General features: G+C 44.7%; 5 protein-coding genes across 22 annotated transcripts in view; 2 read left to right on the plus strand and 3 right to left on the minus strand.

Moving 5' to 3' along the window:
- The window catches only part of Akap12 (A-kinase anchoring protein 12), an 89731-nt gene extending 66500 nt beyond the window's left edge, over nt 1-23231 (plus strand). For 2 of the 4 annotated variants that reach the window (NM_057103.2, NM_001033653.1), the window contains 2 exons: nt 15801-20607; nt 22231-23231. In NM_057103.2, the coding sequence (NP_476444.2) occupies nt 15801-20599 (4799 nt within the window). In that variant the 3' untranslated portion in view covers nt 20600-20607; nt 22231-23231. Of the gene's footprint in view, nt 1-2686; nt 7600-8494; nt 8631-15800; nt 20608-22230 lie in introns of those variants that run through there. The other 2 variants (XM_006227847.5, XM_006227848.5) reach the window with 2 other exon arrangements.
- Nucleotides 23232-30824: 7593 nt separating this feature from the next.
- On the minus strand, nt 30825-50101 carry Zbtb2 (zinc finger and BTB domain containing 2). 3 transcript variants are annotated; one of them, XM_039110625.2, is made up of 3 exons: nt 49965-50101; nt 38118-38303; nt 30825-33703 (listed from the first exon to the last, which is right to left on the minus strand). In XM_039110625.2, exons 2-3 carry the CDS (start codon nt 38288-38290, stop codon nt 32332-32334), a joined length of 1545 nt encoding a protein of 514 aa, XP_038966553.1. In that variant the 5' UTR covers nt 38291-38303; nt 49965-50101; the 3' UTR covers nt 30825-32331. The 3 variants fall into 3 exon arrangements, with proteins under 3 accessions (XP_038966553.1, XP_038966560.1, NP_001100930.1); XM_039110632.2 differs by lacking the exon at nt 49965-50101 and adding an exon at nt 49461-49594; NM_001107460.1 differs by lacking the exon at nt 49965-50101 and having other exon boundaries at nt 38118-38306.
- Nucleotides 50102-58559: 8458 nt separating this feature from the next.
- Nucleotides 58560-63238, minus strand: Zbtb2l (zinc finger and BTB domain containing 2 like). Its single transcript, XM_039099587.2, has 4 exons — nt 62993-63238; nt 60791-60876; nt 60247-60432; nt 58560-59866 (listed from the first exon to the last, which is right to left on the minus strand). The coding sequence occupies exons 1-4, from the start codon at nt 63236-63238 to the stop codon at nt 59830-59832; spliced, it is 555 nt and encodes a 184-aa protein (XP_038955515.1). The 3' UTR covers nt 58560-59829.
- On the minus strand, nt 63193-97734 carry Rmnd1 (required for meiotic nuclear division 1 homolog). Of its 10 annotated transcripts, XM_039103392.1 has the most exons (13): nt 97595-97687; nt 95934-96011; nt 86871-87391; nt 84168-84276; nt 81749-81824; nt 80375-80414; nt 76608-76708; nt 75348-75454; nt 74302-74366; nt 72817-72893; nt 69699-69819; nt 64342-64458; nt 63193-63860 (listed from the first exon to the last, which is right to left on the minus strand). In XM_039103392.1, exons 3-13 carry the CDS (start codon nt 87375-87377, stop codon nt 63828-63830), a joined length of 1353 nt encoding a protein of 450 aa, XP_038959320.1. In that variant the 5' UTR covers nt 87378-87391; nt 95934-96011; nt 97595-97687; the 3' UTR covers nt 63193-63827. The 10 variants fall into 10 exon arrangements, 8 of the variants coding, with proteins under 8 accessions (XP_038959320.1, NP_001035217.2, XP_017444360.1 ...); NM_001040128.2 differs by lacking the exon at nt 95934-96011 and having other exon boundaries at nt 97595-97668; XM_017588871.3 differs by lacking the exon at nt 95934-96011 and having other exon boundaries at nt 97409-97612.
- A 167-nt stretch (nt 97735-97901) lies between these two features.
- Nucleotides 97902-121661, plus strand: Armt1 (acidic residue methyltransferase 1). Of its 4 annotated transcripts, none has more exons than XR_010064171.1 (5): nt 97902-98040; nt 100656-100761; nt 104529-104773; nt 115919-116034; nt 116885-117023. XR_010064171.1 is itself a non-coding variant. In NM_001017447.1 (5 exons), the coding sequence occupies exons 1-5, from the start codon at nt 98000-98002 to the stop codon at nt 120748-120750; spliced, it is 1320 nt and encodes a 439-aa protein (NP_001017447.1). In that variant the 5' UTR covers nt 97935-97999; the 3' UTR covers nt 120751-121661. The 4 variants fall into 4 exon arrangements, 3 of the variants coding, with proteins under 3 accessions (XP_017444359.1, NP_001017447.1, XP_006227895.1); NM_001017447.1 differs by lacking the exon at nt 115919-116034 and adding an exon at nt 119986-121661 and having other exon boundaries at nt 97935-98040; nt 116885-117047; XM_017588870.2 differs by lacking the exons at nt 100656-100761; nt 115919-116034 and adding an exon at nt 119986-121661 and having other exon boundaries at nt 97915-98040; nt 116885-117047.
- The last annotated feature ends 17612 nt before the right edge of the window (nt 121662-139273 follow it).

The raw sequence follows: 139273 nt of genomic DNA on the forward strand, positions 1-139273 counted from the left end.
TGGATTGCCCACAGTAACTGGCCCCACCAGTCTAGGCTCCCATTAGCGTTAACTAGGCATAGAAACTAGAAAATAGTTGTTTGTGACATGATCGTGAGGGAGGGTCCCCTTCCTTGATGAGCAGTGGTGCGGGGAAAGCGAAAGATAGGGTCTCACCTAGCGTAAGCTGCTCCAAACTCCCTATGTCGCCAAGAATCTCCCTTTCCATGCCTCCCATTTCTGGTTCTACCAAGTCTCCTTCCCAGTGCTGGGCTTACAGGCCACTGCTACCATACCCAGTTTGTGCAGTGCTGGGGACAGCAGCCGGGGCTTCCATGCACGCCAGACAGGGGCACTCTCCCATCTGTACTAGCCCAGAGCTACTACCAGCATCTTATTAGTAAGTGCATGCCTGAGTGTGCGTGTGCATGTGTATGCATGCCTACACACTGACATCCACATATTACATAATTAAAAATAAATGGTTTTGGGGTTGAGGATTTAGCTCAGTGGTAGAGCGCTTGCCTAGGAAGCGCAAGGCCCTGGGTTCGGTCCCCAGCTCCGGAAAAAAAAAATGTTTTTTTTAAAGGTGTCTTTGCTATTTTCATTTGTTCACACACACATTTTTTTTAAGGTTAACTGATAGTATCTCTACTTGGTAAATTAAGGAAAAAACATTGTTCTTTTTATCTCCAAAGTAAATGGGGATGCAAATGTGGGGACTCGCTCCTATAAATCCAGCATGTGGGAAACAGAAGGATTAACTCTGGCTTGAGGCTAGCCTAGGCTACAAAGTGTATCTTTTTTTTTTTTTAATGGGGGAGAGAGGGGAAAAGCTAGTGATGCCCTTAAAGGGAGGGGGCAATGAGATTTAAATTTTTTAATTAAAAGAAAAAAACTAAACCACAGAAACATTTGTTCATATTGTAGACAGCTTATAATGAGCTTTTCTATACAAAATATTGGTGGGGGAGCAGTAGCCCACACATAGCTGCTATTATGTGTTGGCTCTGGCCTGTGACAGAACAGTAGTCCAAAGAGTTGGGGTGCTTCACTGGCCTCTGCTGCGTTGATTCTGTATTTTTGGTGATTTATGGCCTCTGCTGTTTATTCCTAACAATTGGGAAGACCCTGATTAGCGAGCTTCCTCTGGTCACAAAAGGAAGTTGCCCAGGCCTAGCTTCAAAGTACCTCATAATGGATCTCTTTCTGAAGGCATACATGATGCTATGGGGTGCCCTGGCATCATGGTGGCCAAAGAGCGTCACAGTAGTCACCTGGATAGTCCTGAGCTGGGTTTTACATGTCTGTGTTAAGCTGGGTTAAACAGCTTTCTGTGTGGTGGTTTCCTGGCTGATGAGCTCTGGAGAGTTGAGTTGGGCGTGTCTTGATCTAAGGGGTGGGTTCAGAATGCAGAGAATTCCTGGAACCATCCCAGGAGATCGTGGGGGAAAGTTAAACAGTTCCAGATGTCGCACACTGTAAGCTGTGCTGGTGACAGAGCACTGGCTATTCTGAACCTGAATGTTGAATATTATATAGTTTCTGTGATATTGCACCTTTTTCGTTGTTTTTTTTTTAAGAGATGTCACCTAAACTCAACAGCTAATTTTAAATTAAAGTATTAATGTTTTTGTGAATTAAAGGAGGACGTTTTAATTTTTTTCTTTTAAGCTTCCAAATTTGTGTGTGTGTGTGTGTGCATGTGCGAGCTCAGTCTCATTAAGTGTGGTTGTCTCTTGAAATCTGTGGGGAATTCATTCCAAGACCCTCTTAAAATGTGTGCATTAGACAAAAAGTGATTTTATTCAATCAGCCTTTGCCACTTGGCACTTTAAATGCCCCTAGAGTCCTTGCACTCCCCAATACCCTGTAAATAGTTGTTAAACTGTCGTATTGTCCTTTAAGAATGGTGATGGAGAAACGAGGTTTCTGGTACAAGCTCAGTTTGGATGAAGCTTTTCTTGCAATGTTCTTTTGCTCTAAGTCTGGTTGATTATCCATCCCACCCTTGGGATGGGAGGAGATGGGTTGCTAGCAGGGGTGGTACAGAGATGCCCATTGCTATGGACTTGGGCCTCTTCTGGATCCTGGTGGGTCTGTGTTGTCGTTCCCAGCAGAGCCCCAGTATGACAGAATTGTTGGTCCTCCAAGCACTCAAGGTTTGCTGCGTGGACAGCAGTTGTCTTCAGGTGGTGGGTTGCTGAGAGAGCTAGTTATATGGAGGAGTTACTGTACACAGTGAGAGAAAGACCTCTTCTACAACTACTTCTGTATGTTATTGACTTTTAAGGGGTCAAGGAAATGTACCCCCGAGTCCCTGTTACTTCCAGTGACCTTTAAGCTTTTTCCACTTTCTGTCTAGCTGGACAAATCTAAGATGATTCTGCAGGAGCTAGAAGCTGTGCACTCAACCCCTTGCACTACTAAACTCCACACGTAGCAAAAGGTTCTAATGTGCCAAAAGTAACAGGAGAGAGTGGGTTTCACAGTTCAGCTATAATCTGTGCTTAAGAAAGAGCCCACTGCACAGAGCTGTTCTGGGACTGCTACACATGTGTGGTGGCGCTCATCCATCCATCCACACATCCCCAGATTCAGGGGATCCGGTGTGGTCTTCTGGCTTCTTCAGGCTCTTCCTCTTATGTCTACATACCCTCTCCAAACCCCTCATACACATATTTAAAGACAAGACATTCTTCTTTTCAAAGTATTTTTATTATTATTATTAAAATATAATCAATTTCTTTATTTCATGTATGTGAGTACAGTCACTGTCTTCAGACACACCAGACGAGGACACCGGATCCCATTACAGGTGGTTGTGAGCCACCATGTGGTTGCTGGGATTTGAACTCAGGACCTCTGAAAGAGCAGTCAGTATTCATAACTGCTGAGCCATCTCTCCAGCCCCCAAGATTTTATTTTTTTTAAAGCTCACAGTTAAGGGCATACAGTCCATCATGGTGGGAACCCCAGCCCCTGCCCATAGGGGCTCTACCACTGAGCTATCGTGTGTGTGTGTGTGTGTGTGTGTGTGTGTGTGTGTGTCTCTGTGTGTGTGTGTCTCTGTGTGTGTGTGTCTCTGTGTGTGTCTGTGTGTGCGCCCGTGTGACTGCATGTGTGTGGGTGTGTCTATGTCTGTGGGTGTGTCTGTGTGTGTCTCTGTGTGTGAGAGAAACATGGACAGGATTATCACTGTATAGCCTGGCTGATCTGGAAAGGGCTATGTAGTCCAGGCTGGCCTTAAATTGTCATAGATCCTTCTGCTTCTGGGTACTGGGATTAAAGGCCTATGGCACCTTCCCTCCCTTTAGAAACATGGTGGTTTAGGTCTTTCCTTAAACACCCCCGGCCCCATCTTTGGACTTTTTTCCTCTTTTTATTTTGTTTTAAAGCATTCAACAGCTTCTCAAGCTGGGATGCATGGCAAGAGAATCAGTAGTTCAAGGCTAATCTCAACTATATGAGGAATTGGACACATGCATCCCTGCCAAAATCAAGCCTCTGTTCATTTACTAAGAGTTGTCTGTGAATGCGTCTTGTCGGAGAGGTTCTGGCAGCCCATGGGTGGATGGGAATCTCTGCTGCCAGCTGGGACTTGGGGAATGTAAATAATTTGAATGTTCCAAGTACAGGTAGGCCAGTGAAAGCTAAAGTCAGGGGATGGGTAATAAAGAACGGAGGAAAAACACAAAATGAGGCCACAGCAGACTCACGTGGGTCAAATGGGTGTGGAACCTGCAGCTTTTGCATGCTCCAGAGAAAGGGTAAGAAGAGATCCAGCTCGCTACGTAGGCTTTCCTTAATGCTACAGAGAAAGGGCAAGAAGAGATCCAGCTCGCTACGTAGGCTTTCCTTAATGCTCCGGAAAGGTTTATGTGGGAAATCAATTTGCTTTTGTTTTTTCTTATTTAAAGGCACTTTCAACTTTGCTGAGTTTGCAAGTGCTCCAGACCGCCCTTGTGGGATCTGGTCTTGCACCTTATTAGTCCGGCTGGGCGACACTGCTCTCTTCTGCTCAAACTCTGTAATGACCCTGTAAGCCCCACAGTGTGACCACAAAAGATAGGATCAATGAACACACATAAACACATGTGTAACCATTGTGTCACAGTTTAGCAGACCATGGACAATTTATCAAAAAAAGCCCATAAATATTAATAGTGATCATCTCTGCCCATTGTCTAACAGGAATCCTTGTTCTATAGATTACCAGTAGATGGCTTTTAGAATTCAGAAAAATGAACTAAGTCCTTGGGCATGCTGTGTATGTCATGCCTGTAGCTCCGACACTTAAGAAGTGGAGGCCGGGGTATTAAAAATCCAAGACCATCTTCAGCTATGTAACTAGTTCATATCAACCTCAAGATCACCCTGCTTAAAAAACAAAAACAAAGCCAACACAAATCAAAAAGCACATTTGTTTTTGAAAAACAATACAAAGCCATTTGAGTTTTTAATGAGTATAGCTAACCAGCTTACTAATTAGCTGGCTGTGTATTAATAAATAGCATTTAATCAAAATGTAAAGAAGCCAATCTGAAGACTGTGGATCCAGCTCAGTGGAACAATATAGTGGCAGGGGTGTGGAATGGGATAGCATGGCTGTCTAGGACTCTGTTTCTGTGTAGCCCTGGATGTCCTGGAGCTCACCCTGTAAACCAGGCTGGCCTTGAACTCGAGAGATCCCCCTGCCTCTGCCTAGTGCTATGATTAAAGGTTTGAGCCAACACTGCCTGGCTTCTTTCTCTTTTGGGAGAAGGGAAAACTTTACTTTCCATCTTGCCCACCCATAAATCCTGCACTCAGGAGCCTCAGGGTGTGTGGTGGGGGTGGGAGAGGTGGGGATTGGGGAAAGAAGGGTTGGGGGAGAGGGATAGAGAGAGGGACAGGAACTCAGTAGGTAGATGAGGCTGGCCTAGAACTCTCAGAGATCCCACCTGCCTCTGCCTCCCAAATTCTGGGATTAAAGGCAAGCACCACCACACCTAGCAATTTAAAATGACGTTTATGTGTGTATGAACACATGTGTATGCCACTGTACTTTAATGGAAGTCAGAGGACAGCTTGTGTGAACTGGTTCTCTCCTTCTACCCGGTGGGTCCCCAGGATAAAATTCAGGTCAACAGGATTGGTGACCCAATTTACTCACTGAGGCATCTCACTAGCCCCAAGGAAAGACTTTGTTCTTGGGCAACTTCCTCCATGGATGTGATGCTTTTGTGAAACCTCACCCCCATCCCTACCCCTACCCCTCCCCTTTCTTATGTCCCTCCCATCTGGTCTCTACCAATCCCTCCTTCTCTTATCTCTACCAGTGCCTTTTCCAGGTCCATGACTTGGTTTTGGGACAGTTCAGCTTAACCACTTAAGTTATATGAGCACTGGATTGGAAGTCTCCACTGATGTCTGGTGGGGTCATCAGTAGATACATACTGAGGCAATGACTCCCCGTCTCCCTAACTGCCTAACAGTTTAGCAGGGAGAGACAGACAGACAGACAGACAGACAGACAGACAGACACACACACACACACACACACACACACACACACACACACACACCTCCCCCTCCCAAGTCGGCCCTTCATCCTCGCCACCACTTGGCCCTGCTCGCCTAGCTGTTCTTTTGCAAATCTAGTGCAGGTACCCACAGCAGCTGTGACTTGTGATTTTAGTGGCTGCATCTTGCGTGAAGGATGGCATTTCGCAGCCCTGGTCTAGGATATTTTTGGTTGCTTTTACTTTATGCTGTCCTTATGTCCCCTTTGGTTCAATATTTAGGTAATGTAGCCAGAATGTGACGGGGCGATGATGGAACCTTCTCAGGAACCTGGGCACAGTGACGTTTGTCCCTTACAGGTTGTAGAGCCTCCCCCTTCCCCCACTTCCTCGCTGTAATTTGTTGTTTTCTTCTGGTTTCTCAGCTTACAAACACATTCTGATTTAGCACTGTAAATACTTCTTGTCATAGCCAGTTGTCCCCTTGTTTCAAAATGATGGCCAGGTGGTCTTTGAAGTCCCTACCAGTGGGATAAGGTGTCTGTGTTCTTTTGTTTGGTTTCAATATTACTGCAAGCATGAATAAACCCCATTTTTCACACGTACAGTAATTTTACTGTCCAGATGGGGAAGGTGATGTGTCCCAACACTTGTCTTGTGGCACTTACAGGTTTCATATACTACAAGAACCTAATGGGGAGTAGTGGGTGTTAGTGCTTTGAAAGTACGTAGAGTCAAAAAGACAAACTTTATGCTTCTCCATTCACACCTGACTCAAGGCCCACCAAGCCAGCCTTCAGTTATCCCGAAGTACCACACACTTATAATTATATAACCATATATTAGTTTTATTATATAGTATAGTTTTATATATAATATACATCATATTATATATAATATATATTATTTATACACACATATATATGTATATATATTGTATATACATACATATATATATAATACATATATTATATATATGTAGAGAGAGAGAGAATGTGTTTGGGTTCATAGAAAAGTTAGCTATGATTCAAAGGTTTCCGTGGGTATCCGTTGAGGTATTCAAGGTATCCGTTGAGGTCTTTACTGTCAAAATCCTTTCCCAAAATGGTGCCTTTGTTGTGGAAATATGAAAGAAGCCTCAGTGCACAGCAATAGTCAGAGCGTGGAGCATGTAGGGTCTGCCCCAGTGGTGTACACTTTATGGATTTTAACAAATGTCAACTTTAAATGTAGTTACCAGGCAGTATAGTATTCCTACCTAACACCCCTAATTACCTATTCATTCTTACTTCTCCAATCCTGTCAACCCATAATCTCTTTACCCAGCCACCTACTGAATTCCATACTGGCTACCCCCAATTTTGATCAGTTATGAAGCTGAAATCAGTGCCCAAGTACCAAGTGTGTGTGCGCATGCACACACACACACACACACACGCGCGCGCATGAGAGTGTGTGAGATTCTTTGTGAGAGTCAAGAATCATGATTGCAGTCTCACAGGATAAAAAATGTTTCATATTGTAATAAACTGCCAAGTTGTTCCCCCAAGTCGCTGTAGGGGCCTTCTCCTTATGTGCCCATTTTTGAAGTTCCTGTGTCTTCTGAACCAGTTGAAGGTTCTGCCTTCAAGCTCTTAGACTGTATATGGCTATAGGAAAGAATTTGGCCCTGGAACATACAACACTGCAGTTGGGTTTTTATCAATTTAAAGTGCTTACACCCAAGCCAAACCCACACAGAGATGTGTCCTGAGAGCCTGTGGCCATTACTTTGAGGGTTAACTAGGTAGTCAGATATAGGTGGTACACCGAGTGGGGACTGCTAGAAAGCCTTCATCTATTCCTGAACTAGATCTAGGGGGTGAGGTCCCCACACGTGATCCTAGATCCTTCTGGGCGTGGGGGAGGGGCTTGCCTTGGTTACCTGGTCGACAGTGCCCGGCCTCTGTGACGTATGCAGTCGTACCCAAGGGTACCCCTCTCCAACCGGGTGGCTGGCGCCTGCCCCGCGGCCCGTTGGTGCCCCGCGATGGGGCAGCCGGGAACGGCTGGCCAGGCCTCGCGGGCCGCTGTCCCGGGCCACCAGCCACCATGCCCTGGTGGAGTAACTTATGCTGTGAGTAGCGCGCCCCCTGGGGGCCGTAGCGTGGCAGCGCCTGGGAACTGTGAGCCCTCTAGATAGGGGTGTGTAGTTCCCAGCCTTTCAGTCTTCAGCAGGCCAGGACAAAGAGGGCATTGCTTTCCAACCCAGAGCTCTCTGCACTCTTAAATCGACTCAGCCTTGGAGAGCAAGGCCAAGCCTCCATGAAGGTCATGTGCTTGCTACGTGTGCTAAATCCACCTCAATCTAACACGGAGATGAGCGCAATAGAGTCTTTTCCATTTATTTATTGACCTTACATCCCAATCTAAGCAGTCCCCTCTCCTTGGTACCCCCCTCAGACAGCCCACTCCTTCCGCTTTTCCTCTGAGAAGGGGGAGGACCCCCTGGGTATCCCCTGGCACATCAAGTCTCTGCTGGACTAGGCGCATCCTCTCCCACTGAGGCAAGACAGGGCAGCTCAGTTGGAACAGAATCCACAGGCAGGCAACAGATTCAGGGACAACCCCCTCATCCCCCTCCTGTCCCCGCTCCAGTTGTGGGAAGCATAATAGATTTTAACACAGGGGCAATACACAGGCTAGCCCAAGAATGGATATCACTTCTTACCAGACACATGGCGCAGCCTCCTGAACGTAGCTTGGAAAAAGAACAGAGGTGGCTGGCGGAAGGGAGCCAGAAAATGATCCAAAACTGGAAAGGTCTTTGTACACCCTCCCCAGTCTGGAAAGCAACCTTGGAGCATAGAGGGAGGTGGACCGTGTCTCTCTGTGTGGGCTGAACTCCTCACAGTGTGTCTAGCGCGTGGCCAAGAAAAAGAATCCAGGTATCCATTGTGGGTTCAAGCGCACGATGCAGGCTTTGCAGTCGCGCGTGTGCGCCGCAGAAGGGCGCGAGGACATTTCTGTATCCTGTTGGAACCTGATTTAAACGGCCTTGGCCACCAGGCTTGGTAGTTTCGAAGGCTAAGCTCAAGGCCTGGGCCATCAGATGTTTGATAGCTTGGCTATGCAGTAGAAGCCGAATTTTTGGAAATGAACTTCCCCGTAAGTTCCGTACAGATGGGGGTTGGGGGTTGAGTCAAGAAGAGGCCAATAAAACTGTGAGCGTCTAACCCTATGGGCAAATGGGAAAAGATGCCAGTTCATAAGCTGGGATTGCATCTGGAAGATTGTTCTTTAAATAAGTAACAAGAAATTTACTTACAATTTACTACAGGATACTGTAGACTAGTAGGGCAGCTAAGACTACCCAAGCATTTGTTTGTTTGTTTATATTTTGTATGTGCATTGGTGATAGGGTGTCAGAACCATAGTTAGACAGCTGTGAGCTGCCATGTGGGTGTTGAACCTGTGTCCTCTGCAAGAGCAGCCAGTACTCAACTACTGAGCCATCTCTTCAGCATCCCCAACCCCCACCCCAAACATTTTTTAAAAAGTATATAGTCACCTGAGTATTGTAGCCATCCTTATCTGTAAAGAATCTGTTTTATCCTTCTAGTTGGCTGGTACCTATTTATTTGTTTTGTGTCTTTTAGCTCAACTCTAAGCATCCTAGTGTAGAATTTAAAGGGAAGAGGATGGGGCTGGAGAGGTGAAGCCAATGATTAAAAACAGTTGTTCTTGAGGAAGGCGGCCTGTGTTTGGTTCCCCATACCCACCTTGTGGCTCATAAATGTCTCTCCTCCTCCTGACCTCTTGAGAGTGGTGCACATATGTTCATAATATGCAGGCAGAACGTACACGTAAAAATAAAATAGGTTGGGTTTTTGTTTGTTTAATTTGTTTTCCACCATGTGGTGATGGTGCACACCTTTAATCTCAATACTCAGAAAGCAGAGACAGGCAGATCTCTGAGTTTAAGAGCAGCCTGGTCTCAAACAATATTAAAAGGTTTATTTGGGGGTCTGGAGAGATGTCTCAACAGTTAACAACATTAGTTGCTCTTCTGGGGGACTTGGGTCCAATTCCCAGCACACACGGCAGCTCACAAGTGTCTATATAACTCCCAATTCCAGAGGCTCCAACACCCAGATACAGACATACATGCAGGTAAAACATCGATGCATGTGCATGTAGAAATAAATAAGAGGTCAGATCTCTGGTTGCATTAGAGTATTTTTGAACATTAGGACTTGCCTACCTCAGGATTCACTCCTCCCGATTGCATAAACTGGCTTAGCAGTATATTTCTGTAACCTTAGTCAGAAGTTCAAGGTCATCCTCATATCTCCAACGGGAGGCCAGCCTGGGATATATGAAACTTTGTCTCAGAATAAATCAAACAAGACAAAGAAAAGACAGTTTATAGAAATGTGCATAAGGAAATCTTGAGGTCCAGCCAGGAGCACCCCCTAGTGTTGACTTTTAATAGGACCAGGTGAAAGCTTAAGTCGGTTTCCCGACTTCAGCTACTTTTAAAATCAATGACATCATTTTTAAGTTATTGTTTAGGTTAGCAGACAGCAACCAGTTTCGTCATGCTATTTCCCTGCACGGGTTGGTGCTGTCATTTTCTTTGCTGGTTTCTGCCCTGGCTATTGTGAGCAGCGCAGAAGTAAACACAGCTGTGGAGGTGTCTGCCTGCGGCCCGACTAGAGTTCCGGGGTCCATACTTAAAAGTACTGAAGTTGGGTTATGCCCAACTTCCCTGTGGCTACACAAACTGACATTCCCATCTGCATTCAGAATTTATTTTCTCTTTGAATATTTGCCTCAGTGCTTAATGCAATGGTCCTTTTGCTTTATAAAAAATGTTCAAGTTCTTTTATCTTTCATTTTGGGGGGGGGTAGTGGTGGCGGTGGCGGCAGTAATTGTTTCTTTGTTTCAAGCCAGAATTCCTCTGTGTAGCCCTGGCTATCCTAGAACTCCCTCCTTGAACCCAGAGATCTGCCTGCCTCTGACTCTTGGCTAACCTTAGATCCTAAATAGAGAAAAAATAATTGTGTGTATTTTCTGGAGTGTAAGTGCTGTTTTCATCAAGCCACATTTTTTTTGTCCCCTTCCTTTTTTTCCATGTTTTAAGTGGTAAACAGAAATGGCACATGGTTCTGGAGGCTAAGAAGTCAAAAATCATGGCCCTACGTACAGATTATATCTTCTCTCTTACTCCTCTCTCTTACTCTTCTCTTCCCCTTGGTCCCTTCTCTTCCCATCCCCCCTTCCCTCCACATGCCCATGGCCCCTCCTTTACTTCTTCCCTCTCCTACTTTTCTCATTAAACCTTTCCACTCAGAAAAAAAAAAAGATTATATATTCATTCAAAGTAATTAGCATAGCTATTATGTGACCCTGTTATTTAATTGTAGGGACACCACAAAAAGTTTATGTTAGCAGTTTTGAAATGTGCATGTATTAACTACTGTCCCCTTATACTGAGTGGATCTCTCCAGTTTGTTAGAGATGATAGCATTATAGGAGTTTCTCAGTATCCTCCTTGTTGTGTGTACACCAGGCTGGCACTGCCTAATCTACCTACCCTTGCCTGCAACCAAACTTTCTGCTGTTTTGTTTGTTTGTTTGTTAAAGAATCTTCAGACACATCAGAAGCGCACATCAGATCACGTTACAGACACCATGTAGTTGCTGGGAATTGAACTCAGGATCTCTGGTAAAGCAGTTAGTGCTCTTAACTGCTGAGCCATCTCTCCAGCCCCGTTTCTGCCAGTTTTAATGGACCTTTTTAATCTATTACATAAAGAAGTACATACTGTGTGTGCTTCTTTGGAAGCACATGAAATTTGGACCCAGACTAGCAAAACAGATTCAAATATATCACATACCCGGGGCTGATTTAGCTCAGTGGTAGAGTGCTTACCTAGGAAGCGCAAGGCCCTGGGTTCGGTCCCCAGCTCCGAAAAAAAGAACCAAAAAAAAAAAAAAAAAAATCACATACCCAATCCTTCCCTATGATGATAATTTGTGAAAGAAGGGACAGGATTTAGGCCTAAATAAAGTTATTTGTTGGTCTTTCTAAGCGTGCACTTCCTTATTTTACAGAAATAAACCTCACCTAATCTTAAATCATTCTCACAAACACTCCCTACCAGCAAATATGCTTTCCGTGGTAGTGTTTCCCATGAATGGGAATCATGTGAATCAGGGCCGGAGGAGCGGCCTGGTTATGTCTCTAATTTTCCTAGTTACTGTGATTCCCCTGTGCCCCTTCAGCTTCATTACATCTAATTAATCATTTTTTAAAAAGATTTATTATTTATTTTATATATGTGACTACACTGTCGCTGTCTTCAGACACATCAGTAGAGGGCACTGGATCCCATTACAGATGGTTGTGAGCCACCATTGTGGTTGCTGGGAATTGAACTCAGGACCTCTGGAAGAGCAGTCTTGACCAATCTGTCCAGCTCCCACCCAATCATTTTTTTAATTTAAATTTATTTTTTTAAATACCAACTTAAATGGAAAATCACAAGTATCGATAGCCCACTGTGTTGTTTCTCCCTCCTCTTCAGCCCTGTTAAGTTTCTTGCAAGCGATCCTTCCTACTTGACCTTGGCTTTTTGTGGCATTGACTGGGTGGGCCAGGTTGTTTGATGCTGTGCCTTTGGCCGGTCATTTTCTCAACAACTGGATTCCATGCACTGGGAATCTAACAGACATGCTTTTCGGTGACTCCCACAGGATGTCAGGCCTGGTCACTTGGTTGTGGTGGCACCTGTTGGATGTCCCCATTGTAAAGGGACTTCTTTTGAAATTGTCACCTGTGTGTTGACTGTTGGGTCCAGGAGTCACCCCACAAAGCACAAGAACACTTATCTCAGTCAGAACGCACACCCCAAGACTGATGGATCAGGGCTGTAGTTCAGAATTCAGCTTATAAAGGCTAAAACCACAAAAAACTACCATGAGCTCATGCAGGTGCTGGGAGTGCTGCCCGGTGGTCTGCCCTTCCAAGCCATTTTAGACGTCAGTTCATATTGACCTTTAATTTGATGGGTCCTAAGTGAAGCTTATGGCTGTGGAATTTCTTAAGATTAACAAACCTTATAACATATAGACCATAACAGGGCATGTGGTCAGTATGACCCTGCAAGTTCTTTTTCTGCATCAGTGACTGGCAGACATGAAACAAAATGGCTACAGCTATGCTAGGTGGCAGACTTCGACACTCTGAAACTTTATGCCTCCTGACAACTTTTCACTCAGCGACTTTAACAGCTTTTTAAAAAAAGATTTATTTTATGTAAATGAGTACACTGTAGCTGACACATCAGAAGAGGGCATCAGATCCCATAACAGATGGTTGTGAGCCACCATGTGGTTGCTGGAATTGAACTCAGGACCTCTGGAAGAGCAGTCAGTACTCTTAACTGCTGAGCCATCTCTCCAGCCCCATGACTTTAGTAACTTTTGATCTTTGACTATCTATTCCTACCACTGTATTTTTTTTTAATTTATTTGAGACAGATTATTTATTTGAGGCATATTATGTCATCCTGGAGCTTAAGAAGTCTACCTCCTGCCTCTCAAATGCTCTAGGATTAAAGACACAGATCACCATGTTTGGCTTTATTTTTATTTTTGAGATGACCACTTTGCCCAGGATGGCCCTCAAGCTTGCAGTCCTTCCTGCCCCAGTTCTCTAAGTAACAAACCTCCTGACTTCCCAGACCTTTTCATTTCGTTTGGAACTCAAATTTAGAGCCTGGAGCATGCTAGGAAATTGTTCTATCACAGAGCTGCACTCCCAGCCTAACTTAACCTTGTAATATTTATATATTTTATAATGCATATTTATTCTGTGATTGACTTAGTTGGTGTTTCTAGTGCTTTGATGAAACATCATGACCAAAAGCAAGTTGGGGAGGAAAGGGTTTATTCAGCTTACACTTCCACATCACTGTTCATCACCAAAGGAAGTCAGGACAGGAACTCACACAGGGCAGGAATGGGGGTTGGGAGGCAGAAGCTGATACAGACACTATGGAGGGTAGCTGCTAATTGGCTTTCTCCTCATGGCTTGTTCAACCTGTTTCCTTACAGAACCCAGGACCACTAGCTGAGGGATGGCCCAACCCACAGTGAGCTGGGCCCTCCCCATTAATCAGTAATTAAGAAAATGTCTAGCAGGGCAAGGTGCTACACACGCCTTTAATCCCAGCACTTGGGAGGCAGAGACAGGCAGATCTCTTAGTTTGAAGCCAGCCTGGTCTACCAAGTGAGTCTGGGACAGTCAGGGGTATTACACAGAGAAACCCTGTCAAAGAAAAAAATTGTCCTACAGCTGGATCTTAAGGAGGCATTTTCCTATTTGAGGTTCCCTTCTCTCAATGAATATAGATTGTGTCAAGTTGATCGAAAAATTAGCCAGCACAGTGATATACCTCCAAGATTATTTTGTTGTCGTTGTTTGCTTTTTTTTTTTTTTTTTTTTTTGGTTTTTATGTGAACGATTTGCCTGCACGCATATGTATGTATGTATGTGTGTGTGTGTGTGTGTGTGTGTGTGTGTGTGTGTGTGTGTGTGTGTGTGTGACAGGAGCCCGAGGCTGTCGGACCTCCTGCAGCTAGGGTCACAGATGGTTGTGAGCCACCATGTGGGTTCTAGGAACTGAACCTCTCTGCCATCTTTCTAGCCACATTACTTCTGACACATGGTGGCATTTGCTTGCAATCCCAGCACTTGGGAGGTAGAGGCTGGAAGGCAGAAGGTCAGTAGTATCATTCTTGGCTATATAGTAAATTTGAGGCTAGCCTGGGCTAAGTGACGTCTGTCTATGAACTAATTAAATAACTAAAGAAAGTGACTTGGCAGATCACACTAGAAGTTTTATCTGTTTATTAACTTTTTTTCTCTGTAAATATTGTTTCTTGGGGCTGGAGAGATGGTTAAGAGCACTGCCTGCTCTTCCAGAGGTCCTGAGTTCAATTCCCAGCAACCACATGGTGGCTCACAACCATCTGTAATGGGATCTGATGCCCTCTTCTGGTGTGTCTGACGAGAGTAGCAGTGTACTCGAATAAAATAAATAAATCTTTTGAGGCAGGGTCTTTTTTTTTTCCCCGGACCGAACCCAGGGCCTTGCGCTCGCTAGGCAAGTGCTCTACCACTGAGCTAAATCCCCAACCCCAATAAATAAATCTTTTAAAAGTTTTATTTCTTGAGGCTGATGTCTAGTGCCAACACAAAGGCCTGAGTTTGACTCCCAACACCCACCACAGAAAAAGACTGGAGAAATAGGAAGAGGGACCCCCTGGGATCCGCTAGCCATCTAATATGGCTGAATTGGTTGTCTCCAGCTGGGTTCACTGAGAGACCATAAGATCTCAGCAGACAAAGGTGCTTTCTGCCATGCATGAAGAAATGATTCCAAGAACAGCAGGAGCAGAGAACTAGCTCCCCCCCCAGACTGTGTCTTCTGCTCTCCAAATGTGCTTTGTGGCAGGATACACCCCCACCCCCAACAGAAAGTAAAGAAATGAATATAAATAAATGAACGACCGAGGAAGACCTCAATGTCATCCTGCACAGACACACAGACACACAGACATGTACACTATACACACACACACACACACACACACACACACACACACACACACACACTGTCTCACTGGTTGTATTTTATTTGGAGATGTGTCTCACTGTGTAGCCTCCTAGCTGTCCTGAAATTCAGTCTCCCTGCCAAGCTGGCAGTGAACTCTGAAGGCAGAAGCAACAGATACCTATGAGTATCTAAGTGCTGGGGTTAAAGTCACGTGACTTTAATCCTGATTCTGTTTTTTAACTAGTGTTCCTCATTTACTGGGTTTTGGTTTTGTAACTCTCTGCTCATGTATTCATGAGGGTTTTTTATTTTAAGATTTATTTTTCCTTGTATAAGATTTGCTTATACAACTGTGTACCATGTGCGTTCAGTGCCCACAGAAGCCAGAAGAGGATGCTGGATCCAGCCACCATGTAGATGTTTGGAATTGAGCATCCAGGTCCTCCACAGAAACAGCATGTGCTGTTAAACACTGAGCCACCCTCCAGTCCATGTAACTAATTTCTTGATAACCAAGGGAAGGTAAAAGGCCAAGTGTGTAGCACCTTTGACTTGAGGTCTTAGATGGTTCTTTGAAAAGAGTAGCCATGGCCCAATCCATGAAACACTTACAGATACCTATACAGTCAACCTTACCTTACTATTAATGACAGAGACACACTTGCTGAACTCAGTAATTTTTCCCTTCCCCTTTCCCCTTGTTAATAGTTGGACAGCGAGAGTCAGAAGATGTGAGAGAAAAAGACCGAGTTGAAGAAATGGCGGCCAACTCCACAGCTGTTGAAGATATCACAAAGGATGGGCAGGAGGAGACATCAGAAATAATTGAACAGATCCCTGCTTCAGAAAGCAATGTGGAAGAAATGGTACAGCCTGCTGAGTCCCAGGCTAATGATGTTGGCTTCAAGAAAGTATTTAAATTTGTTGGTTTTAAATTCACGGTGAAGAAGGATAAAAATGAAAAGTCAGATACTGTCCAACTACTCACTGTCAAGAAGGATGAAGGCGAAGGGGCAGAAGCCTCTGTCGGAGCTGGAGACCACCAGGAGCCCAGTGTGGAGACTGCCGTCGGAGAGTCAGCATCCAAAGAAAGTGAGCTGAAGCAATCCACAGAGAAGCAAGAAGGCACCCTGAAGCAAGAACAGAGCAGCACAGAAATCCCCCTTCAAGCCGAATCTGATCAAGCGGCTGAGGAAGAAGCCAAAGATGAAGGAGAAGAAAAACAAGAGAAAGAGCCCACCAAGTCCCCAGAATCCCCGAGCAGCCCAGTCAGCAGTGAGACAACATCTTCCTTCAAGAAGTTCTTCACTCACGGTTGGGCCGGCTGGCGCAAGAAGACCAGCTTCAAGAAATCAAAAGAGGATGATCTGGAAACTGCCGAGAAGAGAAAGGAGCAAGAGGCAGAAAAAGTAGACGAGGAAGAAAAGGAAAAGACAGAGCCAGCCTCGGAGGAGCAGGAGCCGGCAGAAGACACAGACCAGGCCAGGTTGTCAGCAGACTACGAGAAGGTGGAGCTGCCTTTGGAAGACCAGGTTGGTGACCTGGAGGCATCGTCAGAGGAGAAGTGTGCTCCTTTGGCAACGGAAGTGTTTGATGAGAAGATGGAAGCCCACCAAGAAGTTGTTGCAGAGGTCCACGTGAGCACCGTGGAGAAGACAGAGGAGGAGCAGGGAGGAGGAGGAGAGGCTGAAGGGGGCGTGGTGGTAGAAGGAACAGGAGAATCCTTGCCCCCTGAGAAACTGGCTGAGCCCCAGGAGGTCCCCCAGGAAGCTGAGCCTGCTGAGGAGCTGATGAAGAGCAGAGAGATGTGTGTCTCTGGAGGAGACCACACTCAACTGACAGACCTAAGTCCTGAAGAGAAGACGCTGCCCAAACACCCAGAAGGCATTGTCAGTGAGGTGGAGATGCTGTCCTCTCAGGAAAGAATCAAGGTACAGGGAAGTCCCTTGAAGAAACTCTTCAGTAGCTCAGGCTTAAAGAAGCTGTCTGGGAAGAAGCAGAAGGGGAAACGAGGAGGTGGGGGAGACGAAGAGCCTGGAGAATACCAACACATTCACACCGAATCCCCAGAGAGTGCTGATGAGCAGAAGGGAGAGAGCTCTGCGTCGTCCCCCGAGGAGCCTGAGGAGACCACGTGTCTGGAGAAAGGGCCGCTGGAAGCACCCCAGGATGGGGAAGCTGAGGAAGGAACTACTTCCGATGGAGAGAAGAAGAGGGAAGGGATCACTCCCTGGGCATCCTTCAAAAAGATGGTGACACCCAAGAAACGGGTCCGAAGACCTTCTGAGAGTGACAAGGAGGAAGAGCTGGAGAAGGTCAAGAGCGCCACCTTGTCCTCCACTGATAGCACAGTGTCAGAAATGCAAGATGAAGTCAAAACTGTTGGTGAGGAACAAAAGCCAGAGGAACCAAAGCGTAGGGTGGATACTTCAGTGTCTTGGGAAGCACTGATTTGTGTCGGATCATCCAAGAAGAGAGCAAGGAAGGCATCCTCTTCAGATGATGAAGGAGGGCCAAGGACACTGGGAGGGGACAGTCACAGAGCAGAGGAGGCCAGCAAAGACAAAGAAGCCGGAACAGACGCTGTTCCTGCCAGCACCCAGGAGCAGGACCAAGCGCAAGGAAGTTCCTCACCCGAGCCAGCGGGAAGCCCTTCCGAAGGGGAAGGTGTCTCCACTTGGGAGTCATTTAAAAGATTAGTCACTCCAAGAAAAAAATCCAAGTCAAAACTGGAAGAGAAAGCCGAAGACTCTAGTGTAGAGCAGTTGTCCACTGAGATCGAACCGAGTAGAGAAGAATCTTGGGTTTCCATTAAGAAATTCATCCCCGGACGGCGGAAGAAAAGGGCAGATGGGAAGCAAGAACAAGCCACTGTGGAAGACTCAGGGCCAGTGGAGATAAATGAGGACGACCCTGATGTCCCAGCCGTCGTGCCTCTGTCTGAGTATGATGCAGTGGAGAGGGAGAAGATGGAAGCCCAGGGGAATGCGGAGCTGCCCCAGCTGCTGGGGGCTGTGTACGTGTCCGAGGAGCTCAGTAAGACTCTGGTCCACACTGTGAGTGTCGCAGTCATTGATGGGACCAGGGCAGTCACCAGTGTCGAAGAGCGGTCTCCTTCGTGGATATCCGCTTCCGTAACAGAACCTCTTGAACACACAGCGGGAGAAGCCATGCCACCTGTTGAAGAGGTCACTGAAAAAGACATCATTGCAGAAGAAACTCCTGTGCTCACCCAGACGTTACCAGAGGGTAAAGATGCCCATGACGACATGGTCACCAGTGAAGTGGATTTCACCTCAGAAGCTGTGACAGCCACAGAGACCTCAGAGGCTCTCCGTACTGAAGAAGTTACCGAAGCATCGGGGGCCGAAGAGACCACAGACATGGTGTCCGCAGTTTCCCAGCTGACTGACTCCCCAGACACCACAGAGGAAGCCACCCCAGTTCAGGAGGTAGAGGGTGGTGTGCTAGATACAGAAGAAGAGGAGCGCCAGACGCAGGCCATCCTCCAAGCCGTTGCAGACAAGGTGAAAGAGGAGTCCCAGGTGCCTGCAACCCAGACTGTGCAGAGAACGGGGTCAAAAGCACTGGAGAAGGTTGAGGAGGTAGAGGAGGACTCCGAAGTGCTGGCTTCGGAGAAAGAGAAGGACGTTATGCCGAAAGGACCCGTGCAGGAAGCTGGAGCTGAGCATCTTGCACAGGGCTCTGAGACTGGACAGGCTACTCCAGAGAGCCTTGAAGTTCCTGAAGTCACAGCAGATGTAGACCATGTCGCCACGTGCCAGGTTATCAAGCTCCAGCAGCTGATGGAACAGGCCGTGGCCCCTGAGTCATCCGAAACCTTGACAGACAGTGAGACAAATGGAAGCACTCCCTTAGCAGATTCAGACACTGCAGATGGGACACAGCAAGATGAAACCATTGACAGCCAGGACAGTAAAGCCACTGCAGCTGTCAGGCAGTCACAGGTCACAGAAGAAGAGGCGGCTACTGCTCAGAAAGAGGAGCCTTCGACACTACCTAATAATGTTCCAGCCCAGGAAGAACATGGGGAAGAACCAGGAAGAGATGTTCTTGAACCTACACAGCAAGAGCTTGCTGCTGCAGCCGTGCCCGTTCTGGCAAAGACTGAGGTGGGTCAAGAGGGTGAGGTTGACTGGTTGGATGGAGAAAAAGTCAAAGAAGAACAGGAGGTGTTTGTACACTCTGGACCCAACAGTCAAAAGGCTGCTGATGTGACATATGACAGTGAAGTGATGGGAGTGGCCGGGTGTCAGGAAAAGGAGAGTACTGAAGTGCAGAGTCTTAGCCTGGAGGAGGGAGAGATGGAAACTGACGTTGAAAAGGAGAAAAGGGAGACAAAGCCAGAGCAAGTGAGTGAAGAAGGTGAGCAGGAAACAGCCGCTCCTGAGCATGAAGGAACCTACGGGAAGCCAGTCCTGACACTTGACATGCCCAGCTCAGAGAGGGGGAAGGCACTGGGAAGCCTTGGAGGAAGCCCTTCTCTCCCAGACCAAGACAAAGCAGGTTGCATAGAGGTTCAAGTTCAAAGCCTGGACACAACAGTCACTCAAACAGCAGAAGCTGTGGAAAAGGTCATAGAAACGGTTGTGATTTCAGAGACAGGTGAAAGTCCAGAGTGTGTAGGTGCACACTTATTACCAGCTGAGAAGTCCTCTGCAACGGGTGGCCACTGGACTCTTCAGCATGCAGAGGACACGGTACCCCTGGGGCCTGAGTCTCAGGCAGAATCCATCCCAATCATAGTAACTCCTGCTCCTGAAAGCACCCTACATCCTGACCTACAAGGAGAAATAAGCGCATCCCAGAGAGAGCGATCAGAGGAAGAGGACAAGCCAGATGCTGGTCCTGATGCTGACGGCAAGGAGAGTACAGCAATCGAAAAAGTCCTCAAGGCTGAACCTGAGATCCTGGAACTTGAGAGTAAGAGCAACAAGATTGTGCTGAACGTCATTCAGACAGCCGTTGACCAGTTCGCACGTACAGAAACAGCCCCCGAAACTCATGCTTATGATTCACAGACCCAGGTTCCTGCAATGCAGGCTGACAGCCAGGGAGCCCAACAGATGCTGGACAAAAATGAAAGTTGCCAAGATGAAACACCCAGTGCCGCAGCCCAGAGAGGACTTGCAAGTCCTGACCGTTCTGGAGGCATGGGCTCAGCCTCGGAAATGCTTGCCGCGCTTGCAGTTGAAAGCGCCGGTGTCAAAGTAAGCATTGAGAAGCTGCCTCCTCAACCCAAAGATCAAAAGGAGCATGCTGCTGATGGCCCTCAGCTCCAAAGCTTAGCCCAGGCAGAGGCCAGTGCCTCTGGAAACCTAACCAAAGAATCCCCAGACACCAACGGACCAAAGCTAACCGAGGAGGGCGATGCCCCAAAAGTTGAGGTCCAGGAAGAAGAAATGTCTACCAAGTCAGTCAAAGAGAACAAGGCCCAGGCAGAAGAGGACCTGCAGGAGCCAAAGGGAGACCTGGCAGAATCCTAAGATGTTAGGTAGGTAAGCTTCCTTCTGGATGGTCGCCCTCCTCCACTCCTGTTCCCTGCCCCATCTATACGATTACATGGCAGATAATTGATTTTATAGGGAACCGGCCTCCAGTTGGAAATAATTACGTAGAGTCGGAGCTAGGGTGGATGTTTGGATTTTGTTTTTCTCATCAGAATACCTAGTCTTGCTGATGTAATGAAAACAATGGCTTAATTTTCTGCTGCTGCTGCTGTTTTGAGACAGGGTCTCACTATAGTGCTAGCTGTCCTGGAGCTCACCCATGAGGCCAGGCTGACCTCTGCATTTCCTCCCCTCCCGGGGATTCAAGGCCATTCCCCAGCTCAGCCAAAACGCTGAACAATTTAGTTTAGGGCCTGGAGAGGTGAGTTAGTGGTTAAGAATGTACTGCCCTTTTAGGGGGAAGTGTTCGATTCCCAATACCCAAGTTGGGCAGCTCACAACCACCCGTAACTCCAGCTCTAGGGGCTCCAACAATCTTGTGGTCTCCCAGCTCCTCTGTTAATGTGCATGCTCACATACACGGAATAGACTTTTTTTTTTCAAAACTAGCTTATAGCTATGGGCGGGGAGGGCATGGACCCCCTGCTCCTGGCAGCATTAATAAGCATTTTTTAACTTTGTACCTGAACCTGGGACAGGGTGGAACTATGGGGCTAAGCTGGGCTTAGTCTTGCAGCAGTGTAGTACAATATGGAACATGCTGTCTTTTTTTGTTATAGCTCAGGCTGGCTTTGAGCTTGCTTTATTTAGCTCAGGCTGGCCTTGAGCTTGCTTTGTTTAGCCCAGGCTAGTTTTGAGCTTGCTTTGTAGCTAAGGAGAATGAGAATGGTCTATCATTTCTCAAGTGCTGGGACTACAGATGTATAATCCTGCCATGCCTGCCTTTTCCCGTTTGATTTTTAGAGGCAGGGTTGCACGGTGTGGCCCAGGCTGGATTTGAACACCTGATAATGCTCCTACCTTCAGCCTGCCCTGTCAGTAGATTATAGTCTTGAGCCACCATGTGTGGCTCTGAGAAGATGCATTCCTCTTCTGTGTGTGGTGCTGAAGTTGGAATTCAGGGCACATTCTAGGCCATCACTATGACTTAGTTATCAGCCTATGAGGACCCCCACCACTACCTTCTCCCCACCATGTGTGTGCACACACGTGTGTTAAGTTTGGAGGATCCACTACATCATCTTTTCGGCTCTTAAAAAAAGGTTGTCTTGGGGTTGGGGATTTAGCTCAGTGGTAGAGCACTTGCCTAGCGAGCGCAAGGCTCTGGGTTTGGTCCCCAGCTCCGGAAAAAAAAAAAAAAAAAAAGGTTGTCTTGTATGTGTTCATCATGCATGATATGGGTTGGGTGGGGTGCCGATGCGTGATATGTATTGGGGTGAGAGTGTCAAAGAACAGCTTTTGGGGGAATCGAAATGAGGTCTCCAGGCTTGTGCATGCTGAGCTGTCTAGCCAACCCCCTTCCTCCTTCTAATGCAGTTAGATCCCAGTGTCCCATAGCTCCCCATTCCCGTAGCCCCCCATTCCTATGCTCTTGGCCAGTTATTCTATTGTCCTTAAAATGAGAGAGGAAAGGGAATTTTTATGTCTTCTCTCTCTTCCTTCTGCAGTTGCTCATTGTACATCTGTAAGACCAGAATGTGAAAACAAGTCACAGAACAAGATGCTGCTGTTGGGACCTTGAGACCAAGATTTCAGAGCCCATGAGATCCAGAGAGCAGGGCCGTCCAATGATTTCCACCCAGTAGAGCACCCCGACAATCCTGAGGCTTCATCGGGAGCTAGAGCCAGCTAACATTTCCTCGTTTCAAGACTGCCTTTGATTTGCCCCTTGATGCCGTCCGTGTATTTCGGATTTAAGGTCCTGCGTTCTCAACCTGGAACCAATGTCTGCCATACCTAGTTCCACTTCTCAAACTGGAGCATCCTCCTTTATGTATTTATATGTATGTTTTATGTAGTCCTCCTCCTGTACCTATTGTATATTTTTTTCTAACGTTTAAGCACATGCTTTTTGTATTATGCAATATATAACGGGTGTGCAGCCATAGCGACGCTTTGAAAAGCTCCAAGCCTCAACTGTAACCTGCAGCAAACAGATAACATTCCTGGCAAGAAGAGACAAGTCTTTTTTAAAGTTTACTGATGCTTAGATCTGTGGGCTTCTAGTCCTCTGAAAGTGGTTGTTTTCCTATGCACAGCGAGCTCAGAAATAAAAACCCCATTTTGAAACATCCAGGATGTCCCAATATTACCATGATTTTTTCCCCCCTTTTTGCTAATCCAGTCCAGGTTGGAAAGAAGTCTCCTCTGTGTCAGATTAAGCCCTGTCTCTTAATGATATGGACAAATGAGTGTGCCTAAGGCCATGAGATGTTTCCTAATGCAGAAGGAATCTGTTGTACGTTTTTTTGATTGTACTCTTCTATGCTGGACCGAATTCATATGCAGATCGAAGTGAGTCCTGTTCTTTACAGATGGTATTTTGATAGATACTGGAGTTTGTCTGTGTTATATCTGTGCCCCTTCTTTAAGAACAATGTTGCATTATGTTCCTTTGGATAAATTGTGATTTGACAACTGATTTAAATAAACATATTTGCCTCACTTATATCCACTGGTTTTTATTAAATGCCAAGGGGCCTGGGTCTCATACTTATTGTAAGATACTGGCAAGGAGGGGTTGGGGATTTAGCTCATTGGTAGAATACTTGCCTGGCAAGTGCAAGGCCCTGGGTTCGGTCCCCAGCTCTGAAAAAAAAAAAAAGATACTGGCAAGGAGAAGGCAGAGAGAAACTAGAAATTTCTTTCTTTTTTTTTTTTTTAAAGATTTATTTCTTTATTATATATAAGTACACTGTAGCTGTCTTCAGACACACCAGAAGAGGGCATCAGATCTCTTTACAGATGGTTGTGAGCCACCATGTGGTTGCTGGGAATTGAACTCAGGACCTCTGGAAGAGCAGTCGGGTGCTCTTAACCGCTGAGCCATCTCTCCAGCCCAAAACTGGAAATTTCTTAACTAGTCACTCCACGAAGACGTTTTGTACTGGTTTGCTACAGAATTAAAAGAAGCCATGACAGGGATGGGTTTTGTTGAAGAAACCAATATAACTGGGTGTTGGGGCACATAATTTCAGCCCTTGGAAGGCAGAGGCAGAGAATTGCTAGAAGTTTCAGGCTAGTGAAGGATGACTGGGACTTTATTTTAAAAAGCAAAAAGACCAAAACCTGCTGGGCATGGCAGTGTATCCCTTTAATCCCAGTATTCAGTGTGTGTGTGTGTGTGTGTGTGTGTGTGTGTGTGTGTGTGTGTGTGTGTGCGCGCGCGCACGCGCGCGCGCATCGGGGGAGGGGGCAGGGGTTGGGCAGGCGGACCTCTGAGTTAGAGGCCAACTTAGTCTACAAAGAGAGCTCCAGGACAGCCAGAGCTGTCACATAGAGAAATTCTGTCTCGAAAAGCCTTAAAAACAACTAAATAATAACTTTCAAATAAATGAAAAAGTTGCAGGCTTTTTTTTTTTCCCAAATGAAATAAGGATTAGCAAATGGCTCAAATAGTAAAGGCACTTGGCAATTCTGATGAATGGAGTTCTAGCTATAGAATGCATGTAAATACAGTTTCACGTAGTTTCTGGAGAGTCAATATGGACTTCCCCTAACATACCAACATACCAATGTTTGGAATGAGAATGGCCCATAGGCTCCGATGTTTGAATGCCTGGTCCCTGGTTGGAGGAACTGTTGAGGAAGGATAAGGAGGTGTGTCACTAAGTGGGTGGACTTTGGCTTTCAGAAACCCACGCCATATTCCCAACTCAGCTCTCAGCCTTGTGGTTTTTTGTCTCAAGATGTAAAGCTCTCACATATGGCTCCAGCACTATGCCGACCTGCCTGCTGCCATGTTCCCCACCTCATGGTCAATAAATCAAGCACCAATAAATCCTTCTATAAGTTGCCTTGCTGGTGGTGTCTCTTCACAGTAATAGAAAAGGAAAACACCAGCTAATAACCAGAAAAGAATTAGAACCCTTTTCTTCAATTCTCCAAGAAAGGACCCTATAGGGTATGCCTCTGATCCAAGCTTTCTGGAAGCAGGGACTGGAATAATACTTGTAGGATAGGTTGTGATACACAGCTAATCTAGACATTTTTCCTGAGCCTCATCTGGGATCCTGGAAATTTCATGCATGTATTTTAATAATGTCTACCTACCATTCCCCCATCTATAACCAGCACACCCCTCTCCCTACTTTGTTATCTACTCTTCCCTTTCTCTTCTGCTCTGTTCAATTCTGCCCCTCCCTCAAAGTTTATTTATTTATGTATTTTTTAAGTGTAGGAGTCACACCAGAAGATCCCTTCATAGATGGTCATAAGCCACCAGGTTGTTGCTGGGAATTGAACTCAGGACCTCTGGAAGAGCAGCCAGTGCTCTTAACCGCTGAGCCGTCTCTCCAGTCCTATTCCCTTTTTGTAACTCAATAATTCCAGTTGGTACAGCCAGTGTGCATGGGTGTGGGGCTGTCCACTGGAACTTGAGCAATATATCAGTGGCCATACTTCCAAAGAAAAATGACTCTTTAAGATCTCTTCCAGGGCTGGAGAGATGTCTCAGTGGTTAAGAGAACTTCCTGTTCTCAGATTACTTGGGTTTGCTTCCCAGCATCCACACTGGACAATTCAAACACTTCAAAACTGCAGTTACAAAAGCTCAAATGTTCTTTTCTTATCAAACATATGGCATGCAAATGGTACACAGATCAACATATAGGTGAACATCTGTATACATAAAAACTTAAAATATATCAAAAGGAGATTCAGAAGATGGAGAGGTGGCTCAGCCCTTAAAAGCTCTTTCTACGGGGTTAGGGATTTAGCTCAGTAGTAGAGCCCTTGCCTAGCAAGCACAAGGCCCTGGGTTCGGTCCCCAGCTCCGAAAAGAAGAAAAAGAAAAAAAAAAAAGCTCTTTCTACTCTTCAGTTTCCTTTATCCCCATTGGGTGACAACCATCTGTAACTCCAACTTCAAGGTATCTAATACTACCTTCTGGCATCCACAGGTACTTGCACACAGATATAACACGTGCTCATAAATAATTTTATTTATTGTTTTAGAGAACCAACAAAGTACTGGTCGTGTAATGGGAATTGAAGGGCATTTTGGATGTGGAGTGGGAAGCAGTGATTTGGGAAAGGCCCAATTTGAGATGCCAGGAGATTTTCTGAATTAGTTGTCTCATGACTGAGAGCAAATACATGACACCAAGAAACTTAAGGGAGGAAAGTTTGTTTTCACTTACAGTTGAAGAGTGGGGTCTGTCCTGGGGGTGGGGCAGGACAGCTAGTTACACTGTGGCCCTAGGAAATCAGTGGACGGCAGCTGGTTACACTGTGGCATCGGAAACTAGTGCTTAGCTAGCTTCTCTTACTGAATTATTCAGGCTACAGTCCCAACACATGAGATGATACTTCCGACACTCAGGGTTGGTCATACATTTTCTATCAAGCCTGGAAACTCCCTCAACTATAAACCTAAGGCTGTATGTCCTAGGTAATTCCAGATCCAATCAAACTGCCAGTATCCATCATTACAACATCCAAGGGTAAAACAAATGTAGAAGCCAGCAGCAGAATGTATAGGTCTCATAAAGAAGAAGATTTGGAATAGAGTAACATTAAGAGTTCTGTTGTTGGAGAAAATAGCTTTTGAAGGGAAAGGTAAGGGTTACTTGGAATTAGCTAAATTCAAGGACTTATACATGCTACACAAATACTGTACCACTGAGATAGTAACTATGATCCCAGCTCATTTTAATGTTATCTTTATTTTGAACAGCTGAGATTCAGCGGTGTGGGCCACTATACACCTGGCTCCTTACAACATTTCTTTAAGCTTATCATAGAAACTTTGGCTTGATGCCACCCCATCCCTTCTCATTCTTTCTGGTCCCTTCTTTTGCTTCCTTGTGAAACTGTAGCTGGTTTTGTGTAGCAATTTCCACAGAAGAAACAGTCTACCCTGGAAGCCCAGGAAGTAAACAACTCAGGAGTTTCAGGGTGTTCCTGAAACTGATCACATTCAATAGGCCCCCTTCTTCCCCAAGCTTATTTAAACACTAACAGCTGCTGGGTGACTCTCAGAGTAGCCAAACTTCCTGGAAGAAGCTCAAACCAACTGTACTACCTCAAAGAGACACTCTGGGACCTGTGAAGCTGCCTGCAAGTCATGCCTTAAGTTCCAGGGTTTACCCATGCTGGGGAAAGCTTCAGTGATAGAGCTGTCTTTGAAACCTTTCTGCTCCTGTAAATAACCCCTCACACCATAGTCCTGTAACTAACCTTAATTTGATCTGTTGTTGCTTACTTATCTGGAGTAAGTAGATGCTCACATTTCCCCAGGAATAGTGTCAAATAACAGCTGGCTTTAAAGTCAAGATCTCTATGCCCTAGTATGGATGGGGGTGCGGGGAGGGGGTGGGGGGGTCTGGTGTCATACAGGAATATACCATCCATCTGAGGCTAGACAAGTCATACTTAGAACTTACTTGTGCTGTTTTGCAAAGAGTGACTGGAGAGATGGCTCAGCATTAAGAGCTCTTCCAGAGGAATGGAATTCAGTTCCCAGCACCCCTGTGTGAGGGGGAAGAGAGACTTTATAACCACTTGTAACTCCAGCTCCAGGGGATGGAATGTCTCTCTGGCCTCCACAGGTTGTGATGTCTGTCTGTCTGTCTGTTGGTCTGCCTCTCTCTCTCTCTCTCTCTCTCTCTCTCTCTCTCTCTCTCTCTCACACACACACACACACACACACACACAGACACACACACAGACACACACAGAGAAGAAATGTAAAGACAGAATGTACTAATATATCACAGTATTTTGTTATGAAAGTAAGAAAAACACCAGAAACATTGTGTGATGGAGGTCATTTGAGCCACAGTGACCTGAGTGGTTTGATAGTTTTGGAACAATGGCTTTCACCTTACTTATTATTTGATATGCTTCATTTTCAGACATGTTTCTCTGAGAGGTTAAACCCTCTCTGTAGCACCTGAATTGTTTTTTCTTCCTTACCCTGTATTTGTTTTTTTGTTTTTCTCTTTTGGTTTGTTTTTCACCAGGAGGCCCATGTGGGTAGGAGACTGCTGAACTTCAGGGTTCTCTGATCAGTTTCCTCACTGTTACTCGGGCTTTGGCTCTCTCAGCCACTGTCTCTGTCTGTCTGTCTCCCTGTCTGTCTGTCTGTCTGTCTGCCTCCATACCTCTGTCTGTTGTGGGCATCTCTGTGTAACTGAAAACAGAAACATTTTTAACCCATTCTTTTAAATATTCTAGAAAAGCGGTAAAGTTTGAAGGATGGGGAAACCTTCCACCCCAGTGATGGTGAGGTGAACTTTGGGCAGAGCCTCTGATGCTATGCTTTGTCTGTTTTTACACAGGGCTTGCTGTGCATACCAGGCTGTCCTCAAACTCCAAGAGTCACCTGGTTCTGCCTTGGGAGTGCTGGCATGTGCTCTCGTGCTATTTCATCCTCCCCCCACCCCCAGACCCTTGGGAGGGATAGACCAGGCTAGGCTGCTACTTGGAAAATTTAGTGTATCAGTTACTTTGCTTTCTCTCTTCTTCCTTTTACCCCATTTTCCTCCCCTTAAGTAAGGTCTCGGTTTACTCCAGGCTAGCCCTGAACTCACCTTGTAGCCCAGGGACTATTGGAATGATCCTCCTACCCCATCCTCTCAGGTGTCTGGCTTTTGTTTCTTTCTGTTTTCTGATGGTTTTACTAGTAAGTCTGCTTGGCCTGTAACTCATGATTCTGCCTCTGCTTTCCTAGGCATGTGCCACCATCTCCACCTCTTGAACCACATTCTAATTAAGTGTTCAAAGATTATAAGTTTATCTAGACTGAGGACAGAAAGTTTCAAACAAGCCCCAGAGTCTTCAATCTCCTACACTTCTGAGATCCTAATGGACATTAAGAAAGGACGGTTATGGGGCTGGGGATTTAGCTCAGTGGTTAGAGCGCTTACCTAGGAAGTGCAAGGCCCTGGGTTCGGTCCCCAGCTCCGAAAAAAAAAGAACAAAAAAAAAAAAAAAAAAAAAAAAAGGACGGTTATTCTACAGCAAAGATGACCAGGAAACCTGTGCTATTCATAGTATGCTCACCAGCATCAGCACCATCCGGGAACTTCTGAGCAGTGATTGGGTTCCAGGCTGAGGTGTCATCCAGCTAGTAGGACATTTGCCCAGCATTTAGGTTCTATCTCTAGCACCATTGTGAGCCAGGTATGGTGGCATGTGCCTGAAATTCCAGCACTCAGTAGGGGTAGGCTGGAGGAATCTGGAGTTCAAGGTCATCCAGAGCTACTTACGGAGTTTGAGGCCAGCCTAGGTTAAGTGAGATGTCCCCTCCACCCCTACCATCAACAAAAGAAGAAACAGAAACTTAAGGGTTCTACCCTCCACAGACTGACCCTATCCTTTCAGGAGTAGTCTTTTTGCTTAAGCCTTTCAGAGAGTTCTGTGGCATGGAAAGTTGAGGGCCTTTGTGCTATTGTAAGACTAAAACACATTGAGGCGAAGGGCATGGTGGAGCTAGCTGCATGCCTTTAATCCCAAGACAATCTCTGTGAATTCCAGGCCAGCCTGGTCTGTGAAGTGAGCTCCAGCATAGCCAGGGCTATGTATAAAAAAACCTGTCTCAAAAAAAAAAAAAAAGTTTTGAAGAGAATTGCTTTAGTTTCATGCTAAGTAGGTTAACAATTTAAATAATCTATTAGGAATGAATTTTATAAGGAGAGAGAATATTACGACACTGCAGCCCTGACTGGGCCATGAGGTGGGAAGGCATTAAAAAGGGACAGTCCAGGGGCTGGAGAGATGGCTCATGGGTTAAGGGCACTGGTTGCTCTTCCACAGGTCCTGAGTTCAATTCCCAGCAACCATCTGTAATGATTCTGGCACTCAGGTGTACATACAGATGCAACATCCATATACATTAAATAATAACTTTTTAAAAGGGATAGTCCGTGAAATGAGAAACATGAACGGGCCCTTAAAGGGAACGCAAGGATCCAATGTGCAACCCAGAGAGATGCTTCATTAAGAGAGAAAGCTTGGGGCTGGGGATTTAGCTCAGTGGTAGAGCGCTTACCTAGGAAGCGCAAGGCCCTGGGTTCGGTCCCCAGCTACGAAAAAAAAGAACCAAAAAAAAAAAAGAGAGAAAGCTTAAAGAATGAGAGAGCTGTCACAGGCAGGGTGACAGGAGAGGACTCATAGAGGAGTCTTTTAGAGCAGTTCTCAACCTGTGGGTCTCAACCCCTTTGACAAAGCCCTGTCTTCAAAAACATTTTTTTTTAAAGATTTATTATTATTTTTTTTATATGTGTGAGTACACTGTCACTCTCTTCAGACACACCAGAAGAGGGCATCAGATCCCATTACAGATGGTTGTGAGCCACCATGTGGTTGCTGGGAATTGAACTCAGGACCTCTGGAAGAGCAGTCAGTTGAGCCAGCTCTCCAGCCCCCTCCAAAAACATTTACATCACGATTCATAACAGTAGTACAATTGCAGTTAGGAAATAGCAATGGAAATAAGATTATGGTTGGGGATCACCACAACAAGAGGGACCATAATAAAGGGTCACAGCATTAGGAAGGTTGAGGACCACAGTGCATTAGAGAAATGTATCCGTCTTTTATCCTTCAGGGGGAGGGTAGCACGAAGTTGGAAACCAAGCAATCAAGTTTAGTATGGCCTATGTGACAAGGAGCATGGAGGAGGTAAATAAATAGGTGTAAAAATTCCACAGCACAGTGTAGCTTTTTAACTCACTTCCCCAAGTGTGTATTTACATAAACATTTGAATATAAAACGATGAGCCGGACTCCTTCATGGTTATAATCTCGGCTCACGTTAGGACTTGTGTTATTGTTTGGCAGCACCCCGTGTCTCTGTAGGGACAGTTGCTCGGAGGGCATCTACATGGTCTCGTCAGTCTGTTCTAATGTCTCTGGGACCTGGAGTTCCAGAGTCTCACAATTTCATGACCCAGTGAGATTATAACCCCCTCTTCATCCGAGTGGACAACCCGAGGTCTATCTGACAGGCATATATCCAGCTAGAATGACTCTTGATGCAAGGCTTCCACATCCTGGGGTTCTTTAGGTAGACAGAGAAGCAAGAAAATGATCACAGGCCCATTTAATTAAATGTTTATTCAATGAAAGGATGTATAAAAACTTACAAATCTGAGAACTCAACTATACATATAAGAGGATGGTGGGATATTCAGTTTCTAACACACACGTACGACATAGCTATGCACTACCCTCACCCTGCCCCTTAGTCCTCACTTCTGGCTCCTGTTTCATCCTGGGAGACTGGTTTCCTATTGGCCCAGGGGAAGATGAATGGACAACTTTTCATGCTGTTGGGACAGTGGGGAAATTTCAGGTGTTAACAAAAACTGGAGGATAAACAATAAAATCAATTGTGTTTTTCCTTCCAAAAAGAAATTATATTTTTCATTTTGTGTCCTGATTTGTTATTTTTGATGCTTTGGTAGATGTCACCAGTGAACTATGGGCATTGCGGGATTTTTTGTTTTGTTTTTTGGACAAGGTCTCTGTGTAGCCCAGGCTGGCCTCAGACTCCCAATTCTCCTGCTTCTACCCCTCTGGTGCTCTCTCCTAGTGCCGGGGTAATAAGGTGGGTGTCACCGTGCCAGGCAGCACCAACTTTCACCCTCATTAAAGTTACACTTTTGGCTCACCATTTGCCTTGTATGGTACGTAATTCTGTAGTCCTTTCCCTGCAGCACACACGCCTGATTTCACAGGTTGGCTAGCTCAGACACGAGCTCACCATTGGCCATTGCTGTTCAGAAAGACATTCTACAGATTCGTGTTTTCAAATCTGATTTAAGCACAAGTGTGTCAGGGACCGAAACACAGCATCTACTTGTTCACCTCGGAAAGAGGCCAGCCATCGGTAAGGCGTACGTACCAACTCCCCTGCCTGTACCAAGTATCCATAGACTTGTTCACTCACATACAAATTCACAGCCCGTCAGGTTTTATCCACAAATGAAGATTGCCATCACATTATTACTCTTTGCACTTGTTAAAGTCGTTCTCTTAACTAGTGATTTTCCTTAACTGGACATAATCTCAAAGGATACATTCTGAAATCAGACACCTAGAGGACAAACATTAAAAACATTCTCTCGGGTTTAAAGTTTCCCCACACCTTCTAGATTTGCATAGTAGAGCCCAGCTTTATCTCTAAGAAGCATGCTGTATTTTCTGACTTGTTTCTTTGAGAAGGAAGACTTATTACCCAGGGACAGTCATAATTTTAGCTTACCAAATTATATTCTAGTTGTTTTATTATATACTCTTAATTAATTCCAAGTAGGTTTTTAAAATAATCTAAAACTTCTCAAAACCTATTTCTTTATAAGTACTACTGACCATTATCCTTCCAGGATCCCCTGAATTAAAGTGAATATAGTCCAGCTTTACAGTGTACAAAGCCCTACAGAGACGGGGCTGGGAGAAGGGGGTGGGAAGAGGTGGGGCCCGTTTGTATCATGCCATGGAGAAACTGTCCCGAATAGGGGAGAAGATTCTTTGTAAAAATGAGTCTTTAAGGGAAGGGGAAAAATAGAAAAAAAACTAGTCTTTAAAAAGACAAGTAACATATCAGTCTAGTAACACAGTCTCCTGTTCCTTTTTGATGGCTGCTAACACCGGGTGGTCAGGGTCAGTCACTTCTGAGTCCCCACTGCCCAGAAGGACTGACCGCCCCTCATCCAGGGCAAACACATCTGAGTTCTGGTTCTGGCAGGAGTGTTTGACCACCTCATTGGGTGTGGAGAACGTCTTGTCACACAGGTTGCACTTGTAGGGCTTGTTGGCCTGCACCAGCATATTGTCCATCTGGCTGCCCTCCTCAAACGTGCAGAGCTCTAGTGTCTGCTTGTCCACCATGGTGTAGGTGTCGATGCTCTGGTTGAGGCACACGTGGCGTGCGGCCTGGTTGGCCCTGCAGAAGCTCTTGTCGCAGGTGCTGCACTTGAAGGGTTTGCCTGTGTGAATGTACATGTGCTCACGCCAGTGGCTTTTCTGGATGAACTTGCGGCCGCAGATCGTGCACTCGTACTTGCGCCTCTTCACTTCCCTCTCTTGGTCTGCCTGCTCCAGGTTGTCGATGTCCGCAATGTCTGAGGGCGGTGGTGTCTCCGACTGTTGCTGCCCATCAATGATGGGGGAATCGGAGATGTGCTGCAGCTCACTGTCGCTGATCATCCCCGCCTCCGGTACTTCCAGAGCATCCTTGCCCAGGTCGGCTGCATTGCTGCAGAGCGACAGGGGCCCTCGGCCTTCCCCAGGTGGGCCTGCCGTGAAGGGTACCCCGGTGTGGATCTGCAGGTGCTCCCGCAGGCTGCTGCGCAGTGTGAAGCGACGGCCGCACAGGTGGCAGGCATAGTACTTGGGGAAGCTTCCATTCCTCTTCATGATGCTTGGTTTTACGTGGGCAATCGTAAGGGATGATGGCTGCTCGTCCGAGGAAGAGGCCTCCAGGTTAGTCTCCTCCCCAGGAGGAGGGGGAGGAACAGGTGTGGAGACAAGTTCAGGTGACAGCGAGGTCTGCAGGGGGTCGGCGGGAGTCATGTTTGTCCGATTCACCTGGGCCAGGTTTGAAGTCAGCTGGGACAGCTGCGAGGTCTCTGGCACAGGCTCCTGGTTCATCCTGGATGCCTGCGGCCTAGGCTCCCGTCCAAGTTTCTCAGGCCCCAAATTCATCTTGGTGGCTTGTCTCAGCTGGTGGTCTGCAATTTGAATGCCATACAAGGATGAGGCCAGCGGGAAGACTTGCTCAGGATGGGAAAATGTGCCTTGGCTGGCAAGGCTGGCTTCCTGGATGAGGGGGTATGCGTGCAGGAATTTGATCCCTTGCTCCAACCGCACAGGGTCGATGAGCTGTGGGGCCATCTTCCCGGTGTACATCAGGTGGAGCAGATAGCTGAATATGTCAGGCTGTATGTCAGTGGGCTTCAGGCGGACACATTCACTGAAAGAAAGTAGAGAGCCATGAGGAAGCACCAGCCTCCGATTTCACTGGAAACAAAGCCTTAAGAACAGCTTAGACACTCCAACCCAAATGACCTCGATGGCTGACTGAGCTTCGTCACAGACCCAATGGAGAGCTCAGCAGAACAAGTACGGTAAGTAAAAGAATGTAATCTGATTAGAAAGACTTTAAGGCTGTAAGGTGACACAAGAGGGTTTGACAGCCCAACAATGTTTATGAGCAGGACCTCTCTGAGTTAGGAGGCTTTCCCAGCCACCTTCCCAGTGTTGCAAGGGAAGCAGCCTGGGGCTTTACCACCTTTCTAGTGACTGCCTGTAATCCTTACTTTACAGATGGTGAGGCTCTTGGTGCGCCTAACAGTTGGTGAGTGGCAGGGCCAGGCCTACTTAATTCCAGAGCCACATGGAATGTCCTCCAGAGCAGCTGCAGGCCACATGTGGTAAAGCACCTGCAGGCATGGTGGTCAGCTGCTTGTCTACCTTTTAGACTGACGTCACTTCAGAAACAGTGTCCCCTAAAGGATGCTTCAGAGCTTAGAGTGAAGGAAGAAGTGGGGACTCTCCTCAGACCATCACTACTGAGAGAACTTCTAACATCTCCCGAGGCCAATGAGATACACATCTCTGAAGTGCAGGAGGCATAAAAGATCATCCATGATTTTTAAAGATATTTTTGGCAGGCTTAGCAATTATGTTCACCATTTAAATCATCTTTCTCCATACTAAAATATTAACAGCATACCCCATCTTCTAAACTTACACAGAGGGATGAGGCAGGAGGATTGTCTGAACTTCAAGGCCAGCCTAGCTACAGTGCAAGACAAAGGAAAAAGGAAAAAGAAAAAAGAAAAAAGGCTAACATGATTTTAAGGTTGATTTCTAGACTTCTGACCAGACATATGGACCTGGATGGCTATCAAGGTGTATATTGTCTTTTTTTTTTTTTTTCGGAGCTGGGGACGGAACCCAGGGCCTTGCGCTTCCTAGGCAAGCGCTCTACCACTGAGCTAAATCCCCAACCCCTATCAAGGTGTATATTTCATGAAGACTTAAGACTCCATACACTTAACTACAAAATACCAGAGTCAAGCATAAAACCCAGCACCCAGTGCCAGTATGACAGTTCCTGTTTACTTAGTCTTTTCTTTCTTACTCTGTCTGAGACAAGGTTTCCTTTGTAGGTCAGGCTGGCCTGGAGCTCAGAGATCCACCTCCTGCTTCCCAGTGTTGGAACTAAAGGGGCGTGGAGCCACTGCCATCATCAGGCAGAGGCTCAGAGCTCAGAGACCTAGGCCCCCAGAGATGTGTATTTCTCCAGGAGATGGATGGATGTGGTGCTCAAGGGAGGGGAAGTACAGTCGGGGCTTCCTTCCAGCATTTCCAGTCCTACCCAGCGGGGCCCCTTTCCAGAGGGCTTTGTAGTTGCTCGCTGTGGTTGGACGGCCCATTCTATTGATTGCTTGGAAGTTGTTGCTGACAGTAAGCCTCTACAATTTTAAACAAGTGTGTGTAATTCCTGACGGTGCAAGGACAGAACCAGGAGGCCAGTAAGTACTACATACACTTCAGCCAGGCTGAGGAGTGAGCACTGGGCTGCTGGCTCGGCAGCACTGGTGGAACACTACAGGCAGGAAGCTGGGAGTCCCTGGGGTAGCCCAGCAAGCACATGTGTACACACACACACACACACACACACACACACACACACACACACACACACACACGTAGTTTCTTCTGTGACTTTCGGCTACTGCAATCCTGTGCTCCTTTCCTCGGGGCTGGTTGGACTGCTCCTTCTTCCTATCCACTTAATGTGACAGGGGCCCGACTGTCACTTCTCTTCTACAATACACACAAGCAGTCCCACCTAAGCTCCGAGATGCACACAGCTGCCAGGCAGGAGAATGGCAAAGGGTGGGTTAGCACAATCACAAACAGTAATTCCAAGGTCAGTTTCTCCTTCACTAGAATTCTAGGGTGAGAGTTTTAAATAATGTTAAACATTTTTTTAAAAATGGAGACAGGGTTTCAATATGAAGACCAGGCCAGTCTTGACCTCACAGTGATCCACCTGCCGCTGCCTCTAGAGTACTAGATTAAAGAAAGGCACGGCCACCACAGTCAGCAGTTATTCTTAGCAAGTTTTACTCTTCAGTGCTTAGTCTACAGAGAAAAGATAGAGACACCTAGTGGTGACTGAAGGACAGAAACTTCTCATCTTCGCCTAGAGGTAGGCCAGGCGCCTGAGGCTGCAGGAGGAGCTGCTTAAGCACTGCTGTCTGCTGTCTGCTGTCTGTGACCGTGAACCTGAAGTCTGCACACAGGTGTGTACTGGGGTGTGCTCACATACAAAGACACCCCTGTTAGAAAGATCTTTGTTCACTGCCCTATATGTAAAGAAAGGACATGTCTTGCACCTAATTAAAAACCCATTACATCGTCTTTCACATTTCCAAGTTGCAGACATTTCTTTTCCAAGATCAGTTAGTTCACTGTATTGAGATTAGTTGCTGCCAAACCCAGCTTTAGCATATCGATGTTAAAGGACGGGGAGTCTACGTATGAATTTGCTTTGAGATGGGGTCTTGGCTAGTCTGGACCTGACAACTCTGCTGCCTCAGCCTCCCTCGAGCTAGGATCACAGGAATACATCTCGCATGCCCTGCTCAGAGGAATCATTCCCAGCCCTCTAAGATGACAATTCACTGCTAAGGCCCCTGCTCCTGGCCTTCCTGCTCCTACAGATGTTTACCAAGTGGCTCTTTGATGCCTCAGCCCCCCTCAGTGGTGTGTGCCCTGTGGTGTGGTAGATCTGTAAGTCTTACTGTAGGAGAGGGAAGTCTCCGGATGGCATTCACAAGTGAGCGGAGGGGTGAGTGCACAGAGCACAACTTAGAGTGAACACTGCGCTCCTGAAAGGCACAACAGTCATCCTTGACTGATGACCAGGATGAGGGCAGGGAAAGGTGGGGAGTGGGCAGTGGGTAGTGCTCCACTGTGGGAAGTTGTGGACAGAGGCTCACCTCATCCCAAGTAGTCTCTGGGGACACTAAGCTGACAGTGATGTGGACAATGGGTGGTTACAAAATGGGAGTGAGCACGTGAGGCCAGGGCAATGGGACATGTGCTGAAGAGCCATGGCCTAGGATAGATGAGATATGATCGGAAATGGATCTGAAGCCTGGCCTACTTGAAGATGAAAACAGGCAAGCCAGGAGTCTTTGGAGAGACCCTTTTAATTCAGTTTTAGTCCCGCCCAATGAGAGAAACAGAGGGAGCACAGTCAGGTCTAAAGGACCAGCAGGCAGCCAGGGTGGGGTTCTGTAACTAGAAACAGAATGATGGAGGCCAGAGCTGAAACTAACAAGCTTCCACCTACCAAGGAAAGGGAGATGACCTGCTCCACACAGACAATGTGCAAAGACAGCAAGGGCTCAGGAGGCCCCAGGCTGGAGGCCCTGGTGCCCCGTGAAGAACAAAGGACATTTGGTACAGTGAGGGCTGAGGAGGACAGGAGGATGGCCTGCAAGAGGGCAGTGCTCTGGTGGAGAGATGTCCTTTGGAACATGACTGCAGTAGAGAGAGGAAACCACAGCACAGAGGACTGGAAGAGTATGGGATGAGCAGAGCTGTCAAAGGCACGGGTGCCCTTTCAAGAAGGTTCAAGGAGAACAGAGAACTCGGCAGGATTCCCTGGCTGGCCAGGTCAAGGGCAGTCTTCTGCCCAGAGTAGGCAGGGGGTGGGGTGGGGTGAGAGTCAGGATGGTGAAGAGTAGAATAAGATGGAGAGATTGGAGGAAGGGGAGAGGGGAGAGGGGAGAGGGGAGAGGGGAGAGGGGAGAGGGGAGAGGGGAGAGGGGAGAGGGGAGAGGGGAGAGGGGAGACGGGAGAGGGGAGAGGGGAGAGGGGAGACGGGAGAGGGGAGAGGGGAGACGGGAGAGGGGAGAGGGGAGATTGTTTTCCTCACATACCCAGAGATTCCTTTCCCTAAAATATTTAGGAGAAATCAGAAGAAAAGAAATCAGCAAAGACAGAATTTTGCATTACAAAAGAGGGAACAGGAAATCTGAGCCCTCCAGCTTTTCACTTAAAACTAAGTATTCAAAGGGGAATCAGGGGATTGGGCTTGGAGGAGCAGGAGGTGAGACTCTCAGGCAGGAAGGCAGTTTGGAGGAGGGGCTGGGTGGGGCCAGACTAGGTAGGTGATTCTCGAGTGCTAATGAAAGCATTAGTAACCAAGAAAGGCAGAGGCTGGTGGGGTAACTAGGGAGTGGGGTGGGTGCCTAGATCCTGGGAGAGGCAGAGAGATTCATGGTCTGAATGAAGGCAGAGTGGGAAGAGGAGCCCAGCGTCAGGAGGTCTACAGCCCTTAGATTATCAACCGCTTTAGTTACCTGGTCTGATGGACAAACAACATCTTAAAGTAATTGGAGAATGAAGCGAGAACGGATTTGTGTGCCTTGAAGTACACATCGCCGATTGCAACCGTGCAGTCACACAGGAACCCAAACTCCCGCTGAGCGTTTAACTGCTGCAGTAGAATAAGTCCATGGTTGGTCAAATCCATTTTTTAAAAAAATCTGCAAAGTAAACAATTTCATTTTTAAGAAAGGTGTTCCACAAATAAGAATGTGTCCTAATGTTCCCAGCTAACATGTCACCAAGGCTAACATGTCAAGTCCGTTAAACATGGAACATACACCAATTCACTGTATTGCTCAACAGTCCCTGGAACAGGACCTATTTTCAGATGTGTCCTCTAGGGCAACTCAGGAGGTGTAACCTGCCCAGGCTGGAAATAAACCCAGGCAGTGTCCCTCCAAGAATCAGCCCTGTAAGGGTCCCCAAACACTAAAGATTCCTGAGAATCTGCCCAGTCTTTCACCAAGACTCCTCAACTACCGGCAGTCCACAAAGGCTTGCATAACCATTAGCAATGAAGCTGGGCCTCCCTTCTGCGGAGGAGGAAAGAGATTTTGAGACTTGTAGGTAAGTTGCCCCAGGCCTTCAGGGAAAGCAGAGGAGTTCACATTTAAATTTGAATGCGCCTACTTCAAATTCGGAGATTTACATTATTCCGTCCCCTACCAAGTCCAGGGGGCCATCTGTTTACTGTAAGAAGCTGCCTGAGCCTGCTAGGCTCCTGAATCCCTAGATGGCTCTCTTTCCACAAGCACACCTGGAAAGCACACTGCAGGGAGCAGCATGGCTTTCCCCAAGAGCCAGAGCAAGGCTACGAAGTGCAGGCCTCTCCAGCAGCGCCCAGAAAACAGCAGCGTCAGGTGGAAAACAAGACAGAAATAGAAGTCTGCAGGCAGAAAGAGAAGAAGCAAACTGATAATGTACAGAATCCAAAGAATTTATACAGAAGCCTTCATAAGTAATAAAGTCTGGTAAGGTATAAGAAGCATCAAGAAACAATTCCCAAACCCTAATGTAATTTCACCCACTAGCGCTGAACATGGAAACGAGAAACAACACCATCACAATGAAACAATAGGACACACAAGTAAACATACCAAGGCGTGCGGAGTTAGATGGAAAAATATAAAATGCTAAATCTCAAATCTACACAGACAAATTTGCATGAAAACATGTGGATAGGCAAACAAAGAAAGTACAATGTCTTCAGCTAAGAACCAACAGGTGGGGAGTCAGGCCTCTGCACGCACCCCAAGATGTGGTGGCAGCACAGAGCTCCAGGAAGAGATGGGCTGTACTTCAACAGAACCTGGGGAGGGGGCTGGCCCACAGAAGGATGCAGGAGGGATGTTTGACACAGACAGCATACATTACTCCCAGACGGTGCTGGACCAGCTGAACCTCAGAAGGCAAGACAGAAAGACCCTTGAGTAAGTCTCATGCTCTCATACAAACACACTAAAAATGATTCCTGGCCTTAAGCAGAAGGCACACACAACAAAAGGAGTTTAGAAAAAAAAAAAAAACCTTAGGGATCTGCAGAAGGGGAAGAGGTAAGTCAGACTTGGTGAAATTACAAGTGTGGGCTCTGGGAAGTGCTCTGCTAAGGATGGACAGGTAGCTAAGGACTAGGAGAACGCATCTGGAACTTCGCAACTCCTCAGAGTGCCAGTACTTGGAAAGTAAAGAAAAAAACCCTGAAATATACAAAACAAACTGGGAAGGATGATGGGTTTCAGAGGTCACCACAAGGGAAAGAAGTGGTAAGAGGCCAGACAGTGTTCAGTACCGTTGTCCCCAGGGAAACAATGTCACACGGTCACATCTCACATCACTTGACTCATGCTGCTGGGGGGGAAGGGGGGATGGTACAACTGGAGACTACAGACAGCTCAATGGCTACTCTGATACGTTTATTCCATGAAACAAAAATGTACTTTTACACAAAATTGTACACTGATGTCTGTAGTGACTTTACCAGAAACAACCCAGCTGTCCTTCAGTTGCTGGGTAGTTAGGCTGTGGAACGAACCACTTAGTCATTGGAAGAGACGGACCACAGCTAGCCGTGGTGGCCAACACACTAATCCCAGCATTCAGAAGGCTGAGGACTGGGAGTGTGAGGTCAGCCTGGGCTACATTGAGACTCTGTCTCCAGAACAAAACCAAAACAAAACAAATCAACCATTGCAAACAAAAGTTAGAAGAGTGAATGACGCTCACCGAAATACGGCAAAGAACAAACTCACTGATGCGTTCTTTAATAGACTAGGCATGGAATTTAGAGAAATGGAGAACAGACATGTCATGGTGAAGAGAAACAGGTGGGTATTGCTACAAAGGGAATGAGGACACCTGTGGTGACAGAGATGTCTCACAGATGCCATGTGGCATACAGTGTCTCCTATACAGCCCATACAGTGTCTCCTAACTGAACGTGAAGGGCAACAGCAAAGAGTTTCTCAAAGCAGCAGCTAGGAGGCGTGACATTAGCCGTGGTACATTTGAAGTGTTGCACACCAGGGCTTCACTGCAGCCATGGTTGGGATTCATAGCAGGAGTGCTTCCTGTAGCAAAGGTAAGGCCTAAAGCGCCTCAGCTCAGATGTGTGGCCATTCCATGATATAAACTGCAGTGTCTGCTTTTACAGAAACGTGAGGTTTATTTAATCAGGAAACATGATTTAGTGTTTTCTGCCAGGGCCTCAGCATCTAAGTAACAGGTTACTGTATCTCTAGATTGTCAGTACACTTTAGAATGCAAGACTGTAAAACAAAAACACTCAGTTTGTGTGCAAAACAAAAACCAAACAAACAAAACCTCATAAGTTTACCCTGAGATTATGACAGAACTTCCTATAGTTTCTGAAATGGCTCTAAGTATACTTCGCTATTTCTCACTTGGGGAAGTGGCACTCACAGTACTGACAATTATAAAGTCAAAATACTGACAAACTCAGAAAAACATCAAGGCTATTCTTCCTCCTTCAGTACCAAAGGTTAGAGCAGCCGGCTCCCTCTCGTCTGTGATAGCGAGCGGCCAGTTGTGCTATTAGCACCTCTCATACACTGCATTTTATTTCACATTAGCAAGGCATCTGAGGTATGGCTCCCACACCTTAAATCAAGGAAATGGCAAGAGAAGTTAGGCAGCTTGCTCGGACCTCAAAACAGTAAGTTAGGGAGTAGGGTCAACCTGATCTCCTTGCTTTCTGTTTGCTTTTTGAAAAAAAACTCTTAGTGTATGGCTCAAGTTGGCCTTGAAATTGTGTTCCTCTTGCCTTAGTCTTTTTTTTTTTTTTTTCCGGAGCTGGGGACCGAACCCAGGGCCTTGCGCTTGCTAGGCAAGCGCTCTACCACTGAGCTAAATCCCCAACCCCAGAGGTAGTATTTTTAAGAGTGATTTTAAGTGTGTATGTACACTTGTTATAATAGTATGCAATAGTAAGACGGTATGACACACGAAGGTGCATGCTGCCCCTGCACATGTATCAGCACACTCATTTTCTGTCTCTGCCTTTCTCTCAGTTCTGGGGAGAAAATTAGGACTTGGCACATGTAGTAGGTGAGTACTCTACTACTGAGCCACACTACCCAAGATCTACACTACTACTTTTTGAGGAATCCCTGCTAATATTTGCTAATTTTACTTCCTGTGATATGAATGACATTTAATAACATGACACATATATTAACTCTGTTTTTCATGAAATTTATCCATTTGATTCCTATTAAAAAATGTAGACCAAGTTGTCCTTGAACTGACAGAGCTCTCCTGCTGCGTGCCTCTGCTTCTCAAGAGTTGAGTTTAAAGGTATGAGTCCTCATGCCTTCTATGTCCTTCTGATTTTATTTAGTGTGTGTGTGCAGGGAACAGGACAACTTTGGAGAGTAAGTCCTCTCCATGTGGGTTTGGAGGATTCAACTCAGGTCACCTGCCTTGGTAGCAAGTGCCTCTCTCTGCCCACTGAGCCATCTTGCACCCCTTAGGACACACACGACATCAGGAAGGTTAAGAACTAGATGGGAAGGACTAGATGGGAAATGAGCTTTCTCTTCTCTTTTCTTTTCTTTCTTTCTTTCTCTTTTGAGATAGGGTCTAGTGTAGCCTACTTGAGTTCTGGACTGCTCAGCCCCTCTTTAAATGCTTGGATTGTAGGTGTGCAGCACCATGCCTGGCTATGAAAAGCAGAGCAAATAATACACTTTCATGACATTAAAAAGCTACCCAGCTTTATTTGTGTGATTTATTTCTCAGACAGGTTCTTCCCACACAGCTCTTCCAGTATGTGCCAGTCACACTAGATATAAGACCGACAGCATAGTAATCTTTACAATGTGTCTAGCTTATTCTAAAATCCAGGCATTATCAAAAATTCTGTCCCATACACCTGTTACCCTCACATTTGGAATGCTGAGTTAGGAACATTTTGTCATCAAGGACCAATTAGACAGAAAACCATTTGGTTTCACCTAAGGATGCTGCTCAGTGAGACAAGATGTTCATTCGGAAACTTGTGGATAAGTTGCTGAGGAATGGATGAGTCTTTCCCTAGGTCTTTGGTGCTGGGGTCATTACAGGCTCTTGAGGGAACACAGGGCTCCCTGCCATGGCCTTTATTCTATAAGCTCCACACTGGGCTGCCTCATGTCTAGTCACCAAGGTGAGAAGGGCTGTTCAGAGAAGATGTCCACGGACATGTGTCCTCAATTCAAACTCACATGCTCACACCATGGGCCCTGACTCAAGATCTGCTGGTTCTGAGCCCTCATGATACTTGCTGAGAGCAGAGTCTACCACTGCTAGGTGCCTAGAAGGTTGTCTAGCATAGTGTTTACCATTTGCTAAACTAAAACTACTAACTAGGTATTCAGAGAAAGGAAGAGCATTCAGCCCTTAGCCACGGTTCTCTCTGACCTAGCCCAGTGGATTAGGAGAAAAGTGCAGCTTTTTAAAATAAATAAATAAAAAAAAAATTCCCATCAAATTTAGTGTGTGCCATAATCTGGAAGCTTTTCTCAATTTATAAATGCTAGGTGATGTTCCCACACATAAGCTGTGGACAATGCCAGAGTCTACTAAGAGCCGAGGAATGGTAGCGGGAGAGACAAGGTGCAAGTGGATTAGGCAGCAAGCTGAGGTGTGGAAAGGGCTTCAGCTCTTATCCTGCAAGAGAGGGGAAGCGTCACAATGGGAAGGACCAAGGTAGTCCTTCCTGGTTCTGGACAAGAGCGTGGGGGCTGAGGGTGGGGACCCAGAGAGAGAGAGGGGGTGGGGACAGATTAGAAAGACATCTGGAAGATTCAAGTCTGCATCATTGCCTAGGGGAGGAGGGTGGCAAAGTCGAAGCAAACTGAGGCTTTTTACTGGAATAGCTGGATAGGTTTTAGGTAGGAGATAAGGTCCAAAGCTTTGGTGGGAAAGAACATGTTGCATTTGCAAGACCTCTAGGTTCTCTAGGATGAGGTGGATGGGATGTAGAGCTCTGGCCATCCTGGTCTGGGGCTAGAAGTCTGATAATAGATGTCTGAGGGTCTTCAGAGAAGCCAGAGTACTTGATTCAAGGGCTGTAACCCTTAAATAACAGGCTCCGTGTCAGCGTGGAGTCACGGCACTGTATGGCGTGGTTCAGAGGGGCCAAGAGTGAGTCAGGACTGAAGCTTGTAGCCTTCTGGGTGTATGTTTTGGTCTGTGTGCAGTCCTGCCTTGCTCTACACGACATTTCTGGAAGGTTTTTACCAAGGCTAGTCACAAAGCCAGCACCGAGATCGCACACTTAGACCTCTATAATCCTTTAGCAGCCTTGGGTTAGCACTCAGTTGGCAGAGTTCATGCCTAGAATGCACAAAGCTTTGGGTTTGATCCCCATATAAACCTTGTGTAGGCAGTACATGTCTGTATTCTAGCACTAGGTGGGTAAAGGAGGCCACGTCATTCTCTGACAGGGGATGAAGCCCTGCAAACAAAACCCCCAACCACTTAACCCAACAAAGTAGAACTTAAAAAAAGAAGAAAGGCTGTTTAAAAAGAGTCATGTGGGGGCCGCTGAGCGGTCTCAGTGTTGTAAGTGCTGCAGCACTTGCAAAAGAACTGGGTATGGCTCTCAAGGCAGCTCAAAGTCACTGAACTACAGTTCCTGGGGAATCTAATGCCTCTTTCTGGGCTCTGCAGGCACTGGTGTACATGTGGTACACAAGAAATTATGTAGTTGCATGTACATGGAAAAATAAAAAAGTAGTGTGTCTTTCCTGAATGTGAATAGTGAATAGTAAGGAACTTAAGACAAAGAGCATATCTCTTCCTTCCTTTCTTCCTTCCTTTCTCCTTCCCTCCCTCTCTCTCTCCCTCCCTCCCTCCCTTCCTTCCTTCCTTCCTTTCAAGACAGGGTCTATGGAGCGCTTTCTGGTCTCAAATTCACTGTGTTGACCAGGTCGCTCTCCAACTCAGATCCACTGTCTCTACCCTCCTCCTTGGTGGTTGCTGGGATTAAAGGTGTGCACGTCACATTTGGAGGAGAGAGCATTTCTTAAGAAGGCGTTTATAGAATGTCTTCTTTATGTACTTTGTATCTGTACAATGTTTTCTTCTTAAGCGAATCCAGAGATCATGTCAAAAGTAAAAATACAAACATTTTCCAGAGCCAGTTACAATGATTATTCAGACTACTTAATGGTTTAGTTTTTTATCTCTCTCCTACTTTGACACACTGAATACCCAGTTGTCAAGTGCTCTCAGAGTCCCCAGGCAACTCTGTCTTTGGAGGGACACATGAGCAGACTGCATAATCATGGTCTGTTTTGTCAACCTAGGTTCCTCCTTCAGTTTCAGTACAGAAACTGAGGAACAACAGCGTTTGGGAACAGACAATTCCCTCTTGGAAGATACTAACTCTTAGCACACACTAACCACCACTTAGACTTGGTTTCAAGGGCACTGAAAGGGTTTTATTTACACCAAGAATAATGGGCATGGTAATGCATGGGGTGCATTAAGAGCTGAAGAGGTGCTGTTCTGAATACAATGGGCTCTGTCAAGTAGTTTAGGCCACTTACCAGGATACAAACTGTCTTTTCAATTAGTACTAATAAAAATTAATGCAGGAGAGTGAGTGGGGAACTGAACCCCAGTGATGCTGGTCATCTGAATTTCAATATATTTGAGAACTTCAGTTCAGAGGTAGGAAATACATCGAGTTTTCTTTACTAACTCCTCTTCCATAACAATTACAGAAGGAAAGGTACTAACGATGTAGTAGCACTTATTGGACTACTGGAATATGCTACGTTCAGAGAGGTCAAGCAGTAAGACAGTAGTGACAATTATAGAAGCTCTGCCATGATCAACTGAAAGGAACCCAACAAAGGATTACACCAGCAAAGGGACGACCTAACTAACGTCCCTTTTCACACCACCTCCAGGTCTGGCCAGGTTGAATTGCTGGTGTGTGGTGTTGAATTCCTGTACTTTAACTGTAATGAATTTCTAAAGACTAATGGGTTCCAGGACATTTTCACCACTATGTCACCCACCACTGTGTGCTAATGTTTGCTCCTTTACAGCCTTCATCCCTCCTCCCACCTCGATGGTTCTTTATCATCTTAAATAGTTTGCCTTCTGCTTTTAATTCACATGCCCTGTGTGTGTGACAGCATGTTTGCCTGCCTGTGTCTTTGTATCTGGAGGTCAGATGGCAGTGTGGGTCTCTCCCCCACCATGTGGGCTCTAGGGATGGGATTGTCCTGTCAGACTTGGCAGCTCACTCTCTACCTGTTAAGCCCTGTACTTTTACTCATGCTTTTTTTTTAAATCATTATCCAGCGGTCACTTGGAAAATAATGGCTCAAAGAATTACGAGAGTTCCCCGATGCTAGATGCTAATACACTGGAAAAACAAGATCAGTAGCATTAGTAAAAATTGTTCTAACCATATGGAAGCCTGACAGACCCATGTTGCAGATTCAAGACTAGCCTGGGCTAACTAGCAAGACCTCTCCCAGATATAACAGGAAGAAAAGACGTTTACTGTACAGTTAGGGATTTTTGAAGCATTTTATTGTATCCCTCTAGGGGATATAATATCCACAAGGACTCAGAGATGCTTATGCACATTTTGGGGATTGAGAAATCAAAACCACCAGTTAGTCTGGCCCAGCATACTCACACATTTTAAAATTATTTTGAGATGATTCTATACTTTTCCTGCTGCAGGACCTACAATGTGACATAATTTAAAGGAACAGGACATAACATGTTTGCTTTGTGTTTGCCTTTTGAGACGGGGTCTCTCTACACAGCCTTAGCTTTCCTGGAACTCACTGCTAGACTGTGCCTCGACTCCTGACTGAGTGCTACGATTAAATGTGTGCACCACCACATTTGTCAAATGTTTTGTAAAAATAAATTAGTTTGCAAGCACTTAGAGGGATAATCTCACCTGTCAACTTGGGCTGCTGCTTCCTAGTGAGGGTCCTATGGCTGATACTTATTTGCTCTCCTCCTCCCTAGACTCCTTTTTGTCTCTCTCCCTCAACTTCCTCCCCCACTTCTGTCTCTCCCCTCCTTTTGGGGGAGTCTCAAATTCTCTGTCACTGATGATTGGCAGCCTTGAAATCCTGACTCTCAAGCCTCCAATTTGGGAGTGTTGGGATTTCAGGAATGTGCCACCATGCCTAGCTATCTTCCACATCTTTATGACCATCTTACCATTGAAAAATATGGAATCTCATTTAGTATCCATCTGAAACCTCCTGATGGGGTCTCAGTGTCCTGCTGAGACCCGAGGGGCATACATAAGGAGAGAGGAAAAGTGATAGGGGCAGGTTTGCCACGGGCCGGCAACTCTTCAGTTCCCCTTTCCTACTACATCCCGCACCACATGTCCATGCGTCTACATGGAAAGGGCATCTGGTAAGGCATGAAAGACTTAGGCACACTAAGAGGGAGAGTCCCCACTCTAAAGCTGATTCCAGCTGTCTCCTTCACTGCCCACCTGTTCTTGTCAGGCAGGAAAACACCCCCTCCTCCACAGGTGGGGCACAAGCCAGTAGATACTTCAAATCATGGGTGACAAGGCACAGTTCATGAGGGGGTGTTGGGATAAAGTGTTTTGTAGGGTTGTTTTAGTCCCTGTTCTGTTGCTGTGAAGAGACACCATGACCAAGGCAACTCTAATAAAGGAAAGCATTTAATCATGGGCTTGCTTACTGTTTCAGAGGTTTAGTCCATTGTCATTAAGGACGGCCAATGTGGTACTAGAGGAGCAGAGAGCTACATCCTGATTTGCAGGCAGAGCCATCCTGGGCCTGGCCTGAGCCTTTGAAACCTCAAAGCCCATTTTCAGTGACAGGTTAACTCCAAGGCCACGCCTCTCAATCCTTTTAATTCTCTAGAATAGTGTCACTCCCTGGTGATTAAGTGTTCAAACAGACGAGTCTATCAAGACCATTCTTATTCAAGACACCGCAAAGGTCTCAAGAAATGAAAAATTTGGAAGTCATTGTACAGTTTATATAATTTAACATAAAAAAAAACTCTACCAGACTTCGTTCTGTGATTAAGACATGTCTAACATTATTAACTTTGCTGGAGTATTTTAGTGGGAGTTTTGCACCCATTTATAGACACATTCTTTGAAGAAGAAGCTTAAAAGTGGACAAGCAGGAACATGGAGACAAAGGTCTCTACCACCCACCAGTGCTTCATTCTGTTCCACCTTCCACTTTTTTTAAAAAATATGTTTTTAAGAGGCCAGTTCCTTAGCTAGGGAAAATAAACACAAAATCTCAAGTTTACTAATGAGAAACAATGTCATGTTAGGGATACATTTACAGTCTTAAAAACTATCAAGATCTTAAATATCCTGAGCAAACTAAAGCTGTTACTATGAATGTCCCCACGCCCAAGTTTGATTTTTTGTTTGTAAGAAACCATAGTAATGAGGATTAAAATGTCCTAGGTTTTGTGTTTTGAGACAGGGTTTGTAGTCCTGGAACTCATTCTGTAGACCAAGCTGGCTTTGAACTCAGAGACTTGCCTGCTTCTAGAACTAACACACTGGCAAAATGTATTAGCTCTAATCTCATGCCTCTCAGAGTAAAATGTTGGTTGTACACGTGCTTTGGTCTGGTGGTTGGGGATGTGTATATATATATATATATATATATATATATATATATATATATATATGTGACACTATATATATATATATAGTGTCAACCACGAAGGACACACAGTCCATTTAGACATGATCAGAACATCCCTTATGAGAGCCTCAAATCCATATGCCAAATTTTACTAAAACAATACACCGTGAAAATGAATAGAATCTAGGCTCTCACGCTAAGTGGGCCAAGGGTATTGTATGATGATGGTGGGAAGGAACAATGCAGACTGGGAGAGAGGAGACTCCCCGAGGTATAATTAAGTCGTTCGAGAAGTTGGGTGGAAGTTCTTGCAGCAAATGGCCTGTCAGGCACAAGATTTTCGCTCTTGCTGCTCGGCTGCGCGATCTAACTTGCGGGAGAGTCTTCATAATCCATTACCAGCTAAAAGCAACAGAAAACCTGCACCCTACACAGGTTTTCCTACCCTTCCTAATTGTAATGCATTCTGGGCTGGGAAAGAACGGTCTGGGAGCTTGTGCTTAACCCCGCAACAGCTCAAAGTGCGGGTCAGACGCTCCTAGCACGGCCCGGCAGGCAGAGGAGGGCGCGGCCACTCCGGCTGCAGCCCTAGGCGGCGAAGATCCGCCCAGAAGGCTTTGGCCCCGCCCCTCGAGGGAGGGGGCGGAGCGGGAGGACCGGCGCCCCGGTCCCGCCCCAGGGGCCGAGGGGAGGGAGAGCAACGCGCTCAGGTCGCGCCGCTCGCCCGCTCGCCCCTCCCTTAGGTCCCGCACGCGCGCGCGCGCCCCGAGTCCCGCGGCGCCGAACACAATGCCGACGCCTACGCGGCGCGCGCGCGCACGGCCCCGGCCGGCGCCACGGCCCCGGCGCCAGGGGCGTGGTGGATGGGCGGAGGGGGGGGAGGGGAGCAGCGCGCGCGAGAGCCGCAGACAGCGCGAGACCCGAGGCCGGAAGCGCGCGTGCGCGCCCCCGCCCGCGAGCAGGAGGCGGAGCCGTAGCAGTAGCGACAGCAGCTGTAGGAGCCGCTGCAGCTGGGAGACGCGCCAGAGAGGCCGGGCCTGCTCCGGTCCGACCGGATCCCTCCCCTCCCCCTCCCTGCTCCCTCCCCTCCCCCAAAACCACTTCCGCAGCTCGCGGCCTGGCCGCCGAGGCGGCGAAGACGACCACAGCAGGAGGCGACGGCGGAGTACGCACCTGATGGGCCCACCTGGCGGGGCTCCGGCGCGGAACCGCTCACCGGCAGCCGCCCGCTCCGGACGCCCTTGGCTGCGGCGGGCAGCAGGGACCGGCGACTAGGACCGGAACGCGGAGCGCCCCCTCCCCTTGCGCCCGCCCTCTCGGCTTCCGTCCCCTCCCCCTCCCGCGAAGCCCCGGATGGAGCGGCTGCGACTCGCCGCCGCCTGGCTGCCGGGATGGTTTTGTCAGGCGGCCAGAGCCCCGGCGCCAGGCGCAGTCGCCGCCCCCGCCCCGCGGGCCACCCCCGCCCCGGCCTCCCCACCCCGGCGCCCCGCGCGCTCGGGCCCGCCGCCTGCCTTCGCCCGGAGCCCCGGGACGGGAGTCATTCGTCGCCTTTGTTGCCACGGCCGCTGCCGGAACCGTTTGCGAGCTCCGGCGGCTCCCGCCCCTCCCTGCTGCTTCCCGGAGCCCGGGCCGGGGGCGGCACGTGGGCCCCGGGACGCGGTGGCGGTGCGCGCTTACCTGTCGCCGGTGCGGCCGCGGCGGGGCGTGAGGGGGAGGCAGAGCCCGGCGGCCTGGCCTAACTGTCCCCGCCGCCGCCTCTGCCCCGCGTTGCTGCTGCTTGCTGCTTGCTGCTGCCGCCGCGGTCGGTGTCTCCGGCACGGCGGCGGGCGGCGGCGGCGGGGCTTTTCCTGTCCGGTTACGTTAAGGTCACATGACCGAGAGAGCGGAGCGACTAGTGCAAAGAGGCTGAGAGTGGCTCCCGCCGGGGGGGAGAGGCGGCGAGAGAGCAGTGGCGGCAAGAGCCCCTCCGCCCCCCCAGCCGCTCCCCTCCCCCCCGCCCGCCTCCGCCTCCTGCTGCTCTGCCGCCGCCGCCGCCGCCGTCGCCGCCTGCAGCTCGGCGCTGCAGCTCCCACCCAGCTTGGGCTCGTGGCCCCAGCCAAAGTTCTGCAAGCCATGTGCAGCCTAGGCGAGGAAACTTCGCAGCGGTCGGGCCGGGAGGCTGGCGGCCCGGCCCCCTTGTTTACAGAGTGTTTAGGTAGGACCAGTCCTGCAGCAGCAGATGGTCTTTTCGGGGTGCAGAGGGAGATGCATGCCCGTCCTCCTGTCAAGAGATGCCTGACACCTCTTGGCTCACTGCTTTTGTCCCCGGACTGCTCCGTGTTAGCTTTTCGTCTTAAGATGTGGAGTTGAGCTATAGTCGATCACTGGCGTTGCAACCGGTGCTGGCTCGAAGTCATTCAGAAGTAGCTGTCGCTGCGTGTCCTGTGTTGCGAGGTCGAGGTGCTTGCTGTGTTCCATAGACGACTTCTAGGATAAGATGTTTCTTTTGAGTGGGATGCTTCCTAGTGTTGAGCTTTACTTACGGTGCTTTGCGGTGTGTGTGGCATTTGAACAAGACACTGCTCTCTGGTTTTGGCCTCTTGAGAATCTGGTGGAGTGGATTCAGAGTTGCCATCCTGTGAGGTGTGTAACGGAGATCATGAAAGATGGTAACATGACTGGGGAGTTGGAATACCTGACTGAGCATTCTTAAGGTTTACTTTTTATGTTGTCATTTTGTAGAAGTGTTTCAGAAAGTAGTTTTATCCTTTTTACGTACTTGAGTCAATGGTTTATTTTACATAGCTTAGATTTTAAGCTTGTTCAGAAATAAGTAGAGGCAGCGGTTTCCAGGTTACTCCTGGCTTTCAAGCACAGAAGTCTGTAAGGACCTTTATGCCAAACCCATTCGGTTTGGAAAGTCAGACTCCTAGCACAATGCCTCTTCACTGTCTCTTCATTCTAGAAATCTGGAGTGTGAGTTAGCAGCAATCCCGTTGTATGTACAACTACTGATGACTAATTTCTTTGAGGATATAAACATCTGTGTAACTGTAGTGTTGCCTAGTGTGAGTAACAGATCCAGTGAGTACCTGCCTTGAACTTTCCTAGACTTTGATCCAGCTAGATGAATGACTTGTGGAGTGCTTCAATGTCTGCGTTCACAAACGAGTGAGTCCTGACCCTGACCTACGAGCTCTAGGGCATTATCAGCAAAGCAGCAGTGTTGGCCTTCACATTGGCATGCCCGCCTCCTGCGGCTGCTCTATTTCTTTTAGAAAGAGACCATAATGAATGTGATTTGTGTAGAGAGAATCATGATTATAGTTTTAAGTTCTTCTTTCAAGTTGTGCTTGTGGAGTTCTCTGTGAAAGTGGATTGGTGGAAGAAACATTTTTGTGTTTTCTGAGATAGAATCTCAAAAGCTATGCAGCTCTTGGTTGGTTTGGAGCTTGTCACAATTCTATTTACTTTGGGTGCTGGGATTATAGGGGTGCACCACATACCACTTCTCTGAGTTTTAGGAATAATCTGTCAGTACTTTGTAACAGTTTCACAGAAGCAAGAGGTGGTAGGCTCTTAACTCTGTTCCTAAAGACTTGTGCTAAGAGCCTGCATTCCTGTTCCCCCAGGAGCTGCTGGAGCAAATAGGTTGTCTTGGTCTCCTTAGGAGCTGAGGCTCAGATTGGGCCTGGGCTGTTTTGCTGCTAGTTCTCAAGGAATAGGCCAGCTTGCTTGACTTTCGCCAATGTGCGGGTATTTTGTTTTTAGTACCCATTGTGGCTTAGTAGCTTAATGGGGACTGTATGGGCTGTGTGCTTTCTCCCAGCTAGTCTAAGTGGGGAAGGCTTGGGAAAAGAACAGCCCTTGCAGAGAAGGGCTAGTTAGTGCAACTCAGGGTACTCCTTACCTCTCTAGTAAGTCTGCTTGACAGAGGAGCCACGCCTGCCCCAAGTTGGATAGTAAGTTGTCAGTTTATTACTGATTTGGTATTTTGAAAATAAATCTAGTAAATTGGGAGCTCAAACTAGCTCAGTTAGTCCTCTTAACCACTGAACCATCTCTCCAGCCCTAATGTAGATCTTTTGGACTCAAGAGATCACCTACCTCTGCCTCCTGAGTTCTGGTGATCAAAAGGCTGTGCCAGCATGCCTGCCTCATGCCCTCTGATATATAGTAAACCTAACATATAAGTCAGGAAAGATACATTTCAGCCATATGTGGCACGTGCCTGTAGTCAGCTGTCAGGAGGTTGAGGCAGGATTGCTGTTAGTTTGAGGCCAGTCAGGGTTACAGAACAAGATTCATTCTTAAAACAAAAACCAACCAACCTCACAAATAAAGCAGACGAAAAACCAAGTAATTTGAAGACTGTTATATTTATTTCCCTGGCTGTATCACAGAAGTGTTAGGACTACCAGTTAGTGGTTGGTTGTTAGTTACCTCACTGTCCCTCAAGAGGCGTTCCCTATGCTTCAGAGAGCCACTGGGGTTAAGGGCATGCAAATCTGGAAAGAACTCACTAACTGCAATGCTAAGGAATGGTGCCTTTTAAAAATACTCTGTGGATATGCACGTGGATGTGGTGTAGCACGTGTGTGGAAAGCAGAGGAATGCTTTGGGTCCATCCCCCTTTAGGGTTCTGTATGGTTGTGAGGATCAAACTCAGGCCATTAGGCTTGCACAGGTGACTCTGACCCGCTGAGCCACATTCTCTTGTGTTTGCTTTTGTGTGCTCTCTGAAGTCCGAAGTGGCAATCTCTGGAGCTGAAGTTAGGGAATAGTTAGCTACTTGCTGTGGGTGCTGGAACTGAGTTGTCCTTTGCAAGAGGAGTCTGCACTCCTAACCTGAGCATCTTTCCATCTCTTAGTATGTTTTGAGAAGGGTCTCATGTAGCCCAGGTGGACCTGGGACTTGCCATGCTCTCTGGTTGAATCCCCTGTGCCAGAATAAAAGATGCATGCTATCTGTAAAGTTGATGGGGCTATCTTGAATTTGCTTCATAATCCCAAATGAGATAGGAATCTCAGTCTGAGGAAACATTAATTTTTGCTGCTGTAAACCAGCCCATCATTAAGATGACAGTAAGGCATGTGTATCTCACATAGTTTTTGTGGGTCAGGTATCGGAGAGTAGTGAGAGGCTCTGTGACAGGGTCTTTCAGTCAGGTAGGTTACTGTGGCTGCTGAGTCTACTTCCAAGTTGGGTTGGTTGGCAGGCCCCAGTTCTTCATTGGATTGCTAAGTGTCCTGGGGTGGTGTCCCGTCTGGTGTACCCTTCTCTTCCCCCCAGCAAGACTTTGAAGCCCCAGTGAAGAAGCAGCCATGTACAGGTAGGGGCTGTTAGTGCTGTCTAGTAGCAGTGCAAAGAAAAACCTAGCCTGACAGTGGGCTGGAAATAAGCTTCTCAGTGGTAGGGTAGTTTAGTTTAATAGCTGGCTCAGTTCTAGGTTTTCCCAGTTCCTAGATGAATTAGGATGGGATCAGAAACCTAGCTGGAGTCAATCGCTGAGTAATCAGTTAAGTCAGTTGTTCTTTTCATTTAAGGGCATCTAGTTTCTCTTCTTAACCTTAACTGTAAAAGGAGATTCAAAGAAGCTGATTATCTTGCCTAAGGTCTGATTCAGTCTTTGAAAACTAGACCTTTATCTGTTTGAGATGGGGAAATTGGCTGGCAATTTATTAAACAAGGTACAGTGAAGATCCCTTATCTAGTCTCCCTTTGCAGGTTTCTGATGTTCAGCTTTGAGTGTGTGTGTGTTTGTAGAATATAAATATATATAATTTAATATATTCAAAGGACTTCTACATAATCCTTTTTTATTTGTGTGTTTGCATGAGTTATGTGCTTGGGCATCTGGTGCCTCTGTAATCCAGAAGAGGGCTTAGGTTCCTTGAACTTTGTACCACTGAACCATCTCTGGTCCCTATGGATTTTAAAGAAGGATTTATTTTAATTATGCATGTGTGTGTGTGTCAATTAACTTTTCCTGTTACTGTGATAAGATACCACGACCAGAACCAACTAAAGGAAGGAAATTTATTTTGACTTAGCGGTCCAGAGGGAGAGTTTACAGTCCAGAGGGAGAGTACGGCAGTAGTCATGGTGGCTAAATGTCAGACAGGAAGTTGACAGATCACTTCTCAGACACAGAAAGCAGAGAAAGCAAACTGGAGGTGAGGGGGAAACTGCTTGCCCCCAGCCACATGCTTCGTCCATGTGAATACCCAGAAGGATTCAAAACTTTCCCAAACAGCACCACCAGTGTGACCACTGTGGGGAGACCACCAAAGTGTGTGTTTGGGTGTGAACATGTGTAAGTGCAGGTGCTGTCAGAGTTCAGAGGGTGAAGGACAAAGAAAACGGTGGTAATCTACACTGTGAAATGATTGGGACTAAGACTGAACATAGGGCCTTGCGAGTACTAGGCAGGTGTGTATTGCTGAGATCCCTGTTTTACTTTTTATTTTGACATGGGGGTCTCACTAAATTTCTCCCAGTCTCAGTTAGCTGCCATTACATGATTTAGGTTACCAACCCAGCTTTATGTGGTATGAAATTTTCATAGAAATGTTTTATTTGTTAACTCATTCATTGACAAATTCTCATTATGTATCTCTGGCTGTCTCTGCCTCCCAAGTGCCTGGGATTAAAGAAGTGGACCACCATTCTTGTTGTAAACTTTTACCTAGACTTCTTTCTAGGACTGATTTTTGCTTACTGGTATGAAAAAAGGAAGAGAGACTGGAGAGATAGCTGCTCTTCCAGAGGTCCTGAGTTAAACTCCCAGCAACCACATGGCGGCTAATAGCCATCTATAATTAATCTGGTGTACTCTTCTGGCCTGCAGGGCACACATGCAGGCAGAACAGTATATTCATGAGATATATATATATATATATATATATATATATATATATATTTATTTAAATACGAAGAGACTCTCAGACTTTTCTAAGTAATACATGGGACACCATAGATTATTTTGTACTTGGTTGTTTTTGATTTTTCTGTGTAATAGCCCTGACTGTCTTAGAACTTGTTGTGTAGACCAGGCTGGCCTTGAACTCAAAGGGATCTGCCTGCCTGTTTCCCAAGTGCTGAGATTAAAGATGTGTGTCAGCAACACTTGCTTATTTGCATTATTACATGACAGGTTCTTTGCCACTGTGAACCTTGTTTTTCTTCTTTTTCTTTGTTTTTGTTTTTTGCATGTGCCACTGTGCCCAGTACGTATTTTAAAAAAAAAAAAATGTGAGATGGTTTCTCAGTAGCCTAGGCTGGTCTGGGACTTGTATGGGCCTGTCCTTGCTCAGGAGTGTTGGGACCACTGTTATGGTCTGCCACACTGTGTAAACTTTGGTGGCCTGAACAGGCTTTGAAACTGTTGCCTAAAATGACCTTGAACTTTGAACTTGAACTCTGAAACTTCCGATCCTCCTTCCACCAACCAGGTGCTTGACTTACCATCACCCCCAGTTTATAGGGTGCCGGACACCCAGGGTGTCCTCCCCTGCTAGACAGATAACCTACCTACCTGGAGATAAGTCTACCCCTAAATGTTGGCTACGTTGTTTTGTATTCTTTATTTTGTAACCCTTACCTCCTCTGTAAGCTTGAGTAGTGAGCATTTGTGAACTGCTGATACTTTAAAGGCTTACAGCTTACAATGGATTTGTAGTTGAAGGGTTAAGGCTGAGGGACCTAAGATGATTCTTGTCACTAGAGCTGAATGGAAAAGTGATTGTGGTAGAAAGCATCTAGGTATAGTTTGTAGGTTGTGTGTGTGTCTATGAGCATACGTGCTTGTTTGCATGTGAATGTGCGTGCATTTGTGTACACACATATTTAGCCTTGTTCTTAAAGATGCACTGGGGAGAGACCATGAGAGAGTGTAGTACATAGTTGTATCTAGTCTGTAGTACACTAGATAAAGCTGCTATGGACACTGACTTGACTCCTAAAGAGGTGGTGTGCAAATGGAGTTTTAGTTGGGTGACATCTACCTTGTGTTGTTTTCTTTTATTGGTGGTAAGTTGCCATCATAAGCTACTTGGTCCTCTGGAATGTGTTTCCAGATGTGATTTCTCTAGATCTGTGTGGTCCAGCCCAGTGGCCAAGTCACATAAGTACAAGTGGCAGGAAAGATACCACAGAGCATTTCTACCACAGCAATACTCCTTGAATGGAGCTGCTGTGAAGCCATATTTGGCTTACCTGTATTTCAGAATTCTCTGTGTTGAGTTAGGAATAGAACAAAGGAGCTGTTCTGGGAGGAGTAGTGGTTGGTATTTATGAACAGTGGAGCCAGTATTTTATATGTAGTTAAGGCTTTGTGGGCTGGGGAGATGACTCAGTGGGTAAAGTGTTTGCTGTGCGAGCATGAGGGACTTTGTAGATCTGCAATACCCACCTAAAAGTTGAATGCTGCACTGCTGCTGTTTGACTGGCTAGTTGCTCTAGCTTAAATAAAGTGACCATTTCAGGAAACAGGGTGAAGTTCTGGTTAGGGGCTCATCGTGTAAAAGAGCTTGCTGAGCAAGCCTGGATCCCATGTGGGATGGTCTGTATATGCTTGGCCCAAGGAGTGGCACTATTAGGTGGCCTTGTTGGAGTAGTTGTGTCACTGTGGGTGTGGGCTTAAGACCCTCTTCTAGCTGCCTGGAAGTCAGTCTTCTAGCAGCCTTCAGATGAAGATGTAGAACTCTCAGCTCCTCCTGTACCATGCCTGCCTGGACACCACCATGCTCCCTCCTTGATGACAATGGACTGAACCTCTGAACCTGTAAGCCAGCCCCAATTAAATGTCCTTTATAAGGAGTTGCCTTGATCATGATGTCTGTTCACAGTAAACCCTAACTGAGACACCATGTAAAGGTGGAAGGAAATAACTGACCCTACATAGTTGTCCTCTAACCTCCACATGTATGTTGTGATGCACAAGCACCAGGCACAGGAAAACAAGAAGGAAAAGACTGCATTTGCATCTGGTCTGGAATTGTGCTACATCTTATACATTGTTTAATCTCTTCAACCTTCATTTTTACTTCCAACAGGGATAAATTTATCAGGATTGTGTGAAGTAAGTCAGTACAATATAGTGGGTGCTTATCTAACATAATACCTCAATAAATGTTAGTGTTCATTAATGCACATCTGAAGTAGATGCCTTTCTGTATACAATAAAGTTGATTTTTCTTTCCATGTACAGTCTTGTTAATTTCAACTCTGTGTGTGTGTGTGTGTGTGTGTGTGTGTGTGTGTGTGTGAGAGAGAGAGAGAGAGAGAGAGAGAGTGAGAGAGTGACAGTTCAGCTAAATAGGATGAGATACACATCCAAGTTAGAACTATATTTTGTGGGTAGTCTCATGTACCTTAGGCTAGTCTCAAACTTAACCATGCACCCCAGTTTGGTATATAGTAAAACAAAGATGTATTTTTAGTCTGTACGAGTGTTCTCTTACAGGTATTTCTGTATACCCCTTATGGACTTGATGCCCAGAGGCCAGAAGAGGGTGTCATAGCCTCTGGAACTGGAGTTGGAGGTGATTGTGAGCTGCGGTGTGGGTGCTGGGAACTGAGTCTGGTTACCCTCTTCCACTTCCCAGCGTTGGGATTTAAGGCTCGTAGAGCCATTGCCTGGCACATACTCAGTAATTCAAAGTTGGTTTTCTTTTCTTCTTGTGGTGGAGATTGAACCTGGGCCTTGTGGGAGCGTGCTGTATCACTAAGCTACACCCTAGACCACAAGAATTTTAAGAAACGAAATTCTTAGATTAAAAATGTATAGGTTTCTTAGGTATGTGCACCTAAGAACTGTATAAACTACATATGTGGACCACGTGTGCCTGTGCTCTCTGGGCAGAAGGGCATTGGGTTCTGAATTTGGGTTCTCTGCAAGAGCAACAAGTGCTTTTAACTTCTGGGCCTATACATTTTTCTGTAGCCCTATAGATTTTTAAGTTGTATGTATATGAGGGCATTGGCTGCATGTTTGTACATGCACCACATATATGCCTTGTGCTCCAGGTCAGTCTTGAAATGCGCTGGTGCTGGAGTTACGGATGGTTGTGAGTATTTTAGGTACTCTTAGCTGCTGAGCCATCTTTGTCCCCTGAATGCCCTCCCCACCCTGGGGAGGGTCTAGTAGCCCAGGCTGTCCCAAAGTTTACTTTGTAGTCTAGGATACTGTTGAACTCTCCTTCTACCGCCACTTCCCAAGTGCTTGGATCACAGACATGAATCCCAGTGCCCTGTTGAAATGCTAATGTAGTTATTTAACCACACACCTGTTTTTTACTTAATTCAATTTTATTTTAATTTTGAGACAGGGTCTTACTGCATAGCTTTGGCTGTTCCAGAACTCACTGTATAGATTAGCCTGGCCTCAAACTCACAGATCCACCTGCCTCTGCCTCCAGAGGATCAAAGGTGTGTGCCACTAAGCTCTGGCTAAGACTTGAATTTTTAAATGATGAAATTCAGAAGTAACACTGGTATATATTTTCAAACACCTACCCCCACCCCTATCTCCCCAAGTTTGCTGTAGCTCCAGCTGGTCTTGAACTCACTTATGTAGGCAGGAATGACTTGAGCTGCTGCTTCTGCCCCCATCAAAGTGCTGAAATTAATAGGCATTGCCACCAGGGTTGTTTGATGTGGTACTGAGTGAAGGCCGAGCTTGCATGTACTAGGCAAGCACTCTGCACTGGCGTATCCTTAGCCCCACAATCAAGAATGTTTTGGCTTGAGGGTGCAGGTGCGCTCTAGTCTGATTCTCTGGAGTGAGGTGCAGCTCCCTGGTGGTGATCCCAGCTGGTAACTGGCATACTGTTGGTGTTTGGCAGTTGGGAAAGGTAAGTGCATTTCATTTATATTTTCCACCTGTGGTTTTCTTTTGGGGGAGTCTAGGGGAGTGTGAGATCCCCACAGTAAATTGAGATGTATCTACGTCCTCTAATATTTTTGTTTGTGACAACAGCCATTAGTTGGTAGAAGAGTATAGAGGTTTTATGGGGAGGTTTCTGCTCTCTCTAGCCCATATAGCTACTGATTAAAATACAAAAACCTGGTATTTTTATTAACGAGCCATAAGCCTAAATGGGCAGGTTCCTGGGGTATTCTAACCTATAGCCCACCTCTAGGCCTTATGCTCCATTCCAAATGGAGTCTTGCCATGTTTGCCCTGTCTTCCTCTCCCTTTTTTCTTGTAGTGATTCCTGAGACCCCCCCACTCCCATTTTAAGTCCTGCCTTCCTCCTGCCCACTCACAGGCTCTAGCCTTTTATTATCCAGTCAGAGATTATCAGGGAGCATTCTTTATACAGCACATTGGCCAATGCAGTGCCTATGTCTAGATTGCAACCTTAACTTGAACACAGAACTCAGCATCTGGATTCACAGCACACAAGACCAGCTCCAATAGCGCATCATGGTTGTGCCTCTAGCATTGCACCAGGGTTGTGAGTTGATGGGTGGCTAAGAAGAGGGAGTCTGAAGATGGGTGGGTCAGTTCTTGCAGGACTCCATGTTTCTGGACAGAGTTGCTGCTCCTGGGAACTTTTACTCCCAGGAAAACCCAGGATAGTGTTGGGTCACACTGCAGAGAGGGTCACAAAATTAGAGGACTTAATTGCCACTTAATTGTGGTGCTTAGAAGTAAAACTGGGATCAGAACTCTGTCCACATGCCTTTAGGTGAAGATCATCAGTCTGGGCTAGGAATGGTTTAGACTTGAATGGAAGCACATTGCCTTTCACCCTAACTTCAGCTGATACTCATTGACCAGCATCCCCTCAGCCTAACCCTCTTCACTAGCAATATTTAAAGATGGTCACTGTCATAAGCCGATTCTGGTTTGTATGGAAGCAAAGTTAAAAGTTTAAAATCTTTCCTGTTTGTAGTTTTAAGATTGAAACTTAAATCAGATACCTGAATCTGTCTAGTCAACTCTTAGTACCTGTCCCTAAGGTACATTACCTAGTGGCTTCCTCATCTTCGTTGCTGGGAAGCTTTATAAGGCAGGGACACCTGTCGTGTTGCCAGAATTTCTTGGGAGTTGAGAGTAATATATACAGGTTGGTAGCCATGTTGTGGTGGTGCATGCTTTTAATCTCTGCACTTGGAAGGCAGAGGCCAGCCAGGTCTACAGAAGAGAAATCCAGTCTGGAAAAAAAAAGTACCCCAGTGATTTCTATTGTCCAAGAAAGTTCTGAAGGTATGAATGTAGCCGACATGCATAAGATTGACGGGGCCTGTGGGCTATGCAGAGAAGCCCTAAAAGCTTTTTTTTTTTTTTTTTTAAAGCTTCCTCTGTAGAGGTTGTCTGTTAAATGGCATACTGTTTTATATTCAAATGCTTTTGATAATCCCTTAATCATCCACTAAACGTCACCAATTGGATTAAAAGACTCCGTGTCCGTCATTAAAAAGATTCAACAGGGCTGCTTGGTCTCTAGCCATGATCTCCAATATGGTTGTTTTGAGGGTTTAGAGATGAGGCTTGGCTGGCAGGATTACTTACTTAGCAGGTAAGAGGTTCCACGTTCTGATAACCAGCATTGCACACTGTACATGGTACACATTGGTAGACAATGACCTGAAAATAACCTGCAATATACAGCACCACGTTGAGGGAAAGAGGAAAGGAGATCCTGAGAATTTAAAAAGTATATGTGTATTAGGTGTTTCACCTGCATGTATGGATACATTGCATGCCTGCCTGGTTCCTCTAGAGGCCAGTAGTTAGCAGTGTCTCTTGGAGCTGGAATCTCTCTCTCTCTCTCTCTCTCTCTCTCTCTCTCTCTCTCTCTCTCTATATATATATATATATATATATATATATATATATATATATATATATATTTATTTATTTATTTCTCTCTCTCTCTCTCTCTCTCACACACACACACACACACACAGACACCCACACCCACACCCACACCAGTGCTTTTAACTGTTGAGCCATCTTTCTGGCTCCAGGGTCACAGATTTCTGTCCTTGGATTATACTCATAGTTAACATGATCATAACTTTATGCATATTATACTAACCACGAATCTTACAGCAGCTTTGAGCTTTTTGTTTGTTGAGACAAGGTCCCAGGCAAGTGGCTTTCAGTGTTCAAATATGCTAGTCATACAGATGTATTATTACCTGGCTCGAATTACTGAATTACACATTACTTTTCTTGACCCCAGAGTTCTAGGAAGCACACAATCACTGAGCAATCACGTCAGGGCAGGAGAGATGGCTCTGAGGTTAAGAGAACTCCGAGGTCCTGAGTTCAATTCTCAACAACCACATGGTAGCTTATAACCATCTATAATCAGATCTGGTATTCTCTTCTGGCCTGTAGCTAGTATTATTCATAAATAAATAATACTCTCAAAATCTTTTTTTTTTTTAAAAATAGCCTACTTCAGATGAGAAGATGGGGTCCAGAGAAGTCTCTTGACTTGCCCAAGTAGATGGAAACACTAAAGCAAATATGAGTTTGTCTGGTGTTAATCCTTGAATTCTCGTGGGTGATACAAATGTTGTCTAGTCCCAGAAAGGCTTTATTTTTTGGTTTTATTCTTGAGGTACTAATTCTAAAGTTGCCTGCCTGCTTTTCAATTTTTCAAGACAAGGTTTCTGAGTAGCCTTGGGTGTTCTAGAACTTAATTTACTCTGTGGGCCAGGCTGGCCTCAAATTCAGAGATCCTGCCTGCTTCTACCTCCCCAATGCTTCAACTAAAGGTATGAGCCGCCACCACCCACCAGGCTAAAGTAGTTTTCTTTATGAGCGTATATTAATTAGACATCATAATGGGTTACATACACTGTGACAGTTTTACTAGCTAAATAATTTGTTCTGCTTGTGTGTAACTAAAATTTTTAAATACTTGGTTGGAAAGACTTGATTTTTGCTATCACACCGACTTTTCCATGGCACCTCTAAACTGTATATAATGGGATGTAATGCATTAAGAGATTGTCCATCACGATCCACTGGAACGCATAAGACCACCTGCAGCCTGCATTACTCATTTCTTTTGCTACTGCTTTTGCATTAGGTTTCCTCATACAGCTTTATCCTAATAAATGTTTATGAAAATCTGTTTCTGGTTTTTGTCTTTTTTTTTTTTTTTGCAACTTTTATGTTAACTTTTTTCATCTTTCAGGCACATAGTTTTTCTGCCTTGTTAAAATTGTTAACCATTTTCTGTTTAGATAACAGCACCTGTCACTCACTGGAATTTGAAGTTAACTCAGGTAGATTTAATGGCCTTGTTCAGAAAGGCAGTATTCAGCAATTTGTCCTTTCATGTGGCTTGTCTGAGTTTTGTTTTTTTTTAAGATTTATTTGTTTTACTTAGGAGTACACTGTCTGTCTTCACACAGACCAGGAGAGGGCATCAGATCCCATTACAGATGGTTGTGAGCCACCAAGTAGTTGTGGTTGTTGGGAATTGAACTCTGGACCTCTGGAAAAGCAGCCAGTGCTCTTAACCTCTGAGCCATTTCGCCAGCCCCTTGTCTGAATTTTAAAGGCTGTTTAAACGCAGTGGACCATATATAGGGTAGCTGAGAGACACTACTGTTTTTAAAATCATGGCAGGCTTGTGATAGCTGGTTTATGACTTGTTACCTACTTCTTGGGAAACTTGGGTTATAGGGATTTTAGTGGGGACCCAGCTACTGCATCTTTGCCAAGAGCTGGAAAGAAAGGCCATACACTTACCTTGGCAGTACTAGCAAACAGTGTCAGCAAGATGTCACTGAACGTGTATTTTCTGGTATAGTTGACCAAGGCACAAAATGAATGTTCCATTATAGTGTATGCAAAGTAGTACTGGATGTGTACACACACACACACAGGGTGGGATCTTGGTGGAGTCAAGGAGTAGGGATCAGAGCCACGCCTAAAAATGAGACCATGCAGAGAATTACGTCTTTTAATTTTATGTGTTGGAGGTATGAGATCCATCAGTCCTCCACACAATACAGTGTGCTTGTAGAGAGACTGACTTCCTCAATGTTACAGGTAGAAAGTGTATTCCTGCCAAAACAACATATATCTCACAAGTGTGTGGTTCTTAAGCCAGGCCCATGACTCCAGAGTCAAGAGTGGTGTCCAGAGTTGGCCTTTTGCTAAGACATTCTGTATGTTCAGATGGTTAACTGACCTTTAAGCTGATGAAACGTTTTCCTTTTGAACTGTTGAGTATGTTGATCCAAACACCATACTCGGGATTTTTATTCAGGTAGCAATATAATTAAGAGCTGAAAGGACCATTTTGAGACAGTCCTGCTGTGTTACTGTTGGCCTCACACTGGGCAGTCTGCCTCTGCTTTCCCAGGATGGCTGGGCTTCCCTATGTAGCCCAGGGCTAGTCTGGAACTTAGGATCTTCCTGCTCTGGCTTCCAGAGCCTGGAGATTCCAGGTGTGTGTCCCATGTGCACTGACAGGTCCTTGATTTAAAGGGTTGATTTAAGAGTCACCAGTAGTGAACGCTGGTTTTTTGGTTGCAGAACTTGACTACTCTCTTCCAGTGGTGCTTTCATGATCACAAGATCAGAAGAAGACTCTCCCCAGCTCGAACATTACCTTAGGAAGTCAAAGTGAGAGTTACTACTTTCACGGTAGAACTGAACTTCATTTCCTTTTTTTTTTTTTTTTGGTTCTTTTTTTTGGAGCTGGGGACCGAACCCAGGGCCTTGCGCTTCCTAGGCAAGCGCTCTACCACTGAGCTAAATCCCCAGCCCCAGAACTTCATTTCCTAAGAAAAAAAGAGGCCATTTTCACTTGGCTCACAACTCCCTAGTGATTGTTCATTGTGTCAAGTTGACAAACCTACCAGCACAGCAATGCAGGCGACTGAAGACTGCTGTTAATGTGTCCCTGGAGGAAGCACTGCCTTTCTCATAAGGCAGACACAGGCAGGTGAATGGATACTAGGCTCCACGTGGCAAATTAACAATTAAAGGGAGCCAAGGCTGTCTTGAAAATACAGGACTACGCTTAATGCATTTACAAACCAGTCATCTGAAGCAACTACTTAGGAGTAGCATGCAGGACGGCTGCTGACCTCAATGGTGATGAGGATGACGATCATCCACTCCAGGCGGAGCGCTCGCTTCTCATTGAGGTGATTGCGCATTAGGTCTGTTAGTTCCATGCAGTGTTGCAGTTTTTCATTCATGACCTGCAAGAAAAATCTTAGTGTCGTGCATATCTAGTAAAGAGAATACAGGTAAGAAGGACATGCTAGGTCATCAGATTCTTGCTGCTTAGTCTTCAAAGATGACCAGCTGTTAGCAAAGTGTTTAGTGACTCTAGAAACATTTTTGTAAGGCAATTTTGTTTTATTGTGTATGTTATGAATGTGTGTAGATGATTGTGGGAGCCAGAAAGTGTCAAGACCCCTCAGAGCTTATATTAAGCTTTTGCGAGCTAGCTATATGGGTGCTGGGATCTGTTTTTTTGAGGTTTCTCTGCGTAGCCCTGGAGCTCCCTCTGGACACAAACTCTGCCTGCCTCCTGAGAGCTGGGATTAAAGGCATGCACCACCACTGCCCCGCAGGTGCGGATCTCAACTCTGGTAATCAAGCCATCTCTCCAGCACTCATTTATTTTGGGATGGGGGGTCTCATAACCTAGGGTGGCCTGGAGTCTTCTTGCTCCCACTTCCAGGAATGCTGGTATCCCATGAACCACCACATCAGTGCTGGTGACTGAACTTGAGGCTTCATGCTTGATGGGCAAACAACCAAATTAGTTATGTTCCTTGGTCCCTTTGTATTGCAGGTTCAAAAGAAATACTTTGCATAATCCATGACTCATGGATGTTTTAAAAATAGGGTTCCTAGTATTTTATTAGGCGAACTTGAAAGTTTACTCCAGTTTGAGTTCTGCTATGTGTGTTGACATGTAGTGCCTGTAAACAAACTCGCCACTAGATGGAACCACTACTAGCTGAACTGGCAAAGGTTCTGGGTTATGACGCTTTGCCTTTGATAAGCTGGTTGGAGTTGGGTGTGGATGGGTGTTTCACCAAATAGAATCTACCTTTAAACTTACTTAGAGGGGTTGGGGATTTAGCTCAGTGGTAGAGCGCTTGCCTAGCAAGCGCAAGGCCCTGGGTTCGGTCCCCAGCTCCGAAAAAAAGAAAAAAAAAAACTTCTTCTTTGGGCTGGAGAGATGGCTCAGCGGTTAAGAGCACCCGACTACTCTTCCAGAGGTCCTGAGTTCAATTCCCAGCAACCACATGGTGGCTCACAACCATCTGATGCCCTCTTCTGGTGTATCTGAAGACAGCTACAGTGTACTTATATATAATAAATGAATAAATCTTTAAAAACAAAACAAAACTTACTTAGAACCTGTGCACTTCTGAAAGCTGTGAAGTCAGGGGCCATTTCTAGTTAGTACAGTTAGGCCAATGTGAGCTGCAGTCCAGGCATGACAACTTAGCATGTCATACTCAAGTGTTTGGCAGAGTGTTTAACTGCTTTACCAGTGAGGGTCAACACACAGAACATACCAGCTGATAAGGCCACTTTGTAGTTTCACTGTGGTCCTTTTGTCTTTATCTACTGACTGTTTGGTCTTGGCCTCTAATGTATTCATCTTTTAAGATCCCCTCTCTTGATAGCCCTCTATTTCAAGTACAACCACAGAACAGAGAATGTGTTCTCTCCCAACTTTATTGCTTTAAGAATAATCTGTGCAGTGTTGCTATCACAACTTTAAAGTCTCCTGGGCCTGGGAAGGGCTCAGCAATGGGAGTGGTACTGCTCCTGCAGAGGGCAACCTAGGCTGTTCCCAGTCAGTACTCCTGTCAGGCAGCTTGCTCACAAGTGCCTACAACTCCATTCCAGGGGTTCTCATGCCCCCTTCTGGACTCTGGGCCTCTGCACAGACATAAACATGAGGAACTTTCCTGTAGGAGAGTATTATGAAATCCCAATACCTGGAGCAAAGGCAGGCCGATTTCAGAGTTCAAAGTCAGCATGATCTACATAGCAAGTTCTAGGGCAGCCAGAACTACATAGACACCCCCCCCCCCATCTTGAAAAAATTTCTCTTGTTGATTAAACTAAGTTTTCTTTGGTTCAAAGCTGGATTAACCCAAGCATTTGGCATAGGCCAAAGTGGTTTCAAAATCTGGAGAATAAAATGTGTTCCCCTGTTTATTTTACAAATATAGTAGTTATGGGGTTTACACACTAGGGGGGCGGAGTAACTGCTGCTTTAATGGATACCTAAGAATGTCAGTGTGGAGGGCCTGAGATCAGTTGGAGACCCAGGAAGGGAAATGCAGCTAGATGAGTGGCTAAAAGTTACCAAGGAATGGGGGGGAGCAGAGGTCAGGAAAGTGCATGTACAGGTAGCAGTAGAGACAGTCTTGAGCTCATGGCTATATACTAATCCATTAAGTTCATGTGGGAACATGAACAGGCCGATTCTAAGAGAAGAAGCCTACCTCTTGGTGGGAGTCAAACTACATCTCATTGTAGTTACTACAATGAAGCCCATGAAGAGACATCCAAAAGGGAAATTGGAATACTGGCTGCACCTAAAAACTTGTCACCAGAAGCTTTATTTTCAAAGTAGTGGAGACATAATTTACATAACACACACCCATTCTAAGCATCATATTCTGAGAAACCTCTAGTAACCACTTCTACCACCACAGTTCACTCGTCCCTCTGCAGCATGTTATCCCACCTGCCAGCCATTCCTTTTGAGACCAGGTCTCATGGAGCCCAGGCTGGCTTCTGACTCACTGTGTAGCCAGGGTGGTATGAGCATATGTAGGTCAGTGTTTACAAAATTAAGCTGCTAAAATTAACTCCCATTTTCTCAAAACCATTCTGGCAGGCAGATTCTAAGATTCCAGCTAAATGTTCCTGATCTGGTAAACTGACTGTTTTAAACAGAACGCAGCAAAAGGGCTGAGTTGCCTGGGCCTGTAATTAGGTTGTGAGATACTGCCTCATGTGTTGTTCTTTCTAGCACTCTCTTACCATGCACTCAGTAGTAGAAGTCTATGCAGAAGCGTCTCTGGTGAGGAACTGAGACCTTAGTGCAACAGCCTGGAGGGCCTGAGTCCATGTGCAAAGGCAGGGCATGGATCTTCCCAAGCAGGCCGCAGTTGCTTGCAGCCTTGTGAGGAGCCCTGACCCATGAAACTAGGAGAAAGTGCTGCTCTAAGCTGCTAGTTTTAGGGAACCATGTACACCACAGTTAGCTGAGGCCAGTGTTGAAGAGGCCTCATTTACACAGAATTTTGGTCTCCCTCACATCTTCAGCCTGTGTACTCTCCAAACAGGAAAGATGTACTTGTTTCATCTGTCCCAAAACCTGGATTAGCCAATGGAACTACCTTGACTTAGTCTACTAAAACAAAGCCCTCCAGCACCAGCAGCCAGTCTCTCTGAGCCAGCTAAAGGTGGCATGGTTTGGAATGGCTGTCTTTGTCTGACATTTGGCAAGTTTCTCTACTTTCCTGCATTAGAAGACACAAAGGAACAGCAGGATGAGTGAGGACTGTGGGTACCTTTGGTGGGATTATTAATGCACAGGACAAGGGTCTGGGCAAGGTCTTTTTTTTTTTTTTTTTAATTACATCTTTTGCTGGATAGGACATGAGATGACTGAGAAGTGAGGGGAAGTAGTATTAAAAAGAGGGACACAGGACAAAGCTGAACTCGCTGCTCTAGGCAACAAAAGAACTGGACTGTAAAAACTGTTGTTTGATGGGATAAAAGCAACAGCAACAGAACCTTCCAGGCTGTTAAGATGGAGCAGTGGGTGGAGGTGCTTGCTGCTGCGCTGAGAACTCAAGTTCAGTCCCACCTCAGGATGGAAGGAAAGAATGGAGTCCTAACCGTCGCCCTCACTTACACGTGCACACCCTACAGCAATGCATTCACCCACTTACTCCCATCCCTGATAAACGTAAAATCGGCATTATGCCTGTACAGTTGAAGCAGATACTAACTGGGCAACAGAGAAGGTGGTAGCTAGGGAGATGGTTCAGCTGATAAAGTGCTTCTCATACAACCATGGGGACCTGATTTCAGGTCATTAGCACCTAGATTAAAAAAAAAAAAAAGTCTAGGCCTACAAGAAGGCTCAGCAGGTAATGGCACTACCAACCTGGGTTCAATACCAAGAACCTAAGTGGTAGGAGGAGAATGTTTCCTAATCTGCATGTGTGCTGGCATAAATGCACACACATAAGCAAATGCAACTACAAGAGAACATGGGCATAGAAGCAAATGCCCGTAATTCCAGAGCTGGGGAAGGGGTGGGGATGTGGACACCCTTGATGCTTTTGCTGGCCAGCCAGTCTTAGGAACTACTGAGCTCCATTCACACTAAGAGAGAGACCCTGTGTGAAGAGTATGGTAGAGTATGGAGAGATGGCTTAGCAGTGAGGAATACTTGCTGTTCTTCCAGAAGACCTGACTTGAGTTAGGTTCCCAGCAACCACACTGGGTAGCTTCTAACAACTGCCAGTAATGCTAACTGCAAGGGATCTAATACCTGGCTTCTACACTCATACACCTATACACAGGCACCTATGCATGTGGCAGTACACCCACACACCCACACACACAGAGAGAGAGAGAGAGAGCGAGAGAGAGAGAGAGAGAGAGAGAGAGAGAGAGAAAGAGAGAGAGAGAGAGAGATAAATATACTTTTTAAAAGGTGGACAGCCACAGAGTAAGACTGAAGTTACCCTCTAATGCACGTGCACATTTACATGTACATGTACAATGAACAGAAAGAAGCATATACCGCACACATCACATGTAACACACAAACATGTGTAGCTACCTGGGAGGCTGAGGCAGGAGGAGTCCCAAGTTCAAGGCTAGCCTGGCAATATAGTGAGACTTACATTCCCAAAATAAACAAGGACACAAGCATTGAAAACAACAGGGAAATCTCAGGAGTGAACCTTTGACACAGAAAGCCGAGAAGTGGAGCCAAATGTGACTCCTGTTTGTAACCCAAGGACTAGGGTTAGAACAGGAGGATCATGGAGTTTGAGGCTAGCCTGGGCTACAGTGTGGTACTTTGTATCTAAAACCCCTCCTGTAAACATGATTTCTACCTTCCTGCAAGTGGTCAAGGCTCAAAGGGTATCTCAGATTGGTCTTGAGTTCAAAAGCAACTGTCCTGCCAATCTCCTGAGAAAAAAGGCTAGAAAGTGACAGCAGAGAGGACATGAGGAACTGGGAATCCAATAGTATTTTTCCAGATGCTGAAAATTCCAGTCATACTAATTGTAGCAAAGAATGTACTTCCCCACAAACCCTGCCCAAGAGGGTTTCTATGTGCAGTCCTGGCTGTCCTGGCACTCAGAGATCAGCCTGCTTCTCCCTCCAGAGAGTTGGCATTATAGGCATGCACTGCCACTGGACCACAGACCTTAACTCTTCGAGTGATGCTGAGGAACTGGCAGGTCTTGTCGTAAAGCTCCTCCAGGTTCGCTCTGTCCCAGTAGAAGTCAGGGGTGATCAAGAAGTCTGAGCTCAGGTTTATTCGATGCCTAAATAAAAAACGGACAGCTGAGCTTCTTATTTATGGTGAATTAAAAACCAGCTACTATATAGCCCATATTTTCACAGTGTAATGTGAGCACACTCTTAAATGTCACTCTTCAAAAAATATTGGAGAAATGTACTCGCACACACCTGAGCACCCCAAAACAAAACCAGGAAGTAAGGTAATACCAGGAAACCTCACCTCTCCTATACCTGCAGCTTTAGGTTCCTCTATATCCTTTCGGTCATTATGCAAACACAAGACAGGCAAAGATACACTGGATCCCTTTCTGCTAGCTTTGTAGGCTAGCCTGGTCTGGAACTCATTATGTAGCTCAGGTTAGGTTGGCACTGGGATCTGCAGTCTCAGTCTCTAGTGTATTAAGAATATTAAGGTATTGTGTGTGCTGCCACCTGGCCCACTCTCTTTATTTTACCTATTCATTTGTATTCGATGTCTGAGCTTACTTTAAAATTACTTAATTTAAAGGAGATTGATGTTGCATAGTGTACTGGCTGGTTTTGTTTGTCAATTTGACACAAGCTAGTCATCAGAAAGGAAGGAGCCTCAGTTGAGAAAATGCCCCGTTGAGATCCAGCTGTAAAGGCATTTTCCCTATTAGTGATTGATAAGGGAAGGCCTAGTCAGTGGTGGGTGGTGCCATCCCTGGGCTGGTGTCCTGAGTTCTGTAAGAAAGCAGGCTAAGCAACCCATGGGAACCAAGCCAGTAACTAACATCCCTCCATGGCCTCTGTATCAGTTCCTGCCTCCAGATTCTTACCCTGCTTGAGTGCCTGTCCTGACTTCCTCCAGTGATAAACTCTGAACTAGAAGTATAAGCCAAATAAACCTTTTTCTTCCCAACTTCCTTTTTGGTCATGGTGTTTTGTAGAAGCAACAGAAACCCTAACTAAGACACATAGTAAAACAAATACAAGTAGCTGTCATTCTTTTAAAATGTTGGAGAACAAAGCAGAAATACAGTGGTGAGTGTGTTTAGCCCACAAAACAATGCAAAACCCTTTACTCTCCAAGGATAAGGCAGGCCTGAAACACTTGGTATAGCTGTCTGCATATTTCTCATGTATTGATTTGTATGTATGTTTCTATTACGAGAAATAAAAATATTTTGCTATGCAAACGGAATAACTCCATATAATAATTTGAAATTTGATTTTTTTTGTTTTGTTTTTTGGGTTTTTTTGTTTGTTTGTTTGTTTTTTTCTTTTTGTGTTCTGAGACAGGATCTCACTGCCTGACCTGGAACTTACTGCATATACCAGGCTGCCCTTCACTTCCTCCCACCTCCAGAGTAATGGGACTAAAAGACCTGAACCACCATATCTGGTATTTCTTAATTTTTCTAAAACAGGGTCTCAGCCAGGTGTACTGGTGCATGCCTTTAGTCCCAGCACTTGGAAGGGAGGGACTGGAAGACTTTTGAGTTCCAGGACGGCCCTGTCTACAGATTGAGTTCATCTTGGAAGAAAAGGAGGCGGGGGGGGGGGGGGTGAGGAGGAGAGAAAGAGAGAGAGATACAGACAGAGAGAGAGACAGAGACAGACAAGGTCTCCTGTAATCAATCTACTTTGGCCCCAGACTTGTTTCCTAGCTTGAGAATTACCTTCTGGTTCTGTCTCCTGCTTCCACGAAGTGCTGGGTGTCAAAGCCAGGGCTGTGCCTGCTAGACAGACAAGCTACCAACTGAGCCACAACTGCAGGCTCAGACCTAACTTTTTACCTAAGATACTCACTCAGCTTTGTTTCTTCTCGAAGATCATTCTATCTTTAAAAAAAAAAAAACGGTTTATGTGTGCATCTTTGTGTAGATGTGTGTGTGTGTGTGTGTGTGTGTGTGTGTGTGTGTGTGTGTGTGTGTGTGTGTAGATGTCCTTAGAGACCAGAAGAAAGTGTCAGATCTAGATTTGGAGGTACAGGTGGGGTTGGGAAACAGACTTAAGTTGTCTGTGAGAGCAACAAGACTCTTAATTGCCTTTTTTTTTTTTTTTGGTCTTTTTTTTTTTCCGGAGCTGGGGACCGAACCCAGGGCCTTGTGCTTGCTAGTCAAGCGCTCTACCACTGAGCTAAATCTCCAACCCCTCTTAATTGCTTTCTAGTCCTATTTTTTTCGTTTTAAAAAAGAATTATTAATGCGTTTGTATATGGTGTGTGTGAGAAAGCATGTAGAGGTTAGAGGACAGCTTTGTGGATTGCCTGTGTTTCCAAGCTTTTACTTGGGTTCCTGAGACCAAACTCTGGTTGCCAAGTTTGCTGGCAAGTGCCTCACCAATGAGCCACCTGCTGGCCTGTTATGCTCTTTGTAAAGATTAAAACAACAGGGTAAGGAAAGTCAGGCTTTGTAGAAACTATTCAATTTGAGAATTAAGTCTATTTAGTCCTAACTTTTGAGTTTATAGATTATGCTTGTATTAGTTAATGGGGCAAACAATCTCTACTACTTCTCACAGAACACAGTCTGTGTGGCTCTATGGTCGGATGCTCTTTATGAATGAATACAAATGAGCATCTCTGCAGTAAGAAAAACACAGATGCTGTAACACAGACCCACTCTCCTGTGGTTGGTCTAAGCTTGTGGGAAAACAGTTCTCAGGAAAACATGTCCAAGGAGCTTTGGGCACGTCATTCTGGAGAAAACTAGATGACACTGCCCAGAGAAACCTCCGCAACCAGGATGCATCCCTCCATAAAGACAGGAGCTTGCCACAGTTAAGTGACAAGCTCTTCCTCACCTGTACAGTGTCAGAAGAGTAAAACTTCCTGGAACCATTGTCTTGTTTTGCTGGGGGTCTTGTGCTGAGTGACAGTTTTAATGTAGATGAGTTTTGCTCTTTCTTGTAAACCCATCAGATTTCCTGAAGGTCCTAACAGAGCCTGCCTGCTCCTCACGGGGGTGGAGGCTGGGGGGGGGGCATTTTTCCTGCTTATTATAGTAAATGTTTTGTCTTAAAGAAAATCCATCATTTACAAGAGAACATCTTACCTGAGGGCAAAGAGCTCACCCATTTTCTGCATAACTTCTTTATGAGACAGTTTGACTTTCTTCCCAGCTTTTAAAGCCTGTTTGGGGACAAAAAAACAAAAAAAAACAAAAAACAAAAAAATCCAAAAAAAAACCAAAGAAACCCAAAACCATATACACAATGGTCCGAGTATGTGGGATGTGCCTTTGTGGACCCCATGAACCGTAGTCAGGAAGTATTAAAAACCACCCGTTTGCCAGCAGGCATCAATGTTTTCTCTGTTATTCTGTATGCATTACAAAGAACACTGACATTTTAGACAAATTGACCATGCACAGCTTTTGTGCCCTGGGTGGGGAAGACTCCTGGAACAGTCAGTCAGTCCTCCAGGCACCAAGGAGCACTGCACAGACAGCTTTCTAATACTTGGTCTAATGATGTTAGGTCCATGCAGCCAGTTCTCAGAGGTCACTTCATTTCCTATGGGTAATTTAGATGCCTTGCCCAGGTGAAGTCCTAACTTATCTCCAGAGTTCAGAATGCTATTACCCTCAGGACCCTCGCTCCTTCTGCTGCTGCTCAGACTGTGAGTGGCCCCCAGACCATCTGTCTAAGGCTTTATCCACAACTTGTATCACTGGAAAATTGTTAAAACTTTCAGAGGTGGAGCAATGGGAAGGCATTAGGCCACTGGCTCCACAGCTTGGCAACTGGGATCATTGTGCCTCCCTTCTCGCTGTTCCCCAGCCACTATGAAGGGAGCAGCACCTTGTCCCAGCAAGTGCTCCTGGCCACAAGGTGCTGCCTCACCAAGGCTTACTAAACCAATGTACCTGCTTCAGTATAGAACGAACCTACCAAACTGAGCCAAAATAACTTTCCTCCTAAAATGCTGGTTATCCCAGGGTCATGTTTACAGTAAGAGCAAGCTGATATATCCGAGTATTTGCTTGCATGTATGTCCGTGCACCACATGAGTGCCTAGTGCCAGTGAACACCAGAACCGCGAACTGGACTCCCTGGATCAGGAGTTACCGCAGTTGTGAGCTGCCATCTATGTGCAGGGAACCCAGGTCATCTCTCTGCAGGAGCAGCCCATGCTCTCCATCCTATGTCCATCTCTGCAGCCCATTCCTATCTCTTAACTGAAAAGTGCGTTCTCTTTCCCTAGAATAATCACATTATTCTGTTATGGTAAAAACCTGGGACTCTGTGAGTGCTGGGCAATTGTGTCACCACTGGGCTCCATGCTGCAGTGTTGTCCCTTCACTGAATCACACTGAAAACACTTTGCAGTCACAGCAAAGTCATTTCAAGTTTTCAAGTCACAACCAATGTGGAATTCTTGACCCTTACTTCATCGTTTTACGTCTAAGTGTACTATGGTCTCTGTAGCTTTTCTAGGTACTACTTATATTCACTTATGCATATTACTATGTTGAGCAATTATACGATCCCCCCAAGAAACCAATTATTGATAAAAAGCACAGAGCTGATATAATTACCTCTGGGATGGACTGAATAGACTCAATAAATTTGTCCAGTGTTGCTTCCCAAATAGCCAGTTTCACTGGGGAAAAAAGGGGGAAGAGGGAAGTTTTCTTAGCATCATGCTCAGATGCTCAGAGTGCATGGTGCACAGTGCCTCTGTTGCCCGTTACTAAGAGGCAAATGCACAGCTGGGCATGGAGCCTTAATTCTGATGATTTCGAGCCTTGACCCAGGCTATAAAAATGATATTTTTGTCCTCTAGTATGACCCAGACATGAGAAGGCAATGAATATATTTTACTTATTCAATTATTTTATTTATTTACTTACTTACTTTTGTTTTGTTTTGTTTTTTTTGAGACAGTGTTTCTCTGCATAGCCCTGGCTGTCCTTGAACTCACAGAGATCTGCCTGCCTTTGCTGCCTGACTGCTTGGATTAAAGGTGTTGCACTACCTAGCCCAACAATGGAATTTTTAGTCATTTTAATACAAAACAAAACAAAATTTAAAAAAGCCAAAGAATTAAAACTTTAAAGCTAAAGATAAAAGACAGCTTTAAGGAGAAGGAGGGAGCAGACTCCAGACTTCTAAGTCTGTTGGCAGAACACAGTGTATCTCCTAGAATTCCATAGTTTCCCATGTCTCAGAAACCCAGAGGGTTTGAGTCACACCTAGCTTTTACAGGTAGTGCTGTGCTTGAGGCAGGGTTAGACTTTGATGGCCTTTCTATACTCTTCAGGGCTGTGAGCGAATCACAATACCTCAGAGGCTGCACAGAGGAAGCCCTTACAGAGCACCATGGTTTCTAGATCTCAGTATACAGGACTGGCCTATCTCTGAACTAGAGTACTAAGTAGAGTACTCAGCCATGGAGAGGAGAGAACAAAGGCAGTGCCAGGAATATGAAACACACTTTGGAGAATGGTGCTCTGACAGGACAGTAACAAGGAAGGAGCAACCAGCCCATAGTAGAATTCATACATTTTGTCCTGAGAATCTGAAATCATGATCCAATGCCTAACAATATGGCATCTGTGACATCTGCAAAGCAGCAGTTTACCTGAGAGGCAAAGAGCGTTGGAGAAGGCAAACTTCTCTAAAATGGAGTCATCTAAGTCCAGCTCAGAATTCAGCTTGATTTCCCCTCTGTGCAGTTTGGATTGCCCCCTATGAAAAGAAAAAGCATGTTCAAACTCGTAAAAGCAGCTGCTCTTCTGAGAAAAACCTTACCATCTTTCAAGAAGCCACTTTGACAATTTTTTGTTTGTTTGTTTGTTTGTTTGTTTGTTTGTTTGTTTGAGACAGGGTTTCTCTGTGCAGTCCTGGCTGTCCTGGAACTTGCTCTGTAGATAGGCTGGTCTAGAACTCACAGAGCTCAGCCTGCCTCTGCCTCCTGAGGGCTGAGATTAAATGTGTGTGTTGTCAGTTTGGCAACAATGTTTTATTACATTTTATAAATATCCTCCTACCCCTTGACCCACATGATTCTATTCCTAGGAATTAACCCACAAAAATAGTCAGATAAAGCTTGTGTACTCTGAACTTTTTTACTGTATTCTGACAGTGTAACACTAGGCTAGCTCAAACTCATGGGAATTTTCCAGCCTCATCTTCTGAATGCTGGGGTTACAGGTCTGAGCTGCTCTACCTAACCAACATGCTGCTGTTGAGCCACTATATGGGTGCTGGGAACTGAACTGGGCCCTCTGCAAGAGCAGCTAATGCTCTTGACCACTGAGTCATCTCTTCAACTCCACAATAAACTTTATTGTCAAATGTTCATCATGAAAACATCATGAAAAAATGACTCGATAGAAAGATATAGTAGACTAGTAACTCCACAGAACCTAATGGCCTAAGCCTGTAGTCAGAGCACTGAGGCTGAGTAGGGTCTCGAACTACAGTGAGAAACTCAACGAGGCTATTGCCTATCCATGCTTCCTCACCTGAGAATGGCAGTCAGGCCCTCACAGTTCTCAAGGTGGTTCTCTTGTATTCCCTCGTTATGTTTCTGTCTCAGTCAGAGTCAACTGGAAAAACATGAACTTCCTTAAAAGGAAATCCTTCCTGGAACAATCTGATAAATTGTTGGATGACATGGTGATTAGGTTGCTCACAAAGAACAGGCTTTCATTTTGGAATAATATTGCTATTTCTTTGCATTAGCTGATACCGTGAGAAGTTAAAAACAAATCCTGCGTTTTGATGTAGGTGCTGGCTATCTACCAGTAGCTTAAAGGATCTCCATATATTCGCAATGATCTCTGTTAGCTTCACAGCTCTCCAACCCTCTTCATGCGTGTGCAGAGAAAGTGCTTACTCTGTTTTTGTGTAGTTCAGCTCTTCGTTCTCCCAGTGAACCAGAGCCACTTCATAGGGCTGGGTTTCGTGTCTCTCTAGAACTTGCATCACGTGCTTCATCTAGGAGAGAAGGACATTCGTTTGCGTCACACCAACTCCCTTGTAAACCATGTGGGTTGATTTGCTCATGATGGCGTCCACTATCTTAGGAGCACGTTTTCTGAGTCTTAGCTTTAAAGAAAAGGCAAGTTCACTATGAGAAGTAAACTAACAGATGGGATGTAGTAAAACTAACTGACGGGACGTACATTTATTTATTTCAACATCTGGAAACAGCAGATGAGCATAAAGAAAATAAAAATTACCATTATCCAGCAATGGAAAGAAAAACCATTCCTAATATTACAGTTTATTTGTTAAGTCTCTTAAAAAAAAAAGTACAGACAAATTATTTGTGAAAACTAAAGAAACAGGGACTGGAGAGATGGCTCCTTGGTTAACCTCATTTGTTGCAGAAGACCTAGGTTCAGTTTGCAGCACCCACATGGTGGCAAACTGTAACCCAGTTCCTGAGGACCTGATGCTGTCTTCCGACTCCCTTAGGCACCCAGCATTGACACGGTGCATATACAAACAGGCAGGCAAACCACTCACATACATAAGCTAAATTTAAGAAAAGCTAAAGCAACATAAAGGGGGAAAATGGTCCTGAGTCCTGATCCTGAGGTAACTGTGATTAAACCTCGTAAATAATCTTTACATATCTGTTCTGCAGGGCTAAGGACAGATCCTACATGTATCCACATGGTTTCTATGAACATCATAAGTGTAATCTGTTTCTTATATGAATGGAATTATACTATGTTGTAGACTGGGTTTACTGCTTATATATGTTAGCTGAGTTATCCCAAATTACAACTCGCATGTCTGCATGTAAGATACTGATGGTCCCTGCCTCAAGCTGGTTCTAATTGTTAAATAGTTGGCAGCAGCCAATAGCTGAGCAGGGAGACAGAGGCAGGACTTTGAGGTTCCTTGGGGGTGGGGGGAGGAGAGGAGAAGAACTCAAGGGAAGGAGAGAATGGTCATTGCCCTGAAAGGAGAAGGTCCCTGCCTGAGAAGTGTAGGGCAGAGACCAAGATGCTGCCAATGTGTAAGAGTTGGGGATTGTGGACCATGAGGGTTACTGGCCTGGGTCCATGGTGGCCAAGATAGAACATAGGTTTTAGTAAGTAATGATTCAGGAATACCTGAGGAGTGTGTCAGCCATTATGTTGATAGAAGACTGTGTGTGTGTGTGTGTGTGTGTGTGTGTGCCAAGATAGAACATAGGTTTTAGTAAGTAATGATTCAGGAATACCTGAGGAGTGTGTCAGCCATTATGTTGATAGAAGACTGTGTGTGTGTGTGTGTGTGTGTGTGCCAAGATAGAACATAGGTTTTAGTAAGTAATGATTCAGGAATACCTGAGGAGTGTGTCAGCCATTATGTTGATAGAAGACTGTGTGTGTGTGTGTGTGTGTGTGTGTGTGTGTACGTGTGTCTTTCAGGAAGTTTAGCGGATAGCAATACTACCACTCCAATACTATACATATGGACATCTTCACTGCTAGTCTCTCTTTTTTTTTTTTTATTAACTTGAGTATTTCTTATATACATTTCGAGTGTTATTCCCTTTCCCGGTTTCCGGGCAAACATCCCCCTAATCCCTCCCCCTCCCCTTCTTTATGGGTGTTCCCCTCTCCATCCTCCCCACATTGCCACCCTCCCCCCAACAATCACGTTCACTGGGGGTTCAGTCTTAGCAGGACCCAGGGCTTCCCCTTCCACTGGTGCTCTTACTAGGCTATTCATTGCTACCTATGAGGTTGGAGCCCAGGGTCAGTCCATGTATAGTCTTTAGGTAGTGGCTTAGTCCCTGGAAGCTCTGGTTGCTTGGCATTGTTGTACATATGGGGTCTTGAGCCCCTTCAAGCTCTTCCAGTTCTTTCTCTGATTCCTTTAACAGGGGTCCTGTTCTCAGTTCAGTGGTTTGCTGCTGGCATTCGCCTCTGTATTTGCTGTATTCTGGCTGTGTCTCTCAGGAGCGATCTACATCCAGCTCCTGTCGGCCTGCACTTCTTTGCTTCATCCATCTTGTCTAATTGGATGGCTGTATATGTATGGGCCACATGTGGGGCAGGCTCTGAATGGGTGTTCCTTCTGTGTCTGTTTTAATCTTTGCCTCTCTATTCCCTGCCACAGGTATTCTTATTCCCCTTTTAAAGAAGGAGTGAAACATTCACATTTTGATCATCCATCTTGAGTTTCATTTGTTCTAGGCATCTAGGGTAATTCAAGCATTTGTGCTAATAGCCACTTATCAATGAGTGCATACCATGTGTGTTTTTCTGTGATTGGGTTACCTCACTCAGGATGATATTTTCCAGTTCCCTCCATTTGCCTACGAATTTCATAAAGTCGTTGTTTTTGATAGCTGAGTAGTATTCCATTGTATAGATGTACCACATTTTCTGTATCCATTCCTCTGTTGAAGGGCATCTGGGTTCTTTCCAGCTTCTGGCTATTATAAATAAGGCTGCGATGCACATAGTGGAGCACGTGTCTTTTTTATATGTTGAGGCATCTTTTGGGTATATGCCCAAGAGAGGTATAGCTGGATCCTCAGGCAGTTCAATGTCCAATTTTCTGAGGAACCTCCAGACTGATTTCCAGAATGGTTGTACCAGTATGCAATCCCACCAGCAATGGAGGAGTGTTCCTCTTTCTCCGTTTCCTCGCCAGCATCTGCTGTCATCTGAGTTTTTGATCTTACTGCTAGTCTCCTTAAAGGAGAATGTGCAATTCATTTATAGACCTTGACTCTTTATCCTTGTGTGATGATTTCCATTCTCTGCCATCTTAGGGCATCAATTCTGCTGCAAATGTCTTCCTGCTGTGAGGTATTTCTGGAAGAACTGCTAAGAGTTAAGGTACAGCCCTATGGCCAAGGCCCACCATCCTAGAAGTGTGACTACTGTTGGTACTGGAAAGAAGGGGGCAAGGGGAAGGGAAGGGAAGACAGAGGGGTGGGGAGACAGACATGCATGCTTAGAATCCTGGTAAGTATTCCAAATTACTCTCTAAAATAGCTTTTCCTTTTGGAATGTTAAATGTTGATGAGTGCTTATAAGGCAGGGCCTGTTATCAGCCTTATGTCTCTGCAGTGCCAGCCAGCCACTTGTCACATCCACTTTGTTATGCCCACCTGTCCTCCCCTGAGGTGTATCTCCTTCCTCTTAGTGAATCTGAGAACACAGAGAAGGATCGCTCTGAGATTATTCCCAGCTCCCTCTAGGATCAGGATTTCAGGGGGCCGAGAAGGGGTGTGGCTCCTTTCATGGAACCCCACAGACCACGTCACATAGCAACTGCTCCTTCGATTCTGCATCACAAGTGCCATGATTACAGGCATGTATCACCATGCCCAATTTTCGTTTTGAAGGCAGATTTTCTAACTCAGGTACTGGTCTCTATCTCCTAATCCTCCTGCCTCCACCTACTGAGTTCTGGATGACAACAGTATATTGGTTGCACTTATGAGAGTCTCATTTCGTATCGTATATAGAAAATGTAAGACTGGTGTGTCTGTAAGGTGAGGGAGTGGGGTAAACCCTGTGTGGTGCACAGAAAAGCAGCTATGCACTCCATGATGTCCCAGTACCTCAGGCTGCACATTGCTGAGTGCTACTGACAAGTTATTCTTGACTACTCGACTTCTACATGTTTGTGCTTTATTATACTTACAGTTTTGTCTTTTACATTCCAGAACACAGCAGCTCCTTCCCTGATTCAAGAATAGCAGAGTCAACCTCGGCAAAGGGAGAATACATTCTTTTTAGATTATTTATTTTGCCTCCATGTATGTATGTGCACTGTGTGAGTGACTAGTGTCCACAAAGGGTCAGATGAGAGTGAGATATCCCTGGAACTAGAGTTACAGATGTTTGTGACCCACCAATATATATGCTGAGAATTGAATGTGCTGGGTCCTCTACAAGAATAACAAGTGCTTTTAACTGCTGGGTCCTCTCTCTAGTCCCCAGAAGACATTCTTCAGGGTCAGACTGAAAGCTGTGTTTAGGTAGCCTCTGTCACAGAGCTTCTCAACCTCCCTAATGCTGCGACACTTTAATACCATGTTGGGATGACTCCTGAACAAAAAATATTTTTGTTGCTACTTTATAACTATAGTTTTGCTACCATTATAAATCACAATATAAATACCTGTTTTCTGATGGTCTTAGAGAATCAGTGCTCTACAGCATACTGAGAATGCAAGTGAGTAAGATTATTTGGTTGATCATTAAGACTGGCTTGCTTGAGTCCATGGGTGAGTTACTGCATTGGGCTTGTGGTGTACATTCTTCTGCATATCCTTTCACTTCTGCTGGTTACTTGTCCCCAGACTATGCTCATTCCCCAAATGCATCTGACTTTCTTTTTTCTCAGTTATGAAAGTGGACAGTTTGTATTTTATGTGGCTGATACTGCCACTGTCACTCATTCAAATCTTGAGACTATGTGAACCAGTGTCCCTCTTTCACGTGTCTGACAGGCAAGCTGAAATACTGCAGAAGGAAAGTTAGGACACCACAGACAAGGCTGTTTTGTCCTATTTGCATATTCAGTGAAAGACATACCAGGAAAAGATGATTTATTTGTTTCAATAAATTTTGTTAAAACTTATTTTAAAAACTTTCATTTTATAAGATGACATCTACCTGGGGCTGGAGATGGCTCAGTGGCTAAGAAAACGTTGCTTTCCCAGCACTTGTTTGAACAGTTGGTTCAGTTTCCAGCACCCACCTATCTACTTACAACTAACTGTAACTCCAGTTCCAGGGAAACTAGTACCCTCTTCTGGTCTCCTCAGACAGGCATGCATGTGGTACACAGACATATAGGTAGGCAAAAACTCATAAACATAAAGTAATAAGATAAATAAACCTTTTATAAAAAGATGTCTGGAACATTCTACAACCTATAGTATTAACAATGTTGTCTGCAACTGCTCGTGTGCTGGCATAGGAAGATCCCAGGAGAGCCACACCCCATCCTAGAGACTACAAGTATCTGGGTTCACACCATTTTCCCAAAGCCATGCCATTCCTGCCTTACCTGAACAAGAAAATTGTTCCGGCATCGCCTTCTTTTGCAGAACTCTCCACACCCATAACCAAAATATTTGCTGCATCTGTGATATAAAACACCAGTCAAAGCTGTGTCCTGAGTGACAGAAGCTACCGAGAGCAACCTGTGCACACCTTAACCTGTTCTTAGGATAATGTCACAATCCAAAGGGCTCCACAATCATCAACTTCTGCTAAAGACTCTGAGGGTTTTAACATGTGAAAGTAGTTAAAAGACTGTTTGCTATTCTTGCAGAGAATCTGCATTTGGCTCCCAAAACCATGTAGTATGGCTTACAACTACGTGTAACTCCAGCTCCAGGTGCTCAAATGCCATCTTCTGGCACACACACACACATGTGCATGCACACACATATGTGCATGTACACACAGAAACATGCACACTAATAAAAATAAACCTTAGAGGGCTGGAGAGATGGCTCGTAGGTTAAGAGCACTGCCTAGGTTTCATTCTGTGCAACTACACAGTGGCTCACAACCATCTGCAGCTTCAGTTTCAGGGGGTCTAACACCTTCTTCTGGACTCTGGAGGACGCCAAGTGTGTACATGATGTACAGACAGAAATATAAACAAAACACCCACACATATAATGAAATGCTTTCTAAAACAGAAAAGTCTTAGAAAATAAAGAGAAGGTAAGAAACTACTTCCTTAGAACACTCTACAGCCTACAGTATTAGCAGTGTTGTCTACAACTGCTCATTCGTACTGATGTTGATTCAGTAGCCAGTAGTCCACTTAATAAATAATATGATTTAGGTTCACTACAACTATAGGTCAAGAATTAAATATCTTTCTACAAAATTAAAATAAAATACATAGAATCAGTACATTATTTCTTTAAATGACTTAAAAATCTATTTTTTTAGACAAGGTCTCACGTGCTTCAGGCTGGCCTCCAACAGGGCATGTAACTAATGATGACCATGAACTTCTGGTCCTTCTGCCCCCACCTGCTGGGATTACAGGTGTTTGCCACCATGCTTGGTTTTAGTGATGCTGGAGTTCAAACCCAGGGCTGTGGGCATGCTAGGCAAACACTAACAACTGGCCTACATCCCAGGTCCTATTAACTTTTAATTGTATAAAGTTTGGACAAAAGGAAACCCACAGAGAAAACAAGTGTGACAATGTAAAAACCTAGCTAGGTTAATCATGAAAATTACAAGTATAGTCACCTGTAGCCATATAATTTTTAGTCATTCAAATGTTGTAGGCTATATCAATATTCATTTTACCTTTTATATACTGGTGTAATTAGTTCTTATAAGCATATATTCTGTAATGTAAATTGTAAACAATATATCCCAATTAAGATATTGTTACTAATTTGTATACAGTTAGGTACAATTTCTTATTTCCTAGTTTTTGTGTGTTTGAGATACTTCTAGCCATACCCAAGCCTGGCCTACCCCTCACAGTCCTCTCCAGCCCCTCAAGTGCAGACATTACACTCGGTTTCTCACATCAGGATTCTTAAAGCCTCAGGATTCCTGGAAGGTTCTGATGGGGACAAAAGCCCTAACGACCTTTTAGAGCATATGTCCAACTCCCCTAACCACTTTATACTAACAAGACAGTTTCCCTGCATAGCCTCAAGTATCGTAAGGGCAATGTCAAACCCCAGAGCCATTCTAGTGGCAGCCTCCAGTGTCAGTCATGGCTACTCCTGACCAATTTTTCATCTTAGGGTTTCTGGGCAGAGCTTTATTCTTGTAAGTCAACTTGTTTTGTCATCAAATATAGTCTGTTCATACAATTAACAATGAAAGCACATATCATTTCAGCCGATCATAGGTTAAAAGACCACTGAGTTTTTTTTGGGTTCGTTTTGAGTCAGGGTCTCTATGTAGCCTTGGCTGCCCTGGAACTCACTATGTAGACAAGGCTGCCTTTATACTCCCAAAGATCCGACCTCCTCTACCTCTTGAGTTTTAGAATTAAAGGCATGTACCTTTCTGTACATTTACTACAGGTATTTAATTCAACAACGGGAAGCTAGCACAAATGCTCTTTGATCTTCTCCAATAACTGATCCTATATAGATTAAAACAGCATATTTGTCTTAATCTGAAAATTCTCATGTCATTTGAATAAAGACCTTTGAGACCATTTTCTTTTTTTCCTGAGATAAGGTCTCACTATATAGCTCTAGCTGTCCTGGAACTCACTGTGTAGATCAGGCTGGCCTTGAACTCAGAGATCCGATTGCCTCTGCTGTCCAAGTGCTGGGTTTAAAGGCCTACACCGCTCTGCCTGGCTGGGCCTATTTTCATAATACAAATCAGTGGGAAATGAAGTGGGAACAGATGTGCACCACAAACTCCGTCACAGGAAAGTCACTTTCTAACCCGGTGTACTTGGCGCTCGGTTCAGGCAGCAGTACCTCTAGGCAGGCTTGTCACTTCCACATAGCCACAGGAGACCAGCTCTTGAGACAGACTTCCCAGGTGATATTCATCTGCTGTTGCAAACGCTGTGCACTGCATCAGGTCCTGTTTGGGGGATGATCACAGGACTGAGGTTAGCGAAGGGCTCAAGCAATGGCAGCTGGAACTCTACTTTGCAAAGCCAGCACTGCAAAGTGTGTGTGAGCCTCAGACGTGCACATAAGAGTTCAGTAAGGATGAAGGGGATGAGTTACAGGGAGGCAAATCCCAGCTCCAGTTAAAAAAGAACCCACTTCTGCTAGCCAAAAATGTGGCCTGGGCAGCCCTGAAAGAGAATCCACATTGCACAAGTGGTAGGATCAGGCACACCCTGACAAGGGGAAACCCAGTTGAAAGACATTTCAGTTCTCCAGTCCCAATGGTCTGTGGCTCCGTTCACATCAGCATGAGCAGTTAATGTCACTCAATCCACAAAGGATCCAGTGTTTCCCTGGTTGTAGTAACTAGTGGTCTGCATATCTGAGGGTATGCTGTGATTTGTAGTACAGGACTAAGCAGAGTACAAACTATGCAGACAACACTCACACTGTGTGTGATAAGCAATGCTCAGGGCTTTTCCAGACAGCAAGTGGCACAGTAACCCATTTGGAAAATTGGCTCACACCAGTTTTTTAGATTTATGATTAATTTATGTATACTGTGTGTGCCTGGGTGAGTGTTTTGTGCACCATGTTTGTGCAGGCTCCCATGGAGGCTAGATGGTGTACGATGATCTCCTGGGGATGTAGTCATAGGCAGCTATAAGCGACCAGATGCTAGCTAGGGGCTGAACTTGGGTCCTCTGCTATATCAGGAAGTACTCTTAATTGCTGAGCCATCTCTCCAGCACCCAAACCAGCTTTTCAGACAAATTAGAGGGAGGATGGGCATGCCTAGCATAGGTGGTTTGATTCCCAGCACTGGAAAACAAGTCAGGAAATACTGCAGATCATTACTCCTAGGATCAAACATTACACAGCTTTCTGACACACACATCTGTTTATGTATGCATTGTGTATCACTCACTATGCATGTAAAGTAGCTTTTTTTTTTTTTTTTTTTGTTTTGAGACAGGGTTTGTTTCCTGGAACCCAGTCTACAGACCAGGCTGGCTTTGAACTCAAAGATCAGCCTTTCTCTGCCTCTCAAGTGCTGGGATAAAAAGAATGTGCCACTACCATCCAGCTGTAAAATAATTTATTACAAATATGGCCAAAAGTTTGAAAGCTATCAGCATCAGAGCTGATGTCACAGAAAACCAAAAATAAAGATTTCAGATGGGGTTGGGGATTTAGCTCAGTGGTAGAACGCTTGCCTAGCAAGCGCAAGGCCCTGGGTTCGGTCCCCAGCTCCAAAAAAAGGAAAAAAAAAAGATTTCAGATAATAACTTTGGGGGGAAAATGTACTTCATTAATAAAATGCTTACTTTATAGAGCTGTTGATAAACTGCTCAGAACTGTTCAGTATTTACTAGAACAGCTTGTCTGTCTCCTTGGCCACGTCAGAAGCCAGACTCTTCCCCATGCTGTCATTCCCAGTAGGAGCCCTGGTGGAGCTGTCTTCTTCATTCTTCCCACTCCCCTGGCCTAACTCTCAACTTCTCAAAGGATGGATTCAGCCAGCCTAGCCTCTTCTGGGTCAGTTATACCTTCTGCCCTGTTTCATAAGCAGCGTAGAAGAAAATGGAAGAAAATGTCAGTGTCCACACATATTTTCACACCAAGGAGATATCCATTAAGAAGTGCAGGGAGTAACCCAATGGAAGGAACTAAGCAAGGGCTAGAGGTGGCTTAGCAGTTGGGAGCACTGGCTGCTATTCCAAAGGACCCAGGGTTGACTGCTTAGCGTGTGCGCGTGCGTGCACGCGCGCACACACACACACACACACAGAGCTCATGACTGTGTAACTCTAGAAGAAACCAAGTCAGATAAGCAGCAACTAGTGAAGAATGTGAGAAGCAGCACCCTCCTCTTGCAGACAACTAACAGACTACATGCCAGCCACACAGGGAAAACATGAAAATGCTACCATCCAAGGGTGAAGGGAGCCAAAGATGGGATGGCAGTTTGCAGCAGGCAGCAGCAGGAATGTGCTAACGGTATCGACACAAGGGCCTTGCCTCTGACTCCAAACTGTTCATAGCTTAAAGGACAGATGCAAATTGCATCTGAAAAATCTCCAGAAACCCTGTAACAGTAATAATCAAAACAAGAAACACCTTGTACTTGCAGAGGGTAAAATAGTCAAGCCCCTACTGCCTCATATGTCACTTCTTTACCCTGTGCAATCACCACAGGCTAGCAACACCCACTGGTTGGCAGTTAAATCTCTTCAGATGCATTTCTGGTTCAGTTCTTAGAAAAACAGGTTGTTTCTCGAAGCTTCATCCTTTTCGGGACTGGATGGCAGTCCCTCTTCTAGATCTCCCTGGCCTAACTAAGCCTCCTGAATAATGAGGCTTCTCAGTGCTACACTTCTGATATGGGCAATTGACTCCAGCAAGTTAAGCTTTTTGTAGGCTTTAAAAGTTTTATACAGAATTCTGAGCTGGTTGCCCAGTGTTCTTGTGTCAGCAGCAAGGCTATGGTGCAACACACACTGGTTTAGAGGGTACACAAGGGCAGATGCACTTAAGGGCCTCAGAGCTAGTAGGTTTTACCTCATTCACAGACAGATCTGGAAGGTTGGTCCTGGATGGTTGCCGGGTCCGGGATGCTTTCAGTGGCCTCTTGATCTGTGGAAGGTCTTGTTTGGGAACAAGGGCTTCATTTGATACAGACGAGTGATGCCTTTTCACTGCTTTTATAAACCACTTAGAACACAAGAAATTTGGTTTGTGGGTCATGCTCCTGTGAGTCCCAAAGGCATGCATGCTTGGCCGATGTTCTTTTCTATCCAACCAATGGACAGCGTTTAACGGAAAGAGTCTGCTTGCGTTTGATATTACCCGGCTCGTTTCCGGGATCTTGGGCTTATTCAAACTGTCAGCTGTTATGCTCGGAAGGAATGAGTCTAAATGTTGCTGTATTGTCAGGCTGTTGTGGCATGCTGTACTTTCAAATTTTGTAAGTGGTCTTAATGTAAGCCTAGTAAGTCTCTGGCACTGATGAGCCTTTGATGATATGCTGTGCAAACCTGCCAGGGTTTGGAGTTGTCTGGCTGGCATGATCACATCTTAGGCTGAAAGAAGAATAATTAAAAAGTCAGGTTGGGTTTTAAATATATGTTTAGAGTACACGTATTTCCTTAGGAAATATATTTTATGTTAAAAATTTGTCCAACATGGGCTAGAGAGATGGCTCAGCAGTTATGAGCATTAGCTCTTTTCTGTTTGGTATCGTCACACTATGCAGCCCTACCTGGCCAGGAGTGCAAACTCACTATGTAGAGGAGACTGGCCTCAAACTCATAAAGATCTGGTTGTGTCTGCCTCCTGAATGTGAGGCCTAAAGACTTGTGCAATCCACACCAGGCCCAGCACTTGTTCTTGTAGAAGCCCCAAGTTCAATTTCCAGAATCTACATGGTAGCTCACAACTGCCTAACTCCAGTTCTAGGGAATCTGATGCCCTCTTCTGACACGTACATGCTGTATAAACATTCATAAAACCAAACAAAACACTCACAAAAATTGTAAAACAGAAATATCATAACCTGGATCCCGGCTCACAGCTCCTTGCTCCCAAACCCCGTGGGAGAGAGAGCTCACCGACCGGACAGGTGGGTACTCCTGAGACTGCAGAGCGGGAGAGAAAACCAATACTGCCCACCCCTCCCACATCCCTGGCCCAAGAGGAAACTGTATATGGCCTCTGGGAACTGGAAGACAGGGGCACTAAAGCAGCAGGTCCCCCACGGTCCAGACACCGCCTGGACCTGAAGGGACTGATCAACAGCTCTCTGCACCCAAATCCCGTGGGAGGGAGAGCTAAACCTTCAGAGGGGCAGACACGCCTGGGAGGCCAGAAGAGACTACACTCTGCCCACATTTCTGACTCCGGAGGAAAACACGTAATGCCATCTAAGACTCCGGTGCACGGGGGCTCCAGGAAAAGGCGGCACAGGCCCTCCTGGTTGCTGCCCTCACGAGCAACTTGAGCCGAGGGACCACAGGTAAGACCAACTTTTCTGCTCCAAGCGACCTGCCTGGTGGACTCAGGACACAGTCCCACAGGAACAGCTGAAGACCAGTAGGCAGGAAAGACTACACGCCCGAAAGCAGAACACTCTGTTCACACAATTGGCTGAAAGAAAACAGGAAAACAGGTCTACAGCATTCCTGACACCCAGGCCTTATAGGACGGTCTAGCCACTGTCAGAAATAGCAGAACAAGGTAACACCAGAGACAACCTGATGGCAAGAGGCAAGTGCAGGAACCCAAGCAACAGAAGCCAAGACTACATGGCATCATCGGAGCCCAATTCTCCCACCAAAGCAAACACTGAATATCCAAAACACCAGAAAAGCAAGATTTAGATTTAAAATCACATTTGATCATGATGCTGGAGGACTTCAAGAAAGACATGAAGAACTCCCTTAGAGAAACGCAGGAAAACATAAATAAACAAGCAGAAGCCTATAGAGAGGAATCACCAAAATCCCTGAAAGAATTCCAGGAAAACACAATCAAACAGGTGAAGGAATTAAAAATGGAAATAGAAGCAATCAAGAAAGCACAAAGGGAAACAACCCTGGATATAGAAAACCAAAGGAAGAGACAAGGAGCCGCAGATACAAGCATCACTAACAGAATGCAAGAGATAGAAGAGAGAATCTCAGGAGCAGAAGATTCCATAGAAATCATCAACACAACGGTCAAAGATAATGTAAAACAGAAAAAGCTACTGGTCCAAAACACACAGGAAATCCAGGACTCAATGAGAAGATCAAACCTAAGGATAATAGGTATAGAAGAGAGTGAAGACTCCCAGCTCAAAGGACCAGTAAATATCTTCAACAAAATCATACAAGAAAACTTTCCTAACCTAAAGAACGAGAGGGGCTGGGGATTTAGCTCAGTGGTAGAGCGCTTACCTAGGAAGCGCAAGGCCCTGGGTTCGGTCCCCAGCTCCGAAAAAAAGAACCAAAAAAAAAAAAAAAAAAAAAAAAGAACGAGATGCCCATAAACATACAAAAAGCCTACAGAAAGCCAAATAGATTGGACCAGAAAAGAAACTCCTTCTGTCACATAATAGTCAAAACACCAGATGCACAAAATAAAGAAAGAATATTAAAAGCAGTAGGGAAAAAGGTCAAGTAACATATAAAGGCAGACCTATCAGATTCACACCAGACTTCTCACCAGAGACTATGAAAGCCAGAAGATCCTGGACAGATGTCATACAGACCCTAAGAGAACACAAATGCCAGCCCAGGTTACTGTATCCTGCAAAACTCCCAATTAACAGAGATGGAGAAACCAAGATATTCCATGACAAAACCAAATTTACACAATATCTTTCTACAAATCCAGCGCTACAAAGGATAATAAATGGTAAAGCCCAACATAAAGAGGCAAGCTACACCCTAGAAAAAGCAAGAAACAATCAGCTTGGCAACAAAACAAAGAGAAGAAAAGCACACAAACGTAATCTCACACCCAAATATGAATAAAGCAGGAAGCAATAATCACTATTCCTTAATATCTCTTAATATCAATGGTCTCAACTCCCCAATAACAAGACATAGATTAACAAACTGGATACGCAATGAGGACCTGCTAAATACAGGAAACATACCTCGGAGACAAAGACAGACACTAACTCAGAGTGAAAGACTGGAAAACAACTTTCCAAGCAAATGGTCTGAAGAAGGAAGCTGGAGTAGCCATTCTAATATTGAATAAAATTGATTTTAAACTAAAAGTCATCAAAAAAGATAAGGAAGGACACTTCATATTCATCAAAGGAAAAATCCACCAAGGTGAACTCTCAATCCTAAATATCTATGCTCCAAATACAAGGGCACTTACATACATTAAAGAAACCTTACTAAAGCTCAAAACACACATTGCACCTCACACAATAATAGTAGGAGATTTCAACACCCCACTCTCACCAATGGACAGATCATGGAAACAGAAATTAAACAGAGACATAGACAGACTAAGGAAAGTCATGAACCAAATGGACATAACAGATATTTATAGAACATTCTATCCTAAAACAAAAGGATATACCTTCTTCTCACCACTTCATGGTACTTTCTCCAAAATTGATAATATAATAGGTCATAAAACAGGCCTCAACAGATACAGAAAGATAGAAATAATCCCATGCGTCCTATCAGACCACCACGGGCTAAAGCCAGTCTTCAATGACAATAAAGGAAGAACGCCCACATATACATGGAAGTTGAACAATGCTCTACTCAATGATAATCTGGTCAAGGAAGAAATAAAGAAATTAAAGACTTCTTAGAATTTAATGAAAATGAAGGTACAACATACCCAAACTTATGGGACACAATGAAAGCTGTGCTAAGAGGAAAACTCATAGCTGAGTGCCTGCAGAAAGAGTGCCTGCAGGAGAGAGCATATATCAGCAGCTTGACAGCACATCTAAAAGCTCTAGAACAAAAAGAAGCAAATACACCCAGCAGGAGTAGAAGGCAGGAAATAATCAAACTCAGAGCTGAAATCAACCAAGTAGAAACAAAAAGGACCATACAAATAATCAACAGAACCAAAAGTTGGTTCTTTGAGAAAATCAATATTGATTAAACCCTTAGCCAGACTAACGAGAGGACACAGAGAGTGTGTCCAAATTAACAAAATCAGAAATGAAAAGGGAGACATAATTACAGATTAAGAGGAAATTCAAAAAAATCATCAGATCTTACTATAAAAACCTATATTCAACAAAACTTGAAAATCTGCAGGAAATGGACAATTTCCTAGACAGATACCAGGTACCGAAGTTAAATCAGGAACAGATAAACCATTTAAACAACCCCATAACTCCTAACGAAATAGAAGCAGTCATTAAAGGTCTCCCAACCAAAAAGAGCCCAGGTCCAGACAGGTTTAGTGCAGAATTCTATCAGACCTTCATAGAAGACCTCATACCAATACTACTATCCAAACTATTCCACAAAATTGAAAAAGATGGAGAACTACAGAATTCCTTCTATGAAGCCACACTTACTCTTATACCTAAACCACACAAAGACCCAACAAAGAAAGAGAACTTCAGACCAATTTCCCTTATGAATAGCGATGCAAAAATACTCAATAAAATTCTGGCAAAACAAATCAAGAGTACATCAAAACAATCATCCACCATGATCAAGTAGGCTTCATCCCAGGCATGCAGGGATGGTTTAATATACGGAAAACCATCAACGTAATCCATTATATAAACACACTGAAAGAACAAAACCACATAATCATTTCATTAGATGCTGAGAAAGCATTTGACAAAATTCAACACCCCTTCATGATAAAAGTCCTAGAAAGAATAGGAATTCAAGGACCATACTTAAACATAGTAAAAGCCATATACAGCAAACCAGTAGCTAACATTAAACTAAATGGAGAGAAACTTGAAGCAATCCCACTAAAATCAGGGATTAGACAAGACTGCCCACTCTCTCCCTACTTATTCAATATAATTCTTGAAGTTCTAGCCAGAGCAATCAGACAACAAAAGGAGAGCAAAGGGATACAGATTGGAAAAGAAGAAATCAAAATATCACTATTTGCAGAGGATATGATAGTACATTTAAGTGATCCCAAAAGTTCCACCAGAGAACTACTAAACCTGATAAAGACCTTCAGCAAAGTGGCTGGGTATAAAATTAACTCAAATAAATCAGTAGCCTTCCTCTACACAGAAGAGAAACAAGCCGAGAAAGAAATTAAGGAAATGACACCCTTCATAATAGTCCCAAATAATATAAAATACCTCGGTGTGACTTTAACCAAGCAAGTGAAAGATCTGTATGATAAGAACTTCAAGCCTCCAAAGAAAGAAATTGAAGAAGACCTCAGAAGACAGAAAGATCTCCCATGCTCATGGATTGGCAGGATTAATATAGTAAAAATGGCCATTTTACCAAAAGCGATCTACAGATTCAATGCAATCCCCATCAAAATACCAATCCAATTCTTCAGAGAGTTGGACAGAACAATTTGCAAATTCATCTGGAATAACAAAAAACCCAGGATAGCTAAAACTATCCTCAACAATAAAAGGACTTCTGGGGGAATCACTATCCCTGATCTCAAGCAGTATTACAGAGCAATAGTGATAAAAAACTGCATGGTATTTTTACAGAGACAGACAGATAGACCACTGGAATAGAGTTGAAGACCCAGAAATGAACCCACACACTTATGGTCACTTGATTTTTGACAAAGTAGCCAAAATCATCCAATGGAAAAAAGATAGCATTTTCAGCAAATGCTGCTGGGTTCAACTGGAGGTCAGCATGTAGAAGAATGCAGATTAATCCATGCTTAGCACCCTCTACAAAGCTTAAATCCAAGTGGATCAAGGACCTCCACATCAAACCAGATACACTCAAACTAATAGAAGAAAAGTGGGGAAGCATCTCGAACACATGGGCACTGGAGAAAATTTCCTGAACAAAACACCAATGGCTTATGCCCCAAGATCAAGAATCGACAAATGGGATCTCATAAAACTGCAAAGCTTCTGTAAGGCAAAGGACAGTGTTGTTAGGACAAAATGACAACCAACAGATTGGGAAAAGATCTTTTCCAATCCTACAACTGATAGAGGGCTTATATCCAAAATATACAAAGAACTCAAGAAGTTAGACCGCAGGGAAACAAATAACCCTATTAAAAAATGGGGTTCAGGGGTTGGGGATTTGGCTCAGTGGTAGAGCGCTCGCCTAGGAAGCGCAAGGCCCTGGGTTCGGTCCCCAGCTCCGAAAAAAAAGAAATTAAAAAAAATGGGGTTCAGAGCTAAACAAAGAATTCACAGCTGAGGAATGTCGAATGGCTGAGAAACACCTAAAGTAATGTTCAACATCTGTAGTCATAAGGGAAATGCAAATCAAAACAACCCTGAGATTTCACCTCACACCAGTGAGAATGGCTAAGATCAAAAACTCAGGTGACAGCAAATGCTGGCGAGGATGTGGAGAAAGAGGAACCCTCCTCCATTGTTGGTGGGATTGCAGACTGGTACAACCATTCTGGAAATCAGTCTGGAGGTTCCTCAGAAAATTGGACATTGAACTACCTGAGGAACCATCTCTACCTCTCTTGGGCAAATACCCAAAAGATGCCCCAACATATAACAAAGACACATGCTCCAACTATGTTCATAGCAGCCTTATTTATAATAGCCAGAAGCTGGAAAGAACCCAGATGCCCTTCAACAGAGGAATGGATACAAAAAATGTGGTACATCTACACAATGGAATATTACTCAGCTATCAAAAACAATGACTTTATGAAATTCAGACAAATGGATGGAACTGGAAACTATCATCCTGAGTGAGGTAACCCAAACACAGAAAGACATACATGGTATGCACTCATTGATAAGTGGCTATTAGCCCAAATGCTTGACTTACCCTAGATGCCTAGAACAAATGAAACTCAAGAAGTATGACCAAAATGCGAATCCTGCATTCCTTCTTTAAAAGGGGAACAAGAATACCCTTGGCAGGGAATAGGGAGGCAAAGATTAAAACAGAGACAGAAGGAACACCCATTCAGCGCCTGCCCCACATGTTTGAGAAGACAGGCATTTTCTCCTCTTCATTGAAAAGTCATGGAAGAGACCAAACCACAGAGATGAGTACAAGACACCAAGCAAACAGAAAGAGCTCGCTCAGTTCTACTGGAAAGGCTCCCGGAAAGACTGACATGGCTTTCATCTCTCAGGGGGGAAGGTGTTTTCAGGCCGGGGCTGGGCATAGGAGTAGGCTATCAGACATATTACAGACAAATTAGACAGTTCGGCATATTAGACAGGCACACACAGGCCCCGAAGGAAATGGGCTGCTATGTGTAATTTCCCTCCTGTACTTAAAATATAAAATAGTACGCTCTTTTAAAAGCAAGCCCATAGTAATCAGTAATAGCAATTCTTAAAAATTAGGTGGCAAAGATTCAAGCATCATTCAGAGACTTCATAATTCACAGAAAACCCAGAGAATTTGACACACAAAATACTATGCAGTCTTGACAAGGGAACACGTGGGGATGAGGAGTGTGGTACACTCGGGTAACATTTGCATGAAAGGACAGAGAGATTAGCAAAGCAACCAGGCCAGGTACACCGAATTATTTATCTAATAAACGGGCTGCAACTTCAGCAAAGGAAGAAGTGAGCTACAGGAGATAAGGGTGAAAAACTATCGAGATACAAAAAAGCACGTTAAAGGATCCTACAGGTTCCACAGCTGGGGAGGTCTGGGCTGTGAAATAAGAGTGTCATATAGTCAGGTGACTCAGAAACGTGTCTCTGCTAATGCTGTGAAGAAAAAGCAGAGAAAGACTCAGACGTGATGTTCCAGTATCTTCTACATTCTAAATGCTCTGTTTTACCTCACAATATAGGGGAAGACTGGGGTCTAAAGGCTAGTTGTTCAGTTAGGCTCAGTGGGTAAACATCCTGCTGTTACACCTGATGGCCTAAGTTCAATACCCAAAAGTCACATGGTAAGAGAGAATTGGTTCCTGTGGTTGTCTCTGACTGACCTCCATACACTGTGTTATATGTTGAAACTCCACCTCCCACCCCCAATGAAAACAAAGTGAAAAGGCCACCTCAGCTTTCCGTGTTGCAAGGACTATGCTCTTACCACTGTCTTAGTTACCTGGAAAACACCATCAGAAGGGGTTAAATGTTATGAAAGTTAATTTTACTCACTCTTCTATAAATTCAGCATCTACAAAGCCTAAGATCTGGACTCATCCCACATTCTGGATTTTGGCCATTACTCCCCAGACTCCACCTATTTCCTGTCCATTCCTTCTACTACCCAAAGCCAACAGCTCTCCCCTTCAGCAGGACCTACAATTTCCAGTCTTTCCTGATTTCCACTTCCTCGACACCCAGCTAATGTTCCATGTCTATTCCTATAATCCTCCCATTCACTATGAACCCCACATCCCTCTTCCTCAGCCACTGGCATAACCTCAATCCTGACTCAGCAGGATTCACCTCATTTGGGCCTACACTCTTGCAGCACACTGGAGACAGCCACCACCTCCTAGCTGCCTCTCCAGCCAGGACCACTCTGGGTCTTCTACAATGTCAGGACCCTCTCTCTGCCATATTCTACTGAGCAACCCCCACCAATTTCCAGGTCTCCACCTAGTTTCTCATTCTCAATAATGACCTCAATTCCTCCTCCACTAACAAAATAGAAAGTGAAAGTTCTACAAGATGATTCCTCAGCCATCATGATGAGTCATACATATTTATCTCTAAATCACTCAGAGCACCAATGATGTAACAAGCTCAAAACTGGGCATCTGGACTCGTCCACAAAACCATTATGGCTTCCATATTGGTTCCAATTGGAACCACGCGCTTCCATATTCAAGTGCCAATCATACGCTTGTATTTGCATAAGCCCTAAACCCAGAAGTGGCTTCAAGTTTTCTCTTCAGTCCCCATACTCAATCTGTCAGTAAACCCCACTGGCCTTTTCTGACGAGTACCCACCACAAACACCTTTACCACCTGGCCCAAGTTTCTGGCTTTTTCCAGTGGTGATTATAATAGCCACGTACCTGTTTGTGACGGTTGGCCTTCATCTGACTAGCTGTAGAACCACTGTGGATGCACTCCTATGTCTGCGACAGACTTTTCTGGAGCAGGTGAAGAGGAGTAAGACCTACTGAAACGTGGCTACAGCATGGCGTTGGCTGCCCTCTCTCATCAGCTGCTTTCTAGCTGAGCATGCATGCTCCTGCCTGCTCCCACTTCTGCCTCCATGTCCAATCTGCCACGACAGACCGTAGCTGAGTAGCAAGCCCTCCTCCCTTCAGGTAGCTTGTCACATGGAGGCCAACTAGCACGCCGGTCCCCTGATTCTGGTCTCAGCCTCCTACAGCTAATTCACAATGGACTTCAGCAAAAGTCCTGAGACCTTAACTAGAATCCTATCCTTCTCCACGGTTAAATTTGATGATTTCCATTTACAATAAAAACCAAAGCGCCTACGACAACCTTCAGAGCTTATCCTTTCCCGGCCTTCTGCACTGCAGTGGCATTTCCTATAGGAAGGCCTGCTTTCTAGGCCCCCTGGGCCTTTCCGGCCCTTTCCACTTACCGGCCTCAAGCTCTCTTCCCAAGGACTTATAAGACTCCCTCCCTTGTCTCTTCCAGGTCTTCCTCAATGACTTGGTATAATACATATAACCAACACCCATCCAATTGCCTTGTGCTTCCTAGGCAAGCGCTCTACTGCTGAGCTAAATCCCCAACCCCCCAATTTGGATTTTCAAGACTGGGTTTCTCTGTTATAACAGCCACAGCACTCCTGGAACTTGCTTTGTAGACTAGGCTGGCCTCTGCCTCCCGAGTGACAGGATTAATATTTATAACCAACACCCACCCATTCTCTCACCATTGTTTACTTTGTTCCTGTGTTTAGCATCACTTACATACCTTGTATTTTTAGTTTCTTAATTCATGCAATGGCTATAAACTGAGTCCTTACTGTGTGTCATGCATTATGAAAGCTCTGGAAATGGGGAAATACCCCTCATACTTGGAGTGGCAAATAAATGTGTGTGTGTGTGTGTGTACACACACACACACATATATATATATATATGTATATACACATATATATATATATATATGATAGCGACAATGATATCAGAAAGCAATAAAGGAGATTTTTGTCTCTCCTCAAAACAGGTTCAATGACAGTAGTGTCCTTGGACACAGAAGTGTCAACTAAATTTTAAAAATGAAACACAGGGTAGTTGACGTCCTTGGGCATTTATCTTTAAGAATAATTTGCCCATGTGCCTAAGGATAGCACTAACTGCACTCAGTGTTTTATATAAAAGACATTAAGTTGGGAGTGGGACATGGGTAGGCCTAGGCGTTTTGAGGGGAGGGCTGGGGGGTGGTGCTGGACATTGCCAAAATACATTGTATATGTATTTTGTATATGTATTTTGGTTATGTATAATAACATCAATTAAAAAGGCGGTTGCAACCAGGTTAGATTCAGCGGGCAGGCAGTGCTGACCTTTGGGAGCACGTCTTCCAATTCCTAAGTTCAAGGTGATTTCATGCATCTTGGCAGCTACTACTATGCCCTGCTTCCAACGCGCGGGCTCGGGATTGTTTGTCCTAGGTGCTTTGAATGCCCAGCTAAATCCTGAGGCTGTAGCCGAACCCCAATCGTTTGGCTGGGAAAGTGAAAAGCACTAACCTGTGCGCGGAGAAGACGACCGCGACGCCCACGCGCACGCTCCCGCCGTAGGAACCCCTGCGGAAACACACTCTGCCCTGCCCCGCTGCGGCGCAAGCGCACTAAAAGCCTCAGGCTGGACAGCTGGGACACGTGACTGCCTGAACACGTGACCACTTTGTGCACCCCTTTCCGCTCGACGGGCTACCGCCTCCGGTCCTCTAGAGCTTCCGCTCGCGTAGCCGGAAGTCCTTTGCATCCCATGCTCTGTCCCTGGCCAGGGCACCAAATAAAGTTTCTGAGTTCAAAAGCGCTTTTTACTTTAAAAAAAAAAAAAAAAAAACTCCAACGCTTTCTTTCTGGGCTCCGTAGCCGTTACCGTTGAACCCCGAGCAACGCCAGTGAGTGGCGTGTGGCGCCGGCGCGATGGCCGAGTCCCCGGCGTTTCTCTCCGCTCAGGACGTGGGGTGCGTCTCGCTTTTTCTCTTGCGCACTTGGGAGAAAATCCGGTGTTGGGTGATGAAGCTGCGGGCGGTCGGGAGTGCTCGATCTTCAGGCTGAGAGTTCGAGTCCCGCCTGGGTGGGAGAGAACCGGCTCGCTGTCCTAGCCAGCATCAGGACCTTGCTAGATCCGCTGTGTACCTTCTTCTTTGCTGTCACGTAGTCCCAGCTCTGAAACTGAGGCAGGAGGATTGCTGCGAGTTAAAGCCAGCATTCATTAGTAGAGAGTTCGAGCCCATTGTGGGACACATTAGAGAAAGCTTGTCTCTAGCGAACGAGGAGGAAAAGCGCTGCGGGGGCTAACAGTTAGGACTCATACCTACTGCGGTGTGTATTAATAATATGGTCAAACTAACACTATTACAACATTTAAATACGTCTTAATTTTGTGTGCGCGTGCGCACATGCCATTATTAGCAATAGAGGTCAGAGAATAGCTCTGTGGAGCCGGTTTTCTTTCACCTCTCAAGAGTTCAGAGAGATCTCAGGCGGCGGCCAGATTTACCTTTACCCACTGAGCCATCTCGCTGGCCCCCAAAATAAATATCATTAGAAGTAGTTCACTAGTGGAAACTTGCAATTTTCATATTTAGAGTTTTTTCCCCTATTCGCACTTCTCATGAAAATTATGTTTAGGCACAATAGATTCACCAAAACAGCTAATAGCTAAATGGAACAATTAATGGAACATTAGTTTAATTTAAATTTAATTAAAGTTATTTAAAACTTACTAATTCTTGACTGCTGGAATTTTCCACTTGCAATGTCTTTAGACTGGTTGAGTGCCCTCTGGGAAGGCGAGCCTGTGGATAAAGGGGAATTACAGTGTGCTACAATTTTGAGGGCAAAGTTATAAGTAAGAGCAAAAATAAGCATTGGCTTAAATAGCTGATTTTTTTTTGTTTGTTTGTTTGATTGGTTGGTTTTCTTTCGACAACAACCTACTGAATTATGTAGTAGAATATGACCTTGAACTCCAGATACTCCTGACCCCTAGTGGCATTACAGAGGTGAGCCACCCACCAAGCTCCAAATCCATATTTCGCATACATTAATTTTCTGTGTTGGGGGAGGGTGGCACTCACCTGTGACATCACTCAGGAATGGGAGGTCAAAGGACAACTTGTGTAGGAAGTCCCCTGTGTTCTTCTACCACTCTGGTTCTGGGGATGGAACTCGGGTGGTCCCTTCCTTTGGTGGCAAGTGCCTTCCCCTGCTGAGGCATCTCACCAGCACTTGGAATAGTTTCAAGGTCCTTAGGTGTGGCCTTGCCTGGGTATGAGTGCAATGTCTGTGCCTCCAGAATTAAGCTGGCCCTGTTTTGGGAATCTTGCCACTAGGAGTCTCCTGGCTTCCTCCTAACCCAAGGATCTCACCAGGGGCAGGCAGGACAGGATTGGGGGTGGGTGGGTAATAGAACAATAGGGCTTTGTAGTCACCTCAGGTTTTGTTTCTGGTGCCTTAGAAAACAGGTGTTGATAGGCTCACTCTCCCTCTGTCTTGACAGTATCACTGATGGGTAAACATTCAGTTCTAATTCTAGGAGTTAAAAAACAGGTTCAAAGCGCCACAAAACCTCACAGTCCAAATGTGTCTTAGTTTTTGTTGTTGTTTTTTTTTTTTTTTTAGTTTTTTATAGCCCCCATTCAAGGAAGCCTTCTGCAGAATGCTCAATTGAGCCCCCTAGTTCAAAAGTCAGAACAAGGCACTTGCATTTGTAGAAATGTAATAAATTTAAGAGGGGTGATTTGGGCAGAGAAAACTGATGAGCTAAGCACTATACACTGTGTTAAAAGGTTAATGTTTCAGGAGCCAGACAGGGCGCTCAGTTATCAAGAGAGAGTCCTGCTCCCATAATGCAAGTCTGACGGCTCACAACCACTGGTGACTCAGCTCTAGGGATCCATAGCCTCTGGCCCCAGCAGGCACTGGACATACCCCACCCACATCAGGGAAATACAAATGAAAACTACTTTGAGACTTCTCTTTCATCTCTCTGAGCAGTTGACCTAGGACCAGAGCCTGGCTGATTGAAGACCAGTCCTTTCTTTGAACTTAACCACATTGCTGGAGTAGTTTCGATTTAGAAAAAGAAATTGAGTAAGGATAGAAAATAAAATGATTCAGTCGAGTTCTGGGGCAGAGCCCAGTATTACAGTCTGTTCAGCAGCCATGACAGTAGTTTTCTAGGGTCTTCTGCCTTTTTCCCTCCCATCCTTCATCCATTCTTCCTTCCTTCCCTTTCTCCTTCCCTCCCTCCTTCCTTTCTTCTTTCCAGATGGATCTTATATAGTTATCCCAGGATAGCCTTAAATTATTGATCCTCCCACCGCCATCTTCCTGGGGCTGGGGTTACAGTTGTGTGCCACTATGTTTTGTTCTGTCTGGGAGCTTCATTCATACAAGACGTGTGAGCTACATCCTCAGATAATATCTGTAAAGCAGATAGGACTGGTGTGCTCTTAACAGTCGTATGAAAAGGAATTTGAATGCAAATGAGGTGTTCCAGAAACTAAAATCCGGCACGCCTTCTAGTGTTAAAGCTAGTGAGTGATGCATGTTATTGGACTCTCTTTCCTAGGTCCTTCGCATATCTTACAATTAAGGACAGAACACCGCAGATCTTAACCAAGGTTATTGATACATTGCATCGACATAAAAGTGAATTTTTTGAAAAACATGGAGAGGTAAGGATTAATCTCAGCTTTAATTTTGTGCTAGTTCTTCATGAGAATAACAGTATTTATAGAAGGTTTCAGCTCTCATGTAAAGACTTGTGTCTGGCACAAATACTTACCTGCTTTTCTGTGTGTTAAGTAGCCTCCGGTTGACCCGTGTCCTAACAGCTTAGTCTTACTAAACCTTAAGGCTCATAAATGATGACCTTGTCTTTTCTGAAAAGCTTTTGAGGTTTCACAGCTACCTGTCCTACAGCATTTGTATTACTGATTGGAGACCTTGAGTCCCACAAGTGTAAAACTCCAAGTGAAGGGCAGTGTGAATTATATGGGGTTGATTGACAACACAGTGTGATTTAATATGGGAAAGATTTGCTGGTTGGGGTAGGGTAAGACTTTAAAAGTTGCCTTGCCTGTTTAATCAACAGATGAGGAAAAAACCAAAACTAATCATGTTATTGCGGATAAAGCCATTAAAGCTATGACTCCGGTTATCTTTGGATTGTGCTGTACGCACTTGTACCTTCTTTTCCTTCCATCTTGTCTGTCTTTGAGACAAGGTATCCAGTATCTAAAAATCTTGAATGCTTGGATTGCAGTTGTGTGCAACCACAAGCAGATTGTACAGGGCTGGGGAATGAACACAGGAGTCTGCCCCTCCCTTCCCTTGCCCTCCCCTCCCCTCTCCTTTTCACCCAGGACTTCTGCATGGTAGGTATGCACTTTACCAACTGAGCTGCATGCAAAGTCCTAAATATTTCATGAACACATTGCAGCAAAGATTTAGAGTGATGGTTACTGGTTTGTTTGTATTTTTTCGTTTTTTGAGACATTTTGGTTTCTAGTATTTTGGTTTCCCTGTGTAGCTATGGCTGTCCTGGAACTCACTCTGTAGACCGTGCTGGCCTCAAACTCACAGAGATCCACCTGCTTCTGTCACCTGAGTGCTGGGACTAAAGGCAGCGCTCCCACTGCCAGGTTGTAGTGATCTTTATTGGCGGAATTGAAGTGGAGCAAGGGTGCACGTGGGTATTTTGAGTGTATAAAGTTATCCTTCCTTCATTTGTTTGTTTTATGTGTGTGTTATGGGTGTTTGATCTCTATTAATGTCTGTGTCCCACACACAGCACAGTGGCCATGGAGGTCAGAAGAGGGCATCAGATCGCCAGGACAGATCTGGGTTCATGTGAATGAGGAAACCAAACTCAGGTCCATAACAATTTCTTTTTAAACAAATTCTGATATAATACAGGACCATCTTTTGCTTTCTTCTCCTTTCTTGAGACTATTTAATTTAGGCTGACCTTGAACTCAGAGCCTCTGCTTCCTGGCTAGGTCAGAGTCTTACACCCCCATACCACCATTCCCTGTTATTTTTTATTGCTGACGTCTAGTTCATCTTGGACACTAACATTTGGGTTGATGGATGTTCCCAGGGTTTTAGCTCATACATGCAACTTCATTTGGATGGATGTGCATATTTACTTAAGTATATACCAGCCAAATCTAGGTGCTTTGCTTAAATATTGCCTCCTTTACTTAAACACAAGTATGTAAAAGTAACTTTTATTTTCCTGTTGTAATTTTTTTCTGGGAGGTTCCTGCCTCTAGCTGCTAGCCTAGGCCTAGTCCTACAAGCTTCTAGCCTCCCTACAATCTAATCTAGGCCTAGGTTGTTTTCAGCCTCTGAGGTTTGCTGAAAAATCTCCTTTCTTGTTCTTTCTGAACTCTGGCTGGCTGGTTCAACTCAGATGTTCTGGGTTCAACTCAGATGTTCTGGCTCCAACTCCTCTCCCAACTGACTAACTCAGTCTGGCTTCTCTCTCTGCCTCTGAGTTGGCCTCAGACTGACTCTGGCAGTCTGTTCTAATCTTCTGGCTTCTTCTTGTTCTCCGGCTCTTTCTGTGTCCAGCTTGTTCTCGCTTCTGTCTGTCTCTGTAAAACTCTCCCGGTAACACTGCCTCCTTCTCCCTCTCCACAGCCTCTTAGTGCTCCCACACTTTTTAGCCTCTCTCCTTTGGCTCTTTGTGCAATACCTAGGGAGCCATGTCTGCCTTGTGGTTCTTAAAAGCCCATCCCTTTAGACTACCTGATCGGGTAGATGTTGACTCTCTTGGGGGTGTCGCCAGGCCTCATTTACTTGCCTCTGACTTCAAACACAGTGCCTGGCATAGACAGGACTCAGAAAACGTTTGAACTGAAGTGAAGCAAGGTAAGAAATAGGTATTGTCGCCACATTAATTCTTGGCTCTTATAAAAAGATGCCTACAACCCTATATAAATCTCAGCTGGGGCCAGGTGTGCTGATGTATGTCTTTAATCCCCACACTTGAGAGGCAGAGGAAGGTGGATCTCTGAGTTCACAGTAGTCTGAGCCACATCGTGAATTCTAGGTCAGCCATTGCTACACAGTGAGACCCTCTCTCCAAGCAAACAAACAAAACTTCAATTATAACTTATCCTTAAATAATGTATTCAAATCAAAGACCTTAGGGCAGAGAGTTGCAGAGGGTTCCTCTCTAGAACAGGAGGCCATGCTGGGGAGATGCTCACTGGTTAGGAGCACATCCTCCATAAGCAGGAGGACTGGATGTGGATGCCAGCAGCCACAGAGTAAGCCTGCTGTCCTGCAAACCCTGCAGCTCCAGTTCTGAAGGACCTTTGCTCTCTTTTGGCTTTTGCATGTGCACATGAGTACACACATACAGAGGCACATAAACAAGGAAAACTTCCAAAACGAAAGACATGTATTATGTGAGGATGTGGCTCAGTGGCTGGGCATGTGCTTATAAGCCAGTCTTGGGTTCAGTCTCCAACCACAGGCACATACATAGCATATACACACACACATACATGCACACAGACATATGCACACACATACATACATACACATCCATGGACTTTCTCAGGCTTAGTTTCTAAAACTTGATAGTTTTGCATCCTTAACATTGTGAGCCTGCAAATCTCTTAAAACCTCAGCCTGTAGCAGCAAAGTGGATCCTACTTGATACCAAAAAGGGTGGGTGTGGGTGTGGCTGTGGGTGTGGGTGTGGGTGTGGCTGTAGCTGTAGCATGGTGACTGAGTGCTTGCCGAGCATGAAGTGCTGGCTTCCAATCTGAGCAGAGGAGGAGAATGACGATAGATCGGCAAGCTGATGGGATTGAAACACAATAGGGACTTCCATAATAATGGTCTTACAAAAACCCTCCCTTCACGGAGCCCCGCTGGCCTCAGACTGTACAGCCTATGCTGGTGTTGGCCCTTTGACTCCTACGTCTCAGCCTCACAAGCACTGGATTGCAGCAGTGCCCCTCCCTGCTTCAACTTTTCCTGTTTTCCACGAGACATGCATCTTGCTTGTGCGGAATTGAGGCACTGTATGGTTATCCCACCTTGTTCTCCTCTGTCATGTGTTACAGGGATGGGGCATCTGTTTGTCAATGACCTGGGAGCAAGGATACAGACTGGAGAGCTGGAGGGGCTCAGGGAGTCCAGGTTTCCTTCCTAGTCCTGCATTGGAAGGCTGTGCAAGGGGGAACGTGCAGGAATACTAGAGAGTCCTTCCCTCTGCCTTGCCCAGCCTTGAAAACAGGAAAAAGATTGTTAAGATCTGTGTGTCGGCTGTAGGATCGTATAAAAACCCAAGTGTGCATTTAAAACCCTGTGTTTTTCCTTCTTCACTTAGTGCATAAAGCTATGGATCCCTGAAGAATATGCGCCCGTGTATGCACTCACAAACAGCAAAGCTTTTTCTTGTCCTTTTGTCCTTTCACAGGAAGGCGTTGAAGCTGAGAAGAAAGCCATCTCTCTTCTTTCTAAATTACGGAATGAACTGCAGACAGATAAACCAATTATCCCTTTGGTGGACAAGTGTGTTGACACGGACATATGGAATCAATACCTGGAATATCAGCGGAGCCTTTTAAATGAAGGAGACGGGGAGCCACGTTGGTTCTTCTCGCCCTGGTTGTTCGTAGAATGCTACATGTATCGGAGAATTCATGAAGCCATCATGCAGAGGCAAGGGCACAGCCAGTAGATAACCAGTGTTTATGTAATTCACAGTTATTTTGAAATAATTTATTGGGGGCCTGCAAGGTGGCTCAGCAGGGTAGGGCTTCCTGCCAAAATGGAAAAACCCATAGAGTGGAAGGAGAGAACTGAATCCCCAAGTTGTTCTTTGATCTGTCTTCCATAGTCATACTATGTCATGTGAGGACCCTCAATAAATAAACAAATGTAATTAGAGAAAAGAATAATTCAGCAAACAGAAACAGTACTACTAGACATTTCCACAAATGAGTGAATAATATGACCTTACTAAAGGCTACATATGTGTGCATGTGGATGTCAGAAAACAGCTTGTGGGCACCAGTCCTTACACCTTCTCGCCCAGTCTTAAAATGCTTTCAAAAAGATTTCTATAGTAAAAACAATAGTGCTTACTAAATAAAAATGTTAACTTGAAATTTAAGATGGAGCTCGATTTTGTGCTGCTCACCTTTAATCACAGCACTCGAAGGGCAGAGGCAGGTGGGTCTCTTGAGTTCAAGACCAGCTAGAACTACATGGTGGGCCATTTTTTCTTTTTTAAATTAAGATAGATGCCGGATGGTGGTACAGTCTTTTAATCCCAGCACTTGGGAGGCAGAGGCAGAGGCAGGTGGATCTGTGAGTTTGAGGCCAGCCTGGTCTATAGAGGGAATTCTAGCCCAGCCAAAGCTATACAGTGAGAACTTGTCTCTAAAAAATAAACCAAAACCCAAAACAATTAACAAAGGAGCCAAGAAAGCAAATGTTTCCTTCACAGACAACAAGAAATGTGCTTGGTTACTTTTCTCTTTGTTGTGCTGAGCCCTTGGCTGGAGGCAGCTCAGGGGATGGCGACTTGTAACTACAGAACAAGGGTGCATTCCATGGAGGCAGAGAAAGCATGTGGCATTCGTGGAGCGTGTGGGCAGCTGGTCAGGTCAGCAGTCAGGAGCAGAGAGTAAGGAGGGCTGGAGCTCAGCTCGCTCTCCTTGTGCAGCTTAGGAAATAGTGCTGCCCACATGAGGATGGGTCTTGATAATCTCACAGATGTGTTCAGGGATTTGCCTCCAAGGGGAGTCTCGATCCTTAAGCTGACAATCAGTGTGACCATTACAAATCAGATGTATCAGAGTTTATTCTGTAAAAGGAATAATCAGAAAAGGGACTCTTGTCACATACTCTCTTAATTTTCTTCTGCTTTTGTTTTAGTTTTAAAGATTTATTGTGTGTTTATATGCATTGTGTGTGCCTGCATGTGTGTGCGTGAGTGTGTGCCAGCGTAGGCTGGATGCCTTTGAATCCCCTAGAACTGGAGTTACCAGAGGCTCGAAGTTAATTGACTTGGGTGCTGGGAGCAGAACCTGGAAGAATAGGAAGTTTCTTAGCCACTGTATTTCTCCAGCCCTGGCATTTTGTTTTTTTTTGTTTTTTTTGTTTTTTTTGTTTTTTGTTTTTTGTTTTTTTTATTAACTTGAGTATTTCTTATATACATTTCAAGTGTTATTCCCTTTCCCGGTTTCCGGGCAAAATCCCCCTCCCCCCTCCCCTTCCTTATGGGTGTTCCCCTCCCAACCCTCCCCCCATTGCTGCCCTCCCCCCATAGTCTAGTTCACTGGGGGTTCAGTCTTAGCAGGACCCAGGGCTTCCCCTTCCACTGGTGCTCTTACTAGGATATTCATTGCTACCTATGAGGTCAGAGTCCAGGGTCAGTCCATATATAGTCTTTAGGTAGTGGCTTAGTCCCTGGAAGCTCTGGTTGCTTGACATTGTTGTACTTTTGGGGTCTCGAGCCCCTTCAAGCTCTTCCAGTTCTTTCTCTGATTCCTTCAACGGGGGACCTATTCTCAGTTCAGTGGTTTGCTGCTGGCATTCGCCTCTGTATTTGCTGTATTCTGGCTGTGTCTCTCAGGAGCGATCTACATCCGGCTCCTGTCGGTCTGCACTTCTTTGCTTCATCCATCTTGTCCAATTGGGTGGCTGTATATGTATGGGCCACCTGTGGGGCAGGCTCTGAATGGGTGTTCCTTCAGTCTCTGTTTTAATCTTTGCCTCTCCCTTCCCAGCCAAGGGTATTCTTTTTCCTCATTTAAAGAAGGAGTGAAGCATTCACATTTTGATCATCCGTCTTGAGTTTCGTTTGTTCTAGGGATCTAGGGTAATTCAAGCATTTGGACTAATAGCCACTTATCAATGAGTGCATACCATGTATGTCTTTCTGTGATTGGGTTAGCTCACTCAGGATGATATTTTCCAGTTCCAACCATTTGCCTACGAATTTCATAGACTCGTTGTTTTTGATAGCTGAGTAATATTCCATTGTGTAGATGTACCACATTTTCTGTATCCATTCCTCTGTTGAAGGGCATCTGGGTTCTTTCCATTTTCTGGCTATTATAAATAAGGCTGCGATGAACATAGTGGAGCACGTGTCTCTTTTATATGTTGAGGCATCTTTTGGGTATATGCCCAAGAGAGGTATAGCTGGATCCTCAGGCAGTTCAATGTCCAGTTTTCTGAGGAACCTCCAGACTGATTTCCAGAATGGTTTTACCAGTCTGCAATCCCACCAACAATGGAGGAGTGTTCCTCTTTCTCCACATCCTCGCCAGCATCTGCTGTCACCTGAGTTTTTGATCTTAGCCATTCTCACTGGTGTGAGGTGAAATCTCAGGGTTGTTTTGATTTGCATTTCCCTTATGACTAAAGATGTTGAACATTTCTTTAGGTGTTTCTCAGCCATTCGGCATTCCTCAGCTGTGAATTCTTTGTTTAGCTCTGAACCCCATTTTTTAATAGGGTTATTTGTTTCCCTGCGGTCTAACTTCTTGAGTTCTTTGTATATTTTGGATATAAGGCCTCTATCTGTTGTAGGATTGGTAAAGATCTTTTCCCAATCTGTTGGTTGCCGTTTTGTCCTAACCACCGTGTCCTTTGCCTTACAGAAGCTTTGCAGTTTTATGAGATCCCATTTGTCGATTCTTGATCTTAGAGCATAAGCCATTGGTGTTTTGTTCAGGAAATTTTTTCCAGTGCCCATGTGTTCCAGATGCCTCCCTAGTTTTTCTTCTATTAGTTTGAGTGTGTCTGGTTTGATGTGGAGGTCCTTGATCCACTTGGACTTAAGCTTTGTACAGGGTGATAAGCATGGATCGATCTGCATTCTTCTACATGTTGCCCTCCAGTTGAACCAGCACCATTTGCTGAAAATGCTATCTTTTTTCCATTGGATGGTTTTGGCTCCTTTGTCAAAAATCAAGTGACCATAGGTGTGTGGGTTCATTTCTGGGTCTTCAATTCTATTCCATTGGTCTATCTGTCTGTCTCCGTACCAATACCATGCAGTTTTTATCACTATTGCTCTGTAATACTGCTTGAGTTCAGGGATAGTGATTCCCCCTGAAGTCCTTTTATTGTTGAGGATAGTTTTAGCTATCCTGGGTTTTTGTTATTCCAGATGAATTTGCAAATTGTTCTGTCTAACTCTTTGAAGAATTGGATTGGTATTTTGATGGGGATTGCATTGAATCTGTAGATTGCTTTTGGTAAAATGGCCATTTTTACTATATTAATCCTGCCAATCCATGAGCATGGGAGATCTTTCCATCTTCTGAGGTCTTCTTCAATTTCTTTCCTCAGTGTCTTGAAGTTCTTATTGTACAGATCTTTTACTTGCTTGGTTAAAGTCACACCGAGGTACTTTATATTATTTGGGTCTATTATGAAGGGTGTCGTTTCCCTAATTTCTTTCTCGGCTTGTTTCTCTTTTGTATAGAGGAAGGCAACTGATTTATTTGAGTTAATTTTATACCCAGCCACTTTGCTGAAGTTGTTTATCAGCTTTAGTAGTTCTCTGGTGGAACTTTTGGGATCACTTAAATATACTATCATGTCATCTGCAAATAGTGATATTTTGACTTCTTCTTTTCCGATCTGTATCCCCTTGATCTCCTTTTGTTGTCTGATTGCTCTGGCTAGAACTTCAAGAACTATATTGAATAAGTAGGGAGAGAGTGGGCAGCCTGGTCTAGTCCCTGATTTTAGTGGGATTGCTTCAAGTTTCTCTCCATTCAGTTTAATGTTAGCAACTGGTTTGCTGTATACGGCTTTTACTATGTTTAGGTATGGGCCTTGAATTCCTATTCTTTCCAGGACTTTTATCATGAAGGGGTGTTGAATTTTGTCAAATGCTTTCTCAGCATCTAATGAAATGATCATGTGGTTTTGTTCTTTCAGTTTGTTTATATGATGGATCACGTTGATGGTTTTCCGTATATTAAACCATCCCTGCATGCCTGGGATGAAGCCTACTTGATCATGGTGGATGATTGTTTTGATGTGCTCTTGAATTCGGTTTGCCAGAATTTTATTGAGTATTTTTGCGTCGATATTCATAAGGGAAATTGGTCTGAAGTTCTCTTTCTTTGTTGTGTCTTTGTGTGGTTTAGGTATAAGAGTAATTGTGGCTTCGTAGAAGGAATTCGGTAGTGCTCCATCTGTTTCAATTTTGTGGAATAGTTTGGATAATATTGGTATGAGGTCTTCTATGAAGGTTTGATAGAATTCTGCACTAAACCCGTCTGGACCTGGGCTCTTTTTGGTTGGGAGACCTTTAATGACTGCTTCTATTTCCTTAGCAGTTATGGGGTTGTTTAACTGGTTTATCTGTTCCTGATTTAACTTCGATACCTGGTATCTGTCTAGGAAATTGTCCATTTCCTGAAGATTTTCAAATTTTGTTGAATATAGGTTTTTATAGTAAGATCTGATGATTTTTTGAATTTCCTCTGAATCTGTAGTTATGTCTCCCTTTTCATTTCTAATTTTGTTAATTTGGACGCACTCTCTGTGTCCTCTCGTTAGTCTGGCTAAGGGTTTATCTATCTTGTTGATTTTCTCAAAGAACCAACTTTTGGTTCTGTTGATTCTTTCTATGGTCCTTTTTGTTTCTACTTGGTTGATTTCAGCTCTGAGTTTGATTATTTCCTGCCTTCTACTCCTCCTGGGTGTATTTGCTTCTTTTTGTTCTAGAGCTTTTAGGTGTGCTGTCAAGCTGCTGACATATGCTCTTTCCTGTTTCTTTCTGCAGGCACTCAGCGCTATGAGTTTTCCTCTTAGCACAGCTTTCATTGTGTCCCATAAGTTTGGGTATGTTGTATCTTCATTTTCATTAAATTCTAAAAAGTTTTTAATTTCTTTCTTTATTTCTTCCTTGACCAGGTTATCATTGAGTAGAGCATTGTTCAATTTCCACGTATATGTGGGCATTCTTCCCTTATTGTTATTGAAGACCAGTTTTAGGCCGTGGTGGTCCGATAGCACGCATGGGATTATCTCTATCTTTCTGTACCTGTTGAGGCCCGTTTTTTGACCAATTATATGGTCAATTTTGGAGAAAGTACCATGAGGAGCTGAGAAGAAGGTATATCCTTTTGCTTTAGGATAGAATGTTCTATAAATATCCGTTAAGTCCATTTGGCTCATGACTTCTCTTAGTCTGTCGACATCACTGTTTAATTTCTGTTTCCATGATCTGTCCATTGATGAGAGTGGGGTGTTGAAGTCTCCCACTATTATTGTGTGAGGTGCAATGTGTGTTTTGAGCTTTAGTAAGGTTTCTTTTACGTATGTAGGTGCCCTTGTATTTGGGGCATAGATATTTAGGATTGAGAGTTCATCTTGGTGGATTTTTCCTTTGATGAATATGAAGTGTCCTTCCTTATCTTTTTTGATGACTTTTAGTTGGAAATTGATTTTATTTGATATTAGAATGGCTACTCCAGCTTGCTTCTTCTGACCATTTGCTTGGAAAGTTGTTTTCCAGCCTTTCACTCTGAGGTAGTGTCTGTTTTTGTCTCTGAGGTGTGTTTCCTGTAGGCAGCAGAATGCAGGGTCCTCATTGCGTATCCAGTTTGTTAATCTATGTCTTTTTATTGGGGAGTTGAGGCCATTGATATTGAGAGATATTAAGGAATAGTGATTATTGCTTCCCTTTATATTCATATTTGGATGTGAGGTTATGTTTGTGTGCTTTCATTCTCTTTGTTTTGTTGCCAAGACGATTAGTTTCTTGCTTCTTCTAGGGTATAGTTTGCCTCCTTATGTTGGGCTTTACCATTTATTATCCTTTGTAGTGCTGGATTTGTAGAAAGATATTGTGTAAATTTGATTTTGTCATGGAATATCTTGGTTTCTCCATCAATGTTAATTGAGAGTTTTGCTGGATACAGTAACCTGGGCTGGCATTTGTGTTCTCTTAGGGTCTGTATGACCTCAGTCCAGGATCTTCTGGCCTTCATAGTTTCTGGCGAGAAGTCTGGTGTGATTCTGATAGGTCTCCCTTTATATGTTACTTGACCTTTTTCCCTTACTGCTTTTAATATTCTTTCTTTATTTTGTGCGTTTGGTGTTTTGACAATTATGTGACGGGAGGTGTTTCTTTTCTGGTCCAATCTATTTGGAGTTCTGTAGGCTTCTTGTATGTCTATGGGTATCTCTTTTTTTAGGTTAGGGAAGTTTTCTTCTATGATTTTGTTGAAGATATTTACTGGTCCTTTGAGCTGGGAGTCTTCACTCTCTTCTATACCTATTATCCTTAGGTTTGATCTTCTCATTGAGTCCTGGATTTCCTGTATGTTTTGGACCAGTAGCTTTTTCCGCTTTACATTATCTTTGACAGTTGAGTCAATGATTTCTATGGAATCTTCTGCTCCTGAGATTCTCTCTTCCATCTCTTGAATTCTGTTGGTGAGGCTTGTATCTACAGCTCCTTGTCTCTTCTTTTGGTTTTCTATATCCAGGGTTGTTTCCATGTGTTCTTTCTTGATTGCTTCTATTTCCATTTTTAATTCCTTCAACTGTTTGATTGTGTTTTCCTGGAATTCTTTCAGGGATTTTTGCGATTCCTCTCTGTAGGCTTTTACTTGTTTATTAATGTTTTCCTGTGCTTCCCTAAGTGTGTTCATGTCTTTCTTGAAGTCCTCCAGCATCATGATCAAATATGATTTTGAAACTAGATCTTGCTTTTCTGGTGTGTTTGGATATTCCATGTTTGTTTTGGTGGGAGAATTGGGCTCCGATGATGGCATGTAGTCTTGGTTTCTGTTGCTTGGGTTCCTGCGCTTGCCTCTCGCCATCAGATTATCTCTAGTGTTACTTTGTTCTGCTATTTCTGACAGTGGCTAGACTGTCCTATAAGCCTGTGTGACAGGAGTGCTGTAGACCTGTTTTCCTCTCTTTCAGTCAGTTATGGGGACAGAGTGTTCTGCTTTCTGGCGTGTAGTTTTTCCTCTCTACAGGTCTTCAGCTGTTCCTGTGGGCCTGTGTCTTGAGTTCACCAGGCAGCTTTCTTGCAGCAGAAAATTTGGTCTTACCTGTGGTCCCGAGGCTCAGGTTCGCTCGTGGGGTGCTGCCCACGGGCTCTCTGCAGCGGCAGCAACCAGGAAGACCTGTGCCACCCCTTCCGGGAACTTCAGTGCACCAGGGTTCCAGATGGTCTTTGGCTTTTTCCTCTGGCGTCCGAGATGTGTGTGCAGGGAGCAGTCACTTCTGGTTTCCCAGGCTTGTCTGCCTCTCTGAAGGTTTAGCTCTCCCTCCCACGGGATTTGGGTGCAGAGAACTGTTTATCCGGTCTGTTTCTTTCAGGTTCCGGCGGTGTCTCAGGCACAGGGGTCCTGCCGCTCCTGGGCCCTTCCCCACGGGAGCCCAGAGGCCTTATACAGTTTCCTCTTGGGCCAGGGATGTGGGCAGGGGTGAGCAGAGTTGGTGGTCTCTTCCGCTCTGCAGCCTCAGGAGTGCCCACCTGACCAGGCGGTTGGGTCTCTCTCTCACCGGGTCTGGGAGCAGAGAGCTGCTGCGGGCCGGGATCCGCGGGTGTGGGACTTCCGGTAAACACAGAACGTGCCCGGTCCTAGAGAAATTCTGCTTTCCTGTGTCCCAAGCTCACCAGGCAGCTTTCTTGCAGCAGAATATTTGGTCTTACCTGTGGTCCCGAGGCTCAGGTTCGCTCGTGGGGTGCTCCCCACGGGCTCTCTGCAGCGGCAGCAACCAGGAAGGCATTTTGTTTTTAATGGCTAGATTAAAAAAAAATCTAAATGTCATATATTCCAAAACCTTTTTATAGATCATTTATTCTGTTTCTCTTAAGAAATTCTTTTCTTTTTTTCTTTTTCCGGAGCTGGGGACCGAACCCAGGGCCTTGCACTTGCTAGGCAAGCGCTCTACCACTGAGCTAAATCCCCAACCCAATCTCTTAAGAAATTCTTATGTGCATCTGGTTTATAGTACAGAAGAGGTGATATGAATTGATCTTTTAGTTTATAAGTTCCAAAAATACAAGTTTGCTGTAGAAGAAATCCTTTAGTACCTGTTTCTAAACACGGTAGTGTAGCTCAGGCTCCAGGACGAGCCTGCAACACTGTGGCTGCTATCACAACTGGGGAAGCAAGACAGAAATGGCCGCGCATAGAGACTGCGGCTAGTGAGCACAGTTGAGAAGACCCTCCCAAGACTGGCTTCAGTGAGACAGCACATTTAATTGGGAGAACAAAGGACGTGGGTAAGGTCTTCAGGAGAGTGTACATCGTTGGTGGGGGTCAGAGCAATGAGGGTGCCTCAAGCAGAGAGAGGAGTTTCAGATATTGCTGGACATGACCTCACAATGAGAGGAGGCTCACCCTGGCTACTAGGCTATGTGACCTCCTCTGAGGAGCAAGGGCTGGGGCACAGGGCTAAGTGTGAGCTGGGATGTGCAGGCCTGGGCCAGGTGGGGAGCTGTCCTATCCCCGCTGATCTCAGAACCAGATTTCTGGGTTTGAACCCACCTCAACTGCACTCTTACTCCTGACCAGCTCCCCCAGTCTCCCAATTGTAGGATGATTTAAAGTAATAGATCAAAGCCAGTTTGGGAAACTGAGGCAAAAGAAGTGTATTTGAGGACAACCTGAGTTGTATAGCAAGGTTACCCTCGGCATGAGACCCTGGTAAAAGAAAGAAAAAAAGGAAGAAATGAGTCAATCAAACCAATACTAATTATAAAACCAAATAATTTCAGTCTAGGTTTTGCTGAACAGCTACAGCCTAGAACTTTGTTTCATCTTTGGGAACAACTACCTGACCTGGGTCAAGTTTTTTGTTATTTGTTTTGTTTTTTTCCCCTGCTTTTAAGCTATGTATTGATTTACTGATCGTATATGTCTTAGGGTTTTACTGCTGTGAAGAGCTACCATGACCAAGGGAACTCTTATAAAACAACATTTAGTTGGGGCTGCCTTACAGGTTCAGAGATTCAATACAGTATCATTAAGGCAGTAGCGTGACAGCCTCCAGGCAGACATGGTACAAGTGAAGCTGAGAGATCTGCTATGAGGAGACTCACTTCCAGGCCGCTAGGGTGAGGATCTTACAGCCCACAGTGACACAGCCACTTAAACAGGGCCACACTTTCTAATAGTGCCACTCCCTCAGCCAAGCATAGACAAACCATCACAATATATCAATGTTTTTTCTTCCTGAAACATGGTCTCGATGTCTTTGAACTCATGTGGCCCAGGCTGGCTTCAAAACCACGGTCCTCTTGTGTCAGCCTGCTAAGTGCTCAGGTCACAGGTGAGTGCCACCACACCTGGCTCCTAGGCTTTATAACTGAAACAGTGGGAACAGCTTATGGAGGCTTCTTCCACGGACTGTTGCATGGTGGGTTCATCAGTATTGATGAACACCATTCTCAGTAGTCCACATTGCTGAAGAATACTGCACATCGTGAGCCTTCAGATGGTCCTCTGTGGTGCTGATAGCTTAGTTGGGACAAGAATGAAACTACAGACATTGTAATACGGGTTTTTTGGGTTAGACTTATTTTATTTTATTTTTTATTTTGTGTGTATGTCTGCTTTGCATGTATGTATGTCTATGTACCACTTGTATGGCTAGTGCATGCAAATGTCAGAATTGGGCATCAGATCCCCTGGAGCTGGAGTTACAGATGGTTAGAGATGCCATGTGAGTGCTGGGAACTGAACCTGGGTCCTCTGGAGGAGTAACCGGTACTTAACCACTGAGCCTCATTTTATCTGCCCAGTTCTGACCTAGTTTTGATGATGATGTGTATGTGTTTCTGTTGGGAATAGTTTCATGTGTATTGTTTGTTCAGGGCATATGGCCATACACAGCCTCTTTAGATTCTGAAGCAGTGAATGTTCTTAAATGAGAAAGTGCGGTTGGGGATTTAGCTCAGTGGTAGAGCGCTTGCCTAGCAAACACAAGGTCCTGGGTTCAGTCCCCAACTCCGAAAAAAAAAAATAGTAAAAACAAAGGTGGATCAGTCACCTGAGAAAGTGTACATATCTATGTGATGTTTGCTCCCTTAATCTTAAACAAAAATTCATGTTTATACATGAGCTGTGACTTTAATCGATAACTATTAAAGAACATGAGCTGGCAGACTTTTCTTTAGAGAGCTAGTGTTTTTTAGCTTTCTAGGCCAATGGTCTCTGTCCTAGCCACACACTTTTGCCACCATGATGTGATGGTCGTATCCCTCATGTCAGTGCATTCTTCTAGTGTAACACTGAGCTTTCTGTTCCATATGGCACAGAATACGGCTCACACCCTCTTCCTCCCCTCTCTCCCTTCCTCTTTGCCAGCTTAGAATTCACTATGAAGCCCAGGTTGGCCCTGCATTCTAGAAAATCCTCCTGCCTCAAGCCTTCTACAAGCATAGACCACCATGCCTGACCACTTCTCCTCTACTTACCTGTTAACCATTCTTGGTTTTTGGGTCACACAGAACAGGCCTCACTGGGTCTGTGGGCTTTTGTTTGCCTCCCCCCACATTTGAACTTGTGCATCCAAATGGCCTTTTGCCCTTTTAAATCACCTTGAAGGACTGACTGATTTCAGTAATGCTGTCATTGCTAAAATACCTTTTAATTCTTTGGGATTTATTTCCAAGCTCATTTTCAGTCCTCAAAAGGGAAAACTAGTTTTGTTAATTTTGAGTCACTCCAAGTTTTTTAATCAAAATGTTTTTACTCAATTTGATTGTGGTGTATTCTACTGTCATTTCTGAGTGACTTTTGCTTGTTGCCAAGAGAGAGTTCCACAGTCACTGACAGAGTGTTTAATAATATGCCACAGGTTCTGAAGAAAGTTCCCAAAGAGGAGCTGCAAAGTGCTTTGGCAATGACAGCACCCTTGGAGTAGAGGTGTGGCTTCCCACACTCACTGCTGGTCTGAAGGAGCAGCAACACCTGGTATGTCATTTTATAAGAACAGTCTTGCTGAAAGTTGAGGCAGGATGACTGCCAAGGCCAGCCTGGACTAGGTAGTGAGAACCCGTCTCAAACACAAGGTCAAACAAACAAACCTCATTCTGTGAGACCGCCATTATTTTTATCCTAATGTGGATGGCCTATGAAACATCAGTTAATCAGGATGTCTTTTCAGTTCCTTCACGACTGCCATATTAGCACTGACCTCTTGTTCGTTATTTTCTCATACACCTTCTCGTGAAGATGATAAATCCATAATTCAAGTATCACCTGAGGTCAGAAGTAACCTGGGAGTAAATCTGTACACAGGTGACTTGTTTGTCATTCCACTACTATTTACAGAGCATTCACAGATTTCCTCAAGGGCTCTCTGGCTGTGATTCCTGGTGATCACTGTGGCATTCATGATGTGTGCTTACTTTCCGTTTTTGTTATTAGGAGACCTCCACATAGGGGACAAAAGGATGTCACTAAAGTAGTTAGTTATCTTGTAATCTAGTTTTGCTTTGTTACTTTGTTTGAGATAGGATCTCACTATGTAGCCTTAGTTGGCCTGGAATGCACAGCAGGCGTCCTTGAACTCACAAAGATCCATCTGCCTTTGCCTGTGGTGCAGCAGGTTTAAACGTGTGCACTACCAGCTATTTCTGGCCCAGAGATTTGTTTTTGTATGACTGAGTGGTTGGTGCTATGTCTCGGATATGTTAGTTACTGGGATGGCAGTGTTGTCCTCCTGTTGGGGAACTGTGGTCACCTGAGAAAGGGGAAGGGTTCTTGTTGTTGAAGGATAAGGACTCACAGAAATGCCTCACTGTGTTTTTCTCTGCCACAGTCCACCAATCCATGACTTTGATGTGTTTAAGGAAAGTAAAGACGAGAACTTCTTTGAGTCGCAGGACTCCATCAATGCTCTGTGTACACACTTGCTGCAGCTGAAACCCATCACAGACCTTGGGGAAAAACAGATCCAGGACGAGTTCTTCAAACTCCTGCAGGTAAATGTTACATCAGTCTGATGCTTTTACATCCAGTCTGCAAAGAGTACTACACCATGACTTTATACAAATATATTTTACTTTATACAGATATTATACATCAGTAACACTGTATTATGATTCTTTTTTAGCTACATTGTTTCTTCTCCTTTGGTGTTTTCTTTCTCTGACCTGTCTCTTATGTTAGCCTGAGATTTAAAAAAGAGAGAGAGAACTCTATAAGCCAACTCAATGCTCCTGTGAGCTCACTCTTTCAGGAAATATTCTTTGTGGGGTTGGGGATTTAGCTCAGTGGTAGAGCGCTCAAGGCCCTGGGTTCGGTCCCCAGCTCCGAAAAAAAGAAAAAAAAAAAAAAGGAAATATTCTTTGTAACCTGTGCCCTTTGTCCCATAAGTAGACCCAATCCTAAAGGGGAAGGAGTCAGCCATTTGCCTCCTGTCTCTGATCTTGCTGCTGTCCACACTATTTCTGCTCCTTCGCAGTGAAGCCCAGAGTTGTCTTCTTGTCGTAAGGGAAGCCTGAAATTCTTTTAGCTCACAGGGAACAGTGATCTGTTATAGCTCTGTGACCGTCCATGTAAATAATTTTGGACCTACTATGCTAAGCACTTTTGTAGACATAGGGTCACAGAAAAATAAATGCCCATCTTTGCTGCCTTAGCACCCATTTTATGTTTTGAGACAGTTTTACTCTACCCTGACTGGCCCGTAAGTCACGTAGTGCAGGCTAACCTCAAACTCATAGCAGTCCTCCTGCCTCAGCTTCTCAAGTGCTGGGATTACAGGTATGAGACATCACTCCCAGCTTGATGCTTGTGATACTGGGGGCATGTAGATGTACATGTGGAGGTCAGAGAACAAATTGCAAGGGTTGTCTCTCTTCCCACCATGTTGGGTGCAGGAACTGAACCCGGGTCATCAGGCTTAGTGGCAAATGCTGTTGTTACCTGCTGAGCCATCTTACCAGTGCCACATTGTTTTATTTAAGCCTTATGCCTTAAAAAAACTTGCATCAGTTGATCTCAGTGAAGCTCTTGGTTGAAGATGTGTCATGCTGGTTTTAGTGCTTTGTTTGTTTTGAGCCAGGGCCTTTCATCCTGTGCAGGCGGCCTTGGACCCCATGGTGCAGGCATTCCTTTTGTTTGAGCCTCTCTCTCTCTCTCTCTCTCTCTCTCTCTCTCTCTCTCTCTCTCTCTCTCTCTCTCTCTCTCTCTCGTAGCTGGGAATGTAGCCATGTGCCACCATACCTAGGCATTTTCCTTACTTTAAGAATGATAGCTGGAAATGGTGGTACACAACTTTAATCCCAGCATTTGAAGATCTTTGTGAATTCAAGGCTATTCAGGGCTGGATAGTAAAAACCTGTTTCAGAAAAAGTGCTTATAGATGAGAGTAGAGTCCCTCTGGACTGTGTGTGTGTGTGTGTGTGTGTGTGTGTGTGTGTGTGTGTGTGTGGGTGTGGGTGTGGGTGTGTGTGGGTGTGAGTGAATGAGTGATACATGTATGTGAACGAGTATATTTGAATGAGTTTGTATGTGTGTGAGTTTGTGGACGAGTGTGTGAATTAGTATGTATGTGTGTAATTGAACAAATGTGTGTGTGTGTGAATTAGTGAGTGTGTGTGTACAAGTGAGTGTATATGTGTGTGCCTGGAAGCCAGGAAAGGTGCCAGATTGCTCAGAGCTGGAGTCAGGGGTCTGGGACTGTGGGTCTGATATGTGGATGCTGGAATCGAGCTTGGGTCCTCACGATTGCACAGCCAGTACTCTTAGCTGCTGAATCATCCCTGCAACCCCTTCGGTGATACTTTAAAACAACGTGTTATTGGAAGACCACTGTCCATTTCCATACTTCCCTTCTAATCCCTAGAGCTGTGGTGTGTTACAGAGGCCATGTGGTCCATGCATTTTTGTGGTGATGCTGGGGTTGAACGCAGGCCCTCAGGTGTTCCAGGCAAGTGCTGGAAGCCTGAGCTCCCTCCAGCCGCTGTGCCGAATGGTTCCTTAGCTGAGACTTTGGTGTGTAATGGGACACATCGTGTCTCTCTAGGCTTGCAGAACCCGAGCCATAGGACCTTAACTGCTGTGATCTGTCATGGGTGGTGTTTGAACACAGCTCTGGCTCCAGTCTGCAGTCCTGCATGTGGCATTTTTGTAGCTTAAAAACCATAGGATTCGCCTGCATATCCCTACAACTTCTCAGAGTCCCGTGGACCATGACTGGGGAGACAAACTATGCAGGAAACAGTCTTAATAAAGAAAAACAAACCAAAAACCAAACAAACAAATAAAAACATAGGATTACATTCTTCCTTAGAAGATAGCAGAGTATTGCTTAGTATGTAGCCAGATAATAAACAAACGGCTACACTGGGCCTGTGGCTAACGCCTTGTCTTAAGGATTAGGTCTTGAGATGTCTCTGTCCGATTCCATTAGCACACGAACAAACTTGGTCCCAGGCTTCCATGTATGATCGGTACAGAAAGATACAACATTTGGAGATGTAGAGAGTAAAGGAGCTTAGCTTTTTCTCTTGATTTCCAATTCTAAAATAAGTTGTGATCCTCTCTTAGAGCGTTGTAACATCTGTGTCTCTAAGTTAGTAATGTAGGTGCTAGTGCTACTTAACAGTTTTTACATATTCACCAAAATATCATTGTTCACATGTCTACTGAATACAGGATCATAATAATTCTGTTAGAGAAACTATAGAGTTGGTGGACTTTTTAAGATTTGTATAAGGGGTTGGGGATTTAGCTCAGTGATAGAGCGCTCGCCTAGCAAGCGCAAGGCCCTGGGTTTGGTCCCCAGCTCCGAAAAAAAAGAAAAGAAAAAAAAAGATTTGTATAGAAATATTATGAGTATTTTTTGGGAACTTTCTGTACAATGGAGTTGTTGTTTATGAAAAGAGTAATGACTTTTTTTCTTCTTCATTTCAGATTTCTCTCTGGGGGAATAAGTGCGACCTGTCTCTCTCAGGTGGAGAAAGTAGTTCTCAGAAGGCCGATATAATAAATTCTTTGAAAGACCTAAAACCATTCATTTTAGTAAATGAGACAGAATCTCTCTGGGCATTGCTTAGTAAGTTAAAGAAAACAGCAGAGCCCCCCGCAGTTAGAGTAGACATCGTTCTGGATAATTCTGGGTTTGAACTGGTTACAGATTTAGTATTTGCAGACTTCTTGTTATCCTCTGAATTAGCTACTGAGATTCATTTTCATGGGAAAATCATCCCATGGTTTGTGTCTGACGTTACTGTGCGGGACTTTGAGTGGATAGTTGAGCATATGAAGGGTAGTCATCTGGAGTCCATGTCTGCCTGTGGGGCTGCCTGGGAGGCCTATGTTGGGATGAAGAAGTGGGTTTACCACGACCATGCCTTTTGGACTCTGCCTCATCCATTCTGTGCAATGCCCCAGGTCGCCCCTGACTTATATGCTGAACTGCAAAAGGCAGGTGTTGTTTTATTTAAGGGAGATTTGAATTATAGGAAGCTGATGGGTGACAGAAAATGGAAGTTCACCGTTCCATTCCATCAGGCTCTGAGTGGCTTCCACCCTGCACCTCTCTGTAGCATTAGAACATTGAAGTGTGAGCTTCAGGTTGGGCTGCAGCCTGGGCAGGCCGAGCACCTCACAGCCTCTGACCCCCACTGGCTGACCACAGGCAAGTATGGAATATTTCAGTTTGATGGGCCACTTTGACTCTACTCAGGAATTCCTGGTGGCAGAGAATGTTCTGTGAATCTCCCTTCAGCCTCAGAAAAACAGAGCATGGATTCAGGCCTGGCTTCTCCTCAGCATGGGCAGCCCCATGTCTCAGCTCCTGTGCTACCTTACAGACTGTAGATGAGGCTCCTTGGAATGCTTCCCTCCTGCGTTGTTTTGGGTTTTAAGCCAGTTACACTTCTATTGGAATTTTAGTCACTATTCCAAGTAAATGCAAACTTTCAAGTGGTTTTAATGAACTCATCTTTGACTTCAAAGAATGCAAAAATGTGGGTGACTTTGCTTTAAAAACTAATTTAAATGTTAGCAAATCTTGTTTTCTTAAACTGGTTGTTTAATACGAGGAAGCTTATTGTTACTTAACTTAAGTTTTGGCTCTTGAGTTAGTGGCCCAGTGAACACATGCCTTGTAAGAGCTCTCCCAGGAGGCGTGTGCATGATGCTTGAACACAATTACCTCAGACCTGAACCACAGCCTGCTCTCTCGCATGCATTAAGTTTTTAAAGCCCATTTTCTTACATAGATTTGTATTTTGATTGATCTATGGAAAGGGTCAAAGCACAAACTGAACATCTAAACAGTGACTGACAAAGTATGAGTACAGTTGTGTCCCCATTGTCCTTCCGATTGCCATGGTGACCTCACCACCACAGTGGTGTCCAGATGAAGACAGCTTCAGTTTGCAGTAGCAGACTTAGATGGAAATGACTGTTGGGCATTGTTTTAGTTACTGCCAAGCTGAGTTCAATCTTCATATCACACGTTGTATAGTTCCTCACCTCAGATATAGAGTCTATAAATTCTTGTTACTTTGTTTCAAAACAAATTGGAAATAAAGTTGAAATGCTTTCTGTACTGGAATAATAAAATGAATTTTACAGAGAAATCTCACTGGCTTTTATTTGCTTTGGGTATAAGTGAAGACAAGTAGATTAAACTTGAGATCTGCACAGTACGCTAGCTGTTTCCCACAGTCACTGAGACGGTGTGGCAGTGAAGCTGGACTCTGCTCCTGCTCAGGTTGGGGTCTTCAAGATATGTGAAGCCCTCTAGGATGTGCTGTCTTCTTGCTCACATGTCTATATTAAGCATAAGTCACCAAAATGCTCAGCAAGTTGTAACTTCATGAAGAAGCTGACATTCAGAACATAGGTGTGTGATTGGCTTCATGGTGACCTGAGCTACCAACCGCATGCCACACTTTGCAAAGCTGTCTTCCAGCATCCCCTAGTGCAAAGCTGTCTTCCAGCATCCCCTAGTGCAAAGCTGTCTTCCAGCATCCCCTAGTGCAAAGCTGTCTTCCAGCATCCCCCTAGTTTTGCAATGTGTTTTTTTTTTATTATTTCTTATATACATTTCGAGTGTTATTCCCTTTCCCTCCGGGCAAACATCCCCCTAATCCCTCCCCCTCCCCTTCTTTATAGGTGTTCCCCTCCCCATCCTCCCTCCATTGCCGCCCTACCCCCAACAATCTAGTACACTGGGGGTTCAGTCTTAGCAGGACCCAGGGCTTCCCCTTCCACTGGTGCTCTTACTAGGATATTCATGCAATGTGGTTTCTTAAGAACGTGGATGGATGGCACTGTAGTGTTTTTGAAAGTGTTCAGCTCCACCCTCAGGAAGGGAAAGCAAAGACGCAAGTCAGAGCAAGAAAGGGGGCATCTGGGAGAGATGCTTAGCACAGGGCAGTGCCTTCCTGTTTGATGGGGTGGGATGTATCATAGAAGCTTTTGAAATTTTCAAGCTACAAGTGCTCAGAGCTTACTGAGCTGTTGTGGTACCCTGAAGGTAAGAACTTTCAGAAAAAAGCAGATGAAGTGTTAGGATCTTCAGAGTTCCTTGAAGATACTGGCATTTATTTGTGTGGCCTTTAAAAAATTTATTATTTAATTTTTTAAGGATTTATTTTATGTATATGAGTACACTGTAGCTGTCTTCAGACTCCCCAGAAGTGGGCATCAGATCCCATTACAGATAGTTGTGAGCCACCATGTTGTGGCTGGGAATTGAACTCAGGACCTCTGGAAGAGCAGTCGGTGCTCTTAACCACTGAGCCATCTTTCCAGCCCTATTTTTGTTTTGTTTTGTTTTGTTTTTTGAGACACAGTCTCTCTGTGTAGCCTTGGCTGTCCTGGAACTCACTCTGTAAACCAGACTGGCCTCAACTCAGAGATCTGCCTGTCTCTGCTTCCCAAGTGCTGGGATTAAAAGTGTGCTCCATCACAGCCAAGCTTGTGAGATATTTTTGAGTAAAGAATCTGTGGAAGTGGAACCTTTGCCTTACTGGGCTGAAAAGTCCACTGTGACTAATAAGAGACCAGCATCATTGAGGTGAAAGCTTTGGGGAGGTATTTCTTCAGGGTCAGCTCCCAGAAGCTGTGGTCCAGAAGGGGCCAAGGCTTTACCTTGTGCTGCCCATTAAACTTGCTAATCTGTAAGATCCTCCGAGGTGGTGCTGATTTGGAAGGCATGAAGGGGTCCCAGAGAGCAGCTGGAACAAGGCACTGAGGTAAAGGTGCAGCCTCAGTGGCGTTGGAAACCCCATGATGGGAGAGAGATGTATGGAGAGAAACTGAGGCTTGGCACCATGTGACAGGGTTGAAGTTCCTGAACACAGAAGCCACCAGCCCACAGCTGAAAGTGTATCCTCCTCAATAGCCGTGGAGATAACAGCACACTGGAGACAACAGGGCCCTGGAATAACCTCCATAGACAGTGACAGGTGTGGCCTGGAGTTCGCTTGAGCTGACTAGATAAACTGAGTCCTGCAGATAGCAGATGCAGAAAGGTGGGGTCCCCCCACCCCCCAGCCTAGATCCTGAAGCCCAAGTACTAGTCAGCAAAGTACCTCTGTAAGCACACTGCTGGTCTGTGTTTTTGCTTACATGTCATGGTCTTTATGGCCTGGATTTCCCTTTTGAGGTAAGAAGACTTTGGATTTTAAAAAAAGCGACATTGAATTTTAAAAGCTAAAGCAAGCAAGCAAGCAAACAAACAGACAAACAGACAAACAGGCATAGTGGCATGCGCCTTTAATTCTGGCCCTTGGGAGGCACAGGCAATTGGATCTCTGTGAGTTCAAGGTTGGCTTGTCTGTATAATGAGTCCCAGGACAGCTAGGGCTATGTAGAGAGAGACCCTGTTTCATAGAACAGAACAAAACAAAAAGCTTAACATAATTTTAAAAGATGTTGGGACCTTTAAAAGTTGGACTGTGTTTTATATTGTGATATTGACATGAAATATGGGGGACTGAGAAAGGTTATGACTTAACATGGATGTGTTTGTGTATCAAGTTAACAAGGGGTAGACTCGTGATGGCCAGTCTTGGTTGTCATCTTGGTGTACTTGGCAGGAAAGAGCCTCAATGGGGAAATCACCTCTATCACTTTGGCCTGTACACATGTCTGTGGGTATGGTTTTGATTAATGATTGATGTGGAGGGCCAGCCCATGCTAGGTGGTGCTGTGCCTGGGCAGATGATCCTTAGTTGTACAAACAAGAAAGCTGATGCCATCAGAGGAGCAAGCCAGAAAGCAGCATTCCTCTATGGCTTCTCCTTCAGTTCCTGCCTCTAGGTTCCTGTCTGGCCTCTGCTTTGATGGTGGGTTCTGCTCGCAAGCCAGACAAACATCTTTCCTCTCCACATTGTTTTTGGTCCGTGTTTTATTATAAACTCAGAAGAGGCCCTAGGAGCTGTAGATCCAGAGCTATTCAGGTGCAGAGAAGTGAGAGACAGTTCCCAGGGACAGGCCGTTTCACGGGCCACTTTGAAATAGGTTGAGTGTTAAGGGCAGGAGAAACTGCACTTGGTGGGTGTCTGGGGACAATGGCAGCAATCTCTCACTGTGACCGTTTCTCCTGGTCAAGGGCTTGGCCCAGGTGCCTGGGTGACTAGCCCGTGTGCTTGCCACCTTTCAGCCTCAAGGTACCCCTTAGTAGTTTCAGGTGGAGGGTTCCACTACCTGTGGAACTGTCTGAGTGGTTCCTGTAATCCGTCGTTAGGTGTCACTTCTTTATTATCTGCTTGTGCCTCCTGTGCTGGTGGACAGTGATTATTGAGCCCCTGAACAAGATGCTCTCTCTTGGTGTTTAGGTTCAAGATGGTGTGACTCAGGTCAAGACTTTATTAAATGGGGATAATTTCAATCAAGCTAAGCACAGCCTAAAAAATGGTATTCCAGACGACAGAGATTAAGCCAGAACAGGTCCTCTTCTGTTCTCATATAATATGTAAAGAGTTAGTGGTATCTGTCTTAGTTAGGGTTTTACTGCTGTGAACAGACACCATGACCAAGACAACTTTTATAAAGGATAACATTTAATTGGGGCTGGCTTACAGGTTCTGAGGTCCAGTCCATTATCATCATGGCGGGAAGCACAGCAGCATGGTGCAGGAGGAGCTGAGTGTTCTACACCTTGTTCTGAAGGCACAGAAGACTGATTTCCTGGCTAGGAGGAGGGTCTCCTGCAGTGGGTGGAGCCTGAACGTAGGAGGAAACCTCCAAAGCCCACCCTGCACAGTGACACACTTCCTCGAACGGGGCCATGCCTCCTAACAGTGCCACTCCCTATAGGCCAAAACATTCAAAGCACCGCAGTATCACTATGATAATTTTGAGTCTGGCTTATTTGCCCAATATGATGATCTTCACCACCATTTTCTTCTTTATGGTTGAATAAAACTCCATTGCATGACAGCCATGTTTTTTTTAATTCAGCCATCTGTTTGTGGCTACTTAGTCTGGTCCTATAAGTTGGCTATTATGAATGTTGAATAGTTCCACAAGTATAAATAAATAATAAAATAATCAAAAATTAAAAATTTAAAAAGAGCTCAACTCTTTTTCTTAATTTATTTATTTATTTATTTATTTATTTATTTATTTATTTATTTAGAGACACGGTCTCACTCTGTAGTTCTGGACTCCCTTTATAGACCAGGCTGGCCTCGAACTCCCAAGTTCGATTAAGGGTGTGCATCACTATACCCAACATCCCCCAACTTCTAATGGCATCCTATCAGCCATTAATTCAACACCTGAACTTGGAGGGAGATGCATTTAAATCATGGTGCCATGGTCTCTTAACCTTGTCACTCAAGTTGTAACCTCAGGAAATCCTGTGAAACTAGATGTTCTTCCTCATTTGTTTGGGCCACATTAAATCTCAATGCTAGGTTATACTAGGAAAGCTATGAACAAGAAAAGTGTACCAGCATTCTTGTATCCACTGGAATATTCCATCAGGGTTGATTTTTCCTGCCTTTGTAACCTACATACAGGGAACATTTATGGCTGTGGATCCTTGGCCTATACCGAGCAGTCACAGCAGAGACTCTGTCCAATTTGGTCTCTTCTCTCTGCTGCTTTTTTGAATGTATCATGTTTCCTTGCACACTTTCTCAAATATTGCCTCACTCCTTTTACAGACTTTGTACAAAATAACAAGGAAACTTGTTCATACTGAAGATACTTCTAACAGGTTGATTAAAGTACTCACACTTTTCCTGGGCCAGCCACGGCCTGTGCCTTTGGTGATTTTAGCTCAACTGGAATTCAATACAAAATTTAGGCACAAGGGGGAGATCCGTTAGCATGGCAGAGTGAGTGGCTGGATTGTGCACAGAGAGTTTAGCAAGAAAAGCTAGCAAAACAGGATTTTCGTTTTGACTGCAAGAATTCTTGTGTCTTTAACTTTAAAATGACTACAGTGGAGCTCGAGCAAGGTATCTGCTTTGGTGATCAGATCAAGTGCACAAAGGTGCATTTGGGGGCTTCATCCTGCCATAGATATCTTGCAAAAACATATTACAATGATTTGTCATTAGGCAAACTGGGAAATAAAATTCGGGAAGAGGAAAAAAATGAGAATTTCTTAATGGTGCAAAAAACAAAAAAGAAGAAAGAAGAAGAAAAAAAAGAAAGAAAGAAAAAGAAAACACATTGTAGAAAAACCTTTCTGTGAAAATACCTAGCTTCTCATTCTGCCTGCCTTTGCTCAAATGTTACACAGGCAAATTAAAGGAAAGGAGGAAGACAGTGAATTTCTCCTAATTTATTAGTTGTGATGTAACTCATGATTAAAGAAACACAATTGATTAAAAAATAAAAATATAAAAGTTTAAAAAAAGGAATACAATTGAGTGGATTTAAATAACCTCTGGACTATTTTCATTAAAACACACACACACACACACACACACACACACACACACACACACACACGCACACACAACTGATATAGCTGTGGTAGCGCACACCTTTAGTCCCAGAGAGCTTGGGAGGCAGAGGCAAATGGATCTCTTGAGTTCAATGCCAGCTTGGTCTACATAGTGAGTATCAGGACAGCCAGGGATACACAGAGAAAAACTGTCTTGAAAAACCATTAAAAAAGACACAAATGGGCTTGTATATCTCCAAAGCAGGGACTCCTACCCTGGTGTGTAAGAGGGTTGGTAGGGAGCATCCAAGTGGGATGGTTTATAGCTCAGGTGGGGGTCATTCATATTTTCAGTATCCGCTAACTAAGATGAAGTGTTGCCTTGGACTTGGAGCTCATGTCTCTTTAGATGACAGTCACTTTGTCCATCCTTCAATGTTGACTCCTCGCCGTGTCCCATTTTTTAAGGGCCATTCTTTAAGTTGATTTACTTGGAAGAGTCCTAATTACTGTACAGAAAACCAGCCAGGAGCACCCAGCTTTATTCATTTTTCCTCTTTCTCTCCCCTCTTTCTTTCTTCCCTTTTCATGAAGTTGCTGAAAGGAACAGCTGGGCTTGTTTTAACTCTGTTCATTTGTTTGTTTGTTGCTAGGGTCCTTTTGTGCATACAAGGCGCACACTTGAGCCACATCCCTCACCGTCCGCACTTTGAGGCATCATGGAGTCACATTATAGTGTGATTTTTCTTTCTATCTTAAAGCTCACTAAATATGAATCCTTTCCTCACAGTGCCTTCAAATGAATCCCTAAAAAAAAAGAAAGGTTCTTATGCATGAATATAGACTAAATTGTTGGATTGCTTTTTGGTTTGGTTTTGTTTCATTTTTTTGAGACAGGGTCTTTCTATGTAGCCTGGAACATGGCCTGGAACCCTCTGTAGCTCAGGATTTGTTTTAAGATCGCAGTAGTACTCCTGTTTCTGCCTCCCAAGAACTGGGATTACAGGTGTGAGATGCTAAACCTTGCATACATTGTTGTTGTTCTTAACTGAAAAGCCAGGCATGGTGGTACATTGCATCATCATTTGGGAGGCTGAAACAGGAGGATAACCATAGTTCAGGATTAGTCTGGACCACACAGCAAGATCTTGTCTCAAAAGAAAAAGGAAAAAAAAAAGAAAGAAAAATGTTGAAAAGGAGTTCCAAATACGGTCTGAGCAGTTGAAGGGCAGGCAGCCTGGAGGCTAGCCTGGGCTACACAATAAGTTCCAAGCCAGCCTAGGGTATATGAGACGCTATCTCACAAATGAAATAAATTAGTACACAAAACAAAACAAAACAAAACAAAACAAGAAAAAAGAAAGAAAGGTATGGAAAACCCCAAATGGAATGGTTATCCTATTTTGAATATTTAGAATCTAGAACCAAAATTCACAAAAAAAAAGTATATTTATCTTTTGACTTTCCCGACTGGAGCCCCATCATTGTGCTCTGTATGGTTACCATGTATGTATGAAGAACCTCATTCCAGGCATATTAAATACCTTACTTAGGATGTGGCACACATACTTTATATATTGATCAGATATCACAGGCAAATATACAACTGCATTCTGCATACCAAGTGGCAAGAGTATTGTTGCTCTGAGGCCAAGTCTTACAGAGTAACTCAGGGATGTTTGGGACTCATTGTACAGACTAGGTTGACACCAAACTCATGACAATCCTCCTGTCTCAGCCAAGGGCAAGGATGATGATCATGAGTTACTACACTCAACTGAACACAGGATTTTGTTACTGGCACAAGGCTTTCTAGTTCATCAATGAATCAAAATTTCAACTTTAATGAAGTAAGTTACTTCATTTTAGCATCGTTTGTAGCCATGGGATTATTTTAAACGAGTGAATAGTAACAGTGGCAATGTGAGGCAGGTTCTGAATGTAAGCTGCATGGTTTATTTCAACTATACCACCGTCACCCATGTTCCACAGTCAGTGGTGGACAGGTGGTAACGAGTTAGCATTATTTGGCATGTTTGCATTCGTGGATGAGAACCACAGGAGATGGAGGCCTCTAAGATCTTCAGTGTAGAGAGCCCGGACAAAGGCAGCTCGCACAATGAGAAGATGTGTTCCAGGTCACAAGCAGCTGAAAGCCCACAGGTAAGGAAAAGGAAATGATTGAGGGTTGGGGGAGGGGGGAAACAGATGGAATCGATTTGACAAAGGGTGACCTCGCTGATTCTTCTCAATAAAGGGATGCTAATAAAATCTATTTTGCTTTCTTGGTGAAATCCAAAATTTCATTCGTATAAATGATCCCAGTTCTGGCTTTGCTTTGACAACATTACAAATCATTTAAAATTAAACGAGGCACATCTTACATTAGTCTGTGAGGGAGACTCCTCCATGTTTCTATTCCTTTGGTTCTCAAACAGAATCTTGGCTGAGCTGCTGAAGTCCCCAGTTACCGTGATCTGGGAAAGTAAACTTGATCATTCTCAATATGGGATTCTGAGCTGAGAACTTGGGCAAGGATTCCAGTCCCGTCCTGCTACTATTAACAATGCCCTTTCAGATAGGTAATAGTCTGAGTGTTCAGTTGTGTTTGAACTTCATGCCCTTTGGTTATCAACTCACTTCTAGCTCAATTTTAGTATCTAATTTTGCGTGTGTGTGTGTGTGTGTGTGTGTCTGTATGTGGTTGTGGTACTTGTTTGTTGAAATGCACCAAACAGGACAGTACTGTTTACCCTTTGGAAGCTGGCACTCAATGAAAGGAATCCCACATCCTTTCCCCGCTTAGGGCAGTTTTTCTTTATGGAAAACTCCTATTTGATGATGTGATGGATGACTGGTGATGTCCACTTGTCAGAAATTAGAGCCTTCAGGAGAGCGGGGATGTGTCTGAGGGGGGTTGATTAGGGTAATTAGGGTGAGAAATGCTGCCCACTCACGGATTGTTTATCCCTCTAATCCCCTGTGGGACCTGGGAGAGTGGAGCCGATAAACGAGGCAGACACGTGGGGCCTGAGGAGCCCGCTGAGATATTAAGACCACTGCCTGTTCTTCCAGAGGTCCTGAGTTCAAACCCCAGCAACCACATGGTGGCTTATAAACCATCTATAATGAGATTAAAGTCCCTCTTCTGGCATGCAGGTATACATGCAGACAGGGCACATACAATACATGAATAGATAAATCTTTAGAAAGAAAAGCGGTGTCGTGTGAGTAACGTGTACAGTACAAGGACAAGCCACACACGGCAACACCAAGAGTTTCCATCAAGGGGTATAAACACACAACAGTCAGTTGTAATGAATATGCTGAAATAAACTCACTCCTATCTGCTACACCTGGGAGTGGTGAGAAAACACAACCCAAGAACTGCTCTAGATTTGTGAAGAAAGTAAGGTCACAAGATGCTTGTCTCAGTGTCTTCCAGTTTTCTCTCAGCACTCAGAAATCTCCTCACAGGACTCCATTCTTGGACTGTGTCCCAAGGGGATCTTGGATGTGAGAAGAGAGGAAGGTAAGTGGTGGCACGCATGCTTTGGATATGTCCTCTGACTTTCAGATGTGCCTCGACTAACAGCTTTAAACTCCTGGTGCCTTGAACCCTATATTACGACGAACTGGAACAGCACAGTGAACTGTCGTGCCTGTCCTCCTTGAGTTGTTCGCCGAGTATTTTATCACAGCAACAGGAAAGTAAAATGAGAGATATCCAGCCTGGACAGATCAGAAGAACCTGTCATGGTCTGGGAAGATCAGCAATTTGGGAAATTTAAAATGGATCCTATAAAATAAATCATGAGCTGGATGTGGTGGTGAACACCTTTAATCTCAGTACGCAGGAGATAGAGAGGGAGTGGAGAGCCAGACAGAGGAGGAGGTGGAGGCGGGGTAGGAGTGGAGAGAGAGAGAGAGAGAGAAAGAGAGAGAGAGAGAGAGAGAGAGAGAGAGAGAGAGTGTGTGTAAGGGGCAAGTGGAGCTCTGTGAGTTCAAGCCCAGCCTAATCTACAAAGCAAGTTTCAGGATAACCAGGGCTATACAGTGAAAATCCTGTCACAAACAAACAAAATGCAAATTAAAAAGGGGGAAATAATGAGGGAATAACTAGAAAGAGATTCTCTTTCCATCCTTTGAAGGTTTTCAGGCATGGAAATAATGTTGTTTTCCCTCAATTTTACAAATACACTTGGAGGATAGGAAACTTGTTTTTAATGTGACAGTTTAAATTGACATACCATAAATTTGGATTTAGAGTACAGTGCTATGAATTTCAACATACAGACATGCACCCAGCACCATAATTAAGATGTAAAACAATTCTGTTACCCCTAGGCATGTTGTGCTCAGGCTTACAGTGTCCAGCTCCTACCTGTCCTCCTGCCCTACTGTCCTGCTGTCCTGCTGCCCTACTGTCACTCCTGGATCTCAGATCTGTCCTTTCAAGTGGTCTCCTTTTGATTTTTTTTTAGCCCTGGCTGGTCTGAAACTCTCTATATAGACCAGAATGACTTTGAACTCATGCCAACCATCTCCCAAGTGCTGGGATTACAGGCACAACGGAAGCATGTCCAGTATGGTTTTGTCCTCTTGAGACTGTCATATAAATGGAACCTGACACTACAAGCCTTCTTCGAATGGCTTCTTTCACTCAGCATACAATCTTAGCAAGCTGTCCATGGGTATCATGATTGGCAAGGCTCAGGGAAGGGTCAGGAAGCTGTGGGAAGGAACTGTGAGTGGTTCTGAGGTAGAAAGAGAAGGAATCTGGTGCTGTAACCTCTCTGGGAATTCCATTCCTTTATTCTTTTATGCAGTTATTTATTGAGCATCAAATAGGTGCAAGACACTGGTTTAGGGGACGAAAAGTGTAGTAATGGACCCTAAGCCCCATCCCTTGAGCTGGAGGTATAGGTCAGTCGGAAAGGTGCCTGTGTTCGTGTGTAAGGCCCTGAGTTCAGAATCTAGCACTGGGGAAAAAGATATCATCTTCACGTACCCTGAAGGGGAGCAAACATGCAAATCTTCCCAGGCTTAAATGCCAGGAGGGATGCACTCTGAGCAGCAGGGCAGATAGGAAAGAGGCTTAGACAGAGGGGTCAGAGACACTATGATCAAGGCAACTCTTATAAGGGAAAACATTTAATTGCGGTTGGCTTACAGTTTCAGAGGTTCAGTCCATTATCATCTTATCGGGAAGCATGGCAGTGTGCAGGCAGACATGGTGCTGGAGGAGCCAAGAGTTGTACATTTTGACATGTGGACAGCAAGGAGAGCCTGTCTCACACTGGTCAGACTTGAGATCACATATAGGAGACCTCAAAGTCCTGCCTCCACAGTGACACACTCTGAATAGTGCCACTTCCTATGGGCCATGCATATTCAAACCACCTCAGAAAGTCACAGAGTAAATTACATTGGACCAAAGATTAGGAAGAAATATGCAAGTAAGCCGCATAGCCCATGTGGGATCAGACAGGATAAAATCTGGGAAAGTAGTTTCCGTGTTTCAGGAGGTTATACTGAGAGTCAGAGCTGGGGCACCAGTGGGCATGTGGTCAGGCTATGGGAGGCTTTGGGTACTACTGAAAGACCTTTAGAGTTTGCTCACAGTGAAAGGGGTAACTATTGGGTGACTTTGTGGAAAGGCATAAGAGATCTGTAGATCTATATTTAGATATGTAGATATATTTAGATATATTTGATATAGACCACTCAGGCTGCTGGGTTAGAGAACAACTTCTTAGAGAATGTATAGAAGATGAATTGGAAGTGGGGGGGCTCGATGGGGTAATGAGGTGGTAATGCAACATTGGCCTAAACTGGGCAGTGAGAGGAAAAAATAGAGCAAGGAAACACACACACACACACACACACACACACACACACACACACACACACACGCATACACACACAAATATTTTAAGGAAAAATGGAATTTGTTGCATTGGAGGTAATCCAGGTGGAAAGTGTAAATAAATTCCAAAATACAAACTGGTAGATAGTAGGGCCATTCTAAGCTAACTAAGTGTGCTCAGTTTGACTCTTCCTAATGATTGGTTGGTATAACTGTGACTTCTAAACCCTGCTCCCAAGGGCTCCTGGGATATCCTTACAATGTCAAGGGGCCAGAAACAGAACTGAGACCACATCCTCAAGTCCTGCTGTAACCAAGGCAGCCACAACAAGTGAGCTTTGTATATCTGTTCCCCTATAAAATCCCATCAGGATAAAGTGTTGCAAAGTGAGGACAGTGTTACACAACCGAACTCTCTCTGTGTGAACAGGTTGTAGTCTCCCCCAGTAGACAGTCTCTACTGTGGCTTCCTAGCAAACTGGGGAGAGGGCAATGCAGTCATTTACGAGTGTAACTATACTTAGAATTTTAATATACTTGGTATGGAAATGTTTCGGTTTGGCCTGTAGCAATGAGTAAATTCAAGGTAATCTTTCATAAGTATATAAAGTTCCTCCAAGAGAATGAAACATTGTTTCATTTACAGTAATTCCTGTTATCCATGGAGCACACCCCCCAAGACTCCCAACTCCCCCCATCCCCCACCCTGGGCGTTACAGGCATTGAAAGCTGGTTAAGGGCAGCTGTTGCCCTTGTCATAGTCTTCTCCCTTAAGAATTAATCCAGGTGGGCAGGTCAATGTCTTGGCCAAGAGACCACTCCTGTGAAGGTGGGCTCAGCTATTGGTATGTTAAAGAGAAAGGAGGTATATTTATCTCTTTAATGAGATAATAATGCACTTTTATTTCCCAGAATTCCTGGCTCCTGTGTGATCCCTTCTGAAACCTCAGTCATTCAGCTCTTAAGTCAGCCTACTTTTCTGAATGAGTCAGAAAAGTATAACTTCTCCACCTCCTTCTCCTTCCTTTTTAAGATTTATTTATTTTATGTATGTGAGTACACGATCCTCAGACACACCAGAAGAGGGCATCAGATCCCATTACAGATGGTTGTGAGCCACCATGTAGTTGTTGGGAATTAAACTTAGGATCTCTGGAAGAGCAGTCGATGCTGTTAACTGCTGAGTCATCTCTCCAACTCCCCTGTCTCTCTCTCTCTTTTTTTTTTTTTTATTAACTTGAGTATTTCTTATATACATTTCAAGTGTTATTCCCTTTCCCGGTATCCGGGCAAACATCCCCCTCCCCCCTCCCCTTCCTTATGGGTGTTCCCCTCCCAACCCTCCCCCCATTGCCGCCCTCCCCCCATAGTCTAGTTCACTGGGGGTTCAGTCTTAGCAGGACCCAGGGCTTCCCCTTCCACTGGTGCTCTTACTAGGATATTCATTGCTACCTATGGGGTCAGAGTCCAGGGTCAGTCCATGTATAGTCTTTAGGTAGTGGCTTAGTCCCTGGAAGCTCTGGTTGCTTGGCATTGTTGTACTTTTGGGGTCTCGAGCCCCTTCAAGCTCTTCCAGTTCTTTCTCTGATTCCTTCAACGGGGGACCTATTCTCAGTTCAGTGGTTTACTGCTGGCATTCGCCTCTGTATTTGCTGTATTCTGGCTGTGTCTCTCAGGAGCAATCTACATCCGGCTCCTGTCGGTCTGCACTTCTTTGCTTCATCCATCTTGTCTAATTGGGTGGCTGTATATGTATGGGCCACATGTGGGGCAGGCTCTGAATGGGTGTTCCTTCAGTCTCTGTTTTAATCTTTGCCTCTCCCTTCCCTGCCAAGGGTATTCTTTTTCCTCATTTAAAGAAGGAGTGAAGCATTCACATTTTGATCATCCGTCTTGAGTTTCCTTTGTTCTAGGGATCTAGGGTAATTCAAGCATTTGGGCTAATAGCCACTTATCAATGAGTGCATACCATGTATGTCTTTCTGTGATTGGGTTAGCTCACTCAGGATGATATTTTCCAGTTCCAACCATTTGCCTACGAATTTCATAAACTCGTTGTTTTTGATAGCTGAGTAATATTCCATTGTGTAGATGTACCACATTTTCTGTATCCATTCCTCTGTTGAAGGGCATCTGGGTTCTTTCCAGTTTCTGGCTATTATAAATAAGGCTGCGATGAACATAGTGGAGCACGTGTCTCTTTTATATGTTGAGGCATCTTTTGGGTATATGCCCAAGAGAGGTATAGCTGGATCCTCAGGCAGTTCAATGTCCAATTTTCTGAGGAACCTCCAGACTGATTTCCAGAATGGTTTTACCAGTCTGCAATCCCACCAACAATGGAGGAGTGTTCCTCTTTCTCCACATCCTCGCCAGCATCTGCTGTCACCTGAGTTTTTGATCTTAGCCATTCTCACTGGTGTGAGGTGAAATCTCAGGGTTGTTTTGATTTGCATTTCTCTTATGACTAAAGATGTTGAACATTTCTTTAGGTGTTTCTCAGCCATTCGGCATTCCTCAGCTGTGAATTCTTTGTTTAGCTCTGAACCCCATTTTTAATAGGGTTATTTGTTTCCCTGCGGTCTAACTTCTTGAGTTCTTTGTATATTTTGGATATAAGGCCTCTATCTGTTGTAGGATTGGTAAAGATCTTTTCCCAATCTGTTGGTTGCCGTTTTGTCCTAACCACAGTGTCCTTTGCCTTACAGAAGCTTTGCAGTTTTATGAGATCCCATTTGTCGATTCTTGATCTTAGAGTATAAGCCATTGGTGTTTTGTTCAGGAAATTTTTTCCAGTGCCCATGTGTTCCAGATGCTTCCCTAGTTTTTCTTCTATTAGTTTGAGTGTGTCTGGTTTGATGTGGAGGTCCTTGATCCACTTGGACTTAAGCTTTGTACAGGGTGATAAGCATGGATCGATCTGCATTCTTCTACATGTTGCCCTCCAGTTGAACCAGCACCATTTGCTGAAAATGCTATCTTTTTTCCATTGGATGGTTTTGGCTCCTTTGTCAAAAATCAAGTGACCATAGGTGTGTGGGTTCATTTCTGGGTCTTCAATTCTATTCCATTGGTCTATCTGTCTGTCTGTACCAATACCATGCAGTTTTTATCATCCCCTGTCTCTTTTGAACACTTTGGGCATCCTCATGCTTTTCCTAAAGCCTATTCCCCCATGTGGCTGTACATGCCAGCTTAACCCAAACAATATGGCTCTCTCTCTCTTCTTCCTTCTTAGGGTTGCTAAGATTCATAGCTTGCATGCCCTGTTTTTTTTTAAACTGTAATAAAATTTTCCTTGAGGTTTCTTCTGAGTCTGTTCTTAATTTTTTTTTTTTTGGTAAGGAGTCTAAGAGCCCTCAAAGGAAACCTCAATTTTCCTGGTAACACAAAGCAACCCCCACTGGGACTTTAAAACATTTCTGGTAAGAGGATGTTTGAAACCCATTCTAAATGCACTATGTGGCATAACTTGCCCATGATAAGATTTAGTTTATAAATCTTATAAAGCTCAAGAAGCTTGATAGATTAGGAATTATTTTTACGAAGTCCGCTCATCTGGGATATGAGCTTGGAAGCATCTAACTCTGTAAAGACAAGATGAAGGCTCTGGAGGGATCAAGAGCTTTGAGGAGGACGAGGGAAGAGTGAGTAGCCGAGCTCGGAAGTTACACACTTCACTTTGGCCACATCCCTAAGGTCAGATTTCCAGGTTCATGCCTAACTACCTACCTTTCGTGAACAGCAAACCAGTCAGCCACATTCTAGCTATGGTAGGAAAAGATAAAACTATAAACCTGGGGTCTGATTTATGTTTTTGCCTCGGGGCAAGTTAAGCTGCTTTTCGTGTTTTGTGACTGAGAGTCATACTTACGTGCATAAGCACTGAGGCTGCGTCCGAGACCTGTGTGCTCATGGGCGGTTCAATTGGTTGTCCTGAGGCTCCATCACATAAGTGAGGGAAGCTCTTCTCTGTCTTTGACAAGGTATAATATCTGCTTCCCTGGGAAGTAATTTTCTAGCCTGTCATCAAACTATTACTGATAACATAACTGTCAAAATGGCCGCAGAATGGGCAAAAAGAGCAAAAATCTCTTTCAAGTCAGTGGTTTTACCAACAGGGCTAAATTGCCACACAGAGATTATGCTGGAAACTGAATTCACCAGAGGGAACAATTTTCCAGACTCTGAAAATACCTTGGAAAGTTTGAGAAATACCAGATTGGCTGGTTTGTCTCTTGACCTGGACATTCCAATGTGCTTGCAAGATTTATTACTACCCTGATTTGTGCTGGACGTGCCTCAATTCACTTTCTGCCTCTCAAAGAATTTCAAACGTTACCTCCAACTTCTCCAAGTTCACTTTCTCTGTGGGAGAAGCTAGGCCCAAGTTCTTTGAGCTGGGTTCTTCTGCACCCAAAATAAAAAAAAGTCTTTGTTTAAATGGCTCAGTGGTTGGGAGCACTGACTGATCTTCCAGAGGTCCTGAGTTCAATTCTCAGCAACCACATGGTGGCTCACAACCATCTGTTATGGGATCTGATGCTCTCTTCTGGTGTGTGTGAAGACAGCAGCCGTGTTCTCGCATACATAAAATAAATAAATAATTCTAAAAAAAATATAAACAACTCAAGTGAGGAGTGGAAGTGCACTCTGCACACCTTTAATTGGGTGGCAGAGGCAGGCAGATCTCTTTGAGTTCAAGGCCAGCCTAGACTACAAAGTTCAGAAAGCCAAGGCTACACAGAACAGCCCTGTTTCAGAAAACAAAAATGAATAAAAACAAAACCTTGGTTTTGTTAACTTTTTTCCTTGGTTTTAATAACTTTAAAATAACTTTTAAATAACTTAATCACTTTGAAATATGTTTTATCATTCTTTTAGCAACTTTGCAACACGGGATTAGGGATTAGGGTTTTTTGCTTTCTAAATTTTACTGTTTTTCAATAATCTGAACTCAGCAGGGTAGTAATATTAAATACTTGCCTTACTCTTTTTAACTCATTGGCTTTCCCATCAATGTGTGTACTGAGCAGGCTAATTCACCAAATGAAATAAAAGAAGTTGGAGCTCTGAATTCATTGCTTTGTCTCTAGGAGGGAACTTGCAGAGCTGTGTTAAGAAGCCCTGAGAAGGCTTAAGGGCTAGCTTGTTTTTAAAATGATCGTCTGATCACCAAGCTTCCTGCATCTTGCTTCCTTCTCTTTCTCTTTCATAAGAGCTCTATCAACCAAGTAATTTCATGACTGGTAATGCAAATTTATAAATAGATTTAATTGAGATCAACCTATGAATCATCAGAAGATAAGGGTCTCCTACAAAAAATTTAGACCAATAAGCTATTTGGATGTTTCTGGGAGAATAAAGAGAGCCACTTTATAGATACAGACATGTGGCTAACCCACAATTGCTTATAAAATCTGGTCTCATATGAAGTAGAAAAAATATCAAAAGGGTTTAGATTGCTTCTGGGAAAACCTTGGCAGGAACCTAAAATCAGCGCAAGAAGCTAGGCGAGAAAGCAGTGGGGTGAGGAAGGTTTTCTTTTTGATTTTAAAAAGCAAGAACTGCTTTTTTTGTTTGAAAGTTGGCACAATTTTAAAAGCAATGCAGAACATGTCTAAAATGGGGTCAGGAATATCCCACACTCCTTTCAACTGCACTCAGAGCCATGCGATTTTCCAAAATGATAAAGACATGTACCAGAAATAGTTGGGGCTTCTGCTTAATTTAGAAATCACGCTTGCTTTTGAAACTTGATTTTAACTGAATGTTTGGTAAATTATCTTCATGTTTTGAAGAACTATTAACTTTCTTTCCTTTGAGAACTCCAGCTTTTACTGCCAAGAAGAATTCTGAGAGCGGGGGAATGGCTCAGTGGGTAAGGATGTATAGTGACCCAGGTTTGGTCCTAGGAACTCACATAAAAGAAGGAGCGAGCAGGAGTCAGAGAGTTGTTCTATGACCCTACATATACATTGTGGCTTACAGGACCCCGAAATGGTAATACTATTAGTAATACACCGATCTTAGTAAGTTTTCATTGTTGTCTTAGAGTAATCTTGACTAACTTCAAGGGTGTTGCTGTAAGTCTGCTGCTAACCTCCTGGTTTTGGACAAATAACCTCCAGAGACATTTTACAAATGACCGAGGATCCTACTGATGGCAAGGTTGTGGGCAAAGGGATTCACCACATTGTCCACTGGCCTCCACTGTGTGAACCATGGCAAGCACTCACCTACCCACCCACTTGCATATCACACATGTACATAAACCAGGGCTCACATAGATGGTGCTCCATAGCATTGAATAAATAATAATAATAATAATAATAGTAGTAGTAGTAGTAGTAGTAGTAGTAGTAGTAGTAGTAGTAGATCTAAGCATAGTGGAACATTTCAGTTAATGGTCATTAAAATTATCATTAGATAATTTTATGCATGCACACGATGTGTTTTGATCATAT

The sequence above is a fragment of the Rattus norvegicus genome, chromosome 1, assembly GCF_036323735.1.
Source record: "Rattus norvegicus strain BN/NHsdMcwi chromosome 1, GRCr8, whole genome shotgun sequence".
Classification (NCBI taxonomy): domain Eukaryota; kingdom Metazoa; phylum Chordata; class Mammalia; order Rodentia; family Muridae; genus Rattus; species Rattus norvegicus.

What these genes read in the sequence shown, in the direction of transcription:
- Armt1 (NM_001017447.1), top strand. Translation starts at nt 98,000, where the DNA reads ATGGCCGAGTCCCCGGCGTTTCTCTCCGCTCAGGACGTGGG. An exon ending in TTTTTGAAAAACATGGAGAG is followed by an intron (nt 100,762 to 104,528) that starts GTAAGGATTAAT and finishes GTCCTTTCACAG; the next exon opens with GAAGGCGTTGAAGCTGAGAA. An exon ending in AGTTCTTCAAACTCCTGCAG is followed by an intron (nt 117,048 to 119,985) that starts GTAAATGTTACA and finishes TCTTCATTTCAG; the next exon opens with ATTTCTCTCTGGGGGAATAA.
- Zbtb2 (XM_039110625.2), bottom strand. Translation starts at nt 38,290, where the DNA reads ATGGATTTGACCAACCATGGACTTATTCTACTGCAGCAGTTAAACGCT. An exon ending in TTGTTTGTCCATCAGACCAG is followed by an intron (nt 33,704 to 38,117) that starts GTAACTAAAGCG and finishes ACTTTCTTTCAG; the next exon opens with TGAATGTGTCCGCCTGAAGC.
- Zbtb2l (XM_039099587.2), bottom strand. Translation starts at nt 63,238, where the DNA reads ATGGATCTCATACCTCCAACACATAAAATTAAAAGACGTAATTCTCTG. An exon ending in TGGAACCTCTTACCTGCTAA is followed by an intron (nt 60,433 to 60,790) that starts GTAAGTAATCCT and finishes TTTTTTTTCCAG; the next exon opens with ACTGGATTTCTCTTCTGTAG. An exon ending in GAAGATGAGGAAGCCACTAG is followed by an intron (nt 59,867 to 60,246) that starts GTAATGTACCTT and finishes CCCTCTCTGCAG; the next exon opens with TGTGACCCAACACTATCCTG.
- Rmnd1 (XM_039103392.1), bottom strand. Translation starts at nt 87,377, where the DNA reads ATGCCAGCCAGACAACTCCAAACCCTGGCAGGTTTGCACAGCATATCA. An exon ending in CTGAACTACACAAAAACAGA is followed by an intron (nt 75,455 to 76,607) that starts GTAAGCACTTTC and finishes TTCTTTTCATAG; the next exon opens with GGGGCAATCCAAACTGCACA. An exon ending in TCATCCTCATCACCATTGAG is followed by an intron (nt 63,861 to 64,341) that starts GTCAGCAGCCGT and finishes TGACTTCCTAAG; the next exon opens with GTAATGTTCGAGCTGGGGAG.